The 122,050-nt window shown below is 44.8% G+C and overlaps 1 protein-coding gene across 1 annotated transcript; it reads left to right on the plus strand.

Moving 5' to 3' along the window:
• Positions 1-42,192: 42,192 nt before the first annotated feature.
• Positions 42,193-102,432, plus strand: GPRIN3 (GPRIN family member 3). The gene is made up of 2 exons (XM_060247060.1): positions 42,193-42,424; positions 99,671-102,432. Exon 2 carries the CDS (start codon positions 99,788-99,790, stop codon positions 102,125-102,127), a length of 2,340 nt encoding a protein of 779 aa, XP_060103043.1. The 5' UTR covers positions 42,193-42,424; positions 99,671-99,787; the 3' UTR covers positions 102,128-102,432.
• The last annotated feature ends 19,618 nt before the right edge of the window (positions 102,433-122,050 follow it).

Raw genomic sequence — 122,050 nt, forward strand, 5'->3', positions numbered from 1 at the left:
TAAGAATAATTATTTGTAATTAGAAATTGGACCAGCCTTTCCAATTCTATAACTATTCACAGGTAATTGATAGAATTATAGAATCATAGAGTTGGAGGAGGTCTTATAGACTATCCAGCTGGTTCCACTGTCAACCTGATATCACTGTGTAAAAGAACGGACTCACAATCCCTCTCTGCAAGGGTGGAATTCTGGCAAGAGCTCCTTTGCATATGAGGCCACACACCCCTGATGTAGCCAATCCTCCAAGAGCTGCCTTGTAAGCTCTTAGAGGATTGGCTACATCAGGGGTGTATGACCTCATATGCAAAGGAGCTCCTGCTAGAATTCCACCCCTGCCTCTCTGTTCCTTTGAGACAGCTCCCAGGTGCCTGGAAAACTCCATAGCCATCCCAAGTCTCTACTCAGCAATGTCATCCTTTCCCTTAGTCTCAGTACCAGAACTAAACTGGTTAACAAATGCAGCCACCAGCAACTCCGAAGCCGATTCCCCACTAGCCTTGCCCCGGTCTCATGCTCCTATTTCCTGCAGTGCTTCTGCCCAATTTTGCACATGCAACCGCGGAGCTGCGACTTGCCCCGCCTCTTTCCCAAGTTCTCTCCGCAGCTTCAAAATGCTCCTATTTTTAAGAGAATTCTACAGCCATGGAGGAAACTTGGGAAAGATGTGGGGCCGGCCCTAGACTGTCTGGCAACCTAGGCAAGGGTGACTTCTGGCACACACACCCCGCACTGATAACATCATCGAGTCACACAGGGGGTGCCTGATTCAGCGCCCCCAGAAGGCCAGTATCCTAGGCAATCGCCTAGTTTGCCTAGTGGTAGGGACGCTGCTTCCTAATCCAGGTATGTGATGCAATGGCCCCAGGAGCTCTTGTTCACCACCTCCCTGTGGCTGTTTGGTGTAGTGGATGTGTGCGGACTCTTATCTGGGAGAACCGGCTTTGATTCCCCACTCCTCCACTTGCACCTGCTGGAATGACCTTGGGTCAGCCATAGCTCTCATAGGAGTTTCCTTGAAAGGGCAGCTGCTGTAAGAGCTCTCTTAGCCTCACCTACCTCACAGGGTGTCTGTTGTGGGGGAGGGGGAGGTAAAGGAGATTGTGACCACTCTGAGATTCAGAGTAAAGGGCGGGATATAAATCCAATATCTTCATCTTCTTCTTCTGTTGAGGTGCAAAAAACAGGCCGATTCTACAGTTGAAAAGTCACAGAGAAGCAGCAGCTCCTAGGGCTTTTGCACCATATGCCCAATACAGATCAGGACCCTGCAGCACTTTTAAAAAGACTATAAATGCTTTTCAAATGGCATTGGCAGTCACAAGATGGATCCATGCCTGCAGTCCACTTGTAGTTTGGCTCTTATCCATACACTGATGTTCAACTGAAATCTACCTCCTCCTCTGAAGCAGCAGAGAACAAGCTCTTGCCCTTTTCTGTGTGGCAGCCCTTCAAAGAGTCAAAGAGCACAGTCATATCTTTTCGCCGTCTTCTCTTTTCTCCAGGCCAACATTCCCAATTTCCTTCATCCTTTCTTCATAGAACTTGTTTATCAACTCTCAGCCATCCTCATGGCCCTCCTAGGAGCCCATTCCAGTTGACAAATGGTTTTCTGAAACTGTAATACTCAAAATTAGATACAGTACTCTGTGAAGTGTTTGTCCAATTTGTCATTTTCTTGGTTGAAAAGATGGCAAATTTTTATATTCTTCTGAAGATAGATTAAATTAGCAGTCCAGTTTTGCCTATATCTGACTCACAGTTTGCAGAAAACAATCAGGATAAAGAAACTGGTGGCTGCAGTTATTTTCAGTAGTAGAAGAAAGCACCTAAAAAGGCCATAAATGCACAAAGAAAAGCAGTTTTTTATGCTTCCTGTATTTCTACAAAATACAGAATGTTTTCTTTCTTATGACACCATGTTTTCATTTTGACCATGTCAGGATTCAGGCCTTCCAGTCACATACTTTTCAGAACAATTTGCTTTCATTTTCTGTCTCTTTGCCCATCCTTAATGCCAAGAGTTATAGCTTCAATCATGTTTTCTCTCTCTTTGTTGCCCTGAGAGAGCATCTCTCAAGGCCCTGCATCCTCCATCATTCAAACCAAAAGACTAAAGTGGGAAGAAGAGAGAAGTATTGAGGGCTGGTATGTACATTATTGTGACAAGACTAACAGCAATGAACTGAAAAAGTTACAGCAACTGAAGCCCTTTGCTGTTTCAATGACCACAATTGGTTTCAGATTTAACTACGCATGTGCTGTCAAGTCACAAACAATTTAAAGCCGCCCTAGCAAGGGGCTTTCAAGGGAAGTGAGAAGCAGAGGTGGTTTGCCATTACCATCTTTTGCAGGGACTTCCTTGGTGATTTCCCCATTCAACTACTGACCTCACTTAGCTTCTGAGATCTGACAAGATTGGGCTATGCCATACCATTCCACAGACAACAGAAAATGTGGTCAAAGCAAGTCTCAATGTGGGGGGGAGGGGGAGCTGAGAGATTGTATAATAGGCCAATACAAGGCAAAGACTTGTGCAGAGAATATAATATTCAACAGTACTTGAAAACAGCCCCATAACTGGGAGGAGGAGAGCATTTCAGTCTCTTTCGTTGTAATTACTGTCCTTATATGCCCATACTGGCTATCAAAAAAATGCAGCAATCTCCCAAAACCATGCATATAGTAAAATTATCCCAACCCAGGCCCAGCAGGAACTCATCTGCATATTAGGCCACACCCCCTGATGCCAATCCAGCTGGAATTGTGTTCCTGCTCCCCCCCCCCCCCCCAAAAGCCCTGGTTTTATGGTTATGATGGAAATGCTGAAAAGAGAAGCAAGTACTTTACACCTCTATAACTGTAACTGTAGGTTAGCTTTGGGCTGTGGTGGTACCTTTATCAGGCTGGATATTATCTACAAAAGGCACCAAGGGTAAGCAAATGATGTTTCTGGACATAAGTAAGTAAATTCTTTTACAGACATATTTTCCAGCTTCAGCACGCACAACCAGAAATTCAGGTTTCTGAAGGCATGCATTCACATGTACCAAAACTGAAAAACATACACATTTCCTTAGTTGTGCTAATTGGCAATAGAAAGGTCACCTGGTAATAACAATAATAATAATAAATTTTTATTTATATCCCACCCTCCCCGCCGAGGCAGGCTCAGGGCGGCTCACAAGACATGGTACATACCATGATTACAATAAAATACAGTTAATACAATAAGATATAGTTAAAATACAATTAAATTACAAATCCATAAATTAAGTTAAGTAAATAAATTAAAACCAGTATAAATTGAAGGTGCTGCAGTTCAGCACATTTATAGAGATGGCTAGATGTCATTACCAGGATTCCACCTTAAAAGGCAAGTTGGAAGAGGACGGTTTTACAAGCCCTGCGGAACTGATTGAGGTCCCGCAGGGCTCGCACCTCCTCTGGCAGCTGATTCCACCATTGGGGAGCCATTATTGAGAAGGCCTGCTCCCTCATTGTTTTTAGCTTGGCCTCCCTTGGTCCAGGGATTTTCAGAAGATTTTGAGAACTAGATCTCAGTGCTCTCTGGGGAACATATGGAGAGAGGCGGTCCCTAAGGTAGGCAGGTCCTCGGCCATATAAGGCTTTAAAGGTAATGACCAGCACCTTGTAACGAACTCGGTACACAATTGACAGCCAGTGCAGTTCCCGCAGCCTAGGCCGTACATGTTCCCACCGAGGTAGTCCCACTAACAGCTTGGCTGCTGCATTCTGCCCTGGCTGCAGTTTCCGAGTTTGGTACAGGGGCAGCCCCATGTAGAGGGCATTACAGTAGTCCAACCTTGAGGTGACCGTTGCATGGATCACTGTTGCCAGGTCGCTACGTTCCAGGAAGGGGGCCAACTGCCTCGCCCTCCTAAGATGGAAAAAGGCGGATTTAGCAGTGGCTGCTATCTGGGCCTCCATTGTCAAGGAAGGCTCCAGTAGCACTCCCACACTCTTGACCCTGCGCACTGGTATCAGTGACTCACTGTCAAAGGCTGGTAGGGAGATCTCCTCTCCCAGCCCGCCACGACCTACGCAAAGGACCTCTGTCTTCGCTGGATTCAGCTTCAGCCCACTCAGCTTAAGCCAGCCTGCCATGGCTTGCAACGCCTGGTCCAGGTTTATAGGGACATCGTCAGTCCAGCCGCCCATCAATAGATAGAGCTGGGTATCATCAGCATACTGATGGCAACCCAATCCATGCCTCCGGGCAATCTGGGCAAGGAGGCGCATGTAGATGTTAAACAGCATCGGGGAGAGAACTGCCCCCGAGGCACCCCACAATTAAGTAGGTGTCTCTGGGACAGCTCTCCTCCAATCGCCACCCTTTGTCCCCGACCCTCAAGGAAGGAGGAAAGCCATTGTAAGGCTAGCCCCCGAATTCCTGCGTCGGCGAGGCGGCGGGTCAGCAGCCGATGGTCGACCATATCGAACGCAGCCGATAGGTCTAACAACAGCAATACCGCCAAGCCGCCTCGATCTAAATGTCACCGGAGGTCATCCATGAGGGTGACCAACACTGTCTCTGTCCTGTGGCCCGGGTGGAAGCCGGACTGGTATGGATCTGAGGTGGAAGCGTCATCCAGAAAACCAGAAATCCAGAAGTGCGCTGTCCTATTGGCATAGCAAAATCAAAATGTCTATGCAGGACTTAAGTGGCATCATGTTCCTGGGAAGAACAGAACTTGAAAGCAACCTCACATCTTCAGTCTTGCATAACACTGCCCTCCATAGATCTTCCCTGTAAATATGCTCAAAATTGTGTTGTAAAAGCCACTGTTATCATTGTGAAAAGGGCAAGTTCAATTAAATCGCCTTCTTGTCAGGGCCGGCCCTGCCATTAGGCCAACGAGGCAATTGCCTAGGGTGCTGGTCTTCTGGGGGTGATGAATTGGGAGTCCCCCCTGTGACTCGGTGACATTATCAGTGCAGGGGGGTACACCAGAAGTTAGCCTTGCCTAGGATGCCAGACAGTCTAGAACCAGCCCTGCTTCTTGTTCAGTAGGGTTCCCCTTGGATTGCGAGCCTTGAAGTCATGCTTAGAGAGCCCCTGGCATTACAGTCGATCTCCAGGTGACAGAAATCAGTTCCCTAGGAGAAAATGGCCGCTCTGAAATTTGAACTCTGTGGCATTAGACCCTGCTGTAGTCCATCCCCTTGCCAAACCTTGCCTTTCCCAGGCTCTACACCCAAACTCTAAAAAAAAATCCCAACCCAGAGTTAGGAAACCTAGGTTCCCCCCACACTGGTAACTGGAAGCTCCCAGATGGTGGCAGCTAAAAGCATAGCCAGCTTCAAGAAAGGATTGGATAAACATATGGAGCAGAGGTCCATCAGTGGCTATTAGCCACAAGGTATAGATGGAACTCTCTGTCCACAGTGATGCTCTGTATTCTGGGTGCATGGGGGAGCAACAGTGGGAGGGCTTCTAGTGTCCTGGCCCCACTGGTGAACCTCCTGATGGCAATTGCTTTTTGGGGGGAGGAGGCACTGTGTGACAGAGTATTGGACTGGATGGGCTATTGGCCTGATCCAACATGGCTTATCTTATATTCTGTTATGTTCTTATATTTTCCCATGAGTTAGATACATGCAGGTCTTTGGAAGAAGGATGAAAATGTCTAGCTGTTTTCAGCTGTAGGGAAGTATCAGTATACAGATAAGAAGCATTTGGCTAGCAAAGCAGCCTTTAAAAATGAAAATAATGCAGAGTGGCCCTTCAAATGAAAGACACTGGAGAGGTGCAACCAGATGGCTGTCCTTACTTTAATAAAAGATCCTTTCACACATATCTCCAAACACACATGGTTGTTGTTAGACCCACTGATCAGTTCTTGGTGCTTGCCATTGAAGATCTCTTTTTGTTCACGCCATCTGTCCTTTTGGGCAGGGTTTCAGAGAGCTGTGCAGCCTCGAGAGATTCAGGGTTGCCTTGGATGCTTAACTGTCACCATATGAGCGAGAGGGTTGGAGAACTCAGTGGATGTGCCCCAGTGGATTTATTCCTGAGTTTAGGCTCAACAGCCTGTCTGACCACCTGCCTAAACCAATGGGAAACCCTGGACAACCTCAAGAAGGAAGGGCAGGAGAAAAGAGTAAAGGACATTCAGTGGTCCAGCACCCACCATAATCCCAGGGGAATTCCAGGCCCCAGTTGGAGGCTGCATCCTTAACTCTCATAATCTCATGTAACGTAATCTCGTGAGAGTTCAGGAAGCTCTACAGCTAATGCCCAGTTGGCTGAACAAAGAGAGACTCCTGAGCAGGGAGCACTGAAACTCCTCGAGAGGCCATTGAATAGCTGTGAAGCAAAGACTTGCCTGTTGAGCCATCTTCCGGGAATCTCGTTTGAGCTCCTTTCTGCCAGAAGAACTGGTCGAGTAGCTGACAGACAGAGCTATCCATCAAAGCCTCACCTTCGTTTTGAACCCACGAGACTGCTAGAAGCAAGTCGCTTGTTCTCAGCCTTCCCTCTGCAGTCTGGGGATCATGTTGACCTATTTGCAGGATTGTTGAGAGCTGAATTCAGAAAGGCTTCCGAAGTGTTGTTGATTTTGCATGCCCAAACTCAGTGCTAGCTGCTTCAGACCACCATGGCTATCCACCTGGCTCTATTATTCTCCTAAAAAGTCTGGAGTCCATGAAGGCAGGGCAGCCGCATTTAGTTCGAGCTGGCCCACATTCCAGAACAGCAGGACAGGTTTGAGGTGAAAATCCTGACAATGGCAGACCGATTGCAACACCGGCTCCCTGCTGTCTGCAGTGAAAAGCATGTCACTGGTATCTGCAGGCTTCATTATCTAGTATTGCGTAGTAATGTTGCATAGTAAAGAAAAACAGATAATGAAAGATTATGTTTTTAGACATCTAAAGCAAGCATCCTATTTCTGAATGTATGTTACCTCGAGCCTGAATACCTGTACTGTGCTAAAGTGGCAGATCCTGTTCTTTGGCAAAGAGCAGCCCTCGTAGTGCATGAGGCAGACGGGACCTGTCACTGGAAGCTGGCTGCCCAAGCCTCAGATGGCACAGGCACAAGCTGCCATGGCTGAGCCCAAGCTCTGATTAGGGTGGTCACAAATGGACTAGGACAGCGGTGGCCAAACTGTGGCTCGGGAGTCACATGTGGCTCTATATTGTGTGGCTCTCGAAGTCCCCACTGTCCCGTTGACTGGCTTGGAGAAGGCATTTGTCTCTTTAAATCACTTCTTTAAGGCAAGCCAGCCAGTGGCTTGGTGAGTGCATTTAAAGTTAAAGTTGCTTTCTTTCCCCCTCTCTCTCCCTCCCCCCTTGCCCCATCTATGTGCCTTCCTTCCTTCCTTCCTTCCTTCCTTCCTTCCTTCCTTCCTTCCTTCCTTCCTTCCTTCCTTCCTTCCTTCCTTGTGGCTTTCAAACTCTGACATTTATTCTATTAGGCTCTTATGTTAAGCAAGTTTGGCCACCCCTGGACTAGGATCGGGGTCAACCCAGGTTCAGATCTCAGAAAAAATAAAGTAAACCAAAGTGGCTGTTCCTGCAAGCAGGCAGCCTGAGCCCCAGTTAGGACAGGTAAAGTGGGAGGAGCCTCCTCATTTTTTTCTTCCCCCCCTCTGTTGAGGAGGCGAGGCTGTGGGTGGTCAGAGCCCACCCCAGTCCAGTCCAGAGGCCCTGATGCCCATTGGCTAAAACCACCCTGGTGTTCGAGCATCCCTCTGCCAAAGTACAGTGAGTCCTCTTTTTCATGTGCATCCTCATCACTATAGTTAGTGAGGATTTTGAGAGAATTTGCTTTTGAGGAAACTACTGCCACTTTTTCAGAACAGCTGTGGATGGTCTGGACTCTTTTCTGCTACTGCAGCCACATATGATTATATGTAAACACTTTGGCTTTCATAGAAATGCCACAAATCTCTGGCATTCTTCTCTCAAGAGAATTATCTCATTGAACTTCCGACAGCTTAGGAAACAGAGGGGTAACTCACAACTATCTAGTGTGATGTTTCCTACCATTCTTCCAAGCTGTACACTATTCCCCCTTTCCCTAGTTTATCACTGCAACAACCCTGAGAAGTCTGCTAGGTTAAGAAAGTGTGACTGACCATCAGCAAGCTTCATTCCACAGTGGGGATTTGACCCTGGGCCTTTTATAGTCTAGCACTCTAATGGCTACACATCACTGACTGTCCTAGAAATTGGTTTTTCCTGCTCCATCAATACTTAAGAACATAAGAGAAGTCATGTCAGATTGGGCCAATGGCCCATCCAGTCCAACACTCTGTGTCACACAGTGGCCAAAAAAACCAAGCACCATCAGGAGGTCCACCAGTGGGACTAGAAGCCCTCCCACTGTGCTCCCCCAAGCACCAAGAATACAGAGCATCACTTCCCCAGACAGAGAGTTTCAACAATACACTGTGGCTAGTAGCCACTGATGGACCTCTGATCCATATGCTTATCCAATCCCCTCATACTTCCCACTTGTTATCAGAAAAGGGTGATTGATAGTGCTATACTAAGCAGAGTTTGACCCTTGTAAGCCCATCATCTTCAATAGATTTAGAAAGCTGTAAAGTCAGGCACCGTTTTCACACACAGCTTACCTCACAGTCACAATCCTGTTCCCTCCGCAGCGTCTGTCGGATTTCCCACCATCTGCGCTGGAGTTACAGGAAGTGCCACGGCGTTTGCGTAGCAAACATAAACTGGGTTTTAGTGGTTTACGTTTGCTACACAAAAGCTGCGGCACTTCCTGTAACTTCGGCGCAGATGGTGGGAAATCCAACCAGACGCTGCAGAGGGAACAGGATTGTGACTGCGAGGTAAGCTGTGTGCAAAAACAGTAAGGGTTTCCCTGACTGAATAGCCCAGGCTAGCCCAATCTCATCAGATCTTGGAAGCTAAGCAGGGTTGCCCTCGGCTACTTTTTAGATGAGAGGCCTCCAGGGTTGTGAGGCAGAGGCAGGCAATGGCAACACCTCTGAGCATCTCTTGCCTTTAAACCCTTACAGGCTTGACATTAGTCAGCTGTGACTTGACAGTGAAAAAGAAGGATTGGGTTGCCAGCTCTGAGTTTGGAAACACCTGGAGGTTTTTGGGGTGGATCTTAGGAAGGGTGGGGTTTGGGGATGGACCTCAACAGGGTATAATTCTATAGAGTCCACCCTCCAAAGAAGCTATTTGCTCCAGGAGAACTGATCCTGGCCATCTGGAGATCAATTGTAATAGAGGAAATTCCCATGTCCCACTTGGAGATTTGCAACCTTAGGTAAGAATACCACAGAGACTAAAGTTGTGCAAAAACTAGTTGTGTGTGTGCAGACCACTACACAACAACTGCACACTTCTCTGTCTTCCCTGCAGCAGCCTGTCCATCTCCAGGCAGCAGTTCTAATGACAAGACCACGCAAATGTCAAAACAGAGGCACTACGCTAGAGGTTGGGCTTCAGAAGCCTGGCTCTCTGGCCTGAGATGGCCCCGACACCATTTCAGTAGCAAGACCCTTGTGAGCTGCAGTTGACATTGTTTTCATGGCCCAGAGCAATGATGTCCAGCCTAGTTAGTACTCCAGTGTAATAAAAGCCTTTCAATTCTTGGCTCTTAAAAAAAAATCCGCTCTGAGTTTGCCTCTTGAAACCATGAAGGTCACATCTTGAGGATGGGGTCTTTAAATACTTATGTTTTATACTTACTCTGATGCTATTTGCCGTTATCAGGGGTGGAATTCTAGCAGGAGCTCCTTTGCATATTAGGCCACACACCCCTGAAGTTGCCAGTCCTCCAAGAGCTTACAAAAAAGAGCCTTGTAAGCTCTTGGAGGATTGGCTACATCAGGAGTGTGTGGCCTAATATGCAAAGGAGCTCCTGCTAAAATTCCACCCTTGGTCGTTTTGATGAGCAAATAATAGATACATATGATACTTATAATTCTCCCCTGCTTTCTTTTCTGTACCCCCATCTTAATTTATAATAATAATTTTTTAAAATATCACATCTCGGAGAGGGGTCCAGAAACTCTCACAGTGGGAACCCATGCTGGAAAAAAAGAAGTGACATAATACGTATTAGAAATAACTTCCTTTTTTAAAAAAAACAAGGAAGTTGCAATCAGGATTTATGGTTGCTTTTTAGTATATATCTCTGCTGCAGTAATTCCTGGGCAGTATGTCATGAGAAACAACACTTAAAAGGACTTGTGTGAGCCCAGAGAACCAGCTCACAGAGAAAGCTGCCAGCCTGCTGTATCTCTGATCAGCTTTTCTGGTCCCATTACTTTCCATTTCATTTTTGCTCTGGTGGATGAGCAATTCTGGTTAGCATTTGTCCTGGGTTGGGAAATGGTCCCCCCCCCCTGCTTCCCAACAGCGTTGTGGGGCATTCATGTACCTCCCAGATTCCCCCCCCCCCCCCCCAGATTTTCTGCTATCATTCCTAAACCTGCTTGCTGCAAAATTTATGGAAAGACTATAGCAAAGCATGAATTGCTTTCATGTGGGTGGGACAGTCCAGATTTTCCCAATCCTATCTACACTTCAGCCTATGGCTAGCAGTATCCCCTGGGCCAGACTTGACTGTCTGGCACCCTAGGCAAGGCTAACTTCTGGTGCCCCCCCCCCATACACACTGATAATATCACCATGTGGGGGGGCACCTAATTTGGGAACCCCAGAAGGCCAGCACCCTAGGCCTAGTTTGCCTCGTGGCAGGGCCGGCCTTCAGCATCCCCAGCTAACACATCATGCTTCTGTTCTCTCCCTTCCCAATACATCTCTAAATGCATTATAAATAAGATCTGGTGACTGGAGCTGGCAAGGACAGACATCTTTCTCAAGTTATTAGATTGTTCTTGTTGAATGAAAAGCTGCACAGGAAGTGGAGGGGGGTTTTGGTTTGGGGTTTTGTTCCAGTTGCAGCATGTGTTATGCGATTCATGGAGCCAGACAGTTGCCTGAAAAGGTTTTGGTGCTCTCCCCCTCTCTGTTTGTATGCAGCACACTACACACATTCATGCTCTTAAAAGTGTGACTGACACTAGGAGGGGAGAGAGAGCGCAAAACCAATAGCCGTGCTGCCTTGGGGAGAGAGGCAGCCAATCAGGAGACAATCCTGGTGTTTCTAAATAAAGCACCCAAACTGGAGCGAGAACAGACGTGGGAGCCGAGCTTCATAAATCACATTTCCCTGCAGTGATGGAGCAGTGATGCAACAGAAGAAGCCAAACACATCCCCTCCCAAATCCATTCACATGTTTTCAGTCTCGTGTTGCAGCTGCCTGGCACAGGCCCGGCGGCAAACAGGTGCCACAGTGGGCTCCATTATGGTGAGGCAGCAGATATACAACTCTGCAACAAAAAACTTTGTTTAAGCTGCATTCCCCCAAGAGTGCTCTAATGTCACTTGTTCATCTAGGAGAAGTCCCCTATTCCTGCACCCTCTCTTCCTAGATGTGATACCATACAAAGAAAGGTATGCTTTTAATGTCCTCCAAAATGACAGATCTTTATTTACAGCCATAAGGTAGCCAACTCCAGACGAGGAAATTCCTGGAGACTTGGGGGCATGGAACTAGGGAATGGCAGGGTTGGGGGAGGGACCTCAGTGGGATATAATACCATAGAATTCACCCTCCAAAACAGCCATTTTCTCAGGGGAACTCATCTCATCTGAAATTTTAATCCCAACAGGACAAAGCTGCCCAGGGGCAGGGTGAGAAGGCAGAGCCACATGGCTCTTCCAGGTGAGTGTGTGAGAGAGGAAGCCAGCACAGTCCCCTCTATTTGGCATTCGATTCAGAAGTCGTTTGTATGGATAGTAAAGAGTTAACCAAAACCTGATCATTAGGGTTTGTAGAATCTTTCGGGCTCAAGTGCCGTGTTCTACTGGAGAAAGTTTTCCTTCCAGACGTTTCGTTCTCAGCTGTGGAGAACATCCTCAGTGGCGTTGCAGCCGGAGCAGGCGCTCAATGCACAGCAGCCAAGAAGGTCTGAGCACCTGCTTCGGCTGCAACGCCACTGAGGATGTTCTCCGCAGCTGAGAACGAAACGTCTGGAAGGAAAACTTTCTCCAGTAGAACACGGCACTTGAGCCCAAAAGATTCTACAAACCCTAATGATGTTACCAGCCGTGAAAACCTGAAATCTTTCAAAACCTGATCATTTGTATGGATACTAAAAAGTTAACCAGAACCTGAATTGCTCTATTCACTACTTTCGTTTTCCTGTGATAGTCTGAAGTTGGTTGACATACAGCAGACTGGTTGTTGTAGATTTTCCGGACTGTGTGGCCATGGTCTTGGCATTGTGAGACCTGACATTTCACCAGCAACTGTGACTGGCATTTCTCAGAAGTGTAACCCAGAAAACTGGGTCAAATTGAGAAGAAATTGGCAGGCAGGTAATTATATCTACTCAGGCGGGTGGGGTAGGGCTAAGCCATTATCTTGTGGGAGCTTCCTGGGCTGTGACATGCTACTGGAGGAGCTTACACAGAGGCCATTGAAACCCATAAACACAATTTCAACAGGGAGGAAGTTTAAAAATGAATAGGGCATGGCTTCCAGTCCTGAAAAACACAAAATGCCCTACAGCTTACAAAAGCATTACAGATAAGATTAGAATTTCAATAGCCAATCCATATACAAAAGAACCCCCTCAGGTAAGCTTCTAATATTTCCCATTTTTTGTGGGGGGAAATATTAGAAAGTTTGTCAAATCATAAAGTTCAGCAAAATTGTCACAGGGGGGTTGAACAATAGAGCATAGAAGCAACTATTGGGGTTGGGAGTAGGAAAGAAAGAGCACAAGAAAATGTAGAGGTTCCAGAGCTCCACTCCTGTGAGCTCCTGTCCAAAATGAGGCCAGAGTTCCACCAAAGTCTTCATAATTCGTAATTGTTTATTTACATTATTTATAGTCCCTCTTTTTTTGTAGAAAAAGCCCAGCAAGAACTTATTTGCATATTAGGCCACACACCCCAACATCAAATCAGCCGGAACTGTATTCCTGTGCGTTCCTGTTCCAAAAAAGCCCTGGACAGAGTGAGTAGGGCTGCCAATCCCCAGGTGGGGGCAGGGGATCCCCCGGTTTGGTGGCCCTCCCCCCGCTAAAGGGTTATCAGAAAGCTGGGGCAGGGGGGAAGGGAAATGGGCACTACATTATTTGTAGACTGATTCCCATAGGTCAGGGGTGGCCAAAGGTAGCTCTCCAGATGTTTTTTGCCTACAACTCCCATCAGCCCCAGCCATTGGCCATGCTGGCTGGAGCTGATGGGAGTTGTAGGCAAAAAACATCTGGAGAGCTACCGTTGGCCACCCCTGCCATAGGGTATGATGGAGAATTGATCTGCAGGTATCTGGAGCTCTGGAGGGGCTGTTTTTTGACGTAGAGGCACCAAATTTTCAGCATAGCATCCAGTGCTTCTCCCCAAAATACCCTCTAAGTTTCAAAAAGTTTGGACCAGGGGTTCAATTCTATGAGCCTCCAAAGGAGGTGCCCCCATTTCCAAAGGAAAGAAGGCATTTAAAAGGTGTGAGGTCCCTTTCAATGTGATGGCCAGAACTCCCTTTGGAGTTCAATTATGCTTGTCACAACCTTGCTCCTGGCTCCACCCCCAAAGTCCTCAGATATTTCTTGAATTGGACTTGGCAACCCTAAGAGTAAGAACATAAGAGAAGCCATGTTGGATCAGGCCAACGGCCCATCAAGTCCAACACTCTGTGTCACACAGTGGCAAAAAATGTTATATACACACATACACTGTGGCTAATAGCCACTGATGGACCTGTGCTCCATATTTTTATCTAAACCCCTCTTGAAGGTGGCTATACTTGTGGCCGCCACCACCTCCTGTGGCAGTGAATTCCACATGTTAATCACCCTTTGGGTGAAGAAGTACTTCCTTTTATCCGTTTTAACCTGTCTGCTCAGCAATTTCATCGAATGCCCACGAGTTCTTGTATTGTGAGAAAGGGAGAAAAGTACTTCTTTCTCTACTTTCTCCATTCCATGCATTATCTTGTAAACCTCTATCATGTCACCCCGCAGTCGACGTTTCTCCAAGCTAAAGAGTCCCAAGCGTTTCAACCTTTCTTCATAGGGAAGAGCCTGGGTATTTTACTGGAGCCTTCACTATCGATGGAGGCCCAGATAGCAGCCACTGCCAAGTCAGCATTCTTCCATCTGAAGCGGGCAAGGCAGTTGGCCCCTTTCCTTGAGCGCCGGGACCTCGCAACAGTGATCCATGCAACGGTCACCTCAAGATTGGACTACTGTAATGCCCTCTACTTGGGGCTACCTTTGTGCCGGACTCGAAGACTGCAGTTAGTGCAGAACGCGGCGGCCAGGCTGTTGTTGGGACTCCCAAAACGGGAACATATACAGCCGAGGCTACGTGAACTGCACTGGCTGCCGATCATATACCGGGTCCAGTACAAAGTGTTGGTCATTACCTTTAAAGCCTTATATGGCCGAGGACCTACCTACCTGAGGGACCGTCTCTCCCCGTATGAACCCCAGAGGGCACTGAGATCAGTTGGGAAAAATCTAATGACTATCCCCGGGCCGAGGGAGACTAAATATCAGAATACTAGGGTACGGGCATTTTCAGTCGCGGCCCCTACCCTATGGAACCGACTCCCCGAGGAGGTGCGGGCCCTGCGGAACCTTGACCAGTTCCGCAGGGCCTGCAAGACCGCCCTTTTTAAACTTGCATACCTGGACTGTTAAGAAGATCGGCAATTAAGCACCCGCCAATGCGGTTAAGACCACACCGCTGAATAACTGCACTTACTGGATTGTTTTAATGTTATTAAGTTAATGTTACTGTTTTATATTGTTAAATGTAAAAGTTTTAACCATTATATGTTTTTATGAAATGTTGTTAACCGCCCTGAGCCTGCCGAGGTGGGGAGGGCGGGATAGAAATAAAATTTATTATTATTATTATTATTATTATTATTATTATTATTATAAAGTGCTCCAGCCCTTTAATCATTCTAGTTGCCCTTCTCTGCACCTTCTCTAAAGCTATAATATCCTTTTTGAGGTGCGGCGACCAGAACTGCACACAGTACTCCAAATGAGACCGCACCATCGATTTATACAGGGGCATTATGATACTGGCTGATTTGTTTTCAATTCCCTTCCTAATAATTCCTAGCATGGCATTGGCCTTTTTTATTGCAAACGCACACTGTCTTGACACTTTCAGTGAGTTATCTATCATGACCCCAAGATCTCTCTCTTGATCAGTCTCTGCCAGTTCACACCCCCTCAACTTGTATTTGTAGCTGGGATTCTTAGCCCCAATGTGCATTACTTTGCACTTGGCCACATTGAACCGCATCTGCCACGTTGACGCCCACTCACCCAGCCTCAACAGATCCCTTTGGAGTTCCTCACAATCCTCTCTGGTTCTCACCACCCTGAACAATTTAGTGTCATCCGCAAACTTGGCCACTTCACTGCTCACTCCCAACTCTAAATCATTTATGAACAAGTTAAAGAGCATGGGACCCAGTACCGAGCCCTGTGGCACCCCACTGCTTACCGTCCTCCACTGCGAAGACTGCCCATTTATACTCACTCTCTGCTTCCTATTACTCAGCCAGTTTTTGATCCACAAGAGGACCTGTCCTTTTACTCCATGATTCTCAAGCTTTCTAAGGAGCCTTTGATAAGGAACTTTATCAAAAGCTTTCTGGAAGTCAAGGTAAACAACATCTATCGGGTCTCCTTTGTCCACATGTTTGTTCACCCCCTCAAAGAAATGCAACAGGTTAGTGAGGCAAGATCTTCCCTTGCAGAACCCATGCTGAGTCTTCCTCAATAACCCGTGTTCATCAATGTGCCTACTCATTCTGTCCTTGATAATGGTTTCTACCAACTTTCCCGGTATTGAAGTCAGACTGACTGGCCTGTAATTTCCCGGATCTCCTCTGGAACCTTTTTTAAAGATGGGGGTGACATTTGCTACCTTCCAGTCCTCAGGAATGGAGGCAGATTTCAATGAAAGATTACAGATTTTTGTTAGAAGATCCACAAGTTCAACTTTGAGTTCCTTCAGAACTCTCGGATGTATGCCATCCGGACCCGGTGACTTATTAGTTTTTAATTTGTCTATCAGTTGTAGGACCTCCTCATTTGTCACCTCAATCTGACTCAGGTCTTTCAACACCCCTTCCAAAATTAGTGGTTCTGGGGCGGGCAAAAAATTCTCGTCTTCTACAGTGAAGACGGAGGCAAAAAATTCATTTAGCTTCTCAGCCATTTCCCTATCCTCCTTCAGTAAGAGTGAGTCAGTACAGTTAACAAAATGAAACATCCAATCCACAATGCATTAGGATTTTAGAAGTCTGGAACCAACCAGAAAGAACTGAAACACAGCGCTAAATGTTAACATGACATATTAAGCACTGCCAGAATTACATAATAGGATTCCACTTACAGTAAGCTGTACACAGCAGTACAGATCCCAGTCCCTAATAATTTTATGGTTAATATGTAAGTAGTAGGTTGCTCAATGAACTACAGATCACTGTAGCTACAGATCCCCCATAAGAGAAGGTAAACTTGCCAGCCAAAATCTATGCATATTCTTTATTTGGTTCACCCAGCCACTGAAACTTGAGTTTCCTGCTTGCTTTGCCTTTGATGCTGGTTTTAGTCACCCTCTAGACTCCTCATTAAAGCACAAACGTTTCTTTCCCCACATCCCAGGGCTTTGTCGCTCTCCTGATATCAGTTGCTGTAAGATTTTGTCCCATGCCAGACAATTGCATTCGGATGATGCTTCTGGCCAACTAGGGAAGAGGGGGGAAAGACTCTGGGAATGTTTTTGAGCAAGTATTCTGGTAAAATAGCATATGTAAGCAATTTTTCTTCTCTTCAGCAAGTGATCGTAAGCCGTTTGCAAAACTTTTCTTGTAATGAAATATTCACCTGAAGGATTTTCAATTGGGAGTTTTTTCTCTGTTCTGTGAATTCTCAGTTTGGATGTAAATCATCTGTATGGTACTTTGGTCCCCAAAGACAATCTCTGCCTCCTTCAAGGGATCGACGTTCTCTTCTTAACCTTAAGATCATCGTCTGAGTCTTCCCTGATTAGCTCCCCCAAAGCCAGTGCATTAAGAGAAAGAATATCAAATGGAGCTGCTTCCACCATTTTCAGGGCTTTTTTTTTTAGCAGGATTGCAGTTCCAGCTGGCTTGGTGTCAAGGGGTGTGGCCTATACACAAATGAGTTCCTGCTGGGCTTTTTTGGAGAAAACAATGAAACAATGGTGATGTCAAAGGTGTGGCCTAGTATGCAAATTGGTTCCTTCTGGGCTTATTCTCCCAAAAAAGCCCAGTGGGCCTTTTATTCTCTTAAATCTACTGCAGTAGTGCAGGGGTCAGCTTCCACACAACACAATTGCACTATCATCTGCCTTCCACTTTTTCTACTGCCCAAACCTGTGTTGATATGATCTTTCCTTTAAAAAGAGCTTGCTCAAAGCTGGTTTGGTCACTGTACAGATGGGAAAGTATGGATTTTGGTCACACACATCCCCAATGCACGCACATGCACACACACGCATCCCATCCAGGTGGGTCACAAGCACTTTTTGCCTTTCAAGCATGGAGTTGGGACTTTAGAAGATATTGGATTTATATCCCGCCCTCCACTCCGAAGAGTCTCAGAGCGGCTCACAATCTCCTTTACCTTCCTCCCCCACAACAGACACCCTGAGAGGTGCGTGGGGCTAGAGAGGGCTCCCACAGCAGCTGCCCTTTCAAGGACAACCTCTGCCAGAGCTATGGCTGACCCAAGGCCATGTTAGCAGGTGCATGTGGAGGAGTGGGGAATCAAACCCGGTTCTCCCAGATAAGAGTCTGCACACTTAACCACTACACCAAACTGGCTCTCCTTTAAAAGACTTTTTCAAGACAAGTGTACAATTAATTTCTGGGATGCTGTACACTGTTGTGATTTCTGTGGCCCATTGTATGAAATATATGAATTTTGATATTACAAAGTATGAAATCATATATAAATATTTATTCATAATTGTATAAGAGGAGCAATTTGGTTCAATCATGGTATTATCTGTTGGTGGGTCTTCTGTCCATGATTCTCCTGACTGTGGGTGTTTTAGGGTTTTTTTAGCCTTCAGGTGGGGCCTGGAGATCTCCCACTTTTACAACTGCTCAGCTGGCAGAGATCAGCTCCCCTGGAGAAAATGGCTGTTCTGAAGGGTGGACTCTATGGCATTGTTTCATGCTGAGGCCCCTCCCCTCCGCAGACCCCACCATCTCCCAGATCCATCCCCAGTCTCCAACACAGACCTGGCAACCCTAAGCCAGTGCCATTTTCTCTCTTTGTATGCACCATTTCTATCCTATCACTAGTGGGCCTTTTCCCCAGCATTTTTTTCCCCTAAAGTAGGTATATCACTATACAGTCATCACTACAGCAACATATCTACTATAGATTTAAGCAAAAAAGCAAAAGCACTCCGGCATTAAGGAGAGAAATAGTGGGCCTGAGGGGATACCATAGAGAATATTCCATCTGGATTCTCTGTGGCCACTGAGAATGCCTTTGCACTTGCCACAGTGTCACAGATATAGCCAGAAATATAGGGGAACAGTTTCCTGACTTGACCAAAAAGATCATAGAAGATGTTGCAGCACATGGAACAAACCTGGCCTCTCAAGAAGAGACTCTAAAGACCCAGAACAGGATAACTTTGAAGATCAATAAGAAGAATCCAATGTGGTAACAATTATAAAGCCTTGTATCAGATTAAAAAAACATCTAGATACAATTTGTACAGGTTCAGGTTCAGAGGCGTCTGATAACTGCAAAAATGTGCAGCTTCACAGAAGATATGATTCAACGATGGGAATATTAGTTGAGGGTCAAAAGATATTCCTATGTGAGAAACCTGTAATAATTATTTTTAGCTAGGCCTTAAGATCAAAAGTAGAAAGAATGAATTAACATTTTTAAAATATATACTGGAAGTTATTTTAAGTATAGCTAACCTTGTATGCCATGGTGTTTGAAGTTATAAGACAGCGAGTAAGCCAAGAGTGTGCACCTTTATCAAGAGGGACAGTGAGTGATTGTTAGAAGAGATGATTTTAAAATCCTGTCATTAAGGGAAGTTGAATTGATCAAGAGTTTCTTCTTAGAAGGGGCTGTTTGCCTTGCGACCTGTTTCCCCTTGGGATGGACTCGTGTAATTGTTCTCCTTTCATTATCTATGTAACTATGATGGATGGATGGTATAATGCTTTGTTGGTTTAGTGTGTGTTAAGAACACAATTCGATTTAAGAAGAAGAGCTTAGAATGGAAGCAGAGGTCCTCTCATGGTATTTACTGCTGTACTGTTTCCAGTATGAACCTATAGCATTACTGAGGTGTACCTCTGGGTAGGAGTTAAATGATACTGGTAAAGGAAATAGATCCAGGTGGTCAACCATGTTGGTCTGAAGCAGTAGAACAAATTTTGAGTCCAGTGGCACCTTTAAGACCAACGAAGTTTTCTTCAAAGTATGAGCTTTTGTGTGCAAGCAGACTTCTTCAGATACAAGTTAACTAGAGGCCTAGGGTTTCTGAAGTGCCTATACCTGAATCCATAACACTGGAAATGAGAACACAAAGGGAAAGCATGCCCCCGTGGAATCACCTGGGGATCAGTGTTGCCAGACTGCCTGGGATTTCCTCTGAGTCATGTGTTGCTGTTAAAATATAACTGAAACCTGTCCTATAAATGGTTTCACTCAGAGAACAGCCAGACATCAGTCACTGTGCTTTCTTTACTGTATATGTACCTCATAATTACTCCAGAGGCATGGCTTGTTCAAGGCCTTTTCTCATTCTTCCTATGGAATTTCTGCCTGCTAGATTCCACCACCACCACCCCAGTTATTCTGTGAGCATTCAGATTGGTTCACATTTGAGTGCTTCAGATGTTGCTGCTGACTCATTCGCTCACTCTAGTAGTAGAATGGCTGGCCTTATGCCAAACACAGAAGCAGGAAAACCAGGCCACCCACAAAGCCAGAGATTGTATGTACTCCGGGGAGTGCCTAGCTATGCAGAAAAACTGCAGTTTTGTAAATTAATCAAAAGAAGCTCCACATGCAATTTACATCACCTTCCCACGTCTCCATTTGATGATCAAAACAACCCTATGAGTAGGGTTGCCAGGTCTGTGTTGGAAAATACCTGGAGACTTTGGGGATGGATCTGGGAGAGGGCAAGATTTGGGGAGGGAAGGGACCTCAGTTTGGTCCAATGCCATAGAGTCCACCCTTCGAAGCAGCCATTTTCTCCAGGGGTGCTGATCTCTGCCAGGTGGAGATCAGTTGTAAAAGCAGGAGATCTCCAGGTCCCACCCAAAGGCTAGCAACCCTACCTGTGAGGCAGGTCAGAGGAAACCCTACCTGTGAGAGGAAAATGAGCATAAGGTCACCTAGCAAGCTTCCATGGAAGAGCCCAGATTCTAAGAAAAGCAGGTCTTGATACCCTGCTTTTCTCTACCTTGAGGAGTCTCGGAGTGTCTTGCGATCACTTTCCCTTCCTTTCCTCACAACAGGCATCTTGTGAGGAAGGTAGGGCTGAAAGAGTTCTGAGAGAACTGTGACTGGCCTAGGGTCACCTAGCTGGTTTCATGTAGAGGAGTAGGGAATCAAACCTAGTTCTCCAGATTACAGTCTGCCACTCTTAACCATGACACCACACTGGCTCTCAACCTGTATTTCCCAAATCCTAGACTTGCCACTTTAATTGCTAAACCAGATTGACTCTCTAATTGTTCCGGGAAAAGAAGGGAAGCAGGAGAAATTACCTTGTTCATGAGCTGACAAATTTGTTTAATCCAGGAGGAGGGAATTTTCAAATTGTGCCCCCCCCCCAACACACAGAGAGTTCCTCATAGGCCCCCTTAGAGCTTTTGTTGTAGAAAAAGCCCAGCAGGGACTCATTTGCATATGAAGCCACACACCCTGACACCAAGCCAGTTGGAACTCTGTTCCTGTACGTTCAAAAAAAGCCCTGGGCTCCCAGCTTGTTTGGGTCAATTCATATTGAGAGGAACTGTTGCATTTTATAACAGTGTGATTGTGTTATGCCAAAATGTCCTCTTTCTGGTTTTGTCTCTTTTTTTAGGGTTCTGATCCACTGCACCCTGTGAGGAAAGATAGCCAAGCAAAAGCAGCTAGAGCAGGGATGGCCAAACTTGCTTAATGTAAGAGCCACATAGAATAATCATCAGATGTTTGAGAGCTGCGAGTCATGGAGGTCAGGTGTTTGAGAGCCACGAGGAAGGAAGGAAGGAAGGAAGGAAGGAAGGAAGGAAGGAAGGAAGGAAGGAAGGAAGGAAGGAAGGAAGGAAGGAAGGAAGGAAGGAAGGAAGGAAAGCAACTTTAACTTTAAATGCATTCTCCAAGCCACTGATTAGCTTGGCTTGGAGAAGTGATTTAAAGAGAGAAATGCCTTTTCCAAGCCGGCCAACAGGACAGTGGGGGCTTCGAGAGCCACACAATATGTGTAAAAGAGCCACATGTGGTTACCGAGCCACAGTTTGGCCACCCCTGAGCTAAAGTCCCACCAACAAAGGGCAATAGTGGGGAGAATCCGGTCCCTTCAGTCTGAGCTGGTGCAGGACTCTTTTATTCTTTTGTACTCTCCGCTTAAAGCTCCCAAGGCAGCGTTACACAATAATTACCAGAATCATCTATAAAAATAACCCATTAAAACATCACAGAAGATAAAAGCCAGCACTTAAGCATTTAGAAATAAAAGTTAACTATCCACAGAAGAACCCCTCCCCTTCACACACAACCTAACCACAAAATAAACATCAGGCATTCAGCCCAAAATATGGCTGAACAGAAAGGTTTAGACTTGGTGTCTTGAAATTAATAGGGAAGTCATGAACTTTGCAGTGAACATGTGATGCCTAGTGTTCATGCTATTGGGAGCCAGGATGGTGTAGTGGTGGTGAACTCTACTCTGGAGAACCGGGTTTGATTCCTCACTCCTGCTCCATATGAAATTGAGCTGCCAGCCTCCAGGTGGGAAGAAATACAGTAGAGAGAATCACAGAGAGAATGAGAACCCAAAGAAAAAACGTAACATAACGAATACAATCATTAGCTCATTTATAATTATTTATGTATGAAACTTCAAAGTACTTGATTATCAAGATCCAATCCAACAATTAATATTGTTTTGTACATATAAGTACATATAATTCATTTCCAAAACGCATCTAAGCACAATTACATCAGAGCAAATAGCTTAAAGTGCTTAGTGCTACAAAGTGCACTAAGTGCTATGAAAGTGAACTCACACACACAAAGCATGCCTACACTTTTGTGATCTCCCTGGGACAATGGTATAGATAGGTTTACTCACTGGAGTTGCTGAATGTAACAATCTGCTGTATTTCAACCCACTTACTGACAGAGATGTCTAGGGGGTGGAGTTTTCCACTATCCCATACTCAGGCTCTAGTCAACTTTTTACTATTCCTTTTAATACCTAAACAGCTTCTTGAAGGAATGCAAAATGAACAGAAGGATTGGGGGTCTCTGGCTTCCTGGCTTTCTCTCAAACACATGGCTCTCTTCCTGCTCACCCATCCACCCGCAGCTTCAGTCTCGCTGAGATTTAAAGATACACACACCCCTTCCAAAACAGAAGCAGCTGCAAGCTTCTGAACCTGCCTGAGATCTAAAGGTACATGGGGGCTGTTGGGGTAGGGCTTCCCCCCACCAGCCAGCTGGCTGGTGGCAGGGAGAAGCCTGCAAAACTGGGGGATCCACTGCCCAGACCTGGGGACTGGCAAGCCTTCCCTGGCAGCAAGTGGTGCTTTGCGAGCTCAGCTGGAGACTCCAGCCTGTGCCTGCTCCATGCCATGCCTTGCCTTGGGACTCATAACTCTGGCCCCAATGAGCAGTGAGGGAGGGAAGTGGCGATTGGCATTGTGAGCAGGAGCCTGTGCTTGATGCCTGAGCTGTCCAGGCTCTGCAGTGGGGATGAAGAGCGCTCATCTTTTTTTGGAGTGCAGGGGGAAGGGAGACTTTACTTTCATTTCCTAGCCAAGAGACATAGCTAGTTTTGTCTGCCTTTCTTCTCGATGCGGGAAACCACCCAGGGGGTGAATTAAGATTGGGGTGGAGTGCTGGGATTTCGATAGGGGGACATCGCCCTATGTGCTCCACCACTGGCTATGGTTCTATTTCTCATGTCCCCTACTGCTTGATCCTTTTAACTAGATATTAGGGTTTGAACGTGGGACCTTCTGCATGCAAAGCAGAAGCTCTGCCACTGAGTCATGGCCCCAAAGAATGCAAACTGTAATCACGATGCCTTTTAATGTTTTTCTGTTCACCAATACTCAGGGAGTCATAACAGCATCTCCACGTAGACTCACCATGTACTTTGAATAACAATTCTATTTTTCAAGGCTGCACACTCCATGAAAACATATTTAAACAGCCTGTTTTTTCCATCATCTGAAAGTATTAGTTTCCAAACTCATTGAATTTTCATGGCATGCTGATTGTGTTTCTTAAAGTAAACTCCTGGAGAATTTGGCCAACTTTCACCAGCATCGAGAGCATCTTTACCCATGATGGTTAGTTTGTTGGGCTAGGATAAAACACTGTTTATGGAAGCACAACTAATAACCAATTTGTAATTAAGTAACAATACAACAAGGAGAGGCTGTGGCTCAATAGAAGAGCCTCTGCTTTGGATACAGAAGGTCCCAGGTTCAATCCCTGGCACCTCCAGCTAAAAAAGGACATAAGATCGTAAGAGAAGCCATGTTGGATCAGGCCAATGGCCCATCCAGTCCAACACTCTGTGTCACACAGTGGCCAAAAAACCAGGTACTATCAGGAGGTCCAGTAGTGGGGCCTGGACACTAGAAGCCCTCCCACTGTTGTCCCTCCAAGCACCAGGCAGCAGGTGATGTGAAAGACCTTTGCCTGACACCCTGAAAAGCTGCTGCCAGTCTGAGTAGACAATGACCTTAATTGACCAATGTTCTGATTCAGCATAAAACAGCTTCATGTGTGATCTGGGAGATCCAGGTTCAAATTCCTGCTCTGGGTGACCTCTAGTTCTAGATAGTAAGAAACATTTATGCAAGGAGATACAAAAAGAGAAAGATAGCCAGCTCCCTATAGCTTTAAGAATTGTAAATAAGAGGGAATTCTGACCAGGGGAACTTGTCTTCTAGAACTTCAGGGCCAGATAGGTGCTGAGATGGACAGGCTAGGTTCTGCCTTTCTCCAAGAGCAACCATTGAGAGCTGACAGCATGTTGAGTGAGGGAGACTGGAAAAACAGCAGTTGAAAAACTGACAGTGAGGGGTTAGTAGCAGAGAAGCCAACAGTTTAATAGCCAAGGCGAAAAGGGGGTTTTCTGACTGAGTGGAACTGTGTAGAAGAGCTGCTTAGAGCAGGTGAAGATTGTAAATTTGTAACTAAAGGATCCCAGTTGTTGGAACAGGACCTCAGTGGTGAAACCTTGATATTTGTATTTTATTTTCCTCTAAGTTTGCCAGGTCTCCCCTGGACTCCAGAGGGGAATTGGGGGGGGGGGGGTTGTAGGGTTGCCAAATCCAGGTTGGAGATTTGGGGATGGAGTCTGGGGAGGACAGCAACATCAGTGGGGCACAATTCCATAGCGTTCACCCTGCAAAGCAGCCATTTTCTACAGGGGAACTGATCTCTGTAGTCTGGGGATGAGCTGTAATGCCAGAGTATCCCTAGGTCCCACCTGGAAACTGGCATCCCTGCTTTCCTCAGAGTTTTGTTCATACCATAAATAACAGTTCAGTTTAATATCTTGATCTATACACAAATACTATAGGATATGAATAAGTGGAGGCAACAAGTAGTTGGAACAGTGTTTGAGTCCCAGGCCCAATAGCTCTATGCGAGTGAGGGCTGATCATTAAAGTGGGCTGGGCTACCCCATCTGGGGATGTCTCTGGGAGTGAGAGAGAGGACCAGAGGTGCAAGATGGTTGTGACTCTCTGTAGATTTTAAAAGCGACAAGAAGGGTGGTGAGCGTGACGTCCTGGAAAAAGCAAAGGTCCCCTGTGCAAGCACCAGTCCTTTCCAACTCTGGGATGACGTTGCTTGCTTTCGTTTTCACGGCAGACTTTTTTACGGGGTGGTTTGCCATTGCCTTCCCCAGTCATCTACGCTTTCCCCCCAGCAAGCTGGGTACTCATTTTACCGACCTCGGAAGGATGGAAGGCTGAGTCAACCTGAGCTGGCTATCTGAAACCAGCTTCCGCTGGGATCGAACTCAGGTCGTGAACAGAGCTTAGGACTACAGTATTGCAGCTTTAACACTCTGCGCCACAGGGCTGTGTGATGTCCTGACCTACTTATAAATAAGAGAGGCTTAGAAGGCAGTGAGCATCACATAGACATTTGTTGAAGTTAACAATCTTTGTTGAATCTTAACAATCCCTTACAATTACAGGTGTATTGTAATGTCCTATTTCTTTATATCTGTCTTCTTTCCCTACATGCTCTTTATTAGAATCTCGACTTCACAGGTAACAATCTTCTACTTAAGCTAAATAGGGTTCCCAGCAGCTCCCCCCCCCCCACCCAGTTGCTGGCAGGGAATTGGGGGGGGGAGGGGGATAGGGTTGCCAGATTTGGTGGGGATGCTACTGGAGATTTGGGGATGGAGCCTGAGGAGGACAGGGACCTCAGTGGGGTATAATGCCATACAGTCCACCCTCCAAAGCAGCTATTTTATCCAGGGAAACTGATCTCTGCAGTCTGAAGATTAACGGTAATTGCAGGGGATTCCCAGGTCCTGCCTGGAGGCTGGCATCCCTAATTAACTGAGTTTTTCTCCATTGGGTTACCAACAGGCTTGGGGGGGAAAGCCCTGGCCCTTTAACGGGAGGGCTTTTACGAGCTACTCCTCAGCAAGCATGCAGATGTCTGAAGACATCCCCCCCAGCAATGCTGTTCCTCTTATAACCAGAACTTTTTTTTTAAGCAGGAATGCATGGGAACATATTTCCAGCTGGCTTGGCATCAGAGGGTGTGGTCTAATATGCAAATGAATTCCTGCTGGGCTTTTTCTACCAAAAAAAGCCATGTGTGAAATAATGATGACATCAGGGGTGTGGCTTAGTATGTGAATGAGTTCCTGGTGGGCTTTTTCTACCAAAAAAGCGCTGCTTATAAGAATGCTATCTGCCTCAAAGCTGAATTAGGGAGGGAACGATATCTTAGAATCATAGAGTTGGAAGGGACCTCCAGGGTCATCTGGTCCAACCCCCTGCACAATGCCACTGATATGCTAGTATTTTTGCAGGGGGGGGGGGTCCTCTTTCTCTTTTCTGGAAATATCCTTCAGGGTAATAGATTCAGACACTTATTTCTGCACTGAAGTCAATACAAGTTGACTTTTTCAGAGGCTCTGCTTAATACACATTCAAGTTACAAAAGTGAAGCATCGTTATATTAAAAAGAAGGTTGAGCTTAAAGATACTGACCTGGAAACTAAGCATGGATTCAACAGTTTATAAGACCAACATAGCATCTTTTTCTGACACAGCAAGTCTATCACCCCTTCCTCAGGAAGAACATCAGTTCACCAAATCATGCGGTAGCAGACACCTTCTGGGACTTCACATTTCAGAATGAAAAGGAAATTGCATTTTAATGCTCCTCCATGCATATACAAAAATATGTACAAAAATGGGGCAGACTTCCCCTGAGGTACTAGATTTCTACAAGCAGAGTTATTCACAGAAGAAGCACACACAAAAAATGCAATCCCCACAGACTGAAATTGTATAATATGATTTTGGCCGAATGCATAGCTCAGCTCTAGATGTTCCACAGCAATGATCTCATCTTTGTTTTCTCACTTTGCCTTTCTTGAACATAACTTGGCCATGTTGTCATTAAAATGTATGTTCATTTGGCATGAGCATAGTATGTATTATGCAGATTAATTCTGGAAACTAACCAAGGGAGGGACTCCAGCCACATGGAGACAAGACTTGTGGGTTTCCTCCTCAGAAGGGGCTAGAGACAAAAAGGTGGTGTAAGATTAAGTTACATCCGTTTGTGAGATTCTTGAAGGATGTGGAAAACCAAAGGTGCCAGGAGATTCAGTGCAGCATGTGGAACGCATATTTATTGTGCTCAGTTTGCACGAAGAGAGTGCGTGATCAGGGAGGAGGGAATGCACACGCACCCTGCGTCACAGTGCTTGCTGTTTTCTTCCTCGATACCGCTGGGTCTCTAATTGTACAATTAACTACATCTTGCGAGAGAGCTGTGAAATCTGAGAAGACTTTGTCAGCCCGGAGGATAAAGGCAAAAAGAAAAGAAAGAGATGGGTCATTGATTTGTTTATTTGTTTTCCTCTTTATGCATGGGTAGCATGTCAATATTAAACTGTCACTCCAGGACTTGGCCTTCTGGGATAGGGATTTTGCGGTCTCACAGGGGTGCCAAATTCCTGGAGATTTGGAGGGTGGTGTTGGGGGAGGGGAGGAGCCTCAACAGGATGTAAAGCCAAAGAGTCCACACTCTAAAGCAGCCATTCCCCCCACCCCCCTTGAAATTTATCTCTGTTGTCTGGAGATCTAGCTCTAGGACGTGGGCTCTAAAACAACAAGCTAAAACATACAGACAATAATGCCAATTAAAATTCAGATGGCAACCGTTTCACAACCTCATCCCTGGCCAAGCAGATGGAGACAGATGTTAGTCACAGATCAATCAAGGCTCCAATAGGGCTCATGGATGGACCAACATATAGCAAAATATGGCAGGGAAGCCACATTGATATTTGGTAATGTCCGCCACCTCAACTGAATGCCTGGCAGAACAGTTCCATTTTACAGGCCCTGTGGAACTGCAACAGACTTCACAGAGCCCAGATCTCCAATGGTAGTTTGTTCCACCAAGCAGGGGCCAGGACTGAAAAGGCCCTGGCCCTAGTTGAGGCTAAGTGGACATCCTTTGGGCTAGGGACAACCAGAAGATGCAGCTCAGCAGAGAGGAAAATGGGGGGTATATGGGGTGAGGTGATCCTTCAGATATGCTGGTCCCATGCTGTTGATATACCTTGGCCTGTTGATATTGTGCCTTTATCAAGTGGGTTTTTATTTCACCTTTCCTCCAAGGAACTCAGAGCTGTGTGCATGATTCTGCCTTCCTACACTTTATCACAGCAACCCTATGAGGTGAGTTAAGCTCCCAGTGCAGGCCCAAGGCCACCTGTGGCAGGATAGGGATTTAAGGGAGATCTTTCAGATCCTAGTCTGATAGTCTAACTGGGATGTTACAGCAGCTCTCCATGTATGTGACATGACACGTTCCTAGAAAAGCCTAAGTAAAAAGACAGGTCCTTCCTCCTTCCCCTCCCAAGGAATTTAGAGTGTTGACTGGTCTGACACTTTGACTGTGGTTGCCAACTTCCAGGTGGGGCCTGGAGTTTCCTCAAGATTACAACTGATCTCTGGACTAGAGAAATCAGTTCTCCTAGAGAAAATGGCAGCTTTGGAGGGTGGGCTCTATGGCAACACCTTCCTACTGAGCTTCCTTCCTTTCATCCTCCTCAGTCTCCCCCTCCCATCCAGCCAGCAATTTCGCTAACTACGATTGGCAGTTATAGTCCCCAGTGATGTATCCCAGACAGAAATCACCCCAGAGCTGTTTCTAAATGGGACCATCCATCTATACTGTTTGTACAATCTATTCTTCATTGCTGTGTCCTTCCTCCTCCTAGGATTCTTAACTGCCTGGAGGGGGTGGGGAGTCCTGTCCCTTTAACAGAGGCTTAATATGTTTTTAATATACCAGGTAATTTTATTCAGCTCCACATCCTGGAAGGCTTCAGCTGCACCTTTCCATACATTAAGCCTCCCTTAAAGGGACAGGGCAACCCTACCTCATTCCAACCCCTTTCCCTTTTATCCAGGGCTTTTTTTTATGTCGAAAAAGCCCAGCATTGATTTATTTGCATATTAGGCCACACCCCCTGGTGCCAAGCCAGTCAGGACTGTGTTCCTGCTCAAAAAAAGCCCTGCTTGTGTCTGTAAACCAAGAGTGAGGGACAGAGCCAGATTAACAATTAGTCCAAGTAGGCACTGGTCTATGGGGCCCCATGCCTTTAGGGGCCCCTGACCAGCTTCCCCTCCCCACCTGTTTCCCCCTGCTTGCAGCACACCCAGCCTCCATGCACAGGCCAGCACCTGAGCTGCTCTTTGCCCAACTTGCTTGGTGCAGCTGCTGCTGGCGTTGTTGTCAAGTCTGCCTCTCTCTGCCTCTCCCCCACAGCTTCATCAAAGGGGCTTTTAAGAAGGTGCCTGCAGGTTGCAGCGGGGGCCATGGGCAGTGGGGCAGATGCTCAGATTCTAAGATAATTTGGGAGGGGGCCTCCAAGATTTTGGCTGCCTAGGGGCCTCCACAGGGTTGAATCTGGTACCGGTGAGGGATTAAACTGTGGGCTCCAGGGGAGTGAGCGCTGTACCCTGGGAGGTGAAAGAAGAGGGGCGAATGAGAAGAGTGTTGAAACAGAACAAACAACAAAGAAGAATCTCAGTGCAATGCTTTCCCCCTGTGCTGACGAAGCCTGGAAATATTTGAAGGCAGAAGGGAAAAGGCCAAAGGAAGGGAAACATTCAGAATGAAACACAAGATATCAGGAAGCCTCCTGTCTATGAAAGCTTGAAAAAAGCCCCTGTTTTTGTACCACTCCCCATCCTTTCTAGGAACTGGGATCCTTGTTGTTCTAATAGGAGATTATCCACCGCTAGCAGATTCGTTTTGCAAATTAATATTTTATGATGTTTTATTATGAGAAGCTGAGCCCAGGGCCCAGGTGGCTGAAATACAACCTCAAACACCATTTTTAAAAAATGGGTCCAGAGAATGTTCCCATGCAAGAGAATGTTCCTAGTGGAACTGGCCCTTTTGAAAAAGCATTTCTGGTGTTCAAGATGCACCATCACAGCCAATGAATTCATCATTACCGGAAACCACAAAGGCGGGAGCTTTAAAAATACAGAATCACTGGTTAGAATACTGAACTTGTAAGCCCCTGGATCAAACCCCCACTGTGTCACAAAGCTCACTGGGTGGCTTTGAACAAGGCATGCTCCTTTTTGCCTTCCTCACCACACTATGGTGGAGACAAAACAATGTGAATCATATGTACCATCCTGAGTAGGGTTGCCTGGTCTGTGTTGGAAAATACCTAGAGACTTTGGGGGTGGATCCAAGAGAGGGTGGGATTTGGGAAGGGGAGGGGCCTCAGCATGGTACAATGCCATGGAGTCCACCCTTCAATGCAGCCATTTTCTCCAGGGGAGCTGAGCTCTGCCAGCTGGAGATGAGTTGTAAAAGCGGGAGAACTCCAGGCCCCACCTGGAGACTGGCAACCCTGATTCCTGAGCTTCTTTGAGAAAGATTGGGATATAAACTAATAGAAAAATGATTATTGATTATATACTTGGATCCAACTCCATGGCACATTATTACACATTCTGCTCTTCAGCTACATTCCTTAATTGTCTAACAGCTGGGGGAGGGGGGGCTAGGTCCTCCCTGGTCCCCTGAGGGGGATTAGAGGTAGGATTAGCAGATCCAGGTTGGGGAAACTCCTGGAATTTTGGGAATGGAGCCTGGGGAGGACAGAGACTTCAGTGGGGTGCAATGCCCCTTGTCTGAAGAAGTATGCATGCATACAAAAACTTACATTCTGAATAAAACTTTGTTGGTCTTAAAGGTGAATTTAACTCCTACTTTGTTCTAGGGACCTAACACAGATTGACATTCTGGAAAGTTAGGTTGACAGCCTCCAGTTTATGCCTGGAGCTCTTCCAGAACTACAACTGATGCCCAAATGACATAGATCAGAGAACAAATGGCTGCTTATGAGGGTGAACTCTATGACAGGGGAGGCCAATGGTAGCTCTCCAGATGTTTTTTGCCTACAACTCCCATCAGCCACAGCCATTGGCCATGCTGGCTGGGGCTGATAGAAGTTGTAGGCCAAAAAACATCTGGAGAGCTACCATTGGCCATCCCTGCTTTATGGCATTATACCCTGCTGAAGTCTTTCCCCTTCCCTAACTCCATTCTCCCTAGATTCTGCCCCCAGATCTCCAGGAATTTCCCAACCTGGAGTTGGCAGCCCTACTGGAAGACCTGAATTCTATTGAACTTTCCTAACTTTATTGACTGACTAGCTGACCTCCCATTTTTCAAACTGATCAGGAACTTTATATAAAACCTTTCAAGCTCCAATCTGATACTGACCCTACTCAGCAAGCCACTATTTCCCCCATCACAATCAAATCTGTTTTCCCTTTTGCATCCACTGCCTTCCTGCTGTCCTGTCTCTAGGGACATCAAGCCCAAAATTCTCTTTGGAGGCCTACTAGATGTAAACAGTAAACCTCACTGACAGGGGTTCTGGGAGAGACCCCAATTACTCCTTCCAGCAGGGCAGTACCAGATCTCCATTTCACAACCACTTTAATCTATTAGGATGCCCTCATACCCTAGCAAAAATGATAGAATTTGTTAAGCTGGTTTCTTACATTGGATTTGTAGACTGAGATTACAAAAGAGACTTCCAAAAGTGACCCACATTTATTATGGTTTTGTTTTGAGCATCTTTAATCCACCTGAAGCTGGGACTGAGTTTACGATAATTAAAGCAAGCCATCACAAAAAACAGCAGATCAACCACTCGGGGTGCAAGTCTCCAGAGATCCCCTGCTTTTACAACTGATCTCCCGGAGACCTCCCACTTTTACAGCTGATCTCCAGCTGGATCAGCTCCCCTGGAGAAAATGGCTGTTTTGGAGGGTGAACTCTGTGGCATTGTACCATGCTGAGGCCCCTCCCCTCCCCAAACTCTGCCCTAGGGTTGCACTTATCCCCAGTTGGGGACAGGAGATCCCCTGGCTCGGAGGCCTACTCCACACTTCAGGGTTATCAGAAAGCATGGTGGGGGGTTGAATGTCTGCTGGGAACTCCAGCCAGTTTGGTGTAGTGGTTAAGTGTGCGGACTCTTATCTGGGAGAACCGGGTTTGATTCCCCACTCCTCCACTTGCACCTGCTGAGATGGCCTTGGGTCAGCCATAGCTCTGGCAGAGGTTGTCCTTGAAAGGGCAGCTGCTGGGAGAGCCCTCTCCAGCCCCACCCACCTCACAGGGTGTCTGTTGTGGGGGAGGAAGGTAAAGGAGATTGTGAGCCGCTCTGAGACTCTTCGGAGTGGAGGGCGGGATAGAAATCCAATATCTTCTTCTTCTTCTTCTTCTTCTTATACCCTATGGAGACTGGTGCCCATAGGGTATAATGGAGAATTGATCCATGGGTATCTGGGACTCTGGGGGGGGGGGTATCTGGGACTCTGTTTGTTGAAGTTTTCTGGTGCCTCTCCTCAAAAAGCCCTCCCAAGTTTCAAAAAGATTGGACCAGGGGGTCCAATTCTATGAGCCCCAAAAGAAGGTTCCCCTATCTTTCATTATTTCCAATGGAGAGAAGGCATTTTAAAGGTGTGTGGTCCCTTTAAATGTGATGGTCAGAACTCCCTTTGGAGTTCAATCATGCTTGTCACAACCTTGCTTCTGGCTCCACCCCCAAAGTTCCCAGATATTTCTTGAGTCGGACCTGGCAACCCTATCGATCACCAATCCACAAGAACAGCAAATCACAAGGCACTTGGTCACCTCAGCTGCCAGTGAGTTAAGGCAAAGGGATTCCATCTTGAGTCTTTCGAGTGTAGATTCACTACATAGGAGGTATTCCCTATTCCAGGCTGAGTTTTTGTGACTCAGAGCTCACTTCTTCAGATGCAATAGAAATGAAGACAATCTGCTGGTGAACGGCACCTAGGTTTTGACCACTGTGTGACACATAGTGTTGGACTGGATGGGCCATTGGTCTGATTCAACATGGCTTCACTTATGTTCTTATTCCCTCCTATTTATCCAGAACATTACAGAAGGGGAGTGGGGGAAGGGGAGTATTTCAGCAAAGAGCAACCTGGCATCCTAAATCTGGTGTGACAGTCTGTTTCAGGGACTTGAATGGCTTAGGTTACATAAGGGATGAGAAAGAGGTCATTGGTTCTAGCCTTTCTCTCCCATGGTGAAAGTTAACAAAAGGTCATGCCGGAATAAATGTTCTTAGTCTTCAAGGTGTCACTGGAGTTCTGTTTTGCTTTGCTACAATAGACTCACATAGGTTACCCCGCTGAATGTACGAGTAAGAACCAGTATCTTGAACAGAACCATGGAACAAAATAGGCAGCTGTTCCAGTGTTCTCAAGACAGGCACCACACATGCGTGTGAAGTTAACCCTTGACCATTTAGGGGACTGCCCCCTGTTGCAACAGTCCAAATTATCTTCAACAAGTAGTGTTAGAATTTAACTTAGCCAGTGGGGAGACTCTGAATGAGCGTTGGATGTGCCATCTTCTTTCGGAGGTTATAACATCTGTTATGTGCTAGGGGGCCATGAAGCAGAATTGACTGTTCCACTCGCACGCACAACCAGCATCGCTCCCTGTGGATTCTCAGTCCGCTTCATCTCCCCTTTCTGCCTTGATCTTGAGTCCCTGGAAGCGGAGCCTTGATCATACTGTCACCCGAGTGTCCCGTGTTGTCCTCATGGCGCACATGGAGAACAGCTTTGGAATGCCACACAATGTCTTTGATTAAGGGAAGCATTATTTGAAGGCAAGTGTGGAAACACCCAGGGCACGCTGGAAATGGAAACAGATTGTGACAACAGAGGCCTGAGCATGTGTGCCGCGTGTGGGCATCAGAGAAAATGGAATAAGGAACATTCTCTTCTCCCCTCGTTAACATCTACAGGCTGAACCCTCCGCCCAGTCCTACTGTCCTTAGCTGTGGCACAGAAGAAAGGGAGATGGGAAATGAATGAAGCCTACAGTTTTACAGCTATAGTGCCAGAAGATGCATTTATTGTGCAGAAACGTATTCAGAAACTGACATGAAGGGAATTTGTAGCAACGTTCCATAATGAATTATAAATACAACACAGTAAAGCAGGAGAAATGATACATAATTAAGAGTAGCAATTGAATTTCGGCACTACTTACCTACTGCATATATAATTTGAGAAGACAGTCCCTGGAAGAAGGGCTATTTGGCCCAAAATGATTTTTGGACTGATTCTCCAGTTGGACTTTTCATAAATGGACCGCACACCTTTTAAACGCCTTCCCCCCATTGGAAATAATGAAGCATAGGGACACCTTCTTTTGGGGCTCATAGAATTGGATCCCCTGGCCCGATCTTTTTGAAACTTGGAGAGTATTTTGGGGAGAGGCACTGGATGCTATGCTGAAGATTTGGTGCCTCTATCTCAAAAAACCAGCCTCCCTAGAGCCCCTGATACCTGCAAATCAATTCTCCATTATACCCTCTGGTAATTGATCTTCACGGGGAATAATGGAGTGCCCAGCAGATATTTCCCTCCCTCCCCACCGCTTTCTGATGACCCTGAAGTGAGGGAGGGCCTCCAAACCGGGGGATCCCCTGCCCGCACCTGGGGATTGGCAACCCTACTGCTGCCCCTGAGCAAATGCTCCACCAGCAGCTGCAAAAACCAGGAATGGGGAACAACACTGCACCACGTTGAAACATCTCATGGTACCCTAGGAATTCTCCCATCTATCTGGTAAAAACAAGAAGTGTCACTTCCTCCCACTTCAAATGTCCCTGCTGGCAGCCATTGCTTGCCACCCTAATATCCACAATCTCAATCCAAACTGGAACCACACAGGCTTGGAAACGAAGTTCTGACCGTAGAATTCTTAAGTCAAAAATATGGGAGCCATATGGAGGGCACAGGTCTCTGTAGCATGTGAAAACAGGATGTGTGCTTTTGTATGCAATGGAGGCTTCAGTTTGCAATTTTACAATAAATCCTTGTAAACATACTCTGCTGGGAAGGGACTCACTTTTCTTCCTCCTTTGGGGGGAAGTTTTCCACCTCCCGTCCCCAAGTCCTGCTTTTTTGGGCAGCTCAGGTTGTTTGCTGGGGTGCCAGGTCTCAGTGGTCAGGTAGCAGATGTCATAGCCAAGTGAAAACTGGCTTTTTGTATCATGTGATGTTGATGCATAGTGGAATACAGTGTTGCCAACCTTCAGGTGCAGGCTGGAGAGCTCCTTGAATTACCCCACTGATGAATTCTTTTTTATTATTTATTTAAAACATTTATTCCACTTGTCCTGGAGAAAATTACTTCTTTAGAAGGTGGGTTGCATGGCATTATACCCTACCTAGTGGGCCAGACAACACATCTCTGCTCTCCCTAAACCCTACTGTCCCAGGCTGCACCCTCAAATCTCTAGCTATTTCTGAACCTGGAGTTGGCAACCCTATCAGTTCCCCACAGTTCTCCCACCAGCCCTGGAGATTGGGGGGGGGGGGGGGCGCCCTTTGGCAGGAAAATGCACTCCCAAAGTGAGCATATGGTATCCCTGGGGTTCACTTTTTATGATCATACAAGATTTTTTACGGGGTTTCATTTTGTTGGGGGATTTTACAGGGTACAACAGTCTTTGTATAGCTTTATGTACTTATTGAAACTTTGTTCATACAGCTGTAGGCTGTAGCTAATTTTTTTTTAAATCAGTGTTGATGATTTTTCACCACACTAGGGTTTTACAAACACAAGGCAAGAACATGTCTTTTTTTTTTCATTTTCACAAACAACCCAGCATAGAAAAAACAGAGTAAAGGCTGTTAAAGCACATTTGGGTTGGTGAACACTGTAACATCGCCTGGAACCTGCTCTAAACCGGGAGCAGCTGTAATTATAGTCTCTACTTTTCTTTTGCTCTCATCGATACCTGTTCTGACTCTCAAGGATGAGTTATTATGATTAAGGGTATTATTGGTGCATGGAAGGCACACCTTAGGTTCTATTTATGCTCTGAATACGCCAAGAGGTACAGCTTGCCTGGCTAAAGCTGTAGAGGGTCTGGCAGAAGGATGTTTGATCTTTGGTGTTGACTGGGAGGCAGCAGCTGCTGTATTTGTGCAAAGGCTCAAGTTATAGATGGGAAAATGCTGATCCCTCATCAAGGGACAAGGTGTGTTAATCACCCTCTCCAAAATGCCTTCTTGCTCAGTCGTCATATTTTCTCTTCCCTTAATTTAGTATTATGGTTGAATTAGGGACTCTGCTCCTTTCTCAGTGTGATCACGACATGCTGTTTGCTAATGGACTAACCCTCTGATCATGCTCGTTCATGGAGGCGTAATACTCTTCATCTCCAGAGTCCTGTCTTTGAAGAAGGAATAACCAAACAAATTGGATGTTGCTTCACAAGCAATCTGCCTGGTTCCACTTTCTTGCAAATCCACTTAAAGCTACAGATGGGGTTGGTTTCATAGTAAAGACAGTTGCCCAGAATTGTGGGACAGGCTGAAATACCAAGTTTCACAAAGCTAATGGAATTTTTTGTCTGCCCAGTTTTACAAAATTAAAACTAGAGTTCTTGGCTCCAGTTTGGGATATACCTGGAGATTTTAGGGGTGAAGCCTGAGGAGGGAACGGTTTGTGGAGAGGAAGGATTTCAAAGCTGTAGAGTCCAGCTTCCAAAGCAGGCCACTTTCTCCAGGTGAACTGATCTCTATTGCCTGGAGACCAGTTGTAATTTCCAGCCTTCACTTGGAGGTTGGCAAACCTAATTATGGCCAATTAACATGTGCCAACAGTCCTCTTGTCCTACATGTGCTACCATGGGTCCTGTCAAGGACATGCATTGGAGTGGAGCATTGAGTTCCATGCTTGGAATGTAATTATAAGAAATATCCCTTAAGACACACATACACATTTCCTTGACCTGAAATGGCTCCAGGGAGTGTTTGCCCATTGGGAAAATTTAATCCTACTGATGGCTACAAATAAGTTTCCCCAGTGGAGCAAATAGCAGCTCCCAGGGCTTGTTTCAAGCCAGGAATGCAGCACAGAAGGACAGTCTTACTCCCCTGGCCTGCCACAGTCCCAGACCCCCACGAACTGAACTATTAAATTCTGACCGCAGAATTCTGACACCATGCCTGTTGACTGGATACATGGAGAATTGCAGGAGCCCTTATAGTTTCTAGTAGGAAATAATAATAAACTATAATAAACTTGTTAATAAGAATGCAGAAATTTTAGAAAGCAGCAAACAACAACAACCACAGAGAGTCTAATTTAGACACCACAGCTTTATTCTGAATCCAGAAACAGGCCCAGCCTATTACTGGGGAGAATATTAATGGACAAAGAGACCCAGGCCAAAAGATAGTTGCATCCCTCAGTCATGCAACTCAATCCACCCCACATAGCCACTTCCACTAGCCTGTTTCCTGACCGCTAGAAGAAGAAAGCTGATTAAAGCCAGAATAAGCTACCACAAGGGTCCCCAAACTTTTTTCGTCTGGGGGCAGCTTTGGGATTCTGACACAGTGTGATAAGCATGGCCACAAAATGGCTGCCATAGGAGGCAGAGTTATGGAACCAGCCACAAAATGGCTGCCATGGCTTAAATTCAGTCGCACAGTGAAAACCCTTGTGCTGTGCTAGCAACTGCTGCCTCAGTGACATTTTTAAAAATGGACATAGCCAATCAAATCTCCTTCCAATCCTGCTTAGTTTCTGAGATCAGACTAGGCTAGGCTAGGACGGAAATAATGCTTAACCCTTTGCCCTGGATCTCCTTTCTTCAGACATTTCTTGTGACAGTGAAGTTTCTTTCCACTGATGGAGCCCAGCAGAGAGGGGGGAGTCAAGGACCAAACTGACAAGCTGAGGGGCTGCAGGAGGAACTGTGGGCAGAAGAAAGTTAAACCCTTCCTCCCCTCTGCCACTTTCACTTTGCCACTTTCACTTTCATTGTATTCATCAACCCTAAGTGATGGGACAACTCATGTTCTCTGATGCAACATATAACTCCACCTAAATTCTCTAAGTAGGCGCAACATTCCATCCACATTTACCTTTCCTTCTGTGTGTGGGTGTCAGGGGTGGAATTCTAGCAGGAGCTCTTTCGCATATTAGGCCACACACCCCTGGTGTAGTCAATCCTCCAAGAGTTTACAAAAAAGAGCCTTGTAAACTCTTAGAGGATTGGCTACATCAGGGGGGTGTGGCCTAATATGCAAAGGAGTTCCTGCTAGAATTCCATCCCTGGTGGGTGCCGTCAAGTCACAACCAACTTATGGCAGCCCCAGAAGTTTCTCAAGCCAAGAGACATTCAGAGGTGGTTTGCCATTGCCTGCCTCTGGGTAGAAACCCTGGACTTCTATGGTGGCCTCCCATCCAAATAGTAACCCAGGCCATCTCTGTTTAGCTTTTGAGATCTGAGAAGACTGAACTAGCCTGGGCCATCTAGGTCAGGGACACAGTCTTTAAAATGCAAACAGCTGGGTGGAAGTTGTGAGTCTTAAAAAAGAGGGGAAAGAATGGCCCAGGAAGGGCTCCTTTCTGCTTCAGATATTTCTCCTGCTTCAAACCAACTTCTGTCTCAAGCTCCTTTTCTTCCTGTGCTGGAAAAGATAAGGCATCCATATCTTTTATCCTGCCACTTTGAAAATCAGTTTAGGGGAGCGGTTCTGTACAGAAAAATAATTAATAAAGTTAGACATTTCACATCTATATTGGGTTTGATAAATGGCTAGAGTCAACATGATACAGTGGTTGAAGTGTTAGACTAGGATCTGGCTGATCTAGAGTTATCAGCCCAATGCAGGAAACCCCTAGGAGACAGAAGAAGTGCAATGGCACGAGACAACGTTGCATCGATGCTGTGATGTCATTTTTGGCAGAAGCCCAGCTCTAGCATCACTGTATTGGCACGATGCTTTAGGATTCACCCAAAACTCTATGATAAAACCTAGAATGTCAAGCAGATACAGTGATGTCACTGCCAGGTATGAAGATATGTCACCGTGTTGGTGCAGTGCCAGTTCCCCCCTCTGATTTTGCTCCTGTTGCTACAATGAGAGGAGGGGCAGGGCCTGGGGTAGGAACCTGGGAAGACAACAAAAATGGCTGGGATGATTTTGAGCCACTCAAGAGTTCTCATTCTAACCTACCTCATGGGATTGTTGAAAATAAAAGGGAAACTGTATTATTCATATCCCACTTTTTCTCTAAAGGTGTTCAGGGTGGTCCCTGAACAACCTTCGATAAAAAGTGGGATAAGAAAATAATCTCGTTTCAGGCTTCCTTCCAGCACCAGGATCAGACTGCAAAGATAAATGTGTGCAGAGGAGAAACTTTGACATTTAAAACCTTACGTGGCCTAAAACCAACATTTTTACGGGACCACCTCTCCCTACATGTGCCCTGAAGATCATTAAGATCTAGTACACAATACCTATTGACCGTAACTGGCCCGAAAGATGTCTGACTTGCCTCAACCAGGGCTTGGTGGAATCAGCTCCCTATGGAGATCTGGGCCCTCACTGAATGTTTACCTTTTTACAGGGCCTGCAAAACAGAGCTATCCCATCAGGCCTTTGGTTGAGGCAGCAAGCGTCCTATTCCATCGACCGGCCTCTATACAGTGATATCATTTCTGCTATGTTACCATCATGTATTTTAATTACAGTCACAGACCTCAGCAAGCTGAAAATGTATTTAACCACACCACCATCCACAATGTAGTATATATACTTTTTATCTGTTTTAACTGTATTTTATCTGTTTTAATTGTATAATCTGAATTCTTATTTAATATGATGTTATCCGCCCTCAGCCCATTCTGGGAAAGGGCAGAATACAAATAATCTAAATAAGTAAATAAAACTTGTTGGCGTGCTTCTGAATCAACTGCGGGTAATTATCATCATAGATATTACTTTGTAAAACTCATCCCTTGTTACTAAATCCTGGAACAGATTACTACATAAATAGAGGCTGATGTTCAAGATGCTGTTGTGATATAAATAGAAATTTTGATGGCAAGCTGTGTAATCATGATTCAGAAACAGCTTTAGAGTGAGGGGGAGAAGACCCAGAATCTCAGCCAGGTAGAACTGGGACCTTATGGGCAACATCGGAAATGCGCACATCTATAAATAATTTGTCGTTAGAAAGCCAAAGTTGCTGTAGACTGGCTGCAGGAGAGGGATTTCATGACAGTGAAAGTAAAATTCTACAAATTCACCAGATACTAAGCCTGTTAGGAAGTTGCACAGTGTTAACAGAACATCTGTTAGAATGCAAAGAAATTATTCAGGTTATTGAGCCACAGTAATACGTGATAAGGCAATGGTGCAAACGTTATTAGATACCAAGCTGAGACTGTGCTCCCCAGACTAGGCAAGGCACCACATCCAAGCCCCTTGCTGTACAGTTAGTGCAATAATAGAGGCATCTGTATCACCACCATCCAAAGCAACAGAATTGAAAAGGCAAACTGCGAATAAAGCATAGCTGACAACCGAACTATGCCAAAATAGTGACACTGAATACAACAAGAACATCACAGTACGGTCAAGTGCACAGACTGAAATGTATGTACATGCACAACATTTATTTTGAGAGCAGTTATATCCTACTTTCCTTCCAAGGAGACTGGTGAAGCATATATTGGCCTTTCCTCCTCCATTTGCAGTCTTCACAACAACACTGTGAGGTAGGTTAGATTGAAAGAGAATGAATGGGTCTAGGTCACCCAGTGAGATTTCACAACAACCAGAGATTTGAACCTGGATCTCCCCAACCAATATTCGAACCATTTCCCTATCTTGGGTCTCCAACAATGGCATTTTTAGATACCTCTGTGCAGCACTGCATGCAATTAGTTGCGATTAAGAATTTTCATCACTGTTGTCCTTAAAGTGCCTCCGCATTTTTTATGATGGCCTGGAAGTGAAAAACAAAGAGGGCAAACTGCGTCAGCGACACTCAACTCCTTGAAGGAAGGGTGCATTAAATATGTGACAAAAAGATATAATATTGGATTATTGGCTCAATCCAGACAAGCTCTTGTGCCATTAATTTATTTTAAAGGTCTACTGTTTTAATATTATTTTGTATTAATTATTGTGTTTATATGATGCCATTTTGGCTTGTTAGATGCCCTGAGCCCACTCGCAGGGAGGGCGGGATATAAATGGAAATAAATAAATAAATAAAATTATACTATTTAAATTTAGAATACATTGATTGTATTCCTCCACTCATAGCATCTGAAGAAGTGGGCTAGTCCATGAAGTTTTACACTAGAATAAAATATTGTTGGCTTTAAACATTCATGAGACTCTTGTTTGTTTCCCCCCTGCAACAGACTAACAGTGGTATCGCTCAGGATTTTTCTGATTGTCCTTAAAACAGACCTCCAGCCTTTCCTCCAACTCTGCTTGGAGGAGAGGTCAATGAGAAATGCACTCTGCACATGGCTAGAGACACCACTGTTATTCATGCCCATGTTCCAGGAAGGATCAAGGGCTCCCAGGAGGCATAGTCTCGTTTGTTGTTTCGCCCCCTGCCCAAGTCCCAGCCAGGCTAACTGTCTGTGTGGCTGGCCAACTTTACCACCAGCTCTCATCATTGCGCCAGCTCCAAAAGGGGATTGGATAAGCATATGGAGCAGAGGTCCATCAGTGGCTATTAGCCACAGCATATGGTTGGAATTCTCTGTCTGGGGCAAGTGATGCTCTGTATTCTCTGTGCTTGGGGGGGGGCACAGTGGGAGGGCTTCTAGTGTCCTGGCCCCACTGATGGTGCCTGGGTATTTTGGCCACTGTGTAACAGAGTGTTGGACTGGATGGACCATTGGCCTGATCCAACATGGCTTGTCTGATGTTCTTACGCTTCCAACACCCATTGGTTCATGTGTCGCTCCCGCCCTGAAAAGCTTCTCCTGTCACGTCTCAGAAGAAGCCCGAGCGGCTTTCTCTCCCTCCCCTCCCCTCCCCTCGCCAGTGGTGGCAGGCGACTTCCAGTGGCGATGCGTCCCTCTGACGCGCGCCAGCCCCCTTTTCCCTCCGCCCTGCAAGCAGCAGCCCAGGCGGAGCAGATGCTGGCCGGGCAGCGACTCGGGAGCGGCTAGAGGTGGCGGCAGGCACCACCCAGCGCCGGCAGAAACGCCCCCGAAAGGCACCTGCGCCGCCCCGGACGGCACCCAACGCTGGCTGGGAGAAGCCGCCGCCAGCCTGCAGAGTCCTCCGGCTCCCTCGCGGCTCTTCCTTCCAACCCCCCCGAGGCGGCTTTGGGGCTTCTTCCTCCTGCTTTTTGCCGCTGGATGGCTTTGGGCAGGGCAGGGGACGCGGCGGGCAGAGGAGTGGCTGGTTTCCACCCGGCCCCGATGACGGCTTTCTCGGCAAGGTCATCCCGCCTTTTGCCCGGGCTGCAGCTGCCGGAGGTGAGGCGGGCGCTGGGGAAGGGAAGGCGAGGAGCGGGGCTGGTAGACAGGCTGCGTCTGGAGGCTGGCGGGCAGACACAATAAGGCGGTTGATTCCCCGGGCTGGGGTGTCTGCAGGGAGAAAGGCGGGAGAGGAACAACTTGCAGGCTAGACAATAAGGACGCTGGCAGGAAATAACAGGCTGGTTTCCCGCCTTTCTTTCTCTGTCTCCCCCCCCCCCCGCCCCAATATGGAACAGCTCTTTTTAAACGTTGCTCTGGGTGTTGGAGGAAGAGCCCACCTGCCCGGTAAAGGTGAACTCGGCAAGGAAGTGGGATCCTTTGATTTGTCTTCGCAGTTCTCGGTTTCTGCAGAGGTTCTGGCGAGTGGGGTTAGCCAGGGCCATGTGAAAAGGGTTTGCAGACGCGTGTTTGTGGTGGCGGTGGAAATCGGGAGGGGGAAGAGTTAGCAGACGTGCGTGGGGAGCGTTATGGCCTCCTGCCCCCGCCCCATAGGAGGCATATTGCGGCTTTTGCTCTCCCCCCTAAGCGATCTTGTGGATTTGGGGGGTGCTTTTGAAGGGGGGGGGGAGATGGTTGCCCTTTTCCTGATGTGATTGGAAATCAGCTGGAAATCGCGTTTTCTTCCTCATCCCCCCTTTTTAAAAATCCCGGTCCCCCCCTCCCCCCCCAAAAAAAATCTGTTGTGCCTTCTGGGGTTATTTTCCCTTAGAAGGAATTGGTAGGACCTGGAGAAAATTTATAATGCCAGGCGACCCCGGGGGGAGGGGGCAATGAAACCGATTGGACTGAGGCCCAGATGCGTGACATGTCTACAAACTGTTTATAGGCGACTTTGACAGCTGGATAATTTATTCTGAAATACAGCGCGGAGGGAACTCTTCTCCCCCCCCCCCCCCAAAGGTCAGAATGCGTCTCTGCAGGTTTTTAGAGACAGCTCCTTTGCAAGATATGTTTGTGCAAACTGATATTCTGCAGACCCCAAGATCTTCAGCTTTGTTTTCCCTGTGCTGCTGCTGATACTGTGATAAATGAAAGGCAACCTGGTGTAGCAGTCAGAGTGTCTGGAAAACCTGGGTTTAGAGCTATTGGTTGACCTTGGGCCAGTTGCTGACTTTCAGCTTAACCTACCTTGCAGGGTTGTTGTGAGAATGAAATGCAGATGAAGACCAGATATATCATCCCTTGAGAAGAAGGGTGAGGTAAAACTCTGTACATACCTACACTCTGCTGTATCCATTCACGGGAGATGAAGTATAAAATATGAAAAGAGTTCTAGCTTCCAGCTAAGCACATACAAGAGGGATTACAATTGTTTAATTTCCCATTGTGTGGATGCGGCTTAGTTACAATGGGTAGATAAAGTAGGGGGAATGGCCAGTGTTTCTGTTCATACATGGGGGTGTCAAATCTGACTGCAAGTGATGGTGAAATAACTTCTGTTCCTGTAGCAAATGTCCCCCATTTCTTTGTGACTGAGACAACTGAATCTAGAAAATTTTGTTCCATTTCCTCCCGTACAAAAAAAAAGTGTTACTTCTTTATCTTTAAAGGAACAACATTGAGTTTCCTCTTCTTGTTTCAAAAGCTAGCTGGTCTACTGCAAAGCTAAGCTGTGCCAACAATTTGTGTTTGTGGGGCCTTATCTAATTGTTTGTTTTCGTCTTTATTTGCTGGTGGGCATTGGATTTTAAGATTTTTTACAAATGCACATTTCTGGAGGCTAGTCTTTAAGATGAAAAGAAAAACATTAATGGATAAAACTTAGAAGTTTTTAAAAGGAGGGGTAGATACATTGCCTTCTTTGGGGGCTTTGAAAGTAAAGAATGCATATGATTTGGACTCAGTTCTGGGGGAAGTTTTTCTGTACATGTCCCATTAAAATAAATGGGAGCTATGTAAAAACAGGGGTGGGAGAACTTGCTTTTGGATTAAACCCTTTGTCCCCCCCCCCTTTTTTTTTGCTGCAGTGTGTGTGTGGTTTTTTTTTTCTCCCCCCCCCCCCGCCATCCAGTGGAGAAGAGTCATTACCATGGCAACACCACTGTCACAGCATAGAAATACTTCCTCTGCACAGGTGATGGGGGAACAAGACATCGAGCCTGTAGAAAACAAACCATAGTCTGGTGACGTCCTTTCGCTAAGACTCCCAAATTTTAATGACTGCTTTTAATAGTATCTGTCTTTATGAGGGCGCTTTGATTGAATTTGGTACCAGGAAAAAGGGAAGGGGAAGGAGAGAGAGAGAGAGAGAGAGAGAGACGGAAAAAAACATGACATCCACATTCTGCCTGCCATGCCACCCTACGGGCCTTTTTGGGTACAAATTTTACCATACAGTACATTATAATTTAATTCTCAGGCTGGTCTGCTACGCACCCATTCTCAGGCCAGTCTGCTAAGTGCCTTCATTAAACTCTGCAGTGCTGTGGTTGTGTCTTAACTCTAGTGGCCTTGGGTTTGCATGCAGGGACTGGTGTCACCGCCGCACTCAGAAACATGCTCAAGTGACCTTGGGACAAGTTGCTGAATTTCATACTCATGTGAACTCTCAAGGTTAGTAGGAGAACAAGTAGATATTTTTGTAAGGGGAGGGGTTGTCGGAGCAAGGTGTGATTTGATGAAATACGATAGGGCAAGTTACTTAGTCCCTTACACACAGGAGCCTGCTATAGACAGCTCAGTGCCCACAGAGGGGCTGCAGACAGGTAGGAAGGGGAGTCGGTGTTTGGGAAACTCAGTGATACAGGCAGGAAGTGGTAGGGGGCACCTTGGGAGGACTGTACCATCTATGCCTTAAAAGGAGCTGTTGCTATAATGATTCATAATAACGAGATGGTGGACTTTCTGTCTCTTTCCTCTGCATACACAGCTTTAAAAGAGGATTAGATTCGTCTATCAGTGGTATAGCCATGGTGACTGAAGGGAACCTCCATTTTCAGATGTGGTTAGCTCTGAATCCCAGTGCCAGGAGGCAAAATCAGTGGAAGGCCTCAGCCTCTGTTCCCTGTTTGTTGGCACCCATGGAGCTCTTTTTAAGTTCTGCCAAATAACATCCACGAACACTGAGCAGAAGTATGCTCAGTTGTGATTCTCACCCCCCAATGTTGCTATTCCATCATGGTTCGTCAATAGTTTGTCAAGTATGCCATTCAAACTGGAGCATACTTCTTGGGCGACGCTCCCAAAACTTTTTGCTGAGGCTGTGCCTCTCCAGATGTTTTGCAGGAGGAAGTTAGGAAGCTGGTGGCCCCAGCAGCCCTTCTTTCAGTCAGAGGCGGTCTGATCCTGCATTGCAGTAGTACCTGCACTGCCAGGAGGTGGGGTGGATAGGGCTAGTCCAGACCCTACTGCTATGGATGGAATGCATAAGTGGCTGGAGGTGAAAAGAATGGAGTTACTTTAGTTGTAGTAAGTCTATGCCTTTCAGCTCCCTACACTTCCATGGTGCCCAGCACAAGACCAAGGAAGGGAGCTGGCATTCGTTTCATCCTTTAAGACCCCTTCCATGGCTTCTGAGATAGCTCTGCCCATATGGGGAACAAGAGATGATATGGTAGACTGCAAGGTGGGAAACATGACTTAGTATTCCTCTGTATTAAAAGGAAGGGAAAACCTCTTGTCTTAAAAAACTGGACATTGGGAAGAAAGATTCTAGGGCTAGTCGTGATAAATTTGAGCAGTAACTCTACAGCTCACAATGCAATCCTTAGCAAAGTCATGGCCTTCTAAGCCCATTGACTTCAAAGGGATTAGAAGGTGTAACTCTAGTTGGATTGTATTGTCAGTGACTTTATATTCAATGAAATGCCAAGTTTTCTCCTTGCTGTTTTTGGATGTGTAAAGCTTTTCTCCCTGTGGGTGATAGATCTCTCTCTCTCTTGCTCACAAGCATGCCTGTGAACAAAATTTTTATAATTCAGGAGCATTTTTACGACATTAGTGCAGATCAGTTCATTAAATACTAGATTTATGGCAGCATAGTGTGGAGATGCCTGGACAGTGTGCAAGCACGCTTCTGTCTGACAGTAGCCTCTAAATAGTAGACCAGGGACACATTTGAGGGCTTTTTGGATTAATTTGTATGACCTAATTAGCATGGCATAAAAGACAGTAAGAATAGTGTAATGGTTTAGAGTGTTGGATTACAATCTGGGAGACCTGGGTTCGAATCGCCATTCTGCCATAGAAGTTTGCTGGGTGACCTTGGCCCAGATAGCAGGGTTATTGTGAAAATAAAATGGAGGTGGGGACAATAATGCTGTAAGCTACTTTGGATCAACATTGGGAAGAAAACAGTGATGTAAATGAAGTAAATAAATGTCGTTTTTTTAAATCAGCTAACCAGATTGTGGCAAATTCATTCTGAGGTAACTACTATGCATTCAGCCTGTGGTTCACTTTGCTTTCAGAAGCTTGCTGTTGAAGAGCTGACTGCATGGAAGACAAACACAGCTGCTTTGCTGAATCTGCACAGCAAGCATGCTGATTTGGGTCACGTGAAAGTGGTGCAGGATCCAATCACTGCCCTTATGCCAATGGGTGGTAGTGAGAGAGAGAGAGTAAGGACAGGAATGTAGAAATTTTTTAAAAAAAAGCATAGGTGTGCCTGAGCAAAAAAAAAAAAAAGTAAACCGAAATATTCTCTGCTTTTTGCATTATTGTTAAGGCCAACACATATGACACAGAGCAGTGTGCAACTTCTGAGTTCTGTACAACTCTTAATCAGGCTGGGAAGGAAAGAAATAAAGTGCTCAAGCCATGATCTTAAGGCCTCATGTGTAGAAAGCTAAAAAAAAGGTTTGTATAGATAAAATGATGTTGGGGCTGGGAGTCATTGTGAGGTAGCCTATTACATTTCTGGGGGCAAGAGGCACAATAATTGAAGCATCCAACAGAAAATATAAAAAACACTAGTCGATCAGATCCTAAAAATGTGAATATCACATTCACAACTATATCTGCAGGCATGTTATCGTGAAAGTCTAAGGCAAGGGGCTGTAAGCTCTCAACTGAGCGTATATTGTAATGGTCAACTTTTGACATAAGAGCTCTTCCACTAGCAAAGAGACTTTTGTGTTTTCTTGCACCAAATGAAAGCACCGCCATTAGCAGAATAGATCTGTGGGATCCAGCACCTTGTTTTTGCTTCTGCATATTGTCTGAAACTGCCTTCCAGCTCTTCCTAAGAAAATCACTGTTCAGTATTATTTGTCATTACAGAAAATGCAAGAATTGTCGTACTGGCCTGTTTTAGGGTTGCCAGGTCTGACTCAGGAAATATCTGGAGACTTTGGGGGGTGGAGCCAGGAGCAAGGGTGTGGTAAGGACAATTGAACTCCAAAGGGAGTTCTGGCCATCATATTTAAAGGGACTGCATTCTTTTTAAATGCCTTTCCTCCATTGGAAATAATGGAGGATGGGGACTCATAGAATCGGACCCCCTGGTACAGTCTTTTTGAAACTTGGGGGGGGGGGGTAAGGAGAGGCATCAGATGCTATACAGAAATTTTGGTGCCTCTATCTCAAAAAACAGCCCCAGATACCGGTGAATCAATTCTCCATTGTACCCTCTGGGGACCAGTCTCCATAAAATATAATGGAGTATCCAGCAGACATTCCCACCCTCCACTTTCTGCTAACCCTGAAGTGGGGGGAGGGCCTCCAAACCAGGGGATCTTCTGCCCCCAACTGGAGATTGATGAGAGAAATCCCTAAGGTTCCATGATAACCATCCTCCAAAGAAGCATAAGGATACTTATACAGATATACAAAACACACTTCTATATTATTACAAACACTCTCAGACAAACCATCGTATAAACATACCCTGATATACAGAACACCTAAAGTGAAAACAAAGAAAGGACACAATCTGGAAAGTTCATAATAAGCGGTCCCACATAGTCAACAATCAGTCCTTCCACATTCAAAGGAATCCTCAGTCCAGTTGCTCCTGAGGAGACCCCGTAGTGTTTCTGAATAGTCCCAATTCCAAATATGTTATGTACACAGCATAACACAGCGATGAGGTAATACTTTATATTCCCTCGTTTCACTAGAAGCTTTGACCAGCTTTCAATAGCTCTATCAGAGCATGGCAAGATTCCAATTAAGTTATAATTTTCAAAAAGTCTTGCAATGTGCTCATGGACTATTCTCCCATCAATATTTCAACACAGGTGTGCATGATTAACAATGTTCTTAAAGGTACAGTACATCACATATAACCTCCATGTAGGATTGGCAACTCTAGGCTCTTTCCACATGCAGATTTTCATGTGCGGGCTGCCGGATGTCCATGCATTTTGCAGAAGCTCCCTCTTGACATTCTGCTATTTCTGAGCATGACTTCTGAGGTTTCTGGGACTTTTTCCTCTGAGGCGACTCAAAGGAGGAAGTTTGTGGTGGCTGCGGGCAAAGTGTTTGTGTGGGCCAGGATCCTGCAGTCATAGCCCATCTGAGGATGGGGGCAGAGCTAAGCTGTGTTTTCAAAATGGTGCCACTCAGCTCCCCATTCCCCTCCTTCCAGCCCTTTCAAGGCTTCCGCCCCCCACACAGCTGAACCATGGTGTCTCTTTAACCACAGCTCAGCTATGAAGGAGGGACTGCTGGTCCATGGGGAGGGGCTCTGTGTTCATCAGCACTTCTGTGCTGATGCAATAGTGGTGCAAGAACGGGACAAGTGGATACCATTGCCACCTCGCTTTTTGCTACTTCCATAGCAGGGGTATCTTTTCTTGACTCAGTGTAGGGACTCTAATCTAGAGAACCAGGTTTGATTCCCCGCTCCTCCTCCACATGAAACCTGTTGAGTGACCTTGAGCCAGTCACGGTTCTCTCAGAACTCTCTCAGCCCCACCTACCTCGCAAGGTGCCTTTTGTGGGGAGAGGAAGGAAAGGTGATTGTAAGCAAGCTTGGTGCATGATTAAGTGTGTGGACTTTTATCTGGGAGAGCCAGGTTTGTTTCCCCACTCCTCCATATGCACCTACTGATGTGACCTTGAGTCAGTCACAAGTTTTCACAGAGCTGTGCCTCTCAAGAGCAGTTTCTGTTAGAGCCCTCTCATCTCCACCTACCTCACAGGGTGTTTGTTGTGGGGAAGAGAAGGGAAAGGAGATTGTAAGCCGCTCTGAGACTCCTTTGGGTAGTGAAGGGCAGGATATAAATCCAGTCTTTCCTCCTTCTCTTTCTCTTCTTCACCACTGCTTAAGGCAGAGAAAAGCAGGATATAAAAACCTAGAGCAATTTCGCACTACGCTTGTTCCGGGGTGGAGAGCCCTTTTGCTACCGGGGCTTCGCTCCATTTTCGCACAAGTTTCCTCGGAGCTGCGATTTGGTGCACCGCTATTCCTCAGCAAGCGGAAACTGCTTGTCAGTGTATCCCGCTTGCTGTGGAATAGTGGCGCGCCAACTCACAGCTCCAGGGCAATTTGTGCAAAAACAGAGCAAAGCCCTGGTAGCAAAAGGGCTCTCCACACTGGAACAAGCATACTACGAAATCAGTCCTACTCTTCCATAAGGAATCTGTCCCAGTTTTTTTTAAAACCCTCTCTTGATTCTTTCCTCTGCCTTTTTGTCTCCAATGCATACAACCAAATGTCAACACCTTTCAGAATATGGTTAGCTGCTCATGGTGCTAGCTCTGCGATGTCCCCTTTTTGGTTTTTGAAATATTGAGCTGGCAACAGGCTGCTGAGGTGATGTTGAGCTCCAGCATGCCTCCCAGTTCTGAGTATAAGGGAGTCCAAGGAATAGAGGAACTGCTACATTCTTCTGTATTTTTATCCACGTTAATTAGCCCTGCTTGAAAATCTAGGTCTTGTAACCACTTAGATGTCACAGCAGCAATTTCCATCCATTTGATCTCATTAAGTCTGCCAGATATGAAGAGACCTCTCCTATAGTGTATTTCATTTCCCTCAGTTGCTTATAGACCATGATTAAACTGTTTCTGAAACTTCTCTTTGAATCCATCAAGGAAGAAGGCGGCAGGAAGTTAGAAGGCAGGCTGTAATTTTGGCTGCTTTTTCAGTGTCTCTTTAAAACCTGTGTCCCTAAAATAAAAAAGGAAGGGGTGGAACATGACACTTCCTTTTTCCTCATGATGGAAGTCCTGACCAACCATTAGTTTGGGGCTCTTCCTCCTTTTTTTAAGTATTCATTGAATTTTGGTAATTAGATTTGTATTCAATACTTGAAGGATCTAGAACATGCCTGATTTGTACGCAAGAATAGGGTCTTGGCAGCATTGTGTTCTTCGGTCCTGATGTTATCCTCAGGCTGAGCTAGGGACCCGTGGCAAGCAAATTTAATAAATGAAGCTAAAATATGGAAAACAGGTGGGGGCAATTTGGCAATATTTATATTGTATTTCCATGTCTGGGCCTTTTCCAGCTTCCATTGCCCTGCCCTTTCTTTCTGCCCCTCTTCAAGGCATCTGTGATAGTAGGTGGAATTCCACCTCCCTGCTCTGGACCCAGGAGACTTCTGCTAATAGAAGACACTCTTATTGGCGTGAGATTCTTTGGGTGGGTGTCAAGTTTCAAACGTGAGTGGTGAGATGTAACCAAGTGAACTGTTGGTGTCCTGCTTTTGCAATATAAACTTGTTATCTTAAACTCTTGTTCTATTATATAGACTAGCCTGGAAAGTATGTTTGTGAAGGATGCTGCTTTGGTGACAGAGTCTGGATTAGAGAGACTTTAGGTGTAATCCAGCTTTACTTATTTAGGGATCCCTATTTGACAGTAAAGGACAACTCAGTGCACAATGGTGATATAGCTGAATCCCTCTCTCATAGGTGTTATAAGTTAGCAATTGTATTTAAATTGACAGTTGATATAGGCCGCTACACAAGGAAATATTTAACCTGAAGAAATATGACATCTTTTTAAGAGTGAAAATCTGTGCAGAGAAAGCTTTTGAGCAGGTAATGAAAGGGTGCCCAATATGACACCCATGTGTGCCACGGGGCTCACCAATACCTTTCCTGGCACCTGTCAAGTGTTTTTTAAAGTGGGTGGGGTGTGGTGGGGCTGTTGGCCACTGGAGATCCTAAAATTTGCTTTGGCAACAGCTATGACCACAACACAAAATTCTTCACTGCGATTGAAGATCTATACAAGAAAAAAATATTTTTTAAAAATATGTTCATTTAACAAAGCTTCTACCAGAAATGTTGATGAGTTACTCCCTCTGATTTTGTTACTGGCTGCACCTCTCATGGCAGCCATTTTGTGGCTAGCTCCTCCCCCACAGCAGCCATTTTGTGGCTATACCCATCATCCTGTGTCAGAATTTCAAAGGTGCCCACATGCTCCAAATGGTCGGAGACCCCTTAAGTAATCTGTCAATGAAAATAGCCATTAGATATAATCATAATGTGTGCACATGCAAATATATTTCTTTTTGAATTTGTATTGTGGCTTTTGAACTCTGCAGCTGTTTTCCTAAAACAAAGACTTGTTATGACTGGTATTCTAATAACAGCTATGTAGTTACTTATTAAATCAGCAAAACTCAGTGTACAGTTACTGTCAGTGCCCTGACGAATGTCTATCCTCCAGGCACTCCTTCACTGGTAAAACAGCTTTCATTGCCATAGTCTGCAGATCTGGAAATTCACCATATGTAGCAAAGAACAGTTAAGCTAGTAATATTTCATTGGCATAAATGCCTTGGGCTGAATTCAAAGCCAACTTTTTTCCCTTTCCAGATTCAGCAAGTGTGTTAAAAAATATCTTTCCTCCATATAACTTCCAAAAAATAATTAAGCTCATGCAAAACCCACAGTATATACTGCCTGCCTGCTGTATCTCTGCTTGATGTTCTGTTCTGGTCTTGCTTTCTTCCAGTCGGCACCCAGCAAGGTCCAATCAGTCTTTCTGGCACAGAGACTCAAAATAATTGCTTGCCTTCCAGAACAACGAGGAATTTGGTGGAATGTACTAACAGATGTATTAAGGCATAAGCCATTATGGATTGAAGCCCATTTCATCAGGCGCATGGAGTGAATTCTCAGTTGGCAGTATTTGAGATATATAGTGCATGCTTTCCTTGTGGAAGGGAAAAATTGTGAACAGTGAGTTAAAAGGCCATGAAATGCAAGTCATGTAGCTTATAACATTACTGTACAAAACTCAAAATTATACAAGGTAAGCACAGTGACTGTCTGTTGCCACTGAAAACAATCACCGCAGAATTAACATTAACTGCACACCTGCAGTAGTTACAAAAGATATACTACTTGAAACATCCCTTGGAGATCTCCATTCTGACTTGTATCTGATGAAAAGAGCATTGCTCTAGAAAGCCTATGCTCCCAAATCTTCTTGGTCTGTAGGATGCTACTGGATTCAAATCTAGTTGTTCCACTGCTGACCAATGTGGCTGCCCCCCAAACATACTGTTTAAGGTGTGGTTAATAGTAGGCTTAAGCAGGGGTGGAATTCTAGTAGGAGCTCCTTTTGCATATTAGGCCACACACTCCTGATGTAACCAATCGTCCAAGAGCTTACAAAAAAGGGCCTTGTAAGCTCTTGGAGGATTGGCTACATTGGGGGGGGGGGGTGGCCCAATAAGCAAAGGAGCTCCTGCTAGAATTCCATCCCTGGGTTTAAGTGTAATTCAGCAGCTTCTTGCTTGAGTGTCCCTTTGATTTTCTATTGTTCCAGATAATGGTGACTTCCAGGTCAGCAGGTGTGTGTCCTGGTAGTGGAAAGTGCCATCAAGTCACAGCTGGCTTGGTGACCCCATGGAGTTTTTAAGCCAGGAGAGCTCAGAGGTGTTTCATCATTGCCTGCCTCTGCATCATGATCCTGGTATTCCTTGGAGGTCTTCCATCCAAATATTAGCCAGGGCTGATCCTACCTAACTTCCAAGATCTAATGAAATTGGGCTAGCCTGGCCTATCCAGGTCAGGTGTAACAGCAGCTGTGAATAATTAACTAATCCATAATCTTACACAAATTCAACCTATGATGCTGAAAAAAACATTAATGTAAAAGTTAGAGAAAATTATCTCTGACCATATTTCATGATTTACAAAGTAAGCGTCAAAGAAATACACCCACAATTCATACGTACAAATAGATATCCATCCGGTTCTTAAAAATGTTTATTTCATAATTCAGTCTTGAAAAATATATAAGGTAGTCAGAAATGGTCACAGTTCCTTGAATGAGTAAAATGCCAATGTTGCAGTCCTGAAAAAGTGCTTGTGCAAATTCTTTCAAGTCTAAGTATATTAAGAACATAAGAGAAGCCATGTTGAGTCAGGCCAATGGCCCATCCATTCCAACACTCTGTGTTACACAGTGGCCAAAAAAATTATATATGCCACTGATGGACCTCTGCTCCATATTTTTATCTAACCCCCTCTTGAAGCTGTCTATGTTTGTAGCCACCACCACCTCCTGTGGCAGTGAATTCAACATGGTAATCACCCTTTGGGTGAAGAAGTACTTCCTTTTATCTGTTTTTACCTGACTGCTCAGCAATTTCATCGAATGCCCACGAGTTCTTGTATTGTGAGAAAGGGAGAAAAGAACTTCTTTCTCTACTTTCTCCATCTCATGCATAATCTTGTAAACCTCTATCATGTCACCCCGCAGTCAACATTTCTCCAAGCTAAAGAGCCCCAAGCGTTTTAACCTTTCTTCATAGGGAAAGTGTTCCAAACCTTTAATCATTCTAGTTGCCCTAGTGTGTGTGTATATATATATGTACACACACACACACACACACACACACTGTGGCTAATAGTCACTGATGGACCTGTGCGCTCCATATTTTTATCTAAACCCCTCTTGAAGGTGGCTATGCTTGTGGCCGCCACCACCTCCTGTGGCAGTGAATTTCACATGTTAATCACCCTTTGGGTGAAGAAGTACTTCCTTTTATCCGTTTTAACCTGTCTGCTCAGCAATTTCATCGAATGCCCACGAGTTCTTGTATTGTGAGAAAGGGAGAAAAGAACTTTCTCTACTTTCTCCATCCCGTGCATAATCTTGTAAACCTCTATCATGTCACCCCGCAGTCGACATTTCTCCAAGCTAAAGAGCCCCAAGCGTTTTAACCTTTCTTCATAGGGAAAGTGTTCCAAACCTTTAATCATTCTAGTTGCCCTTTTCTGGACTTTTTCCAATATTATAATGCACACAGTATTCCAAATGAGACCGCACCATCGATTTATACAGGGGCATTATGATACTGGCTGATTTGTTCTCAATTCCCTTCCTAATAATTCCCAGCATGGCGTTGGCCTTTTTTATAGCAATCGCACACTGTCTTGACATTTTCAGTGAGTCATCTACCACGATATTAGACTCCTTTTTGCCACCTCTGATGGAGCCCAGCTAGCTTGCGTAGATGCAGTACTCACGTTAAATTTGTGTCTGTTTATTTTAGGTAGAGATTGTACTATGTGGATGTCAGGTTGCAGGCTGCTGGTGGTACCTTATTGGAGAATGAGCAGGTGACTAAGAGTGCAGTCCTATGCAGACTTCGCTCCAGTTCAAGCCCATTGATATCACTTAATGAGGTGAAAAGTGTACTTTTGACAAAGCCTCATGTAAGACCTTTAAGTGTGACCCCCTCATGTAAACAATTGGAACAAATGTGATTGTGTCTTTTGTGTGTGTGTGCCGTCAAGTCACAGCTGATTCATGGTGACCCCATTGGGTTTTGCAGGCAAGAGATGTTCAGAAGTGGTTTGCCATTGCCTGCCTCTGCATCACAACCCTGGTATTTCTTTGAGGTCTCCCATCCAAACACTATCCAGGGCCAACCCTGCTTAACTTTTGAGATATGATGAAATTGGGCTACCTTGGGCTACCAGATTAGGTTCTGCTGTGGTGTGTTGTAAGAGGCAGATAATAATCATGAATGTAGGGTTGCCGGAGATATCTGGGGGCTTGGGGGGTGGAGCCAGGAGCAAGGTTGTGACAAGCATAATTGAACTCCAAAGGGAGTTCTGGCCATCACATTTAAAGGGACCGCATTCCTTTTAAATGCCTTCCTCCAGTGGGAAATAATGAAAGATAGGAGCACCTTCTTTGGGGGGTCATAGAATTGAATAATAGAATCATAGAACAGAATAAGGAAGGCCAAGCACAGAAGAATGGATGGTTTTGAGATGTGGTGCTGGAGAAGACTCTTGAGAGTCCCTTGGACTGCAATAAGATCCAGTCAGTCAGTCCTAAGGGAAATCAACCCAGACTGTTCACTGGAAGGTCAGATGCTGAAGCTGAAGCTCAAATATTTTGGCCAGCAAATGAGAAGGGAGCACTCACTGGAGAAGATCCTGATGCTGGGAAAGACAGAAGGCAAAAGAAGAAGGGGACGGCAAAAGAGGAGATGGCTGGACAGTGCTACTGATGTAACAAACACGAATTTGAGCAGACTTTGGAGGATGGTGGAAGACAGGAGGGCCTGGCATGACTTTGTCCATGGGGTCGCAAAGAGTCAGACTGTGCGACTGTACAACAAGAATTGAACCCCCTGGTCCAATCTTATTGAAACTTAAGGGAGGGTTGAGGAGAGGTACCAGATGCTATGCTAAAAATTTGGTGCCTCTAACTCAAAAAACAGGCCTCCCCAGTGTCCCATGGATTGATTCTCCATTAAATCCTAGGGGGAGCGGTCTCCATAGGGTATAATGGAATGCCTAGCGGACATTCCCCACACACATACACACTTTCTGCTAACCTTGAAGCAGAGGGAGGGTCTCCAAACCAGGGGATCCTCTGCCCCCAACTAGGGAATGGCAACCCTACTTGAATGGAATGTGTAGCATCTGGTCTTCTTCTGATGTAAGATGGTGCTTCTGTGTTTATCATGTAGTTGCTTCAACAGCAATGTTCCCATCACCTGAAGAAGTTTCAGGTGGATGCCCAGGTTGGTCTGCCATAAAAGAGAGCAAGTTTGGTGCAGTGGTTAAGTGTGCGGACTCTTATCTGAGAGAACCGGGTTTGATTCCCCACTCCTCCGCTTGCAGCTTCTGGAATGGCCTTGGGTTAGCCATAGCTATTGCAGGAGTTGTCCTTGAAAAGGCAGCTGCTGTGAGAGCTCTCTCAGCCCCACCTACCTCACAGGATGTCTGTTGTGGGGGAGAAAATATAGGAGACTGTAAGCCACTCTGAGTCTCTGATTCAGAGAGAAGGGCGGGGTATAAATCTGCAGTCTTCTAAAAAAAAACAAGATTTGAATCTAGTAGCCCCTTTAAGACCAAGAAGGTTTCCAGCAAAGTGCTTGGCTTCAATGAGCGTGGGTGATACTACTTATGCATGGGATCTTGAAGAGAGAGCTTTTTCTCCTGCTCCCATAATACTAGAACACAAGGGCAACCAATGAACTAATTAGGCAATAGATGCAAGTCGGACAAAAGGAAGCTTCTTTACTCAGTGAGTAACCAAATTGTGAGATTCACTGCTAGTGGACATACATAAACATGGCTATTAGCACAGATGGCTCTCGAAAGTTAATTAGACAGGTTCCTGGAGATGGCTACTAGTGGTGGTAGCTATAGGTGGTAGCTATAGTGGTGGTAGCTATAGCTATAGGGTAGCTATAGGGAACCTGCCCATCTGAAAGCAGTAAAGCTCTGGATAATGGATGATGTTATAAGGCAACATCATGAGGGAGGCCTTGCCCTATGCCCTATTTCTTGCTCCCTAAGGAAGCTGTTTGACTGCTGTGTGAATCAGGATATAGACTAGATGGGCCACTGCCTCGATCCTACAGGGCATCTCTGATGTTCTTATTGTGCATTCTAAAAATAAAACTATTCAAGTGTGAGTGTGCTTCCTTTTAAAAAACCTGACAAAAGTTTCTGTCAGGTACCGGAAGTTTGAGAAATGTTAATATAGACACTTTATATATATTAAAAAAGCTGATATATCTGTTTCAGTAAATAGTGTGACTTCCTCATGTGTCGCTAAAAGTGAACCTTTGTAACGTGCTTCAGCAGATAGTTTTTTCACTGTTGTTCATATACATTTTTGGAAACACTTCTCAGCCTTTTTTTACTTGGCAGAAGCCTTATATGGTTCATAAGCCAGAATGTCACCAGGCTGACAAAGTGTGGTCATGGTTGTGGGTCACATCTGCAGGTGGGAAGATGTTGTTATGTTCCCTTCCAGGAGAGAGGTATCCTCTGTCCCACACATTGGTGGAGGGAGCAGTTCTTCCTTTGGCAGTGTAGATGTCAAGGTAATCTAGAGAACCGTCATTAGATGACATAAACGTCTGTATTTCTGCTACTTCAGATGGTAGGAAGGGGTTCACATCTCTGAAGAAAGTAGAGAAAGAAGTACTTTTCTCCCTTTCTCACAATACAAGAACTCGTGGACATTCAATGAAATTGCTGAGCAGACAGGTTAAAACGGATAAAAGGAAGTACTTCTTCACCCAAAGGGTGATTAACATGTGGAATTCACTGCCACAGGAGGTGGTGGCGGCCACAAGCATGGCCACCTTCAAGAGGGGGTTAGATAAAAATATGGAGCAGAGGTCCATCAGTGGCTATTAGCCACAGTGTGTGTGTGTGTGTATATTTTGGCCGCTGTGTGACACAGAATGTTGGACTGGATGGGCCATTGGCCTGATCTAACATGGCTTCTCTTATGTTCTTATGAATGCTCCTCCATGCAAAAAAGTAAAATAAAAATCTGTTCATAAATATCAAGATGAAAATTGCAGCCCCCCCATTTCCTTCTGGCATGCTCGTTTTCTATATTTAGGTTGTCTTTAAAGTGAGGAGTTAAAATACACTTTCATGTGTCCACCTTCAAACAGAACTGGTGCAGCCCAGATAGACATCTCCTTCATCATTTCCTGTTGTGAGAGCTAGACATAAGTAAGCCAGCACAGCCTAGTTCAGATCTCCTCTTAGCCTGCCATTGGCAATATGGGGTACCTTTCTTCCTTTACTGGTAGGATTGTTAATAAGAATTATGGAGATAATTGCATGCGCACCCTAAAGGGTGGAGGGGGGTTGAACCTGAGTAACCTCCTGTTTTTAGCACAACAAACAAGTTTTTGTCTAGACTGTGCCATATTGTTCAAGCTAAGGAGGAAATTGGCTGTTAGGTTTGGGTATTGTTCATGACATACTGCTGCTGGCCAGCATAGATCTTTAGAAGTAAATAAATCCAAGCCAGATCTTCTCCAGTGTTCGTAGCTGCTTACTTAACTTGTGAGGTCAGCCAGCAGGGTAGAATTTGAGATTATGTATTCTCGCCTATTGATTCATCATATCCTGAAAGCCTGTCAGAATTAATGCTGGCAGAAAACAAGTTTTTACTAAATAGACTCTGAAGACCATGCTGTTAGAGCCCTCCTGTATTTTAATGGAATATTAACCAGGGAGTTTGTGACTGTTTTCCATGAGAGTAGCAGAGGATGACGTCTGTATGTAGCAAGGTGGCTGGAAAACTGAAATGTTTGCAATGAGGCAGCGATTCTCTTAATTTAAGAACAGGGAAGATATGGGTTTCAGACCTGTGGAGTGAACATTTCCTAGATGATTCTTGAGAATGGTTCTCCCACCTACCCCATCCTTATCACAGGCCAACAGAACTTCCAGACTGCCAAACAGAACACAGCCCACTAGCCCTTTAATGCACTTGCCAGGTGTTTTGATAACCCTCTTATTTCAACCATTTTAGGCAGGCAATGAAAACCGGTGCGGGGGTATAGAGCTGCAAGAGCGATGCTATACAAGGCTTTTAGGATGTGTTTAGCTTGGTGTGTCACTGCTTTTTGAGACCTTTTCTAGAATTTTCTTTATTAATATCATGTCTGTGTCACTGCAGATATCAACATATGCGATAATGAAGTGCCTGTTGCAAAAACAGGCCACCCACAGTCAGTGTAGGGCACTTTATATCAGGGTTCCCAACAAGGTACCTGTGAGTATCATGATGCCCACCAGCACCTTTCTAAGTGCTCACCAAACATTTTTAGAAGGGGGGACCAGGTGGGACTTTTTGCCCAGCAAGGTTTCTGATTGGCTTAAAAAGCACTGTGAAGCCTGATTACGCTCTGGAGAGTTGTGCAGTGGGAGAAGGAGTTTCAGCCAGGCCATTTTCTCCAAGAGGAACTTATTTCTGTCGCTGGAAGATCACCTGAAATCCCAGGAGATCAACAGCTCCCATCTGGAGGCTAGCAACCCTAGTTTTTTCCTGCTCCATTTTTGTACACATACAAAACCTGCCAAGGATGAGGGGCCCTGTGTCCCATTGCTGGGGTTCATATGTTTGCCCTGAGGGAAAAGGTGGCTGGATCCAAACCTGTGTTTCATGCCCAGGAAGACAACTTGCGATTGCTGTGTCAAAACATTTGGGCTCCCTCTCCTTCAGTCACAGGCCATGGCCTACCACTTGCATGTCTGAAAAGGGGCCAACAGAGGCACAGTGTGTCTCCCCTCCTACACCAAGATAAAAATGATACACCCAGGGTTGCCAGCCTCCAGGTGGGGCCTGGAGATCTCCCACTTTGATCTCCTGCTGGCAGAGATCAGCTCCCCTGGAGAAAATGGCTGCTTTGAAGGGTGGACTCTTCGACAGTGTATCATGCTGAGGCCCCTCCCCAAACCTTGCCCTCTCCCAGATCCACCCCAAAGTCCCCAGGTTTTTTCCAACACAGACCTGGCATCCCTACCTTTATCTAATAGAGAAGTATTGTTAAAGTTTTTCCATTGAGCGACTGTCAGAAACAGTTGCTTCCTCTCACTCCCCACCTTGATTCCAGTCAGCATTAACTGCCCTTGTTCAAACAGCAGCCTCCATTGAGCCTATAAATCTGAAAGCTGACCTTGGGTCATCCTGTCCCTCAATAAAGAGCAGCTGTGAAGGAGCATGGTTGAGTAATATGCCTTCCTTGGCCCTGGTTTCTGAGGCTACCAGAGTGGAACGGCAGGCTATAGCAACGGGGCTTGGAGAAAGCTTGGCTCTTAATTGCCTGTCCCAGATCAAAAAGTGGCCTAAGGGGGGTGAGAGAGTGAATCATGGCCATTTAGGTAAATTCAGCCCCAGTGAGAGACTGCTGTGTGAGAAACTGGGATCTGTTAGTGACCTCCTTTTCAGACTAGCAGAGAATGATTCAAAATTCATTTTAAAAACCACCCACCTTTCACTTTAAACTGAGGGGACAATTTGGTTAGAAAAGACAAAGCGAAGAACAAGTGAGAGCAGGGAAGGGGCAATTTAATTTGGAAACTGAAGGAGTATAATGGTTAGGAAGTTTGGGCTGGGAGATCTCTGGTCCATGTCACATTTTAGGGAAGAACTATGTTTTTGTGAAGAGAAGCTGTTTTTACAAAATGATTGTTCAAACTGGCCTTTTAATTTTGCACAAAATATGGCCTCAGATGCCACAAACTGGAGGAGGAGATTGGTATGAGAGGCTTCTAAATCCCTTTTCCATAGGCCAGCCTCCACAAGGGGAGAAAACGTGGCTATCCAGGGCTTTTGCGTGGGAAGGAGTGCACAGGAGTAGAGCTCCGGCTGGGCTGGCCAGGGCTCTGGCTGGAACACTGGGGAAGGCATGGAGAGGCATCTTTAAATGCCTCCCCAATGGCTTCAGCACTGGAAACATATGGGGGAGCTCCTGCTGGGCTTTTTCTACAAAAAAAAGCCCTGTGGTTATCCATAAACTGACCCAACAGTATAAAACCAATTTTGCGGTGGGAAATTTCAGTGGGAAGATAGCCCCAGTGAAAGAGTATGGAAGACTCTCTTGCCCCATGCCAGTCTTTGACGAATTCCCCAACTCGCCTTGTTCTTGTGTTGCTTCTTTTCCTGTGGCGCTTCTGCTGGATTTCGCACAAGCTGCCCCAGGGGCAGTGAGTTGCCCTGCCTCTTTTCATGTTCCCTCCACAGCAGGCAGGATCCTCTGGAAACCGGTTTCTGCCTGCTGCAGAGGGAACTTGAAAAGGGGCAGCTTGTGTGAAATCCAGCAGAAATGCCACGGGAAAAGGAGCAACGAAATTACAGGCCAGTCAGTCTGACTTCAATACCGGGAAAGTTGGTAGAAACCATTATCAAGGACAGAATGAGTAGGCACATTGATGAACACGGGTTATTGAGGAAGACTCAGCATGGGTTCTGCAAGGGAAGATCTTGCCTCACTAACCTGTTGCATTTCTTTGAGGGGGTGAACAAACATGTGGACAAAGGAGACCCGATAGATGTTGTTTACCTTGACTTCCAGAAAGCTTTTGATAAAGTTCCTCATCAAAGGCTCCTTAGAAAGCTTGAGAATCATGGAGTAAAAGGACAGGTCCTCCTGTGGATCAAAAACTGGCTGAGTAATAGGAAGCAGAGAGTGAGTATAAATGGGCAGTCTTCGCAGTGGAGGACGGTAAGCAGTGGGGTGCCACAGGGCTCGGTACTGGGTCCCATGCTCTTTAACTTGTTCATAAATGATTTAGAGTTGGGAGTGAGCAGTGAAGTGGCCAAGTTTGCGGATGACACTAAATTGTTCAGGGTGGTGAGAACCAGAGAGGATTGTGAGGAACTCCAAAGGGATCTGTTGAGGCTGGGTGAGTGGGCGTCAACGTGGCAGATGCGGTTCAATGTGGCCAAGTGCAAAGTAATGCACATTGGGGCTAAGAATCCCAGCTACAAATACAAGTTGATGGGGTGTGAACTGGCAGAGACTGATCAAGAGAGAGATCTTGGGGTCATGATAGATAACTCACTGAAAGTGTCAAGACAGTGTGCGTTTGCAATAAAAAAGGCCAATGCCATGCTGGGAATTATTAGGAAGGGAATTGAAAACAAATCAGCCAGTATCATAATGCCCCTGTATAAATCGATGGTGCGGTCTCATTTGGAGTACTGTGTGCAGTTCTGGTCGCCGCACCTCAAAAAGGATATTATAGCTTTAGAGAAGGTGCAGAGAAGGGCAACTAGAATGATTAAAGGGCTGGAGCACTTTCCCTATGAAGAAAGGTTGAAACGCTTGGGACTCTTTAGCTTGGAGAAACGTCGACTGCGGGGTGACATGATAGAGGTTTACAAGATAATGCATGGAATGGAGAAAGTAGAGAAAGAAGTACTTTTCTCCCTTTCTCACAATACAAGAACTCGTGGGCATTCGATGAAATTGCTGAGCAGACAGGTTAAAACGGATAAAAGGAAGTACTTCTTCACCCAAAGGGTGATTAACATGTGGAATTCACTGCCACAGGAGGTGGTGGCGGCCACAAGTATAGCCACCTTCAAGAGGGGTTTAGATAAAAATATGGAGCAGAGGTCCATCAGTGGCTATTAGCCACAGTGTATGTGTGTATATAACATTTTTTGCCACTGTGTGACACAGAGTGTTGGACTTGATGGGCCGTTGGCCTGATCCAACATGGCTTCTCTAAAAAAAAAAAAAAACGAGACTGGAACAAGGCAAGTGGGGAATGGGTCTTTTTCTTCAAATTAAATCCTCAGCAACTAGGTTTTTTGTAATTTTTTTTTAAGTCTCACAAGAATCATCAAAATATAGATGTGTCATTCTTCCCTTGAACTAAAGCCCTGAAAAGAATGCTTTTCAGTTTTCAGGAAGTTAGAGGACTTTTTTTGCTAGGGTCACCATAAGTTGGAAGTGACTTTTGAAGGTACTTAACACATACACACATCCCATTGAATGAAATGGGACTTATTACAAAGTAGACCTGCCTAGGTTTGCTTCCTAAGTGACCTTAGGCAAGATACTGTTGGCTTTACTCTCACAGACCAGCCTATTATGCACATAATGCCTGTTAAGAATTATGTTAAGGATGCAATCACACATACTATATAATGCAGTTTCAATCCAATTTCAATGCACTTTCCAACTGGATTTGAAAGTACATTGAAAGTGGGTTCCATTAATATATATTATAAATGGAAATTATGTTATCAATAAAATTGTTTAAAATGCAAAAGTGGGTTGAAACTGCATTATTTAGCATGTGTGATCACACCCAGAAAGGTTTCTGGAACACGCTGAATCTCCAGATTGTACATAAATGCAGAGTGTAATTATCAACTTGTGTATGCTTTCCCCCCCTCCTTTTGTCTTCATGTCTGGCTGCATAAGCTACAGCGACAAAATGTAAAACAATTTTACCCTTTCTTACAATTGCCCAAGGAAATGCTGATTGATGCTTTGGGGTCAGTCAGCAATTTTTCTCCAGGCCGGTTTGGCAAGGGATCCTGGAGGTTTGTGCCATCTTCTGGGTATGGAGCAGGGGTCGCTGGGAATGTATGTGTATGTGGGAGGAATTTGTGAAGTTCCTGCATTGTGGAAGGGGTTGGACTAGATGGCCCTGGAGGTCCCTTCCAACTCTATGATTCTGTGATTTGTTTGCAATCCTTAGCACAGTTTCATCCTTTTTTTCAGCTCTGGTGATGTGATCAATGATAACTTTTCCTCCACTGTCACTTCCTTACTACTTCAGTTGGAAAGCCCTGCCTGCTTTCTAAAAGCAGTTTGCAGGCACCGAGAAAGGCATCAGTGGGTGCGATGGCACCTATGGGCACCACATTGGGGACTCCAGTGTGTTTTAGATTGAGATGGTCTCAATGAGACCCCACCCAAAGTACATGTAGAACACTTTTCCTTTGAAGTAGCGCTTCCTTGTCTGTCCATATCTGTCTCAATAGGTTTTAGAATCCAGTATTCCACAGTATAGCCAGCATGTATAGACTGATAACAGCCCAATGGTGGACTGTCTGAGCATCAGATGGGAGGTTTACACTTAACAGGGAAGTGACTCAATATTCACAACAGGATGCTTCGTCTGCAGCTGGGAGGTATGCGTGTCTCCATAAAGTGTGCATTTGCAGTCATTAAGCATTTTTTTCCCCACAGTGCACTTATGTACATTTCACTAGAATGCTGCCACCACTTTCTGTGTGGGACCATCTGTATGGCCCTTGCATCGTCTATGAGAGCTCAAACATTTAGACTGATTTTGCACTAGGGCTTGTTCCGAGTGGAGAGCCCTTTTGCCCTCAGTGCTTCTCTCGGTTTTCGCACAAGCTACTCGGAAGCTGTGAGCTGGCGTGCCGCTTTTCTGCAGCAAGCAGAAACTGCTTGTAAGAGGATCTCGCTTGCTGCGGAAAAGCGGCGTGCCAACTTGCAGCTCCGGGGCAGCTTGTGCAAAAACCAAGAGAAGCTCCAGGAGCAAAAGGTCTCTCCACTCGGAACAAGACTGGTGCTAAATCAGTCTTACTCTAGCAGCAAGGGTGGCTTGACGTTTTTTTTTCCTTCCAGTTTCTCATCCTTCAGCTCTTTTTAGCCAGCCAAGCAGATAAAAATCTGTTCAGGCTGGTTGAGACCCTAATTTGACTGCACCTGCTATTGTGGAGGTACATACTTTATGAAGGCAACCCTGTCTGGTTGCTTTCCCAGCTTCCATTTATAGAACACAGAGAGGGGGAAATCATGCTTAGAAACAATTTAGAGAAGTTACACCACAGCTTATAGTGCTGAAGCAGATGTACGTCTCAGCAGTTGGGTTTGAACCTGAGCCTCTCCCTGCTCATATTTCATGAATCATGAAAGAAATTAAGTCTTATGTAATTCAGAGCAAACATCAAAGTTGCCAATGTTGGGGTTTTAAATCCTGTTTTCTAGGCTCCCACACTCAGCTGCAATTATAGTAACTTCCTCAGGCCCTTTCACTGACATAAAAGAATTGAGCAGCCAAATGTTTTGCAAACATTATTGATTTTTATCTTCACAGCCACTCTGAGAGTTTGGACGCTGTCATTTTATTTCTAGGTTCTAGGTTAAAATGAAGGTGTGAGATACAGGATGGGGAAAGGGGGATAACAAAGTGCCATTTCTGTGAGATGGTGATTCTATGACCCCTTAAATCCCTTCTACAGTTTCAGGACCCATAGAGCTAACAGCTCCAGGTTGGGAAATTCCTTGGGGATAGAACCTGGGGAGGGTTTGGAGAAGGGAGGGATCTCAGCAGAGTATAATGCAGGGGTAGCCAAACTGGTTCAGGAGCCTCACAAGTGGCTCTGTTGCACATATCGTGTGGCTCTTGAAGCCCCCACCACCACACTGGCCAGCTTGGAGAAGGCATTTCTCTCTTTAGATCACTTCTCCAAGCCAAGCTAACCAGTGGCTCGGAGAATGCATTGAAAGTTAAAGTTGCTTTCTTTCCACCTCTCTTTCCTTCATCTGTTTCCCTTCCTTCCTTTCCTCACTCCAACATCTGACGTTCATGCCTTGCAGCTTGCAAACATCTGATGTTTATTCTATGTGGCTCTTACATCAAGCCAGTTTGGCCACTCCTGGTATAATGTCATGAGTCCACCCTCCAAAGCAGCCATTTTTCTCCAGAACTAATTTATGTTGTCTGGAGATCAGTTGTAGTTCTGGGAGGACTCCAGGCCCCACCTGGAGGTTGACAGCCTTAAGACCAGTGTTCCCTCTAAGCTGAGTTAGTGTGAGCTAGCTCACAGTTTTTTAGCTTCTGGCTCACACATTTTTGTCTTAGCTCATGAAAAGTGGCCTCAGAGCAAATTAATTTACACAGCAGCTAACAACTTTATTGCCAGTAGCTCACAAAGTAGCTCTTGGAGGATTGGCTACATCAGGGATGTGTGTCCTAATATGCAAAGGAGCTCCTGCTGGAATTCCACCCCGAGACTGTGTGAGATTTTCTAGAGTCACCCGAGAAGTTGTGTTATGGCAGATCGAGCTACATCCTAGGTACTGAGCTGCTGACTCAACCCAGGCTCTTCTCTAAAACAGTTAATAATAATAATAATAATAATAATAATAAATTTTATTTGTACCCCGCCCTCCCCCGCCGAAGCAGGCTCAGGGCGGCTAACAATACGGTGACCAATGGTGCACCAACAATAAAACAGTTACACTAGAAACATTAAATTAACATTAAACTAACCTTAAAAGCCTGAATTAAAACAATTAACTAAAACATTTTATGACGCTATCCTTAACACTCTTCTAGTTGATGCTGATGGCGGATTTCCAGTTATTCATAAGCTAATTTAAAAAGGGTGGTCTTGCAGGCCCTGCGGAACTGATCAAGGTTCCGCAGGGCCCGCACCTCCTCTGGGAGTTGGTTCCAGAGATGTGGGGCTGCGGCCGAAAAGGCCCGAGAGCGAGTATTCTGTAGTTTAATTTGTCTTGGCCCAGGGGTAGTCAGTCTGTTCTTTCCTACTGACCTCAGTGCTCTCTGGGGTTCATACGGGGAGGAACTTGCAACTTGTGCAACTCGCTTTCAGGGAAGTAAGTGGGTGTTAATAGCCCTGTGGCTTGTTTGGTGCATCGTGCCGGTGACTGTGGCAAAACCAAAAATAAGTTTTAGCAAAGAAAGCAGTCATCAGAAACTGCAGACATATTACTATGGGATAAGAACAGTTAAGCCACCCAGTTATGTGCAGGGCTTTTTTTGTAGCAGGAACTCCTTTGCCTATTAGGCCTCACACCCCTGTTGTAGCCAATCCTGCAAGAGCTTACAGGACTCTTAGTTCAGGGCCTACTGTAAGCTCCAGGAGGATTGGCTACATCAGTGTGGCCTAATAGGAGGAGGAGTTCCTGCTACAAACCCCCCCCCTTGTTACGTGTATGTGTAAAGTGCCACCGAGTCACTGCTGACCTCCAGGTCACTCAGCTGTACTACCTTTTTAGATGTGAAATCCGTATGTCCCAGAAGCCCAACAAGTATGCATGACCCTGCCCAATGTGTGTGGTCACCATGTTGTATGAACAGGGGCAACACATGTATTTTTGCAGACATGTGTGGTTTCAGACTGCATGAAATGATCACTGTGTTTTTGGAAGGGGGCCTCATTAGCACATACCAAATCTGTGTGCTCATGCAAAATACGTGCATTTGTGCTTATCTGGAGCATCAGTGGTAGTTCATGCGCATGTCTGGATTTGTTTTAGTGTACTTGATATCCCACCTTTCTCCCCAATAGGGACTCAAAGGGCTTATATCATTTTCCTCACTTCAATTTCCTCCAAACAACCAATGTTCCCTTTAAGCTACAGAGTCTTGTGAGCAAAATTTCTACTTTGTGTGCTGCTGGCATTAAAGTTGTGGGCTACTGCATAAATTGTGCTCTCGGGTCATCCTTCCTGAGCTAAGACAAAAATGTGTGAGCTGGAGGTTAAAAATCTTTGAGCTGGCTCACACTATCTCAGCTTAGAGGGAACACTGACAACAACCATGTAAGATAGGCTAGGCTGAGAACTGGCTCAAGGTCACCCAGCAAGGTTCTACGGCAGAGTGGGGATTCAAACTTGAGTTAACCAGATCCTATTCCATCTCTTTAACCACCCTGGCTCCATATGAATGAGTTCCAGGTAGACCTGGATGTAATATCTTTTGTCTGTCAGGTGTGAACTTGCAAGGAAAATGGACTTTGGGGACACAGTCCATGATTTGTCAAGGAAATGGGTCAGAAAAACAAAGTGCTAAAGTGGTCTGTTTACACCCTTGTCGGTCCTTTAGAATTTTTTAAAAAATCAAAATATTGACAAGATAATATGTTATGACAACAGTTCTGTCTCCAGAAAGGACTCCCTTCTTACCCAACTTTTGGGAGCCACTTGCTAGGTAAACTGACTCGATTTTCCCCCTCCCCAATGTAAAATGGAAAGAATCACATATCAGTAAAGTTTAAATATATTGCAGTGGGAGTGGGAAATTTCCTATTACAGTTGATCTCTGGATGACTAAGATCAGCTCCCTGGATAAAATGGCTGCTTTGGAGGGTGGGCTTTATGGCAGTATACCTTGCTGTTGTCCAGGGCTTTTTTGAACAGGAACACAGTTCTGGCTGGCTTGGTGACAGGAGGTGTGGCCTAATATGCAAATAAGTTCCTGCTGGGCTTTTTCTAAAAAAAACGTGTGTGAAACAATGGTGTGGGGTGTGGCCTAATAGGCAAATGAGTTCTGCTGGGCTTTTTCTACCCAAAACAGCCCTGCTGATGTCCCTTGCAGGCACCTCCCTCAATTCCCAGGAATTTCCCAATCCGGAGCTGGCAACCCTAAATGGAAGGCATAAAGGAAAGCCCCAGCGATGTAATTTCAGAGAAACAGAACATTTAACTACAGAATTAAATTTGTATGCTGGAAATGGAATCCAATATATGTATGATGGAATAGTCATTTACTAAGTTTTGTACTAGTCCTCAAAAAATGGTGCTTTGGCACTGCATGGTTTCTACTGCGTCTAAGGCCAGCAGGTGAATTCTCATGACATTCAGTCTGATCGTGGGTTACTTTTCACCTTCCCCTGGGTTCCTAATGGGAACTTTGGTTTGGCATCTTACCAAAGAATTGTGATACAGCAGGGTGACAGAAACAAGATAGACACCAGCCCTTCAGGTTCCCTTCCTACAATCAACTACCTAGTTACTGCACCTTTGTAACTCTTCCAGCTGCAAACATAACTTTTCAAGAAACAAAGCATGCATGATGCAAGAATAAATGATAGCCCATAGTTATTACTGGAAGTGCTCCCATCCACTGAACAAGCAATGGAACATCCACAACCCAGACCATACTGGGCTTGGTTTGCTCTGTGCTGGTCTTCGTGGCCCAAGTATTGTCCATGTATGACAAGACAGATCTGGGTTGAAGTCCGTATTCTGCCATGAGACTTGCTAGGTGACCTGGGGCTAAATTATATGAATTCTCTCTCTCTCTGTGTCTCTCTCTGTGGCTTTGACTCTGTCTAACCTTCTTCATCTATTGTGAGGATAAATTTATAAATGGAACCATACATGTCGCCCAGAGAGCTCCATGGAGGAAAAGCAGGAGAAAAATAAAATTATTAACAACAGTAATCTTCAGATTTGTCAAGCAATCATGGTAAGGTGTCTGCTATTTTAACTCCTAGGGTGTCTGCTATTTTTCCAGGTCACAGTTAAGAGGCAGAGGCTGTTCAGAGATGCATTACCATTACAATAGCTTACAACAGATACAGAAATACATCCAGCAGAGTATTCTACCTTTGCATAGGCTCAGGTTTCCACAAAAGCTCTATAGAATAATTCTGTCTTTCTGGAAAAAAAAAAGATCTGGTGCTTCAAGCGGCTGCTTCTCGCAGTGTCCCACAGAATGGCTTCCTTCCATGCCCCAGCTAAGTGAACATTTCAGTTCCAGTACTAAATCACTAGAATGACACGTGATTATCAAGTCATGCAACAAGTGTGAAATGCTTGGAAGATTCATGTAAGTAGCAGGCTGATGAAGACTCAGCCATACATCTATTTCAGGCTACACTGCATCCTTGCATATAATGTATACATGTACACAAGTTACTAAAAAAAGGTAAAGGTAGTCCCCTGTACAAGCACCCGTCGTTTTCGACTCTGGGGCGACCTTGCTTTCACAACATTTTCACAGCAGACTTTTTATGGGGTGGTTTGCCATTGCCTTCCCCAGTCATCTACACTTTCCCCCCAGCAAGCTGGGTACTCATTTTACCGACCTCGGAAGGATGGAAGGCTGAGTCAACCTGGAGCCGGCTACCTGAACCAGCATCCGCTGAGATGGAACTCAGGTTGTGAGCAGAGGACTCCGACTGCAGTACTGCAGTTTTACCACTCTGCACCAAGGGGCTCTTACACAAGTTACTAGTCTCATTTACGGTGCAAATCTAAGCAGAACTGCACCTTTTGACTCTATTCAGGATTAAGCTGTCAATAATTCAGTAATTGGCCGGCCCTGCCCCATTCATATCTTTGTTAATCATTTGCAACCTAAGAGATAAAAGCTCTTCCAGTGCTTTCTTCCAAATTGCCTGGAGGCAATTCTTGCTTTCCTCAGGCAAGTAGCTAGCTGGTGACTTGCAAACCTGTATTAAAACCTATTCTGCATTCTCTGAAAATGGGTGTTTGCAAGCCCCCAGGCTGAAGGGGTTAAAAATTATTTTTTAAAAAAGAACTCAGAATATCTAGGCAATCAATAAACTGCAATCCTTCATTTTTGCTCATGCAGGCACTGTCAACAGAAGATACGAATTTGCCCAATGAGGCAGAATAATGCATTTTCCTTCATCTCCAATGCATCAGACCCATTCTTGCTGAAACAGTAGAAGCTCAAAGAAGGCCTGATCTATGCAGAATCTGGCTGTCACTCATTAAATGTGTGGCCAAGCATGAGGCAACTAAACCTAAGAACTTCAGTGCTGAAACTGGTAGCCAGCCCAGGTGATCTTCAAGGCTGCACTTTGCATCCAGCCAACGTTTTCATTCGTCACATGCCACTTCCCTTCTTACTGGACATGACTTTTGTCTGTGCAGCTCCTATGATCCCCTGCATAGCTCATTTTGTTTGGGAAACCTGTCCTTTCCTTTTTCCTTTTCTTTTTTTAACCAGCAGAAAAGCTGGTTGGATTCAACAAAGCATCAATAGGTGTCCATATTACTCTCCAATCCAAACAATGAATTTCATAGATTCTCTTAACAATATACAGATTTCTAGTATTGTGCCTTGAGATATCAGCAGCTGAGAGTTCAGAAGTTGTCTTGATAGTGAAATACTGAGGACTGCCTGCTCCATGATCTTAAGAGATCCTGAGATAATATTTTTCTTGTTCTTGGCCAGCCGATTATTTTTAATTATACTGTTTTGGGGCAGACCAAGTGGTTGTCCCCTCAAATACAGAAACCTCTTTAGGCCCTCTGTAATCAGACTCTGTTCCAAAATCAACTTTAAATCAAATTTTGTTTGAAACGTATTCACTGGCATGATACATCTCCTTATTCTGTCCCCCTTTCCAGAAAATAGGGGCAGAGAATGCCAAACCATGGATTGTCGAAACCAGACCTTGAGTTCCAAATCAGTTTATCTCCCAGACATACACATAACAAGCTGTGATTCGTATTCCCGGTCTCTTTGCCCACCTACCACCAGAATCGCAGGATTCTGTCCCAAATAACTCAGCTTTATGCCTTTCTAGTTCACATATAATTGCATCCTGAATTAATGCTTGGAGGGTTTTAAATAGATGTTTTAGGAAACTGCTGGCAAGAATTGCTAGAGTGTGTTCACTTCAGAGTCTCTTATTTGTGGTTGCAGTTTCCAGTGATGTATCAAAATCTCAAAGCATGCTTTGAGTCAGATATCACACCCACAGAGTTTGTCCGTTCTGTGGTTTGCAAACCATCTTCCCAACCACTCTGTGAGATTATGATTTCGCGTGTGCTTTCAAATCAAGGTTTGGCCAAACCATGGTCGCTTGTTCCATCTGAATGAAAGACTCTCCCCATCTGTTTGCCTTCCTTCCTCCCTCCTTGCTCTCAAACATTCATGTCTTGCGGCTCTCAAACATCTGACATTTATTCTATTGGCACTTACGTTACACAAGTTTGGCCATCCCTGTCCTGTCCAGTCTGTTCTACCAGTTAAGCAGCTCAGCTCTTGGTTGCGCTGAAAGTTCAGAGGTAGGTGGTATTCTAAAAAAAAAGCTCAGCTAGAGCAGACAGGAGCAGAAGCTATAAACATACCTTACTTGTGCTTTCCTGTCCACCAACCTGTCTCCCCAGCTGCTGGCCTTCTGTCGTCTGGTTGAAGCCCTACTTGGTAAACAGCAAGTAGGGGAAAGATGGTGCTGGAATGCGAGAGGATCATGGGTGCGAAAAGGCTTTTTCTCCCCGTTTGTGCCTGTTCCTAAGGCGTAGTAAATGCCCCCTCCAGCAGCAGCGATTCAGTCATGACATGCGGGCCTGCCACTGTTGCATCTAGACTGGCCTGTAACCTGCCTGTTTCCCAGCTCTGCCTCAACAGCATGCAAGGTCAGCCACAGTATTTTCACCTGAGTCGCTGTTCTGCAGGGCTTGCAGCTCTCGGACCTGCTGCTCCTCGCTGGTGCAGTCTAAAGCAACTGAGATTTAAGATGGGGCTTTTTTTAGTTACAAGTTTACAACTTTTCATGTTATCGAGTGGCTGTGCCCTGCATTTAACACAACATGACAAAACACCAGGGCAGAAGAAGAGGAAAGAGCGAGCGTTTACCTACAGGATATCTTGTAGCAGGGCTACAGTCTGTGAATCTCAGTTTGAGACGTATTTGGCAGCACCTGGTTAGATCTCACTTGCACACCTTGAAATCCATATCTATTTAAAAATATACTAATTAAAGTAGCAGTTTGTGAGGGGGTGGTAAAAGGATAATCCTGTGGGCAGCTGGCAGGCATTATCCTTAAGATGGAAGGTGGTAGTTTTTCTTGAGGAATAGTTACCCTTAGACAAATAAAAGATAACTGATTTTTGCCTCGTTCTGTTTCTGGGTAACTCTAGGAATTTGTATGCCATTAAAGGTTGATTGATTGAGCTCTAGAAATTGCCAGGAATTCTATAGTCAAAACTTCCTGTAAGTAGACAAGGCTTTATTTTTCTTTTTAAATTTCCCACCTCAGGACATCCTCCCCCCGAGCCCTCCAGCTGCAACCCTACCAAGTTGTGGCACTCCAGCAGACTTTACTGCATGCCTGGGTCCAGAGGCAGGAGGGCAGGGATGGAGACCTGTAAACTTACATCTCCTTATTCTGTCCCCCTTTCCAGAAAATAGGGACAGAGAAAAATCAGCATATGTGCTAGCGTGCCACTAGCTCATATTTTGCATTTGGTTTGTTGCCAAAGGCTGAACCCCTCACCCTAGTGTCATAGGTCTGCACTTATAATTGGCACTCATGGTCAGAATTATCTTTCCCCCGTATAGCATCAGGTAATGATAATGCAATCCTTTCTGTTACATGTGGATCTAGCGACCATCATTCATGCCTTTGTAATCATTTACCATGCACCAAAGTCAGTCATTTTCTATGGTTTGGCCTACAAGGGATGAGTCGTACATAATGCCAAAATGTAGTTTGGTACTACAGGAGAGAACATTGTGTGGGTTTGTTTCTGCCTCCACTCATTCACTTGATATCACTTTAGGGCTGTCAATTCCAGGTTGGGAAATTCCTGGAGGTTTGGAGGTGGAGCTTGGGCAGGGCAGGGTTTGGGAAGCAGAGAGACCTCAGCAGAGTAAAATGCTGTAGAGTCCAACTTTCAAGGCAGCTGTTTCCTCCAGGGGAGCTGATACCAGTAATCCATAAATCAGTTATAATTCTAGAAGATCTCCAGGCCTCACTTGGAGATTTGGCGACCAAGTGAAATACACAGGGCAAGGGGAAAAAAAGGCAGGCCACTGTGCAAAAATGTCCCACAAACTAAACACACTCTGAAGACTAGAACAGCTTATCTAATATGGTAAACCATTGCAAAAATATTTTTCTTTTACGCAACAAAACTTCCCGTGGAAACAGAATAGGCAAACACAGGCAGGATAAACTTTCTGATACAAATCAACACTCTCTTAAAGGACCAGTCCTTTTCTTGGAATTCTTGTCTCGGTGTCTATTCTTGCTTGTTTGTAAACAAGATGAAGAAGACAGACCTCCTCCAGTACTGGAGCTAGTCCAAAGATTCTTTGATGTGCAATTAGTTCTTATCAGGGCTTTTTTTTTTTAGCAGGAACGCACAGGAACACAGTTCCGGCTGGCTTGGTGTCAGGGGGTGTGGCCTAGAATGCAGATAGTTCCTATGTGAAACAATGGTGATGTCAAGGAGTGTGGCCCAATATGCAAATTAGTTCCTGCTGGGCGTTTTCTGCAAAAAAAGCCCTGGTTCTTATCAAATTTCATAAGTGCAAACGGGCTTCTCCAGAGACCTTAAGCCTCGTTTTTGCCTTTGTAGGCTTTTTCAAAGCCAAATAGCAATAAAATACATTTCAATAACCGGATTCTTTTGTTTATAGAAAAATTAAAACCTGCAGATACCTCACATACCTTTGCCATGTACTTTAAATTTCTCTTCTAGTCTGTAACTGATCTCTTCTCATTGTTCCTCAAAGGGCTAACAGTCAGTGAAAAATTGTCAGTTACTGACCACCTAAAATGGAGGTATAACTCATAATTTGTTCTGTTAAAGGTCCATTCACAGGACCAATGTGAAATCCACATATTACATAATTTGATAAATCTCATATAAACATATATGATCCAGCCACATACATTTTTTACATACAAAAAGGCAGCAGAAATCCGGCCACGGACATATATTTTACATACAAAAAGGCAACAGATCTCCTTAGCATGCAGTATTCATATATTTAGGAAACAAACTAAGTCCCATTCGTTATTCAATCCCCGTGGTTCTAATGTATTGAGCCGGAAAATCCAGCGCATTTTTTGTTGTGCCAACCACTTGGAGATTGGCAGCTGTGTGTCTGTTTGTGTCTTTCACTTTGGTGCATAGTATGGGCTTGACAAAAAGGAAGAGAATACATATGTTTAAAAACAAGTGCTGTTTAATCCAGTATGGGATAGGGCCATAGGCACAAGCATTAGGTTCCTATCAGACTGAAATGTGTTTTACAAGTCTTTCCTAATAATTTCAATTCTGCATTTTGACTGAAATATTTATTTAATGCATTTGTACCCCACTTTTCTCTCCACTGGGGACTCAGACCAGCTTACATTTATTCTCTCTCCTCTGTTTTGTCCTCACAACAACCCTGTGAGGTAGGTTAGGCTGAGAGAGAGTGACTGGTCCAAGGTTGCCCAGCAAGTTTCCATGGCACAAGGATTGAGTACTCTAATAGACCCTGTCTTTGTAATTCCAAGTGTATTGAAACTATTTCCCATGTATTATTGAACTGTCCTCTTTATGATGATATTCGTTGTATATACCTGAAAGATATCTTAGCAGATATGTTGGGCTGTGCTGATTCAGGCAAAGTCCACAAACTTTTAAATGACACTTGCGCTGAGGTAACTTTAACGGTGGCTAGATTTCTCCAACACGCCATGGAAATACGACAGAGAATGGTTCTGGAATGACCACATTTTATTTGTTTTAATTATTTAATTTGGCTAAACTCAATTTATGTACTCTATAATCTAGGATTTTATATTATTTATATTGCTATTTTACTGCTAAATCTGTTTTATGCCAATAAAGGCTTGCTGTTTGCTGGCACAAGTGGGGATTTGAACCTGATCTCCCAGAGATACTAAGACTATGATAGAGTTCAGCAAAGACTATGATAGACTTAAGACTATGATAAAACTCAGCAAAAAAATAGATGCAAATAGTTACCTGTTGCTGCCTATATTCATGTATGCTGCTTTTCTCTTTCATTAATCAGAGCAAAATCACCCCCAGGCTCTATTTCAATTAGGATAACTCCAATAAGCTAAAAAAAAATTAAATCTGACTGCAGTAAAATGTTAATTTGCTACAAATGCTTTGTCTTCCATAGGTTAGAACAGGGCTTTTTTTGAGCACGAACAGGAATGGAGTTCCGGCTGGCTTAGTGTCAGGAGGTGTGGCCTAATATGCAAATGAGTTCCTGCTGGGCTGCTTCTACAAAAAAGCCCTGTGTGAGACAAGGGTGATATCAGGGGGGTGGCCTAATATGCAAATGAGTTCCTAACATGCAAATGAGTTCCTGCTGGGTTAGATCATTCCTGCTTCTATTTCTAGCAGCATCAGAAGTACAAAATTTTGATAAATCATTCTCATACCTAGAATTCAACTCCAGGAAATCCTTTCTGTGTTTAAAAGTAAACAGCAAGTTTAAAAGTAAACAGTGTCCATCTGATCATAGGGATGCAGTGATGCTTACCTTGGTGCCTCTCTGAAATAGATAATGATAGACTAACTTCCTTTGCCTTAAGCGTCATTGTCTTCTTCCTATATTTTATGAAGAATGGCTACTCAAGACTGTTGCCAACATATCCCCTCCACACGCACACACACTGCAGCTGCAGCCTAGTAACTGCATTCTTAACTCAGTTGCGTGGTTCCCACCAGACATCTTGCCTCAAGGAAGCCCTTCAGTTGCATGGAAATTGCATGTATTAGCCTGTAATCAATGAAAGGGAATGTAATTATCCCAGCGTTTATTATCAGCAGGCTTTACTTTGTATAGACAGCAGGATGTCTTTTAACTTCCTTTGGGGTTTGAAAATTCATTATAATTAAAGAAAGATCTAAACAGAAATGAAAGGCTTAGTGCACTGTTCATGAACTGCAGGTCGGATATTTCAGGTTTCTTCTGTGGTAATGTTTGCTTGGTGGACTACATGATAGTGTAAAGCAGGGGGTGGCCGAACTTGTTTACAATAAGAGACATAAAATAAATGTCAGATGTTTGAGAGCTGCAAGACACAAACACGGAAGGAAGGAAGGAAGGAAGGCAAATAGAAGGAGGAGGGAGGGAGAGGTGGGGGAAAAGCAAATTTAACCTTATGTGCATTCTCCAAGCCGCTGGCTGACTTGACTTCGAGAAATTATTTAAGGAGAGAAGTGCTTCTTCAAACTGGCTGACAGGATGGTGAAAGCTTTGAGAGCCACACAATATGTGTGAAACAGCCACATGGGGCTCCCAAGCCACACTTTGGCCAACCCTGGTGTAAAGCAGCATAGGCTGGTTATGTTTGAAAGGGAGCCTTGACCAGGATGGGCCAGGCTAGCCCAGCCTCATATCTAGGAAACTAAGCAGGCACTGTCCTGGTTAGTACTTGGGTGGGAAACAGTTGCCATGCAGAGGCTTGAAATGACGAATCACCTCTGAACATCTTTTGCCTTGAAAACCCTAAGGGGTTTCATAAGTCAGCTGAGACTTCAAGAGTATTGGACACTCCTTATGAATATCACAGTTGTCTGACTTTACATATTACTCTGCCAGCCACCAATCGTGGTCAAGAATTGATAAGTGTTGGCTGTCCACAGACCTGGTCAAAGATTTAGCTGAGACAGAAATTCAACCAAGAGTCATATCAGGTCATAATCCTGTAATGATAAAACTCAAAGGCATCCAACTGAGAAGAACTTGGAGGTTGAATATTTCAATCTTAAAAGATAAAGATTTTCTTAAAGAAACTAAGGCAGGAATGGAATCTTTTTTCAAACAGAATACAACTCAAGATGTAAAGATGCAAGTGGTCTGGGATACTGCCAAAGCATATTTCAGGGGGCTTGCAATCAGATATAGTGCCCAGAAAAAGAAAGAAAGAACTGAAAACTTCCAAAAACTAATGTTGCAAGTAGGAGAAACGGAAAAGAATTTAAAAACATAACCTACAAAACAGGAGTTTCAAAACAAAGTAAAAAAAATATACCAACTTAATCTACTGCTGGTAGAAGAAACAGAGAAAAAATTAAAATCTGCTAGACAAAACTTCTTTGAACATGCCAATAAACCTGGTAGGTGGTTGGCCTATAGAGTGAGAAAAGAGAATGCCAAAAGAATAATACCGGTATTGAAGGATGAAAATAATAAGGAGAAATTTCTAAGGCAGGAGATATGTCAAATTGTGGAACAATTTTACAAAGGACTATATGAAGACAAACAAGTCCAAAAGGAAGACCTAGAAGAATACATTAAACAAAACAATCTTAATAAATTTACAGAAGAACAACAGAAAATTCTAAATGAACCAATAACGATAAGGGAAGTGGGAGATATAATGACATCTCAAAAGAATGTTAAAGCACCGGGTCCAGATGGTTTACCTGCAGAGTTTTGTAAAGCCTATGAAGATTCTTTGTCGCTGCCATTTAAATGTCTTATTAAAAGGATTCAAGAGGAAGCTCAAATACCAGCTTCGTGGCGAGAAGCTACAGTATCTCTAATTCCAAAAGAGGGTGCACACTTGAAAGACCTAAAAAATTTTCGGCCAATTTCTCTGCTAAATGTGGATTACAAAATTTTTGCCGCAATATTGGCATAATGCTTAAAGAAGGTCCTACAGACCATAATACACCAAGATCAGACAGGATTTCTTCCTAGAAGATACTTGAAAAATAATGTCAGAACAGTATGTAATATAATGGAATACTATGAGAACCATCCAGAGAAATAATTGGCATTAATCTGTCTGGATGCAGAGAAGGTCTTTGACAATATTCGTTGGCAATTCATGTTGCAACAATTTAAGGGAATGGACTGTGGTGAGAACTTTTTGAGAACAATACAATCAATATACTCCTCGCAAAGGGCAAAGGTGATGGTGAATGGTGAACTAACAGAAGCAATTGCTATTCAAAAGGGTACAAGACAGGTTGCCCACTGTCACCATTTCTTTTTATTTTGTGTTCAGAGATACTGAATTACCAAATAAGAGAAGATGCAAATATTAAAGGAGTGGTGATCAAGGGCGAACAATACAAATTGAGAGCCTTTGCAGACGATCTGGTTTTCATATTAGAGCAACCAATAGATTCAATTGATTGTTTGATAAATAAGATTAACCAATTTGGCCATTGGGCAGGACTGAAGATTAATTACCACAAAACAAAATTTCTGACAAAGAACATGACGACAGAACAAACTCAACTTCTCCAACAAAAAACAGGATTCTTTTATGAGAAAAGAATTAAATATTGAGGTGTGTACATTACAAATAAATGCAGTAGCTTAAAGATGGATAACTATGATAAACTGCTTAAAGAAATCAAAAAAGATTTGGGAAAATGGCAAGATTTGGATTTATCCTTAATGGGAAGAATAGCTTCAGTAAAAATGAATATTTTGCCAAGATTGTTATTTTTATTTCAAACTATTCCAGTACTTCTAACTAGTGCATTTTTTTCAAGAATTGAATAAGATAATCTCTGACTTCATTTGGCGAGGGAAAAAAACAAGAATTAAGTTAAAGACATTGCAAGATTCTAAACTGAGAGCATGCTTGGGCCTCCCAGATTGGCAATTGTACTACAGAGCTTCAGTGCTTTCTTGGGTAAGAGACTGGGCATTATTGAATGACAGGAAACAGTTGTTGTTGGAGGGTCATGATCTTGGGTTGGCATGCATATTTATGGTATCAAAGATTAGAAGGGCACTCTTACTTCAAGAATCATTGGTTCCAGAAATCTCTCTATCACACATGGTCATGGCGAAAACCAAGAATCTACCAGAAAATTCCAAGATGGATGTCCCCAGGGGAAGCATTTACACCCCCAAACCTTATGAAACCTAACCAGATTTATAGATAAGAAGAACTGTTGGAAAATGATAATCACCTGAAAACCAAGGAAGAGTTAGAAAATATGGACATTAAAATGAGTTGGTGGTTGAGAACACAAGTTGAATCCAGATATGCCAAAGACAAGACAACAGACTTTAATATAGAACAATATCCATTTGATAAAATCTTTTTAGGTCCTCAAGAAAAACTAATTTCCAAGCTATATTCATACTTACTACAGATGAAGATGCAAGACGAGATTGTAAAATATTGTATGGTCCAATGGGTGAAAAATTTGGGGCATAATATTATGTTAGAAGAATGGGAAACGTTATGGAAATTCAATATTAAATTAACTAAGTCAGTAACCTTTAAAGAAAATCTGTATAAGATGTTCTATAGATGGTACATAACTCCGCAGAAATTGTGTAAGATGTATACTAACATGTCTAACAAATGTTGGAAATGTACTAAACATATTGGGTCCTTCTTTCATATGTGGTGGAGCTGTGAGGTGGTGAAAGATTATTGGAAGATGGTTCATGAACTATTACAGAAAATTCTGAAGACACAGATTCAATTTAAACCAGAACTATTTTTATTGAACATATATCCTAATGACTATTCCAAAGAGATGAGACATTTGTTGGCACACATTAATACAGCAGCTACAATTCTTTTGGCACAGAGATGGAAACTTCAGGAGATCCCCATGAGATTGGACTTGGTGGGGAAAATTTTGGAAACAGCTGAATTGGAACTCCAAAGGGACCTGTTGAGGCTGGGTGAGTGGGCGTCAACGTGGCAGATGCAGTTCAGTGTGGCCAAGTGCAAAGTAATGCACATTGGGGCCAAGAATCCGAGCTACAAATACAAGTTGATGGAGTGTGAACTGGCAGAGACTGACCAAGAGAATGATCTTGGGGTCGTGGTAGATAACTCACTGAAAATGTCAAGACAGTGTGCGTTTGCAATAAAAAAGGCCAACGCCATGCTGGGAATTATTAGGAAGGGAATTGAAAACAAATCAGCCAGTATCATAATGCCCCTGTATAAATCGATGGTGTGGTCTCATTTGGAGTACTGTGTGCAGTTCTGGTCACCGCACCTCAAAAAGGATATTATAGCATTGGAGAAAGTCCAGAAAAGGGCAACTAGAATGATTAAAGAGCTGGAACACTTTCCCTATGAAGAAAGGCTGAAACGCTTGGGACTCTTTAGCTTGGAGAAACGTCGACTGCGGGGTGACATGATAGAGGTTTACAAGATACTGCATGGGATGGAGAAAGTAGAGAAAGAGGTATTTTTCTCCCTTTCTCACAATACAAGAACTCGTGGGCATTCGATGAAATTGCTGAGCAGACAGGTTAAAACGGATAAAAGGAAGTACTTCTTCACCCAAAGGGTGATTAACATGTGGAATTCACTGCCACAGGAGGTGGTGGCAGCCGCAAGCATGGCCACCTTCAAGAGGGGTTTAGATAAAAATATGGAGCAGAGGTCCATCAGTGGCTATTAGCCACAGTGTGTGTGTGTGTGTGTGTGTATATAAAAAAATTTTGGCCACTGTGTGACACAGAGTGTTGGACTGGATGGGCCATTGGCCTGATCCAACATGGCTTTTCTTATGTTCTTATTTGTCCCAGTTGATGGCTGGGAAATCTAAAGAAGAAGCAAGAAAATATTGGGTAAAATTATATGTTTGGCTAGAAGCTCAAGACTTTTAAGATTCTTTGGTGTGAACTTATATCTCTTATCTCCTGTATTTTGTATTATAATATCATTTATATTGGAAATATAAGTTTAAATAGACATTTTAAAAGAAGACTTACAATCACTAATACATACTATTCAGATGCTGATGATTTAATCTGAAGAGATAATATGTGATAATATTTGTATCCTAAGAAAGCATATTACATGCAGATTAGGTTATTATAATATTGATATTTGTAACTACTTTTGTTTCCCTACTACCCACTCCCTTTGTCTTTCTGGAAAACCAATAAAAACTTTGAATATCACAGTTGTCTGGAAGCTGAGTCACCAAAATGGAAACTGTATAGAATGATCAGTGTGAATGAACCAGCCTTCACCTTCCCTTAATTGTCCTTACTTGCCAGCTTAGCCTTGAACAAATGATGTATTGCTGAAAAGTTTGCCAATGGACAATAGTTCAATTGTTCTTTAGGTAAACAGATTTTAGTCCTCAAGGGTTCTTCTTATTACATCTTGTCAGTAATGAATCTACCTTTTGTTTGTTCAGAGATATAGCTGTAGAAAATGGAAAATTGATGTGACCAAGGTGTTCTATTAAGTTGCTTTCAGGGGTTATAAGAGGAGAACTCATTAATAAGTTCACAATACCCATTAAGTTTTCTGTTGCTATCTCCTTTGGGTTTCAATTAAGAATGTGTAGCCAAAAATGTAGGAATTAGAATTTTAAAAATGTATTGGCTGTATTAGGAACACAGTAAACTGGATTCATAACTACAACCAAGGTTGCCTCCACATAAAGTTTTGCTCTGGTTTGGCATCCAATCTGGAGTGGGATTTTTTTTTTTTGGAGCCGCCGCATGATTTTACCCCCCCCCCCCCCCAATCATTCACTTTTTGAGCTTTCCGCACTTCGCTTTTTCCTAAACTTAATATGATACAGCCTTTTTTTTGAAAGCTCACAAACACACCATGTGGCTGGAAATGCACACATTTTGAAGGTTTGGCCATGTCAGAACTGCTGCTGCCATACCCCTTACACCACTGGAACACCTTTTTTCTTTATTTGCTAAATCCCATGCCATTTATTACAGTTATGACCTGCTGCTTTTATCCACTATTCCACTGAATTCCCAGCTTGCATTTTATTAGCCTGTTTCATTGTAGAGAGACACTTTTCCAGGTCTTTTTTTTTTTTGCAGAAGGAACTCATTTGCATATTAGGCCACACCCCCTGACACCAAGCCAGACAGAACTGCATTCCTGCTCAAAAAATGCCCTGCACCTTTCCCTTTATCTCTCTACAAAAAACAGGCTGGAGATTTTTTAAAATGAAAACTGGATATTGGGGGGGGGGGGGGGCGGATTTATGGTCAGAGTAGTTCAGAAGTGGAACCAGCTGCCTAGGAAGGTAGTGAGCTCCCCGTCATTGGCAGTCTTCAAAATGCGGCTGGATGATTATTTGTCGGAGATGCTTTAGGCTGATCCTGCATGGAGGGGGTGGGGTTGGAGTAGAATGGTCTGTGTGGCCCCTTCCAACTCTATGATTCTACAATCTCCTTTACCTTCCTCCCGCACAGCAGACACCCTGTGAAGTGGGTGGGGCTGAGGAGCTCTCACACAAGTTGCCCTTTCAAGAACAGCTCTGTGAGAGCTATGGCTAACCCAAGGCCATTCCAGCAGTTACAAGTGGAGGAGTGGGGAATCAAACCCGGTTCTCCCAGAGAAGAGTCCACACACTTAACCACTACACCAAACTGGCTCTCAATACAGCAGAGCAATATGATAGGGAAGTAGCAGGTGACAGAAGAAAGTGTGCACAAAACTCCCATATGGCTGTTCCGTTGCTGATATGTTTGCTTCTGAGGTTGTGGTGGCAATTACACAGAAAGATAATCCTTGCTGCATGTATGCAGCCCAAAGGAAAGGAAAAGTCCCCTGTGCAAGCACCAGTCATTTCCGACTCTGGGGTGACGTTGCTTTCACAACATTTTCACGGCAGACTTTTTTACAGGGTGGTTTGCCACTGCCTTCCCCAGTCATCTACGCTTTCCCCCCAGCAAGCTGGGTACTCATTTTACCGACCTCGGAAGGATGGAAGGCTGAGTCAACCTCGAGCCGGCTACCTGAAAATCCAGCTTCCACTGGGGATCAAACGCAGGTCGTGAGCAGAGCTTAGGACTGTAGTACTGCAGCTTTAACACTCTGCACCACGGGGCTCTTATGCAGCCCTAAACATGTGTTTAAATGTTAAAATACTTTCACATTTTGAAAATGACTGGCAGCTTCAGTGAGAATGAAGCTAGAATGCTTCACTCTGGTTTTCTAATTCTTAGAGTCAAGGCACTGTTTTGCATAGGGTGTTGAGAGCCAGTTTGGTGTAGTGGTTAAGTTTGCGGACTCTTATCTGGGAGAACCGGGTTTGATTCCCCACTCCTCCACTTGCACCTGCTGGAATGGCCTTGGGTTAGCCATAGTTATCACAGAGCTTGTCCTTGAAAGGGCAGCTGCTGTAAGAGCTCTCTTAGCCCCACCCACCTCACAGTTTGTCTGTTGTGGGGGAGGAAGGTAAAGGAGATTGTGAGCCGCTCTGAGACTCTTCAGAGTGGAGGGCGGGATATAAATCCAATATCTTCTTCTTCTTCATCTTCTTCTTCTTCTTAAAATGAAATTTCCCCCCAGGTTTATGTGAACTCTTCTGTGTATGCTTAGATGCTTTCATCTCATTTTAACTGCAACGCTGCCTGTTGCAAAGAAACCTGGACCGTGACAGGTGCCTTAATTGTACAGCATGTCACTTTGTTGTTTTGATTCATGAAACACTCACTTTATAGCCTATTTCTTTTGTTCCATATATTTAAAGGCACCTGAGAATATGCACTTTCATTTTGGTGATTATAAACCACTGTAGTTCGTTACATTCTTAACATGTTTTAAAGAAGATCACAGTCCTGGCAGGTTTCTCATGTAATTTCCCAAACATGTAGTTCAGCTCTTGGGTTGGTTATGTTGGAAGGCTCAAAGCCCTGGGAATCATGAGACTAACATACACTCCTCCATGGTCCACCTAGCTTGGATAGGCTGCTCTGGCTGGCAGCAACTTTCCAGAATTTCTGGCAAAAAAGGGTCTTTCCAAACATCTGCTTTCTGAGCTCCTTTAACTCATGGGTGTCAAACTCATTTGGTATGAGGGCCGGATCTGACATAAATGTGATCTTGTCGGGCCAGGCCATATGTGCATCTATTTAAGATTAGATAGCAGAGATATAAACTTTATAAAAGAAACAGACAAACACAATCAAAAATGTATTTTAACAAAAATCTTAAAACATGCTAAAAACATTAGCACTCATCGGTCTTAAAGGTGCTTTCTTTGTATTTTTCCCATGGGATCCAGGGAACTGGGCAAAGGAAGCTCTGGCTCTTTCCTTCCTTCCCCAGGGGACCAGGAGGGGGAAGAGCCTCAGCCAACAGAAGGAAGAGAGGCTTGGCTCAGTAGCTCTGCTGTGTGATTGTGTTACATAGAAGGAAGCAAGAGAGAAGGAGAAGGAAGCAGATGACAGCCAGTTGATTGGCGGCCTGATTCAGCCCCCAGGCCAGATGTTTGACACCCCTGCTTTAACTGGAGATACCAGGGGGATGTTCTCGGGCTGCAAAACCCATGCTCTTTTACTGAGCATGCCTCCTCCCCTTAAACCTGTTTGCTTAGCTCTTCACTTGAAATGTGCCTTATAGAGTTGCTAGGGGTGGCATCATTTGGGCCAGTAAATGCTTTGGCCTTTCTCAGTTTACTGTAAGCAAGAGATATATTTCATATGTTTTCCTAGGGTGTGGATCCTCTTTGCAGGAGGGAATAGTTGCTTACCCTATGTGCATAGTGGAACAGAGGCAGTGTCTGGCAGGGAGACTTCATAGGAAGGGCCCATATGTGCAATGATGATAATTACAACGTTCTCCCTCAGAGGCGGAGGACATGTGATTGAGTTATTCCACTGTTCCTCTAGGGAGGCAGGAAACACTTTTTTCTCCTTCCTTTTAGCGCCTTGGGATAACCCTCCCTTTTCAGTTTTCTTTCCTGCCTCTTAGGGAGTAGCAGTAAGAAAAGTTTAGGCTTTGCCTCCTTTTCCAAATTTAGTCTAATTCCTTCCTTTTTATCTAATCTTCAGCCTTTTTCTCTCACCTGACTTTCATACCTTTGTCTGCCCTCTGAGCTTTCTTCCTCTTCCTTCTGGTGAAGCAGAGAAGAAAAATCATTCATCGAACACCTAGCTTCCATAGTGTCTGAAGAGCACTCCGATGGTTTCCTTTCAGAGGAAGAGCCTGCGGTGCAAATCAGTGCAACCGTCACCGCGAATCATGGGGCCGACGAGCCTTCGCGGCTTGATCGTGCTGACCACCGTGACACTGCAGAAGACACTGCTGGCGGGAGAACAAAGCGCCGCCACCTTCATGAGCCCAGCAGGACGGCGGCAGCAGGCAGCGGCGGCCATTTTGGGGCTTTGGGATGCATTTCCCGCCAGTTCCCAGTACAGGCCTACAGAACAGTGGGCAATGTGGGGCCAACATCGGATGCTTCCAACAGCTTCCTGATGTCTCCGATCCCACAAATGGGTAACGTACCCGCGAGCTTCGGTGCGCTTAACCGAATGCATATCCTCCGACAAACAAATGCATATCCTCAGACAAACGATGCAGGAGGAAATGGCCAGGTTCTGCTCACGAGTAGGCATCAGCACAGCTTTTCTCTCTGTGACCTCAACCCCTCAGCCCCTCCTCACCAAGGCAGCTCGTAAGGCTACCCCAAGACCTTCAGTCCCACAAGAGTCCCCTGCTGATTCAGAGGCCTCAGGATCAGAGGGAGACGATAGAGAGGAAGAGGAATTCTTATCGGGAGAGGAGGAGGGAGAGGAAACCCAAGCCCCTGACCAAGCTAGTTGCTTTTTCAAATCAGAGGACTATCAATATCTTTTAGCCAGGACTCTAAAAGCCTTGGAGATTTGTGATATCCCCACAGAGGAAAAATCAAAGCAATCCAAAAAGCTTAAATCCATAGCCAATAGGAATATTGAGTTCCTTCCTAAGGGAGACCTCTCAGGTTTTTCCATTTCCCCATTATTTTGAAAAACAGTTAAGATCAAATTGGGAAAAGCCTGCCTCTACCAGGCAATTCTCCAACACAGTACAAAAATTGTATACCTTACCTAACTATACCTCTGAGTTATTGCAGGTGCCAGCCGTGGATGGCCTTATGGCGGCATTGCAAACCTCAGGACTACTGTCTGAGGATGGCAAGGCAACATCCGAGATGCCCTGGACAAGAAAGTGGAAGTGGCTCTCAAAAAAGTGCATGAATCGGCAGCCATGATCGTAAGGGCAGCTTCTACGGCCTCTTTAGTATCTATAGCATCCATAGTCTGGCTCTACTTCTTCCAGGACAACAGAAGGCTTCTAGAGGGTATCACCAGAACTTTAAAGGTGGCGTCCTTCTTGGCCGATGCTACTTTGGACATTATATCCTTCACATCCAAGACGATGGCAGCCAACATAGTGGCCAGGTGTCTCCTCTGGCTGAGGGCTTGGCAAGCAGACTTCGCATCCAAGACCATGGTGTCAGCTTATCCTTTTTACGGCGAGAAACTCTTCGGTGAATCACTGGAAAATATTCTGATAGAAACCAAGGAGAAGAAAAAAGCAATGCCCAGATCCTTTCAGTGAACAGACAGATGAGGCACCCAACCCTTTCGATCTCATCATACCCTGGCCTGATTTCGACCCGACAACAAAAAGTCCTCTTGGGAAGCTTCCAAAACATCATTCAAGAGAGATACAACAAAAGAGTCTTCAACAAACCAAACAGAAATGAACGTGATCCTAAACCCAAGCAGGCATGACTATTCACACCTTCCGGTGGGGGCTTGACTCCTACACTTTCTTCTGGCTTGGCAAGCCTCTCAAGCAGACTCTTGGGCTTTAGAAATCATATCCCAGGGATATTCAATCGAGTTCAATTCTATTCCCCCCAACAGTTTCATCCGATCGCCTCCAGCAAGGAGATCTGCCAAGAAAGCAATTGTATCCCAGGCACTGCTTCATCTCTTAGAGATTCAGGCCATAGAACACATTCCAGTTCAGGAAAGGGGACAGGGGGTCTATTCTTTCCTGTTCATAGTACCGAAGAGGACAGGGGACTGGAAGGCCATTCTGGATCTCAAATTTCTGAACAAGTTTGTCAAAATCAGGCGTTTCCAGATGGAAACTTGGAGATTCATAATGGACTCCATTCAACCCAGGGAATTCCTCACATCCCTAGACCTGAAGGAGGCCTACCTACATGTACCAATACATCCAGCACACAGGCGGTTCCTACGCTTCACAATAGAAGGACAGCATTTTCAGTACAGAGCCATGCCATTTGGCCTCTCCACAGCTCCCAGGGTATTTTCGAAACTTCTCATCAATCCAGTGCCCAAGCTATCTGGGTTTATCCCAGATTCCTGGGCTTTTAGCTCCCTATTTCCTCTTTTTAACTGATCCTCGCCAAAGAAGAGCATTCATGCTGGCTAGATTTAATGCATTACCATCGGCCATCCTTTTCGGAAGATACCACAGAATCCCCCGCAATCTTAGACGATGCCCTTGTAGTCAAGGAGTCATCGAAACGGTCCCTCATGTTCTTTTCGACTGCCCTTTTTATAGCAGTCCACGTGCAAGATACCTAGATGCACTGCTTTCTGACCATCAAGGCCTTTCTGACAATGCCAAGGTTCGTTTTTTACTCCACGGGAAACACAACTTTGTCACTACTCACGTTGCTTGCTTTTTACAGGTTGCGATCCAAATCAGAGAGGCTTTTACTCATGCATAGCCTACTGCTATTTTATGTCATTTAACTTTTGCTAGTTTTTTAAGGTTTTATTATATTCTATAGTGTCACTGTTGGTTTTAAAGTATACTGTCTCTCTCTCTCTCGGCTTGGCTTCGCAAACGAAGATTTAAGAAGGGTGCAATAGTCCACGTCTGCTGCAGGCTCGCTGGTGGCTGACAAGACCAATGCGGGACAGGCAGGTCCGGCCACAGTGGCTGCAGGGAAAAGTCTGATTTAGGGTTGGTGCTGTAGCAGTGCGATTCTTCCTCAATCTCCTTTTGTCCTCAAGACCAGCTATGCGTGCGTTCTCAAAGGAAGAGACAGCCTGGTGGATGGTGTGTCTCCATGCTTTGCGATCTGAGGCTAGGTCAGACCACTGGTGATGGTTGATGCGACAGGTGCCAAGGGATTTCTTCAAGGAGTCCTTGTACCTCTTCTTTGGTGCCCCTCTATTTCGATGGCCGGTGGAGAGTTCGCCATACAGGGCAATCTTGGGAAGGCGGTGGTTTTCCATCCTAGAAATATGCCCTGCCCAGCGCAGCTGCGTCTTCAGCAGCAGTGCCTCGATACTGGTAACCTCCGCCCGCTTGAGGACTTCAGTGTTGGTCACAAAGTCACTCCAGTGGATTTTGAGGATGGTGCGAAGGCAGCACTGATGAAAGCGCTCGAGGAGTCGCAGGTGATAACGGTATAAAACCCATGATTCGGAGCCGTAGATGAGGGTTGTCATCACAACCGCTTTGTAAACATTGATCTTTGTGCCTTTTTTCAGATGCTTGTTGCTCCACACTCTTTTGTGCAGTCGGCCAAAGGCACGGTTTGCCTTTGCCAGCCTGTTGTCAATCTCCTTGTCGATCTTGGCATCTGAGGAGATGATGCACCCCAGGTAGCTGAACTGCTGGACTGTCTTCAGAACTGATTCACCCACAGTGATGCAGGGAGGGTGATAATCTTCCTGGGGTGCAGGCTGGTGGAGAACTTCTGTCTTCTTCAGACTAACTTCTAGGCCGAATAGCTTGGCAGCCTCTGCAAAGCAGGACGTCATATGCTGCAGAGCTGATACCGAGTGGGAGACGAGTGCAGCATCATCAGCAAACAGTAGCTCTCGGATGAGTTTTTCCATCGTCTTGGAGTGGGCCTTTAGTCGCCTCAGGTTGAACAGGCTGCCATCGGTGCGATAGCGGATGTAGACACCATCATCATCATCTAGATCTACTGCGGCTCTTTGAAGCATCATGCTAAAGAAGATCGTAAAGAGAGTTGGCGCGAGAACGCAGCCTTGCTTTACACCTGTGCCTATTGGGAAGGTCTCCGAGAGGTCGTTGCAGTGTCTGACTTGGCCTCGCTGGTCTTCGTGTAGCTGGATGATCATGCTGAGGAACCTTGGGGGACATCCTAAACGTTCCAAGATTTGCCACAGGCCTTTTCTGCTAACGGTATCGAAGGCTTTGGTAAGGTCGACAAAAGTCACATACAGAGCCTTGTTCTGTTCCCTGCATTTCTCTTGGAGCTGCCTGAGAACAAATACCATGTCGGTGGTGCTCCTGTTAGCTCTGAAGCCACACTGGCTCTCTGGGAGGAGTTCTTCTGCAATGGTGGGCACCAGTCTGTTCAGGAGTATTCTGGCAAGGATTTTGCCTGCGATGGAGAGCAGGGTTATCCCCCGGTAGTTGGAGCAGTCTGACTTTTCCCCTTTGTTCTTGTATAGGGTGATGATGATTGTTCTTGTATAGGGTGATGATGATTGCATCGCGAAAGTCCTGTGGTAATTTGCCTTGTTCCCAGCAGGTGACAAGTACTTTGTGAAGTGAGCTATGTAGTACTGTGCCCCCATGCTTCCAGATCTCTGGTGGAATTCCATCAACTCCTGCTGCCTTGCCACTTTTCAGTTGCTTGATGGCTTTAACAGTCTCTTCTAGGGTGGGGATCTCATCCAACTCTGTTTTCACTGGTTGAAGTGGGGTGAGGTGGATTGCTGAATCTTGAACTATGCGGTTGGCACTGAAGAGAACCTGAAAATACTCTGACCACCGGTTCAGTATGGATGCCTTGTCTGTGAGGAGCACTTGGCCATCTGCACTACGCAAGGGACTCTGAGTCTGATATGATGGACCATATACTGCCTTCAGGGCTTCGTAGAACCCTCTTAAATCACCAGTGTCTACTGGTGTATACTGTATTCTTGTATGAATGCCAATAAAGGTCTATGGTATGTATCAATCCAGTGGTGCATCTGAGATGCCAGGGGATATGTGTTCACCCCTACCTGGACGATCTTTTGATCCACTCCAACAGCAGAGCCAAGTGTCTAGAAGACACGGAGATCACCATACAGTGTCTCCAGAACCATGGTTTCATCATTAATTTCTCCAAGGGCACCCTGCTACCAACTCAATGCATCGAACATCTGGGAGCAATAATCAACTCATCCAACAACTCTCTGTCACTTCCTGTTGTCAAGGCTCAGAAGATCAGAGAGACGGCATCATCGGTAATCCAAAATCATTCCTTGATACTTTTAGAATTGGCCAAATTGATGGGACTCAGAGTCAAAACCAGCCTCCGTTGGTGGACGCAGATGAACAACCTACGCCAAGGCAAGCTATCCAATGTGTCGACGTTTGAGGAAATATTCACCAATGCAAGTCTCCAGGATTGGGGTGCAGTCCTCCAAGAGTCTCCAACCCAGGGTACTTGGTCCCTTCCAGAGCGTTCCTTACCAATCAATGTACTGGAACTCAGAGCAATTCGACTAGCACTACTTAATTTCAAGTCTACCATATACAAACAACAAGTCCAAGTCCGCACAGACAATATATCAGCCAAGACTTACCTGAACAAACGGGGGATCCAGATCATCTCAACTGCACGAAGCCATGAGACTTCTGCAGTGGGTGGAGAGGAACCTATCCTCAATCCAGGCAGAACATATCAGGGGCCAGGACAATATACAAGCTGACTGATTGAGCAGACAGTCCATTTGCGATGGGGAATGGAGTCTTCACCCAAGAATATTTCAACTCATCTGTCGACACTTCGGTCAACCTCGAGTGGACCCATTTGTATCTCCAGCAAATTGTCAACTATCTCGCTTCTTTTCCAGATATCTGCATCAGGAGGCGGAACAGACAGATGCCTTAATGTCACCGTGGTCCCCGGGGCTTCTTTACGCCTTTCCTCCCATTCCTCTTCTGTCCAGGGCGCTTCGGAGAGTGAAGGAAGCCCAGGCGCAAATCATTCTAGTGGCTCCGTGTTGGCCTCGTCACCCGTGGTTCTCAGTGATCCAAGAGCTAACAATTCGTGAGCCACTTCCTTTACCAACAGACCCAGACATGCTTCTCCAGGGTCCAGTGTGGCACCCGAATCCAGGATGGCTATGTTTGACCGCGTTGCGGTTGAGCGGAATACCTTACAGAAGCTCGGATACTCCACAGAGGTGTCTGATACCATCCTAGCCACCAGGAGACAATTGACAGTACGTATCTACAATACCACATGGAAGGCATTCATGAGATGGTGTAGATGAAAGAAAATTAATTCCATAACTCCAACTATCGCAGCTGTACTGGCTTTCCTCCAAGAGGGGTTCCAATCAGGTCTCAAAGTATCCACTCTGCGACGACAAGTAGCAGCATTAACCACGGTACTACCCCCTACTGGAGGGTACAAGCTGGCAAGACATCCACATATCCAACTCTTCCTAAAGGGTGCAACAGCGAAGGCAGCCCCTCAGATACATCAGTTCCCCACCTGGAGACTCAATCCAGTATTAACAGCACTCACGAAACCGCCATTTGAGCCTATAAGAGAGGTGGACTTAAAGTGGTTAAGAATGAAAGTTCTCTTTCTGGTTGCCATTACCTTGGCTCATAGGGTATCAGAGCTCAGTGCTCTGTCTATTAAAACTGACTTTTGCATTTTCCATAGGGATAAAGTAGTACTCAGGACGGATTCTACCTTCATCCCTAAGGCGGCCTCAAGATTCCATCGCTCTCAAGAAATCGTGCTACCTACATTCTGTCCAAATCCAAAACACCCTAAGGAGTTTATATGGCATACACTGGATGTACAAAGAGCATTAAAGATTTCCATTGCAAGAACGTAGAACATACGTAACACAGAGGGTATGTTCATCAACATTTCACCTCCAAGAACGGGAAACAGAATGTCTCAAAATTCCATTAGCTCTGTTCTAAAAGCATGTATCCGGGAAGCATACAAGTCATCAAGTTTGCTGATCCCCACAGGAATAACGGCACATGCTCTGCGCAGTGCATCAACCAGTGCAGCTTTTCTTAATCACGCTACAGTAGATGAGGTTTGCAGGGCCACAACATGGTCATCCATTTCTACATTCATCAGACATTACAAAATCCATACCATCGCAGCTGCAGAAGCAGCCTTTGGGAGGAAAGTCCTACAATATATCGCTACCTCAGCAGAAGATGATGACAACCCACCCAACTAGGGACACTGCATTAGATGGTCCCAATCACATGTCCTCCGCTTCTGAGGGAGAACAGCCCATTGGTACTTACCGTGAAGGATCCTTCTCCTCAGAGGACAGGAGGACATATTGCTGCTCCCAGCATCATCTTCTATATCTATTTCTATATATCTATATATCTGCATATGGCTGTTCTTATTTCCTCCTTCATTGTCTACACTAATATCTTCTGGAAGGTAATCAGTGTATATAGTTGCTATATTTTTGGTTGCTCCTGACGAGTTTTATGTTTCAGCTAGTTCAGAGTTTTACTAAGTTACTGCTATTCGGAGTTTCGAAACTGAAAGGGGAGGGTTATCCCAAGGCGCCAAAAGGAAGGAGAAAAAAGTGTTTCCTGCCTCCCTAGAGGAACAGTGGAATAGCCCAATCACATGTCCTCCTGTCCTCTGAGGAGAAGGATCCTTCACAGTAAGTACCAATGGGCCGTTCTCCCCGCCCCCAACAAAAACAAGCCGAGGGAAGAGAGTTATGTATTGGCCCTGCGTGAAACTGGCATGCAGCCCTTGAACCAGATGTTGCCATTGCGTGTGTATCAGAGGTAAATCTGCTGCACCATGCAAAGTGAATCCGTAGCCTGGGTAAATGCATGAACCCCAGACAGAGCATTCGTTTAGTAGTTTCCAAGGGGTATTATTTGCTTCAATTTTTGTTTTAAATTGAAGATTAAATGGAAGTTCTTATATTCTGAACACTCAAGATTTCATGACTTGATTCCATCCTGTGGGAAATGGATTGAGCAACACTGCTTTCTTGTTTTGAAAGGACGGTTGGGTGATCATTGTGTGTGTGTGTTGTTTTTTTAAAAAAGGGGAAGCAATTTGTTGAGATTGTACAGTGCCCATTGTCACTTATGGATTGCTGTGGCAGTGGGAATAGAGTGAAAGTGTGAAAAAGCAGGAAGCTATTGATGAAGTGGTCAGCAAGAGGAAGAAAGCTATTTTTAACTGATTATTTGTTTTCTGCTTCAAGCTCTTTGTTATCCTTCCCCCCAACACACACCCTTTCTGTCTAGTAAGAGTGGATAAATGTTAAAAGATAAACAAAGCCAGTCCCTAGTGTTCTGTGGGTTGGAGTGGAGGGAGAGAAGCCATCCTCCAAATCTTTTGGAAATAGGTTTTTGCTGTGTATATATCATGACTCCGTGCAAACACAAAACCCACAGAATGTAGTATGAGGTGCTGAATTCAGCTGCCAGAGGACGTTGGCTTTAATTTTTGGAAAGGTAAGCGTGTCCCTTTCTGGATTCCCACACCACCTTATCCTGCCTACATGGTCCTGTCACTTAAACGTCTGGCACGAAATGGCTGCTTAGAGGCCAGAAAAATAGGCTGAAGAAGGCTTCAAGTGGGTAAAGAGCAGGAAAAATGTGACCCTTGAGAGTCTATTTACCCATGAGTTCCAAGGATTTGGAGGAATGTGCATTGTTTCGTGGGCTTTACGTAACCAGTAAAATAGACCTCTAAAGGTCACTGTTGCATTAAAAGAAGCAAAAGAGCCCTCTGCAGACATTGTCAGCAATGGATCAGAATGGGAACACCACCCCCAGCACACCTGCATGCTGCATAGGCGCCTGTAACAATATGAATTGTAATGTGCATATGCCAGTCTGGGAGGCACTTCTTGTGAAAGTGAAACATGTCTGGATGTGCTCAGTGCCTGGAGTGGATCTTCCATTATGGAAGGAAGTTGAAATGTAAATATAATAACAGCCAGGCGAGCTGAGCAATATGATTCAATCTTCTACTGTCTATTACTGTCTGTAGAAAGCAAATGGCTCTCCTGTATGAAATAAAGCTTTGAGAAAGCTTGAAAACAAAAACAAACAGTTCTGAAGTTCTGCAGTTGCATACTAAATAGGAATCCATGCTACGCAAAAATCCAGTTTCATTACCTGCACAGGAAAAAAAATATTGTAGATTTCTTCATAGGGGCATGTTTCATATCACTGTGCATTGATAATATTTCTTTGTGACAAAGAGAAATCATTGTCGCTCTCACAAAACCACACCTCCAAACACAGCTCCTTTCTAGAATCGATTGGCCTATTTTTGTCAGCTTGTTCCTGAGCAGCTTAAAACTTCTGTCACAGAATCTTAATGAAAAACAGAATTGTCAGATTGTTCCAGTGTTTTCCCCCAGCATTTAGATCCCAACCTTTGAGCCTGCAGGCACCTTTGGAATTCTGACAAGGGGTGATGAGCACAATCACAAAATGGCTATCACAAGAGGTTTTGCCACCCACAAAATGTCATAGAGTAAAGGTATATCTCTAATAGGACCTCTTCTGCCTGAAATGTTCAATTTCTGTTTAACCTTTTAGTCAGGGCTTTTTTTCTAGCAGGAACTCCTTTGCATATTAGGCCACAGACCCCTGATGTAGCCAATCCTCCAAGTGCTTACAGGGCTCTTATTGCAGGGCCTACTGTAGGCTCCAGGAGAATTGGCTACATCAGGAGTGTGTGGCCTAATATGTAAAGGAGCAATGGATCCAGAGGAGGGCAATGAAGGTGGTGAGGGGTCTGGAGACCAAGTCCTATGAAGAAAGGTTGAAGGAGCTGGGCGTGTTTAATCTGGAGATGAGGTGGCTGAGAGGTGATATGATCACCATCTTTAAGTACTTGAAGGGCTGTCATATAGAGGATGGTGTGGAATTATTTTCTCTGGCCCCAGAAGGTAGGACCAGAACCAGTGGGTTGAAATTAAATTAAAAGTTTCCAGCTCAACATTAGGAAGAACTTCCTGACCGTTAGAGTGGTTCCTCAGTAGAACAGGCTTCCTCGGGAGGTGGTGGGCTCTCCTTCCTTGGAGGTTTTTAAACAGAGGCTGGATGGCCATCTGACAGCAATGAAGATCCTGTGAATTTAGGGGGAGGTATTTGTGAGTTTCCTGAATTGTGCAGAGGGTTGGACTAGATGACCCTGGAGGTCCCTTCCAACTCTATGATTCTATTATTCTAAGTGCGTTTGCACACGAAAGCTTATACTGTGAGTAAAACTTTGTTAGTCTTAAAGGCGCTGCTGGACTCAAACTTAATTATTTCAAAGTTAGCCACCTTGTGGACCTTGACTGGGTGGAAAAGTGTCATTAAAATGATTTAAGTAAATAATCTGTGCCACATAATAGAGGAAGGGGGAATCTTTCCCCCTCCCCAGTTAAAACCAGCAGGCAGATATAAGGGGCTTTTGCTTTCTGGATTGGTGTGTGCGGAGGCATGAGGTTTTTTTTCACATGAATGGCTCAACACCTGTGATTGTCGTGATATCCTTTCATTCAGAAGCAAACAGGACGTGTCTCAAGGCACAGAGCTTCCAATACGATCATGTTTCCTCTAAGCCATCAAACGTGACAGCCGTATTGCAAACAAACATTATTCATTGTGTCACCAGCCAACTCTCTGAATGAACACTGTCCCCCTGAGCAGCAGTGGCCACACAGCAGCACTAATAGCGCTAGCGTTCTCTTTGCGGAAGGCCACGGCGCTGATGAAAGGCTCCTGGCTTATCCATTTGGATAGGAGCTGCCTCCACTTCAGCCACAGTAGGCCGAAGAAGAGAAAGAGTTTACTCTTCACCCAGCTGAGCCAGCAGCAGTGAGTTACACAACTCAGCAGAAATGGTGGTAACCAACATGCTATGGAAACTAAAAAAAAAAAAAAAAGTTCAAATGGGAGCAGTGTACAAAGTCCATCCATTATTCTCTTAAAGGCTGGTTTATGAGCAGCCCAGGGATGTAAGATTATACCTGCCGTTGAACAAGAAAATGATCTGGGGGGGCTCATGAATACCTTATATGCTAAGGTAGACCTTTAGAGAGTAATTCTAAGCAGGTCTACTCTGAATTCTACTAAGGTCTATTCAATAGGGCTTACTCCCAGGAAAGTGCTCTTAGGATTGCACTGTCAGTCTTTCAAGGCTAGAGTTGCCTTCTCTGACTGGCAGCTCTCCGGGATCTCAGGCAGAGGAGATGCGAAAGCATCACCCACAATTTGATGCTTTTCAGGGGGAATGTTGAGGATTGAACTAGGGGCCATCTGCAGATGCTGTGCCGCTAAGCTTTGAACCCCACCCAGCTCAATTGCCTGTTTGATCATAACCTTTAATTTTTGTTTAGACCAGTAGGAAGTAATCTGGGCTTTTTTTGTAGCAGGAACTCCTTTGCATATTAGGCCAAACTCCCCTGATGTAGCCAATCCTCCAAGAGCTTACAGGGCTCTTAGTACAGGGCCTGCTGTAAGTTCCAAGAGGATTGGCTACATTAGCGGGTGTGACCTAATATGCAAAAGAGCCCTGCTATGAAATATTGCCTTTTGGGGGAGAGGGGATTCCACTCCACCAGCACATGAGCGGAGCACTAGAATACAGGCTAATGAAAGCAGGAGGGTGAAATTGCCATACTGGGCAGGGGGAAGAGAGACAAAAAAGAGGAGTTTTTGTGTGGAGCAGCTTGCCGAAGCAACCTGTGCTAAAAAGGTGTACTCTCTGCTGCTGAGCAGCCTCACCCTACTGCCAGATCAGTACACATGCAGAGAGAGGCAGGAAGCACGGCCCCCAGGCAACTGGCTGTCATCTGCTTCCTTCTCCCTCTCTCTTGCTTCCTTCTGCATCACAGATTGCTTTGCCAGGCATGCTCAATTGCACAGGAGCTACAGAGCAAAGCCTTTATTTTCTCCATTGGCTGAGGCTCCTCCCGTGGGGAAAAGGTGGGGAGGAATAGCTTGCTTTGCCAGGCTCTCTCAATCATGCAGCAGAGCTACTGAGCCAAACCTGTCTTCCTTCTATTGGCGGAGGCTCCTCCCCCTCCTGGTCTTCTGGAGAAGGAAGGAAAGAGACAGAGCTTCCTTTGCCCAGTTCCTTGGACCCCATGGGAGAGATACAAAAAAAAGCACCTCTAAGACCAACAAGTGCTAATGATTTAAGCATGTTTTATTTTAAGTTTAAAAAAAAAAAAATCTTTAATTGTGTTTGTCTGCATCCTTTATAAAGTTTATATCTCTGCTATCTAATCCTTAAAGAAGTCCACATATGGCCTGGCCCAACATGACCCAGCCCGACAAAGTCTCATTTATGTCAGATCTGGCCCTCATAACAAATGAGTTTGACACCCATGACCTAGACCTTTCCTCCTGTCTTTCCATATGAACCTATGAAGCTGCCTTACACTGAATCAGAGCCTCGGTCCATCAAAGTCAGTATTGTCTACTCAGACTGGCAGCGGCTCTCCAGGGTCTCAAGCTGAGGTTTTTCACTCCTATTTGTCTGGGCCCTTTTTAGTTGGAGATGCCAGGGATTGAACCTGGGGCCTTCTGCTTACCAAGCAGATGCTTTTCCATTGAGCCGCTGTCCCTCCCCAATCCCATCCAGGTGCTTTCAGCTTTAGTTAGCTTATGATGGGAGGAAGGGGAGGATAAGACTTGGCTCCCCACCATTGCATTCTGCCTTGGGTTAGCCTGCTTTTTGGATTTAGTGGCTGAGCCGCTAGAAAATGGGCTTTCTTTGAACAGGTCAATACATGCTTCGGTAATACAGAGTCTTGATTTTTGCTTTTGATGAAATTTATATAACTGTCTTGTTTGAACTGCCAGTTTTGGGACTTTAAAGCGCATGTCTTTTGTGTGTTTGAATCCAGCGGAAAATTACAAAGTAAATCAATTCAGTACTTCAGCTCCAGCCTTCTTTATTCTGGGCTACTAGAAGAAAAGCAAAATATCTAAGATTACAGTTGGGAGTTGCTTTATACAAAGGGTGTTTTGAACCCCTTGTGTGTGAAAAATTACCTTTCATTTACAATCGGATGACCCACCAAAGTATTCTTCTGATGAGAACAGCAAGACAGGGATGGTCAGGGAATGTGCCTTGACTTTTATGAAACTGAGGGGCGGGGCCCTCAGTTTCATGTGGTGGGGGTAGCTGCCAGGCCCCAGAATTTCTGGTGAGGCCCACGGCTCCCAGTTTCACCCACGAGCCACCCTTGCCATCTCTGTGCAACCATGGTTCTGACCAGGGTTTTTTTTTGTAGTAGGAACTCCTTTGCATATTAAGCCACACCCCTTTGATGTAGCCAATCCTCCAAGAGCTTACCGGGCTCTTAGCACAGGACCTACTGTAAGCTCCAGGTGCTTTCCAATCCTCCTGAAGCTTACAGTAGGCCCTGTGCTAAGAACCCTGTAAGCTCTTGGAGGATTGACTACATTAGGGGTGTGTGGCCTAATGTGCAAAAGAGTTCCTGCTACAAAAAAAGCGCTGGTCCCAACTAAGAGAGCCAGTTTGATGTAATGGTTAAGTGTGTGGACTCTAATCTGGGAGAGTCGGGTTTGATTCTCCACTCCTTCACATGCACCTGCTGGGCTGACCTTAGGTCAGTTGCAGTTCTCTCAGATATGTTCTCTCAAGAGCAATTCTGTCAGAGCTGTCTCAGCCCCACCTATTTCACAGGGCATCCGTTGTGGGGAGACAAAGGAAAAGGAGATTGTAAGCCACTCTGAGTGAAGGGTGGGGTATAAATCCCATCTCTTCTTCTCTAGCCAGTGTGACTGAGAAAGGGCATGTGAGAGTGCGCAGTGGTGGTACTCCAGTGACAAAGGGAGTAGGGCTCCCAGTTGCAGACACTGGCCGGTGTTGTCAAGACAAGGGTGTGCAGACAGTGCAGAGAACAAGCACATAAGTAGTGAGAAGGTGAATGATGCATGGGCAAGAAAGGATTTTGTAGGGGGTGGAAAGGAAAGTATGGGTGAGCCTGGTGATGAGCAGATGAGGAGCTTGGCACGTCTGCCCAGGCCCCTCAAAGCCTGGAGCTGGCCCTGCTAGGAGGTTCTGTTTGCAAAAGCTTGTCCTTGTTTCAGGCATTCTAGAGGTGGTCTTTCTTTTAAAAATGAAACCTCTGGTTTGGTTTGTCTGCAAAGATGTGCCTTTCCCTGGAAATTCTTCTTTGCCCTTCATTCCTCCTAGAAGTCTTGCTAAGTGGAGGCATGTGCAAGGGAAAGAGGGGTAGAAAGCATTTTTGGTTCTGATGCAGTCCACAGTGCAAATCTTGCCCTAACCCCCTGTGCAAATGCCTCTGAAATGTGCTCAGGAGCATCACACTTGCATTAGCAATTTTGGTTGCTTTCGTGGGACGGTGTTGTTAATTATGTCCCTTTGCTTCTTTTTCAGGTTGGTTGCAAGCAAGAGTTGGCCGCAGCTATAGCTCTGTCTGTGTAAGCACTTTTCAACAAGACACTGGACTCGCACTAGTGAAGCCATCTGTAGGCCGTAACTCGGCACACTTCCATGGGGACTGTACCTGATCCTCTGAGGTCTGCTAGGCTTTCGTTGGTTGCAGCTCCGGAAGAGAAAAATGGTCTGAGAGAGCCGCATTCTCCTAAACTCCTCTGCAAGCAAGCAAGCGTAGAGAGGAACGGTAATGGCTTTCCTCTTCCTGCCAAGGCGCAGCCTGCTGGAGATCATTTGCTTGACATGAGCTGTGCCACAGTGGAAGATAAGCCAAGGGATGAGAAGTGCTGTGGGTATGAAACTAATCGAGCAAGCATGCTTTCTGCTGGGTCTTTAAGCCTCTCCAAAGAAGGTCATCGGGCCATGCCAGAGCCAGCAAGTAACTCTGAACAGGAAGGCAGCAAAGGTTCCAGAGACCTGGCTGTAACAGAGGGCCATGCTCCAGGCCAGATGGCAGTCAAGAAGCTTCCCGCTCAGGAGGCCAATGAGGTTATGCAGAGTGGCGACAGAGGGCAGTTCTGTAGGGCCACTGATAAGGCAAATTCCACCTCTGGAGTTGGCATTAAGGGCAATGAAGTGGGTGATGGTCTTTCTCCATGTCTTCAGTCCACTTCCCAGCAAGCTTCTTCAGCAGTGAAGGAAAACGTAGACGAGAAGAGTGGTCCTGAGAGAACTCACCTTCCAGTGAAGGAGTCCAGAGCTGTCTCTGATCTTGAAGCCAAGTCCTCCACTTGCATGGGTGCAGAGCTGATGGATAGAAAGGATGCAGAGCTGATAGACAGAAAGAACACAAGTCCCTGTCCCAGGACTGAGGTTGTGCCAGAGACAGAACATAAACCCAGGCTTGAGAGCACACCGCAGCCATCCTGCAAGACAGAGACTGGAGGGAAGGCAGTGGCAGAGCTTTCCAAATTCAAAGACACAGGTACAATGACAGTTCAAACGGACAGTGATGCTGTCGGTAGGGAGACAGTGCGCAGGGACCACCAAGATGCCGGGGTCCAAGCAGTGGCCAGTGTAGAAAACAAATCCTCTTCCACCAGCCCAAGTATCTTTGCTGCATTCTTAAGAGAGAATGTGCATTCCGAGACACAGCAGAAGCAAGAGCAATTGCACGTTATTTATGCAGGAGGTGGTGGGAAGGAGCAATCTGAAATCGTTGACGGCTTTGCACCTCTTCTCCAGATGGCTCCTCCCATGGGCGTCGTGTCCGAAGTGCGTGCTCAGGCCGCAGCTCCAGTAGATACGTCGGGAACTCAAGCCGTCAGGCTTCCGAGTGACCCAGTGGGAATGCACGATACTGTCTGCTCAGCTTTGTTGGACAATGGAAAGCATCCGTGCTCGCTGACCTCCGACAGCACTCAAGAAACTCCAGTCAACAGGGTAGAAGCACAAAAGGCTGGTGAGGCTGACAGTCGTGGTGATTCTCAGCAGCCGTCCGATTCTTCAGTCTCATTGAAGACCAGACCTGTTTACCAGATTACTGTCAACAGCAGCAATCAGCCTGCGGCTTCTCTGCAACCTGTGAAAGTCGAAACCAAACTACCTCCCTCTGCCATTCAGGATCCCGGGTCCTGCATTGCAGAAAACAACCAGGCTTCTCCATCTCACCGCCGAGCATCTGAACAGGCCATATGCACTGCTGTTAGCACTCATGATAGCAAACGAGGGCAGCATTTGCAAATCCAAACTGTTAGCAATCTTGAAACCGGTCCGGCTGGTTCCCACATGGACGTAAAACCAAAGAGGGAAGAGAAGTTCGCCCCTCTTTGTTCGAAAGAGCTGGAAGTCAGTAAAATGGGAGCTGCCGCTGGGGCCCAGACAAGATGTAGCCCTGGCACAGGGAAGAGAGAACAGCCTAAATTTCCAGAGCATAACAAAGAGATGAAACTGCCGGGCGGTCAGAGTCTGGCGGCCGTTCCTGAATCTGAGTCACGAAGAAGTCCTGTTGCTGCTCGAGGACTTCAGGTTGCTAAAAGCAGTGAAATGAGAAAGGAGGCCAAAACGGTGTCACCTGCTCAACAGAGACTCAATCTTAGTGGCAATAAGAAGGAGCCCAGGCCAGCAGCCACGGAGGCCAAAGTGCAGCTGAAGCAGTCCAAACGCGTCAGGGATGTCGTGTGGGATGAGCAAGGCATGACCTGGGAAGTCTACGGGGCATCCCTTGACCCAGAATCGTTGGGGATTGCTATCCAGAACCACTTGCAGAGGCAGATCAGAGAACACGAGAAACTGATGAAGTCTCAAAGCGCCCAGAACCGGAAATCCATTTCTTCGGATACATCATCAAATAAAAAACTGAAGGGAAGGCAACACAGTGTGTTCCAGTCCATGCTGCAGAATTTCCGACGTCCTAATTGCTGCGTCCGCCCCACTGCGTCTTCTGTGTTGGACTGAAAGATTGGGGAATAGGGGTGGGGAGGTGACACTCGTCCATTTGTATCCATTTTTGTATGTGTGCAGCCAGAAATCCATGGCAAACGAGCCCCCCCAAGTTCAGCTTTGTTGCCTGAGATTCTGATTCAGCACTGGGGAGGTGAGGGGTGGTAACAGTTACCCATTATGTTCCCAGTAGCCATTGCTTCTTATCTGTCTTTATTCTGCAGCCAGCACACACAGCTTTTGTGTTAAAGTCCTCGGCCCCAGCCTGTTGCCAAATGAAAAGACAAGCACAAATTAAAATGGCCAATTTACTGCAGAAATCCTGGTTGCTTTAGCAATGAAAGCAGGAAGAGGCATCAAAGCTTCTTTTATAAGATGGCTGACGACGTCCTAATAGATCCTACGCAGAATGCCTTTTAGAAATGGGGATAATTCAACAATGATATGGTTAATGTTGCAGACATTCCCCAAAGTGGGGAAAGGAGAGAGGTAGAAGTTCAGTAGACCTAAGCTGAGCACAGAGATGGGAGGGAAGGTGGCATGGTATAGCCAAATCTTGTGAAATTTCAGAAGCTAAGCAGGGTCGGTACTTGGAAAGGAGACCTCCAAGGCAGACTCTACAGCAGGGCTTTTTTTGTAGCAGGAACTTCTTTGCATATTAGGCCACACACTCCTGATGTAGCCAGTCGTCCTGGAGTTTACTCTAGGCCTTCTACTAAGAGCCCTGTAAGCTCATGTAGGATTGGCTATATAAGAGGGGTGCAGCTTAATATGCAAAGGAGTTCCTGCTACACAAAAAGCCTTGCTCTGCAGAGGAAGGCAGTGGTAAAGACATAAAGCTATTGACCCCCTATCTCAATATTATCCGTTCTGATTAGTAGTGTCTTTCTAGGGTCTCAGGCAAAGAAAGATCTTTCCCAACACCAGTTACTTGAGATCCTTCAGTTTGGAGGTACATGGGATCTTCTGATTGCAATGCAGATGCTCTCTTTTGCTGAGTCCCATCCTGGCTCCATGACACTTACAAGTTCTATGTATTCTTGTGGAACATAATTCCAAGTAAACTGCCTGCTCTGAGAAAGACTGCCAATTTGCCCCTGGTCTCTCATGACAAGAGGCTCTGAGAGGAGGTAAACCTTCCAGCCAGTGAGCTCTATCAGTACTGTGACACAGGACCTAAATATGTTGTGGACCTTTAGAAACCACTGAATATCTGCTATCATAAAGGTGCTTCAGTTTAGAGTGCAAGGGTCTTAGAAACCCAAGTCCCAACCAATTGCAGTGGGTACCAGATTTCCTTAAACGTTTTTGAACTGTCATATTAGATGCGGGTGTGGGGGGGCCTCTTGTCTGTTCATTACTGCATTTCTGTGACTGGGGTTAATAATTCCAGGGGTTCTTTATCTGACACTTCAACCAGAAGTGAAGAATTCCATTTTGCTGTTTAAATATATGAAAGAATTAGAAAGATTATGAATGCTGTGAATAGACTTTTAAATTGCATTAATTAAAAAATAATAATTTAAACAAATTCTTAGCACATAGCAGAGGTTGAATCCAGTCAGCTTTTGTGCTGATGAAAAAAGGCCCCTTTGACCACCACTGACTTCATGTGTTCACCACAGAATAGCTCTTACTGTTAAGAAGTTTTGCCCAGTATTTAGCCAAATTCTGCTGTGATGACCTAGGCCACTTCCCTCCCTCAGAGGCAAGATTTTCCCTCAATTTTTCTCTCCCTTTCTGACTGAGCAGCCCTATTTATCAATTATTTTCTGAAGAACTATGGCTGTCCCACCTTGTTACAGTATGAGATTTTGTTGCTGGCTCCATCCAGGAACCTGACCACTCTGTAACTTAAACAACTGAATAGCACTCAAGGCTTTTTAAAGTTCAAAAATAACAAAATATTTTATCCAGTGTAGAGGGGAAAGGTCAGGCGAAATCAGGGGTAATATTTCTGAGGTAAATCAGTATAGGCACAGACCATGTTTCAAGCAACTGAGAGTTTCTTACTGTGATTCAAAATCTTTAAAATGAGAGGTTCTTGTTTCAGTATTTCCCAAGCACTCCAGTATATGTTCTTTAATGTATTTGACTCCTTGGTTTCCAGAAGGTAGGGATACTGTGTCTGGTACCAAAAGCCTTCACAAAACACACCAGTACTCTTCTTGAGGTTGGTTTTTTTAAACTGACTCATCAGGATTTAAAAGGTAGCTTGTAAACCAGACAAGGGATCTCTCCGCTCTTCAGAGCTATCTCCCTATTTTAACTGGGTAGGGGAATTCTTCTCAAAATTGAAGATCTATCCCTTTTTCTGGCCCAAATGGGAGTCTTCACCTAACTATCCACTCCTGTCAACTTTCCCAGTATTCCATCTGTGTTAAACTGCTCTCAGTTGGAGCTAAACACAAACCCTGTCAGCCCTAAACCCTTCTCAGTCAGGGCTAGACTCAGACTCATCAGTATTAAACTCTTCTCAATCAAGGCTGAATTCAGACTGCCCGCTCCTCAGCATTCAGCTCTCAAGTCTTTCTCTGCTCAGCTGATGCTAACCAATCAAATTCCTTGGAGCAGCCTGTCTCTCTGGCTCTGTGAGGAATTAATCCTTCACAGCCTATTATCTGTTTACACAGCACTTATAAGATTTTAAGATGCTGTTTCTCACATCTGCCTCCTTATAGTTTCCACCCATTAATTAGGGACAGACAGGCTCAATAGGCTTCCTTGTTGTTAAGAAAGATGTCCTTTGTTACATGCTGCAGAGTTAAAGCATGGGTCTTCTGATACAGAGGAGCAATTTGGAGAATGGCAGCACTCACGTCAATCATATACTTGTTAATCATAATCTTATTGAGAGGTAGCATCATATAGTGCTTAAAGTGCTGGATTAAGATCAGGGAGACCAAGGTTCAAATCCCTTTGTCATGGAAGCTTGCTGGGTGACCTTGAGCCAGTCACATACCCTCAGCCTAATCTACCTCTCAGGGTTGTTGTGAGGATAAAATGGAAGACAGGAGAATGCTGTAAGCTGCTTGGGGGTTCAAAATGGGGAGAAAGGTAGGATATACAGTAAATTAAATTTAAAATCCTCACTATCCATTTCTACAGATTGCTAGGAAGTACCTTCTTGGAAAGGCTTGGGAGACAGCTTTTTATAATTTGATTTTTATAGATCTGGTGACTCGACTAAGAGAATAATGAGGAAGATAAAAAATCCAGTCCCAGTCTTTATCTGATTTCTTTCTAACTCAAGAGAGCAAAAGTCACAATCGTGGTAGGTCAGATGCAATCAGCAATCTCACGAAATGGATCAAATACGTTCTGGAATAATCCTTGTTCAGAGCCAAGTGAGGCAAATTTTAATTATCCCAATAGAATTGGATCAGGAGAATGGATTTCAGAGGCACACAATTCGCATTTTTCAGCTACAGCACTCTCACAAATTGACTTTAGAGAATTCTTAGGGCCAATCTATGTTATTAAAAATGGATTTCTGTTGAAAATGGCATCTCTTGTGTAAAGAATCTACTTTCTCTCTTAAATAAGAAGGAAAGCACACATTTCATCTATATCTTGCCTTTCTTCTTACATGGGGTGAGTTGTAGCACATGTTACAGAGGGAGGGGAGGGAGAGCTCAGCATGGGTTTGCTGTTTTCAGGAGCTGCCCTGTGTAGTTTGTAAATGGGTGTGTAAGAGTTGCCTCCAACTTTAGAGTTAAGATTATTTCCGCTCTGCTACTAACATGCTCTAGAATTCATCATCCCACTGTTCACCAGTTCGTTTTCCATGCCTTCTTGTGCCTTCTGTCCCCTGCTCATTTGATTAATCAGTCAAACTGGCATGGCTAGAATAGCCAGTATTGCATACTCAGAAAAAAAGAAGTGTGAATTTTCCTTGAGGAAAGGAGAATAACTTGAAAAACTTGCTAGGAAAATGAAAATGTTGATGAAATGCAGATAACAAGCACAGTAGGCTTACAGCGCAATCCTAAACTGAACAAAGTTTGAATCAGCAGAAGCTAAAGCATGTAGTAATCAGGCCATTTGGAAATCCCAAACCATCTCCACACACACACACTCGTAAGCAAGCCACTTCTAAAGTTTTGACATGCTTCATGATTTTTTCCATTAATCAGTCCTTTTCCAGGCAAATTTGTTTATTCCATTTATACCCCATTCCTCTTCCCAATAGAGACCTTGGTCCCCTGTCCTCCATTCTCTCCCCACAACAGCCCTGCGAGGTGTGTTAGGATGAGACTGTGTCTGGCCCAAGATCACCCAGCAAGCTTCTTTGGCCGAGTGGGGATCAAACCTGGTTGTCCCAGATATTGGTTCAACGTTGTAACTACTACACCAGCCTGGCTCTCAGTCTTATGGCAGGGAGGAACTGGTAGACAGGAGGTTTGTTCGTGCGGAAGAGACTGAACATCTCAACCTGAAAGCCTGGATTTCTTGCTGGGGCATATGGGAATTATACCTCCTGATGACTTAATTGTCCTGGGGAGTGCAGGAGACCACATCACCATACCATTCCCATGCACACCCGTGGGAGATGACACATCTGAGCATGCCCAGGAACATCTAGGCTCAAAGGTTGTTCCCTAGAAGGCTTATCCCTGTTTTCAGCTTCCTCTCACAGTCTCAAGATTCTTCTCATTTTACAAAGGAAGTTTGCTTAGGAGGGGCAGTGGGGAAAGGCTGCATTCAAATTCCCCAATATTTGCTTTTTTTTCTGAGCTTTGTCAGAGTAAGGTGGAACATACTTGAGCATCTTCTGAGAATTCTCCCAGTAAGTTTGAAAACTGAATTAGTTATATAGGGAAGTTTTCCATCCCTGTCTTCAAAGAGATCAACTTTACCTGGTTCTCTTTTTTCTAAAGTATGAAATGTTGCCCATGAGATGAGCAGGAGCCAAGTTGTTTTCCTCTCTTTGTTCTTTGAATGCTTAAAAGTTATGCATTGTCTCTCCGGCCATTAGCAGTGCTTCTAGAATGCACTCAGATGTATGTTTTGCTCTGTTGTTTGCCTTGCAGTGAAAACAGGCTGTTTCAGTGGACAGGTAAGAGGTCACCTCTCAGAAGGAATTCCGGCCCTGCAACTTATCCTTGAACTGCTTGCCTTCAAAACAACCCTTAAAAAAAACAAATTGAGCTAAATCCCCCCCCCCCCAAAAAAATAGAGCTACCGACCTTGTATTTTGAACAGATGTTATCAGCTTATTGTGAGAAAAAAAGGTTTATATGGCTTACACTGGACTTTTACCCTTTAGAAGAAGTGTGCTTGCACACGAAAGCTTATATTTTGAATAAAACATTGTTGGTCTTAAAGGTTCTGCTGAATTCAAACTTTGTCTTACTGGGCTTTTACCCATTAAGCTTCCCAAGAATTCTGTGTGTCTGGCCAAAAAAAAAAAAAAAGTTAGATGGTCTGAATACATGCTTAGTCTTGGGAAAAGATTTAGGACACAATCAATTCCCAAAGAGAACAGCCACTCAGATATGGAGGGGTTAGCACAAAACCTTTTCAGGATGCACCAAGGAAGAGAAGCCTGTGTGAGAGCCAGTTTGGTATAATGGTTAAATGTGTAGACTCTTATCTGGGAGAACCAGTTTTGATTCCCCACTCCTCCACTTGCAGCTGCTGGAATGGCCTTGGGTCAGCCATGGCAGAGGTTGTTCTTGAAAGGGTAGCTGCTGTGAGAGTCCTCTCAGCCCCACCCACCTCACAGGGTGTCTGTTGTGGGGGAGGAAGATAAAGGAGATTGTGAGCCACTCTGAGACTCTTCGGAGTGGAGGGCGGGATATAAATCCAATATCTTCTATGCAACTGTCACCAGCTCTCCTTTCCCCAAAATTAATTTACACATATCCCAAACAAAGGAGAGAGATGCTGCTCCCCAAGGGGAAAGAGGTTCTGTGGGAGCCTGGGTCTATCCCTGTCCTTGTCAGCAGCTATGTGGGGATGAATTGCATCCTAAAACCACAGTCCAAACTGCTTTAACATGTTTGACCATGTATGCATAAAAAACAGGAGTTCTGTTTTAAGTAAATTTGTATTTTTAAACTTCTTGACTCCATGGTTATGCCCAGATCCGCCCTCAAAAGGCAGCTTGCAGCAGAAGTGTTTAGGATTGGACCAAAGCTGCAATGGCAAGCATACCTACTTGGAAGTGAGCTGCACTCCCCAGTCGAAGTGCTCAGTGTTGTGTTACAACCAGGGTGCGATCTGAAGAGTGATTAACTGGGAAGTCAGTTTCATTGGAATCAATGGGACTCACATCTGAAGGGCATATTCTTAGGACTGGGGTGCAAAGAATAGAGCTGCCCCTTCTATTTCTAGAATTTATGCTCAAGAGCTTCCGCCAGTAGTGTATTTCCTGGTGTGGAGATGTGTGGTGCTGTACATTCAGAGCTTTTTTGGTTGCAGGAACTCCTTTGCATATTAGGCCACACACCCCATAAATAGATAAAAATATGGAGCAGAGGTCCATCAGTGGCTATTAGCCACAGTGTGTATATATATGTGTGTGTTTGTGTGTGTATATAATTTTTTGGGGGCCACTGTGTGACACGGAGTGTTGGACTGGATGGGCCATTGGCCTGATCCAACATGGCTTTTCTTATGTTCTTACCCCCCCCCCCCGAGGTAGCCAATCCTCCAGGAGCTTATAGGGCCTACTGTAAGCTCTTGGAGGATTGGCTACATCAGGGGTGTGTGGCCTAATATGCAAAGGAGTTCCTGCTACAAAAAAAAGCCCTGGGTACACTTAACTTTCATGGGTCATCAGGAACAGGACCACTAGAGAGGGGTAGTCTCAGGTGGTAGCCATGCTGGTCTGCTGTAGTACAACTAGACGAGCCCAGGAGCACCTCAGGGACTGACAAAATTTGAGAGTCATAAGCATTCAAGATTCAAAGCTCCTTCATCAGAACAAATAAGGTGGTCACTCCTGTGTAGATTCAAAGCTCCTTCATCAGAACAAATAAGGTGGTCACTCCTGTGTAGATCCAGGTGGGCAGCCATTTCAGTCTGAAGCAGTAGAACAAAGTTGGAGTCAGGTAGCACCTTTGAGACCAACTGAGATTTATTGGGAATGTAATCCTAGTTATGAGAGGTATGCTAACCCCTCCCCAGTATCTGAAGAAGCTGAGCAACTCACAGTCATGTTGAGCTAGAGTCAATGAACACGAGGGGGAGGAAATCTTACTAGGAGGGAGCCAGACTGCCAAAATAGGTGATCCAACTGTACATCATTGCTTGTATCTTTCTATGCACATAGGCAAATAAGGTGTTGGGTATTTCCAGTGGAATCTGTGGATATATATGGGCTTCAGATGAGATCAGTATAGAATAGGGATGGCCAAACTACAGTTTAGGAGCCACATGTGGCTCTTCATGCATATTGTGTAGCTCTCAAAGCCCTCACAGTCCCATTGGCCGGCAGCTTGGAGAATGGTTTTAAAGTTAAAGTTGCTTTCTTTCCACCTCTCTCCCTCTATTTCTTTCCTTCCAACTCTCAAACATCTGACATTTATTCTTACGTTCAGTGAGTTTGGCCACCCCTGGTATAAAATATACATGCTTTTTTAACATTTGAAAATCCATTCTGTTTATCTGTTTCCATAGATGTTTGATGAAAGCTGCCTTTCATCAAGCATAGTTACTGTATCCTACAATACCGAAATGGTTGAGAAGTCTTATTTCTGATTTTTGCCAAAATCTAGCCTTTGTGTTACTGATATATTGTACTGTTAACATGGTGAATACATTGTACTGTAACTGACATAGAAAGCAAGGACCTGAGTACAGTCTTTGGCATATTCATTATATTGGGCCCGTGGTAAATTAGAACATGCTGAGAATCTGTAGCATCATTAACTGTTTTTGCAATAGTTTCTAATTTATGTATTTTTCTTGCACAGCACAGAACATTTCCTATATTTATTTCTTAAAGCATCCACTATTCTTTCTGATCATTTTTTAATGGGAAGCCTCACTTTCTCATTTTTAAAAGACAGAATCATGCAAGGGCTAAATACTAAATTATGGATTTCTCACTCCAGATTGTTCCTGAATGTTAAATCTATTAGAGATTTAAATTCATTAAACCTTTCTCATAGTTTTTATGGTGTCATCTCTGTCCAGTCTTTATTTACTCCATATATTGCACCTTTATGGCCGACGCTTTAACAACCGACCTTAATTTTGTTTTTAGTAGGAGCAAAATCCACAGTATAAGGAGAGGCCAAGCTCTGCGGTACAGCAGCTGTTTGGCGTGCAAAAGATCCCAGGTTCAATCCCCAGCATCTCCAGTTGAAAGGACCTGGCAGTAGATGATGTGAAAGATCTCTGCCTCAGACTCTGGAGAGCTGCTGCCAGTCTGAGTAGACAATACAGACTTTGATGGACCAGGGTTCTGATTCAGTATAAGGCAACTTCAAGTGTTCACAGTGCTAGAAGTTTACTCCATATGATAAAAAAAAAACCCCACTGTTTTGTTCATTAACCCGTATCCTAATCTTGAGCCAGTTTGGTGTAGTGGTATCCGGGTTTGATTCCCCACCCCTCCACTTGCAGCTGCTGGAATGGCCTTGGGTCAGCCATGGCTCTTGTAGGAGTTGTCCTTGAAAGGGCAGCCACTACAAGAGCTCTCTCAGCCCCACCTGCCTCACAGGGTGTCTGTTGTGGGGGGCGGGGAGGTAAAGGAGATTATGCCCACTCCAAGATTCAGAGTATAGAGTGGGATATAAATCCAGTATCTTCTTCTTAAACATATATGTACCTGTCTGGCAACACCAAACCAGTCCCCTTTACACTACTGGCATAATCTTAGCTGCGCATTTGTGAGATGCACCTGAAAAGAAGCCTGGTGTATTGCAGCTGTTGTCCCCAACGCTGGCTGCCCATGTCTGTGCATGGAATTAAGCGAGAAGTAGTCAGGACAGAGTACATCATAGTAAACATTTATTTCTGGAAGCATGAAGGCCCTAAAGAGATGTTAAAACCCAACAGTATTTACATAAATATGTACACGTACAGGGCAGTGCTAGGCAACGAGACATCTGCAGGTTGAATCAGGCTCTTAGATTGTAGTCTATAAATTCACCGATTACCCATTTACTCTGGATTGTTTGTCCCAGCCAGCTTCAGGAAGACTAGCAGAAAGATATGACTTGCACCAACCTTGTGTTTCTTGTGAGGCAGGTAGGGCTGAGAGTCCTGGGGGAACTAGGACTGCCCCAAGGTCACCCAGCAGGCGTCATATGGAGTAGGAGTTGAGAATCAAACCCAGCTTTCCATATTAAGAGTCCCCTACTCTGAACTGTAAATACAAGTGGATCGTGGAGATTTAGTTTGTTCGCTAATCTGACCTGGCCAATCTAGTTCTCAGCTGCTAGGATTCGCATTCATTTTGGCATGCCATAATTAGATTTCAATCCCATTTTTCTTTCACATTGCACCTTGCTTTTAATTCGCTCCCAGCTTTCCAGTTGATGTGTGACCTGCTCCATTTCATAATTCTGTCAAGTAGACGCCTAATAATGGCGGGATGCTGTTCTCTTGATTTCCTCCTCCTATATCCAAAACGGTGAACTTTCTGTGTGGATTCTTTGAATGGTAGTAACTGTCAACAGTATTGTTAGGTAAGAGTTGTTGATGTTTGGCTTCTCTTACTGCCTTTGTCTGTATTGGCACTGGTGTATTTCTCCCCTCAATGTGTGCTGCAGTGTTGGCTGCTGTCCTATGTTCAGGTGATCTCGAGAGGTTTTTTTTTCTGATGTTTATTCTTGTGCCTTCAGATAACATTGTTTCCATTCAAAATTGTCCTTGGTTGCAGATTGTAAAGCAAAGTCCCACTGAAGGAGTCTTCTGTCTGCTTCCTTCCTTTGTGTCACTCACAAAGAACTTCTCCTCTTGGATATATTTTCTTCTGCAACGGTCTTAAAAGCAGAGTCCATGAGCAGCAATAGGAAAACTGCATTTTAATGGACTCGAAGTTCACAAGAGAGGAAAATGATATATCACATTTTCTTTTTTAATTTTAACAACAGACCTCTTTGCTGGCCTTCCAATCATGGATGAAGTTAATCAAGGGGATAAGTACCATTTAAAAAAAAAACCACAATGGAAGTTTTCTACTTCGTGAGGGAACGGAGATCTGTCTTAACATTCTATGGCTGCTTTGAGCTGTGGAACGGTACCCCACCTCTTGACACTGTTGACGTATGCCTCTAATTCTAGTGTTTCCAATACATACAGCTATATTTTAAGAAAAAACTGAAAACAATAAAAAAAGATAAAGTTTCCAAGTTGCTGAATGGCGCAAGCGGGCAAGAAAGGACAGCCACGGTATAGCCCTTTTGAAAAAGTCAAACATTTTGGACTGATAGTGAATACAATACATGGGCATACATGCCTGCTGAAATGTGTGTGCAGCTAAGCAATAGAGCGCCTTTGGTTTCCCCCGCCTACCCAAAAAGCCCACAGCACCAGCACATCTCATGTTATAAAAGTGTTATCCTTTTAAAAAAAAACCGACAAACTTTGCTCTATTGGGGCAGAATGCAAGTCGCTTTAATTGCCTGAATTGATCACTGACCAGAATAAAAGGCCTTTTTAACTACGTTACCTTAGCAGCTTGGGCAAAGAAAGCCAGCCAATTTCTCCAAAGGGACAAAACGGGGGTAGTCAGTCTTCCTTAGGCAACTGTGGATGGTTAAAGGTGATTCATATGGCTCTTATGATAAACCATCAACCTGTGGAACAACCCAAATAAATGATACCACACAGACCTCAGTTTGCAAGACCTGAGAAGGTTTTGGAGGTCATTCATTCATAGGGTCGCCATGTGTCAGAAGCAAATTGACGGCGCCACATACGCACACACACACACACAAATTTAAATAGCCCAATGAATATCAGTCTTAAATGGAAAAAAAATAGTGGAATGAAACTCAGAGGATCTCTCTCTCCAGTGTGACCTATCTGAATGCTTATCATGTATTAGTTCTAAGCAGGGCTTTTTCTGTAGAAAAAGCCTAGCTGGAACTCATTTGCATATTAGGTCACACCCCCTGACACCAAGCCAAATGGAACAGTGTTCCTGTGCATTCCTGCTCAAAAAAAGCCCTGGCTCTAAGGCCCTTGAAATGGTGCTCTCACGGCCTGTCTTCCTGCATCTCAGGAGCTCTCTCAGCCCCACCCACCTCACAGGGTGTCTGTTGTGGGGGGAGAAGATATAGGAGATTGTAAGCCGCTCTGAGTCTCTGATTCAGAGAGAAGGGCGGGGTATAAATCTGCAATTCTTCATCATCTTGGGAGCTTGGTTAGGCCAAAAAAAAAAAATGGCTGGCATCTGGCTTTCTATATTACCCTACTGTTTGTGATATCCTTCCCAATACTTCCTGCCCCCTGTTTTTGCTGAGTGTAGGTCTCGAGTCTGGCATTCATTGAGTCCATATATACGAGGAATAATTCCTTCAGTGTCTTTTCCCTATCTGCTCTTTTAACGGTATGACCTAAAAATGTGTGAACTAACACTTGTTTGCATGTCCCCTAAGACCACAACTTGCAAGCTATGGCTATAACATGGAGGTTGCTTTTAATCACTCTACCTTGGAGCTATTGCCCGACTATAGAAATGCTTGAGGGCAGCACCACTCTACCAATTAGAAAATTTCTTAATTTAAGTGGAAGGTTGCTAGCCTGGTCCCATCAGGTTTTGGAAGCTAAGCAGGGTCAGCCTTCTTTAGTACTTGGACGGAGGACCAACAAGGAAGCCCATGGTTGCTATGCAGAGACAGGCAATGGCAAACCACCTCCAAACATCTCTTGCCTTGAAAACCCATAAGGGATCACCAAAAGTTGACAAGGGGTGGCATTTGGACAAGACGCGAGGGACAAGCTTGTGCTTGTAAACAATGTTCCCTCTAAGCTGCAGAGTCTTGTGAGCAAAAATTCTACTTTGTGAGTTATTGGCATTAAAGTTGTGAGCTACTGCATAAATTATTGTGCTCTGGAGTCCTCCTTCCTGAGCTAAGACAAAAATCTGTGAGCTGGAAGCTAAGAATCTGTGAGCTAGCTTAGAGGGAATACTGCTTGTAAAATACCTTTCTGAGGAATCCCAAGTTTGACTATGGCTTCTTGTCAAGCAGAATCTGTGCCTGTTCACATTATCATGTGTGAAAAGGCCATAAAAGCATCTAGGGCAGGTATGGCCAAACTGCAGCTCAGAAGCCACCTGAGCTGGCTCTTTCACACATATTGTGTGGCTCTTGAAGCCCCCACCACCTTGTCAGCCAGCTTGGAGAATGCATTTAAAGTTAAAGTTGCTTTCTTTCTACCTCTCACTCTTCCCTCCCCCATCTATTTTCCTTCCTTCCTTCCTTCCTTCCTTCCTTCCTTCCTTCCTTCCTTCCTTCCTTCCTTCCTTCCTTCCTTCCTTCCTTCCAGTTCTCAAACACCTGACATTTATTCTATGTGGCTCTTACATTAAGCAAGTTTGGCCGCCCCCAATCTAGGGAATTGAAAGTCTGTATTAGGATTTGTCTCTGAAAGTTCACTGGATGATCAATGCCCTCACCGTATTATCTGTATTCCCTCATGCCCAAGCAGAGCCTTAGTGGTACGACAAACAAAAGAAGCGAAAAGCATGCAGATCCGATGCAGAATTGCACAGGGACCCGACCTTAAAAGCTCCTGACCGCTGATCATGTTAAAATGGCCTTGAATCTGTTTACAGACGGTAAGAAGATTGACAGGCTTCTAAAGCTGCCTTACATTCTTGTGGCTGTATTCTTTTTTATATATGTATATAAAAAAACACTGACTGTGATGTTCTGTACAAAATAGAACTAGTTTTAGCTTTCAAAGCTGTACTGTAGCATTTATTTTGGATATTACCTTTTAGAAATGTGCATGTATGAACAGTCCTGTAATGATCTACAGAAGTTATGTTATCAACCAAGTCCAAGGCCCTTTGGGATCTCCATGTTTTCCTGTTTTACATCTACCTGATTTCCACACTAATAAATACAATAAAAATCAAGAATGTTTTTTTTTTTATGAGCTTGGATTTGTGTTTGTGGGATGGGTTTTAGAGGGAGCTACTGGGGAGCCAATGCAAGAGCAGAGTGACCTATATTTAAAAATCCAGTGATCCCTCTCTAAACTAATTTTAATCATTGTTCAAGATCTGTTGAACAGAGGAGCCCTGAAAAGGAGACAAAAGAAAGCCAATGAACTAGGACTGGTGGAATTGGAGAGCATTTCTTTGCTTTCTTAAAAGCCTGAATTCCAAGTAAGAATGAAGGAGGTGTTAGAATAAACTTTGCTGCTACAGTCTGTAGGTACAGGGTTATATTATGGGTCAATCTGCAAGGTTAAAAACTTCATAGCTTGGATCTAGCCTAGAATTGTGACTGGTGGGGACAGAGGGGAGATATTTTGGCTGATTCCATCCTCTTGTGGCAGCCCAAAACATTGCTACTGGGTGATGGGGAAGGTCAGTGGTAGAACATCTGCTTGGCATGCAGAAGGTCCCAGGTTCAATCCCCAGCATCTCACCTGAGGGATCTACAACAAACCTTTTTGGAACTAAAGTACCCACCTGATGAAATCAGGAAACAGATTAGCAAAGCCAGAATGATACCCAGAGAAAACCTGTTACAAGACAAACCCAAAAAAGACAACAGAACACCACTAGTGGTCACACACACCTCTCAATTGAAAACAGTTCAACGTATCATCAACAACTTACAACCTCTATTGAATAGTGACAGCTCTCTTTCAAAAGTACTGGGGGGTAAACCTTTTCTTGCACACAGACAGCCCCCTAATCTCAAACAACTCCTCACCCACAGCAATACAACATCTCATCTGAGCATGGACACTGGTACCAGAGCTTGCAATAAACCCAAGTGCCAACTTTGCTGCCACATACACCCAGACAACACAATCGCTGGACAGAACAGCATTAACTACACTGTCTCAGGCTCATTCACTTGCTCATCTTCCAACATTATATATACCATTAAATGCCAACAATGCCCTTCAGTTCTCTACATAGGGCAAACAGGACAAACCCTCCGCCAAAGAATAAATGGACACAAATCTGACATCAGGAATTACAGAACTGAGAAACTTGTGGGGGAACACTTTAACCTTCCAAAGCATTCAATGGGTGACCTCAAAGTTGCTGTTTTACTGCAAAGGAACTTAAAGAACAGAATGAAGAGAGAAATTGCTGAATTACGAATTATTATGAAACTTGGAACAAACATCTCCCCAGGACTGAACAGGGATATTGGTTTTTTATCTCATTACAGATACTAAATCTACTCTCAGAACTTCAAGAACAGAATGGAGAGGGGAACTGCTGAATTACAAACTATTATGAAACTTGGAACAAACACCTCCCCAGGACTGAACAGAGATGTTGTTTTGTTTTTTTATCTCATTACAGATGCTAAACCCACTTTCACCCAGTATGGCAATATATCCACAGTATTCCAATGTATTTCTCTTTTAGGATAGTGTATCAGAATAATGCTTACGTATTGACATACTCAACAAGGAATATTGGCTGTTTATCTCATTACATATACTAAACCCATCTTCCACTATATTTTAATGTATTTTTTCCTAATGGCAAACTAGAATGATAAGAACATAAGAGAAGCCATGTTAGATCAGGCCAATGGCCCATCCAGTCCAACACTCTGTGTCACACAGTGGCAAAAAAATTATATATATATATACACACACACACACACACACACACTGTGGCTAATAGCCACTGATGGACCTGTGCTCCATATTTTTATCTAAACCCCTCTTGAAGGTGGCTATGCTTGTGGCCGCCACCACCTCCTGTGGCAGTGAATTCCACATGTTAATCACCCTTTGGGTGAAGAAGTACTTCCTTTTATCCGTTTTAACCTGTCTGCTCAGCAATTTCATCGAATGCCCACGAGTTCTTGTATTCTGAGAAAGGGAGAAAAGTACTTCTTTCTCTACTTTCTCCATCCCATGCATTATCTTGTAAACCTTTATCATGTCACCCCGCAGTCGACGTTTCTCCAAGCTAAAGAGTCCCAAGCGTTTCAACCTTTCTTCATAGGGAAAGTGTTCCAGCCCTTTAATCATTCTAGTTGCCCTTTTCTGGACTTTCTCCAATGCTATAATATCCTTTTTGAGGTGCGGCGACCAAAACTGCACACAGTATTCCAAATGAGACCGCACCATCGATTTATATAGGGGCATTATGATACTGGCTGATTTGTTTTCAATTCCCTTCCTAAAAATTCCCAGAATGATGTATATATTTATGTTATATGTTAAAAGGTAAATTAGTTGCACAGGAAAAACTTTGGGGAAAGAGATGCCTTCTTTTTGACCCAGGTTTATTAGCAATAGAATAATTAACAGCATTCTCACATTCTGACATGTTACTGTTTTATGGTTTCCCATGCTAATGCAACCCAGATCAAAGGTTTTCTGAATTTGTTAAATTTACTATTCGGCTATTGGTTTTTAACTTTGTACCACTTGGCATTCCAAACCCAACCAGCTATATGTGGCTCTGCTTACTGTACTTCATTCCTCATCTGAAGAAGTGTGCATGCACACAAAAGCTTACATTTTGAATAAAACTAAGTTGGTCTTAAAGGTGCAATCGACTCTTTATTTTGTTCAAAAGAACCAGGTAACAGATGATGTGAAGGATCTCAGCCTGAGACCCTGGAGAGCCACTGTCAGTCTGAGTAGATGATACTGACTTTGATGGACCAGGAGTCCGATTCAGTATAAGGCAGCTTCATGCGTAAGCTGCAGAAATTCTAGGTGGGATCAAAACTCTTGAAAATATAAAACTAGCACAGCAAATATGGAGGCTTCCTATACTGATGGTCCATCTTCAGGGAGACTTTAACATAGGGGAATATTCTTAAATCAGCACAGCAAGTCCAGCGGAGGGGCAGAACTTTTCTCCTTGCTTTCTATTTGTAGAGTTTTTCTTTTATGGGAAGGAGCATTTGACCTGGCTTCCCACTTGCAGTCTTTTCTACTACCTCATTCTCCTGCATGTGTGAGCTGCTTTTCATATCCACATCCTTCGTTTGTTAATTGTAGCCCTAAGCAATGATGTATATGTGTAAATACGCAGTCATAGGCACCCTAGGCAGAGCAATCGTGCAATCTCTGAGATCTTGCCCCAAATCCAGCATTTTTTAAAGAAATGTAAATTGACACATTTATTAAAATGTTGCTTCCCTGCTTCTCCTGCCCTTTAAAAGCAAATATATCCATCTTTTAAAACTCAAGAAATAAGAATTTTTTTAAAAAAAAACATTCATTTGGTGGGTCTGTTCATCCAACAGCTGCCTTGCAAAGATGGGTTTTCCATCTCCCCCCGATGGCCACCATTAAAGAAGTTCCAGAAGACTTCTGACAACCTACAAGAACCAGAGAGGACGACAACCATGGATTACTTTGTGGTCCTGCCAATAGTGTCATTATCGACTGTACAAGTGAAATACAACTCCAGGCACTCAATGGAACTCCGAAATGGTATGAGTAAAACATAGGGCGTTTTCGCACAGACCTTAATCAGCAGCGACGCCCCTCTTCACCGCGCAGGATCGGTGCGGATTTCGCACTAATTGCCACGGAGCACCCGGAAGAGCCGGAAAGTCCCGCGGCTTTTGCGGCGCAAATGGAAACTGGTTTTTGGCGGTTTCCATTTGCGCCGCAAAAGCCGTGGGACTTTCCGGCTCTTCCAGGTGCTCCGCGGCAATTAGTGCGAAATCCGCGCCGATCCTGCGCGGTGAAGAGGGGCGTCGCTGCTGATTAAGGTCTGTGCGAAAACGCCCATAGAGAAAGGTAATTTGGGCAAGTTGTATTAGGATGAGAGACCCCCAAGGAATATCAGGGTCATGATGCAGTTGGAAGCAATGGCAAACCACCTCTGAATCACCTCATGCCTTGAAAACCCTATGGGCGTCCCCATAAATTAGCTGTGATTTGACTGCACTTCCCATCGCCACCATCAAAGTCTCTACAAGTTCAACGGGTCCCACAGTCTATTGAAGATATCAAATCCTAGTGTGGATTCTCAAAACAGTCTTCAATGGATGGTATCTGAGTCAGTAAGTGTGGGCATTGGCACCTATTTTTCTTTTCTTTTTTTTTAACCAGTGCTCTGCCCATTTAAGCATTCACCTTTTCTGTCCATGAGGCACTCCCAATCCAAATCTCAGGGGTGAACATATGATAGTACGGAGTACCAGCAAGAACATGGCTATAGCAAGAACTCCTGTTTTCTGTTTCAAGTTCCCTGAGACAGGCAGTAACAGTAAGAACCACTGCTGACCAGGGTTCCTTTTAGTGTGAGCACGTGAGCAAATATGCACAGATTTTCCCTGATCTGCCCACAGCTTTTCAGTCTAAATACATAGATGCTTCCTCTGGGCTAGATTTACATGATAGTCAAATGTAGGCTTGCTCACAACTTTAATGCTAGTAGCTCACACAGTAGAATTTTTGCCCAAAAAGGATCCTTAGTTTAGAGAGAACATTGCTGCTGACCTGGTAAAATATAAACACAGCAAATCAAATACAGCATTTCTGCCAATGCAAGACTATAACGCCCCCCCCCCACAGGTACGCATCAAAAAGGGGGGAGGGTCATCTTAGATTTGGATACATTCAGGATTGCCCTCCTTTTGCATAAATATGGAATGGTACTTTTTAAAGAAGAAGAAGATATTGGATTTGTATCCCGCCCTCCACACCGAATCTCAGAGTTTCAGAGCTGCTCACAGTCTCCTTTATCTTCTTCCCCGACAACAGACAACCTGTGAGGTGGGTGGGGCTGAGAGAGCTCTCACAGCAGCTGCCCTTTCAAGGACAACCTCTGCCAGAGCTATGGCTGACCCAAGGCCATTCCAGCAGGTGCAAGTGGAGGAGTGGGGAATTAAACCCGGTTCTCCCAGATAAGAGTCCGTGCACTTAACCACGACACCAAACTGGCTCTACTTTAAAATTTATTCTTATAAAATGCAAAAAGACCTGGGACTCTTTTCTCAGAACAGCAGCTCTTCAAATGGAGCGACTTTTCTATATATGTAGGAGGGGAGAGCAATTGTTGCCAATTCCCTCTTGTGCTGCAGACTGAATTTGCCCACCTCCATGTGGTTCCCTTGGAGTCACCAATCCAAAGGACCAGGGTTTTTTCCATAGAAAAAGCCCAACAAATACTCATTTGCATATTAGGTCACACCCCCTGATGTCACCATTGTTTCACATGGGGCTTTTTTGTAAAAAAAAAAAAAAAGGTCCAGCAGGAACTCATTTGCATGTTAGGCCACACCCCTTGGTGCCAAGCCAGCCAGACCTGTGTTCCTGTGCGTTCCTGCTCAAACAAAGCCCTGCAAAGGACTATGAGTGGGGAGGGCACAGAAGGCTGCAGCAAGAGGAGGAAGGCAGGGAAGGATTTAAGCCAAAGGGTCTAGTGCCTGTAATGTAAGCTATCCCATTCATTCATTAGAGCATCAAGCAAGCTTATTTATCAGCAAACAGTTGGTTGGAGAACACTGCCTGCCCTTTTCTCTCATGCCTTCAAGTGTAGAGCCTTCCTGGCCATAATGGAAGCTGAATACTCATGGAAAGACTCTAGAGTATCCCTATGCAAGGATGCCACAGAATTCTGTAGAGAAGGACAATGTGAGACTTCCTTCCTCTGGTGCAGAGCCACACTGGCTGGGCACATGCTGCCTTTTCTTGGGTTTTCCCATGCTAGCACAAAAACGGAGTGAGATCAACCATGTGGGCATGCTCTCAAAGAAGGCAGCTGCTGTGGCAAAAGAGAGAACTCAACTTTTTTCATACATCCTTTTTTTGGGGGGGGGGGGTTGCTGTTGACTCTCTGGAACCTGTTGACCATGGCAGGACTTGTTTTTAAATTCATAAATAATCCTGGATTCTGCCCTGCAAAGATTTGTGGTTTCCTGGAACCATTGTCTTACATGTGCTTAGTAGAGACAGACATGCAGGGCCAGGGACTTTTTCCACAAAGGAAATAGGCCCTCTGGGGGTTTTAGTCATCCACTGCCATGACAATGGCCTCCCATTTTCAACCTTTGCTTTTTCTTGACATTCTGCACTTGGCACGTAAATGCAGATGGGGTTGAAAGCCACATTTGACTTATGAAAGGGACGCATTCCCAGCAAGCTGAAAGAACACAGTCGTTTCTGGTCTAAGAAGCATCCAGAATATCCACGTACACCCGACTCTGGCCTACTTCCACAGCAATGGCATCCAAAGTACTGTTCACATTTAACCCCTCCTTGATGGTGCAGGTGGCTGTGATTGCAGACACTGGGAGGGCTTGTGAGGAGGAGAAGGAGGGCATGATGAAGATAGGCAGAAGGGGGCCCCTGGGCACTGTCTGCCCAAGGTTCTCCAAAATCTGAAACCTGCCCTAAGTGACACTTTTCCTTGCACCAGTTTCCCAATGCAAAATGCTCCTCATTCCCAGAGATACTACTTACCCTGTAAAGCAGGGGTGGCCAATGGTAGCTCTCCAGATGTTTTTTGCCTACAACTCCCATCAGCCCCAGCCAGCACGGCCAATGGCAGGGGCTGATGGGAGTTGTAGGCAAAAAACATCTGGAGAGCTACCGTTGGCCACCCCTGCGTAAAGGAAACATACAGGAACTACCAAGCCGTTCCAGCAGGAAATTCAGGAGAAGAGGCTTTTTGCATTGGGGAAAATTCTGCTGAACAAAGACGGGATTAATCTCTCCCACACAAACCAATGATAGGACTTCAATCGAAACCAGCCTCGTTTCCCTGGGGCTGCCTTTAAGCCTTTAAAAATGGCAGATTCTTTCACAAATTTCTCACTGTAGCGTTGACTTCGGCTCTTGGCTTCCCTT

The sequence above is a fragment of the Heteronotia binoei genome, chromosome 9 (genome assembly GCF_032191835.1).
Source record: "Heteronotia binoei isolate CCM8104 ecotype False Entrance Well chromosome 9, APGP_CSIRO_Hbin_v1, whole genome shotgun sequence".
Taxonomy (NCBI): Eukaryota; Metazoa; Chordata; class Lepidosauria; order Squamata; family Gekkonidae; genus Heteronotia; species Heteronotia binoei.

Coding starts and splice junctions, on each gene's coding strand:
- GPRIN3 (XM_060247060.1), top strand. CDS start 99,788: ATGGGGACTGTACCTGATCCTCTGAGGTCTGCTAGGCTTTCGTTGGTT.